The sequence below is a fragment of the Pseudorca crassidens genome, chromosome 8, assembly GCF_039906515.1.
Source record: "Pseudorca crassidens isolate mPseCra1 chromosome 8, mPseCra1.hap1, whole genome shotgun sequence".
Taxonomy (NCBI): Eukaryota; Metazoa; Chordata; class Mammalia; order Artiodactyla; family Delphinidae; genus Pseudorca; species Pseudorca crassidens.
In genome coordinates, this window is record NC_090303.1 from 34,749,111 (window position 1) to 34,893,289 (window position 144,179).

The window sequence follows — 144,179 nt, forward strand, 5'->3', positions numbered from 1 at the left end:
GAGTTGGCATTAGAATTCTGTTCAACTAAATTCTTTCCTTATCACCTGTATCTAGCCAATCTCCAAGTTCTCTCTAATTTTCCTTGTAGCAGTAGCTCTTATTCCCTCCCTTTGTACTTTTGTCTAAATCTTTATTTCCTCACGAAAATTCTCTAAGCTCATTTCACTGATTCCACTTTGTCATAATTTGAAATGCTCCCCTATTGTACCTTAGACCAATACAAACCATCCCAATATAAACATTTCTCTCTGCACTGGTTCCCTCTCCTCTGCCATTATAAATGTGCAAATCTCTCCCATTCAAAAACAGTTTACTTAACCAGTCTCCTCCTATTGAATACTAAAGTTGTTGACCATTGTTTTATATTTGGTATCATTTCTTGCTCATTCTTTTTGTCATTGAACATAGAGCTATGATTGTGGCACATTCTTGGATGGGATTATATTCACCTAATAAAACTATAGTTTAAATCTTGACATGGAAAAATGTTTGAAGTGTTTTCGAAGAAAAAATATCTTTATACCATACTATTAATAGCATATTTCTTTCTTAGTTACAAACACACGCACACATAATATATGGCAATGGTCAACTCTGAGTGGTTGGATTGGAGTAATATTTATTTTAATTTTAATGTCAAGGTATTTTTAGATGTTTTACCACAAATATGTGTTATCTGCATAATAAGCTATAAAGTGCATAGAAAAATAAAGTGAAAATATGCCTACATATGAAAGTGATTGCCGTTAGGAAGTTGGATTTTCAAATTTTTCTGCTTTTGTATACTTCAGTTTCTTTTACATTAGTATTAAATAGTATTTAAATTTATTATTAAATGGCATTTAATGGAATTAAATATTTAACATTATTAAGTGGTATTTATATTTAGTGTTAGAGGGGATAAAATTAATGTTTAATTAAAAGTTATATTTAGTTTATGTTAGTATATTCCAAACCATGTATAGTTCCAGTAATACCACTTTTCTGTGCAAAAACTTCAGGGCTTGCTTTTTCCTAGTAACCAAAGTTCAAACTTCTTAGTCAGGAAAGCAGGCTTTCCATAGACTAGAACCTGTAGGTTACTGTTTTTCAGTATCCAGTGCTGCATCTCAACAAGATTTCAATGTTCTTGGATGGAATCCCCACCCTTTTCTACTTTACTATTCCCTTACCTCTCCATGACCTTGCTTTTCTGCATGGCTACACTTACCTTTCCTGCAAGGCGTAGGCCAAATGCTATCCTCCATGGACTGCTCCAGTCTAGTTACAGCATCTGAGTGCACTTAACATTTTGTTTTTCATTTTTAAGTTCCATTCACTTCTTCCTGTGTAGTGTTTCTGCACATATATTAGCTCCTCAACTTTATTGCACCTTTTTTTGGTTCATAAGGACATAGTTAAACTAGTAAAACTAATTAACTTAGTAAAAATCTATCCTCATAAAACATATGATCAGTCATTTATGGAATGAAAAACAGATCTTCCTATGAATCCGGCCTTGGCCACCTACTGGCTGTGTTCATTTATACACGGTGCTTAACCTCTATGTGTGTTGTTTTCCTTATTTGAAAAATTGACAGAAATGGTATTTATTATCGCTGAGGAGTAAGACAATTATATAAATAACACATCATTAGAGTACAAAATATCTGCTATACCATCAAATGCAATGGTTTAGCTAAACAGATTGTTTCCCTACCAGGGTTCAGTTGAGGAGAGCAGTTCTTGGCTGAAGGGGAAGCTCTGAATATTTCAGCACAGGGTTTCCTTTGCCAAGACACCGCTAGTGGTCGAGATAGCAAAAACATGGAAAGGGGAAGTGAGATCCTGGGTTCCTCTCGCATCTGCCCCACTGGCCAACATTTAGTCCTGTAACCACATTTAGCTGCAAAGGAGTCTGGGTAGTTAAGTCTCAGCTGTGTGCTCTATTCAAACTCAGGGTGTGGGTCCTATTGCTAAAGAGGGAAGGGGAAAATGGGGCCAAACAACACTCATAACAAAATCAGTATTCTGAGCCTGAAAGACTGTAGCCCAAACCCAACTGGGATGAATCCTCAAAAACAAAGGCCTTGTTAAACCTCCTGATAGCTTCCATCTGATCTCTCCAGTGAAACCCTTTTATCTATAGTATGCTACACATATCCTTTCCTTCAAACTATTAAAACTCCTTAAGGACAGGAAATCTGTCTGCATATCTTATTTAACTTTCAGTGTGCTCCCTCATCTGCTTTAGTTTTTCCACTAGATTAAATAAAGGAAAATCACAACACAAGGGTACTCCATAAATTTCACTTGTTTAAATATGGCTCTGGAGAATGTGCAGTTGAAGATTATGAACATGATATGTTTGTATCAGGGTGATGGTAGAAGCCTTTGTCTGCTAGAAAAAGCCCAGTTTGTCTTTTAGCTAATTTTTCAGTTTTTGTAATTAGGATATTCCTTCTGCTTTCACCATTGGGTGGCTATTGAAGGGAAATAGAGTAATTAGGATGGCCTCACATCTTTATCATTGGCTCTACAGTTTTCCAGAAGTAGTAGCTTTTTGGAATTATGTAATGTCCTCTACCAATGACCATGTATGAATGTTATTACATTTCCTTGTGTGACAATGTACTATTGTCTGGCAGTGCTGAGAGTCATGTAGCACACAATAAGAAATAAAGAAGCATTCTGTGCATACTTAGATCTTTACATTTTTATTTTAAAACATAGAATTTCATATTGGTTAACACCTACTTTTAAACAGAATGATGCATTAATTAAATGCCTTGTCATAACTGTTATAAGCTCTGTTATAAAAATAAACATCTCAACAAACTACAGTGTCAGCTCTTTAATAAATACATAAACCAAAGTTAGTAGTCAATCAGAATTATATGAACAGGCTCATAGTATACAATGTGAAATCATCGTATTCCCCAATCTTCTATGTCATTTAAGGCAATTTAAATTTATGTATAATTCAAAGCCAGAAATAATAAGAAACTTGCTTAATGAGAAATAGTTTCTTTCTTAGAACTATTTTATATTCAAATATTTTAATTTAAAAATACACTCTATATTAAAAAATTTTTTTTTACAAAGGCAGGACTTAAATGAAACAGATAGGTTATATTACTGAAATTTAAAAACATTTTTACTTTTTTTGCAGACATTTAAAAAACTTTAATGAAGTAGCTGGTAAATGTAAAATGGTTTTAAAGTTATGTTAAATATACACCAAATGAATTTCTATATTAATATGTGCAAATTTATATTTTATTTTAATTTAGAATTAAAATATTTTATATTCAATATTAATAAAATCTATGTGCCATACTTATTGTGTGGAATTGTTATCAAAATCACATTTATCTGTTGTACAGTGTAAAGTTAGTAAAGATTTTTTACACGAGTCATACAATTTCCATCCTTGATGACTGCAGTGTTTTGGGTTTTTTTATTGTTGGATTAGATGATTTTAACTGAAATAGGTTATGGAGGTTAGAAACCTGATTAATAGAATTGCCTTACAAAGGTAAATTTTTGTGGGAAAAAGTAATCCAGGTAGATAAAAGAGTAGTGTTATTACTCTCAGATATTTCATTAACAGCTGCCCAGATAGCTGAACAATTGTTTCATATAAGTCAAATAATTTAAATATGCAGTTTTATGACAGTTGTTACATGGGCTTAAGTTGAATTTATCAGAGCCAAAGAAAAAGTCAAACAAAAGAACAGAAATGATAAAGAATAAAAATGTAAGAGAACTTGAAAGGAAAGGTTTCCTACAACACTGATTGGTTATATATTTTTCTCCTGTCATTGACATACAACATACAAGATGCTGCAAAACCTAAATATGCAAAATCTAAATCTGATGGTTTTATGTAATATTTTTCCAGTTAATTCTGTCTAAAAGTGAGATGATCATATGCAAGTATTCTTTAGGAAGTAATAGAAAGAATAAAAATTTGTTAACAAACCTGGGAGAAACTCACTCATTCTTGTCAGTTAGGTTAGGGTTCGCTGAAATTGTAGCCACTAGCGTAAAGCATAAGTAGGAGGCTGAAAGAGCTTTTATAACCTAAAGGTCTACAGGATTTGAACTCATAATCAGATGGTTAGGCTCCATGTTGAGTTGTATGTGATCCAGATGTACTGAAAACTGACTTCACATGTTATCATAAATGTGTTATTAAATATTTATACAAAAATGAATGTCCCTATACCCATGAACATTTGGTTAAAGATAAATTAATATAATGTTTATTTAAGCAAAACTTCAAACACTGCATTAAGAGGTCAACAACTGTAAGATACATTTTAGAGATGTTAAATTAAAAAGTGGATGTCTTAGAATTAATGAAATATGAACATGTATAATTAGTTACCCATAATAAATTTACCATTGAGGAATTATAAGAGAAAAGGGAAATGATCTGAAAGAATGCTAGTTTTATATTTCTTTCAAAATATATCTCAGTTTGCATTGCATGAAGTGGAGTTCTTAAGGTCGATATAAATAAGGATAGTTGTAAATTAAATGTTAAGAGTAAATAAAACAATATAATATGCACATGATTGAACTCCCAAGTGGTTGTGTTTCACTTGATACTTTTATTAAAATATATAGATCTCAAATCCTTTAAAATTGAAAGAAGTCGAACAGTTGTGAAAATTTAAAATTCTTCATTTTTAATGGGTCTTTGTTCAGGTGCATAGATTCAAATAACTTTTAAAATCATTAAGAGATGTATGGAAATGAAGAACTTCATTATACCATTACAGTCAGTTATTTTTCACAATTAGGCTTATTGAGCTTGAAGTTTTGGGGCACTCTCTTAGGAAAAATGAATAGAAAAGAACAGGAGTAAGGAAAAGAAGGAAAAGCCATTGAGTTTAACTTACTATATCAGGTAACAGGAGGAACATAATTCTAAGGAGAAAAATTTTCATAGTCCATCATAATCATATTTCAACATCTTATAGATGCCCATTGTCATACATAAGAATATCTTCAATAGATATTAAGTGTATATTAAAAAATTTTGAAATTTATTCTTTAGTGAAGTGTTGCATCTGATGCATCCACTAATTTTAATTTTGAATTTTGAAAAATTTGCCTCCAGAGAGATCTATTCTGTTTAACCTTAGATTTTTTTTTTATCTTTATAAACCAAAGCTAAATTAAACATTTAGGACATAATCAGAGTTTTAGTGAATTTCTGAGTGTTTCAGAGAATGTCTGAGACTTCATAAATATTAATAAATTTCAAAAAAAGATATCAGATGCTTATAAATGCATGTACACTGCAGTGTAAAGATATCCCCAGAGAAGTAAAATGCATACACTTATATTGTAGTGCATATATGGCACATTTCTAAATCATGAAATACTTTAGGGCACAGAAATGCTGTCGTACCAAAAATGTTGTTGAAGTTCTTAACTTTGTTAATCATTTAAAGTTTCATAACTCGTGTTTAATATCAGTGAATCTCAAAAGGCTCCTGTGTTCATATTAGTTGAAAATAGGCTTTATTTACATAAATTATTTAATCTAAGAATACCCTGTTTCCCTTAACTTTTAATTAATTCTAGCTAGTCAAATATTAATTCTTTTCTCACAAGGAAAATGTCAATTATTCAAGTAAATGTAAGCTCTAAAATCTTTTAAGAATTAGACCTTTAAGTAAAAAAGGAAAACACAAGACATCACAAGCGTAACTGCAGTCATCATCTATCATTGAACTGCCTATCAGAAAGTTTGTCCCTTCCTATGAGAAGAGCCTTGTTCCACTATAAATTAGTGCAAACTAGTGAGAGTGTCAGAATATATATCCCTTTATTTTAAGAATTTCATTTTATTATGCTATTTTGGATAACTCAGCCCACATAGAAATTAGCTTATGAACATCATAATGTTTTAAAATTTTTAAATGTTTTAAAATTTTCAGCATTTCAGTGAATGGATATTTTCCACTTTTTCCTTTTTGGGGGCTGTCAAATATCCATTTATTTTCTTTTTTAAAAAGGATGCTGTGACAGGCATGCTTCAAAAAGTTTTGCATTATCCTTGGTGATCAAAGGTATTTTACATAAGTGAGTCACAGTACTGAATTATGTCAATGCTGCTGATTTCTCATTTGGGGAAAGACATACAGTTCAAGCTAGCATCATAATTGCTTGGCTGCAGGGGACAGCTGATGGAGTTATTGTGTTTGTTGGCTGCAGAACAACTTATTATATGTTTTTAAATCCTCTTTAGTGTAGAATATGGAGTGGGATTTAGTCTTCATCGAAATGCAAATATCTGGCACTTTAACTCAAGTGCTGGAAGACAGAAAGTCTGGGAAGCTGATTATAAGAAGACATTTTAAAGGAATTTAAAATAAATTCCTTAGTTGTCATAGGCAAAGCTCTGTACTGCATACAGGACTGTTGGACTTCTAGCCAATAAAATCAGACTGAATAAGTCTGTAAGGATATGGTAATTGTGAGGAAGTTCCTGTTGGGGAGGATAAAAGTTCATGGCCTCTGTCTGTATCAAGCTCTCTGGCTGAGCACGGAGCACTGCACAACTCCAGGGGGCGCCGTTCACACAGGCTATGGTGTGAATGGACTTCTCTCTAGTTAGGCTATTTTGCAGTCTCTTAGAAGCTGATTAGCAGATAGACTGGAAGCCAACCATGGACAATTCTGTTTGAATTACTCTTTTCTGCTTTGTTTTGAAATTTTCTTATACTTAAGACTTCAGTAAATCACATCTAAAAATACTTGCCAATTGATTATTTTAAAGATTTAAGAGGTAGTATGACATTGTTCAGTGAACACTGGCCTGGCAATAAGAAAATAGTTCTCTTTGAATGTTGCCACTTGGTCACTTAGGGGTTTTTGAGAAATCATTTAAACTTGCTGAGCCTCAGTTCTCTGACTAAGTACAAGAGTGAATTAGCTTATTTCTAAGATATTGTCTATCCTCCTCCAATTGTGTACTTTTAGAATTCTGGTGAGTAAGGTTGAGGTGATTCAAAGAAAGAATGTCCTTAGACTGCATTGAAGGGCAAAACTAATATAGCTTAATTTAGCTTTTAATTTGAAAAATGCTACTATCTACTTGGAATAAATATTGGAGAAGACTCAAAAGTGTGGCACTTTGCTTAGAAACTCCACAGAGTTTCTAAATATCTCGTGAATTTCAACCTGATGATTAGACAAATGAAATGGTGAAATAATCCATCCAGTTTACCAGGTAAGAAGATATAAAACTCCACATCTGCACACAACGAAGCTGTTCAAATTTTGATGTTACTTGAAGTGTCCCTTATTAAATGTTCGGCTTTTAAAAGTATTCTAATAAAGTGACATTGTATTATTATTAGGTTTTATGGCAGTAGTAACTTAGCACTTATTTAATCCAGTCATCTGTGACATTATATAAACTTATCCTGTAAGAAAGAAAACCAAAATATAAAGGCGAAGAGGAAAGAATGTTAGAATTAATATCCATCTTGTAAAAGAAGAAAACAAACACACATGCATGAAACTAGTTTCAAAAGCAATATCCCTCAAGATTAAGGTTTTATCTGTTCATCTCTTGAATGAGTGAAACACTAATCATTTACTTATCTATCTGTTCTTGTCTATTCACTGCCAATTGTTAAAGTGTTTGGCAACATTAGTATAACTGCCGTATTATTTTTTCATCTGCATGTTTGGTGCAGGGATTACTGTACCCTTGTAGTGACACAATGCCAAAACTATCTCACAGCATTGTCTCTCTGGGAAGTGTAGAAATGGCGGGTATCTGTAAAGTGTAATCAGTGCTCTTCAGATGATCTACATTCTATGCTGATCTAAATAAGTTATATATTACAGTAAAGTGCTACAATGATACTAGTATCAAACAGTAGTAAGACACATTTTTCTCTGAAGAATTCAGCAGCAGTGTGAGTCACATGATGATGAGGATGCTTGTCAGTCTTCATTCGAGTGGACAACCAGCAACTGGCATGATCTAGAAAATTTATCTCCTCCTGTGACTTATAAAATTATTATTTTATAATAATAATTTTTAGGAGCGATCATTAAAAATCCAGTTTCCCATAAAGTACTTTTTTATCTTTTTAGAAGTTGCACCTGAAAGTTTCATGAGTGTTTAATTTGCTAATGTCCATTTTTATTTCTTCAGGTTTCTCACGTCGGTAGGTTACTGCTCTTGTGCAAACACCTTGCAGAATCAACTTGTCCTTGATGGAGAAGAAATATTATCATTAATTAAGTGCCTAAATATTGAAAGTAGACAAAAACATACTGAAAGTATTTCTGTTTTAGAATTCACTGACCTTTTTTGAGGCTGACACCCTGTAATCTGCCGAGGACTTAACTTTATTACTATTCCATTGTAGTATCACCTGTCTAATAATAAGGACTTTAAGCAACCCAATCAAGAATGTAACTATGAAGATGATGAAAAATATCCTCAAGTAGCTTGGGCTAGAGAAACATTCTGTAAAGAAGCAAACGAATAAATGGTTTAAAAAACTGGAATGAGTAAATCAAAGGGTTCTAACAATAATGTTAGAAGTAAATAGTGTTCATCATCTCAGTAGGATCAGAGATATTTGCAAATCTACATTTTCAAAATAGAGGACTGCCATTGTTGATTCAAGAAGTAAACTAATTATTATTACACATTTATTATTCAAATCTTTTCAACAGAAAACTCTCTTTTGGAGAGTAGCCACAATTAAGGTATTCAATAAGATTATTTCTTTGCAGCTTGATTCTTTATTTGAACTAACTGGAATATGTCCAAATCCCTTAACCAAATATAATTTTATCCATGACAGAGAGAGGGACAGTATTTTGGTGTGGTGTGGATCACTAAGTGGAAAATAGGATTTAAAAAATTATTTAACAGCTCCGTGCATTAACGTATGTTTTTCTTGTTATGCTTACTCCTCATTTGTTACACATCAGTAATGGAAAATAAAGTAAACATCTGCAGAAGCTAAAATCAGTACTACTTTAATAGATGAATAAATATTTCCTTTGAAACTGCAGTGTAAGTTTTCATTATTATTACACATAGCTTCTCCAGGAAATGGGAGTGTATAATTTGGGACAATACCCAAATCTCTTTCCTCAATTGTTATTAATTTATTTTTTACTTGTCTGTTAACCACATCTATCCTATTTTGCTTCTAAAAATTCTGCTTTTTGTTTTTTCTAGAACAGATAATTACTAGCTGGAAAAGGAAATGCTACATTAAGAGGAGGGGCATTCTAGGTCTCTGTTTTAGCCCTAGACCTTTGGCAAACTCTAGTTGGAAAATCTGCAGGCTCTGTGGCTGCCAGAGGTATTACCCTAATCTAAGAGGAACATGGTTGCATAATACACAAGTACTCCACAGAACTCACCAGCTGCCCCACACTCACAAAATTACCTCCTGGCCTAAAGAAGCATGTGTTTTCCGTGCATCCTCCAGACTTTGGGGACTTCACCTAACTGTCTGAAGGTCTCCTTGAGAATGCCTTTTGGGAGGGGACCTGCCAAGGCTTAGAAGAACAGTCAGTCATGAGTGATTTGTGTCTGAAATCCCAGGGATGACGAAGCATTGCTCTTGAATACGCCAAGAATTCAGTAACAAGGGCAGGGGCTCTTCTCTACGTGGGAAGACTTAGAGCCCAGTTTTCTCTTGGTCATAGTGATAAGGTTCCTTGAAAGAAATGCTAAAAGGAGGCTGGAGGACTACTAACTGGAATAGAAGCACCAGATGCAAGTGCAAGTCTCCCTTTGTTATAGTCTCACATGCAGAGAGAATCCAAGATGCTCTGTTCAAAAGTGGTACCCTTGGTGGTGCCCAGGTTTGTGACATGCATGCCTTTCATTTCCCTTGGCTGACTTAGAATACTTAATCAGCTAAGGTGGCACGTGGCTTGATCTCACTTAATGGCTTCTTGCCTAGTAGGAGCTTAGCCAGAAAGACCAAAAGAACACCCTTTAAGTGTGATCAAGTGGATAGATAATAGAGGTGGCTAACAAATGCCCTTTCCCTCTCCTTGCACAATAGTTGTGAAGGGGAGGGTAGCCCCCTAGCTACCAATACATTTTACAAATATTTCTAATGGACATTTTTGGGACTCAAATCTGCATGCATTTTTAAATTTCAAAATTTGGGGAGCCAAAAATTTAGCCCTGGCCATGCCTCTTTTCTTAGTTTAGGTCAAGCAAGGGCTTTTCCTAAGGAGCTTTAAGGGAATAGTTTTTGTAACCACACTTAGGTCAGAATAGGTTTGTTTCCTTAACATAATAAATTACATGTTGACAATAAGAGCTTTATTTATTAGAAAAGGCACTTGGCTTTGGGGTGTGATTGCTGCAGCCCCAGCTGGCAGCACATGGGCTCTTTTCAAAGCCAAATTTATTATGGGCTAAGATTAGTGTGGATGTGAGGGGAGAGCGAAACAAAACTCTGGAGAAAGTTTATTCTCCTGTGCAATCTCTTTAAGACCTGGAATTATTCTTACAGGTTAGAGGAAAGACTAGAAATAGTAGTAGCAGTAGGAACATTTTAATGAATACATAATTTCAAGCTTCATTTCTAATTCTTATATAGTTTAACACCTTAAACCTGAACAAAATGGGGGTGCTGGCTTTTGAGTTCTAATGAACTTTTGTCCAAAATGATCTTTGAACTCAGCTTTCACATGTTTCTTCCATTCATATATCATCTTTTAACTGAAAAAGTTTTTTCATATTCACTGGCTCATTTAATCCACACAACTCTTTGAGGTTAGTATTATTATCTCCATTTTACAGATGAGGAAACTGAGGCTCAGTGAAATTTTGTAAGAGGGCTGATATTTCTTAGCTACTAGTGTCAGGAGACATGCCTTAAGCTAAGGTCTTCAGACTAAAATTTCCATACCCTTTCCATTGTGTCACCTTTATATTCATTCACCCCTAAATTATATTTATATCAGAATGAAAATTATCAGGGAGGAATGGCCCTTTTGAAATTATGTACTTTGCAAAATTAAATCATTGCTACTTAGAATTTTTTGGCATCACCTGAAACATGAAAATAAATGTTCGTTTGACATGAGGAAGGTTATAACTGGAAACAAGTTTGGATTGTGAAGGGTAATGATGGCTCCATAGACCTTGTCTCTAAGGGTGAAATGGACTCTACCTAGGAAACTCCTATTCTTGGCTCACTGAGGTCTCTCTAGAAAATCTGTTTGGTATACTTCCATGGAGGTGCACAGCGTGCGAATTTAGCTGGGTAGTTGAGATGGTAGTTTAATTGTTAGGTGGGAGATCTAGCAATTCAGCCATACCATGGCAAATATCCTCAGCTGGTTTTATAGAGCACTATTTCTTGGAGGTTGAAAACATTGAAGCAGTTAGTTCTTTCTTTAGGATGGTTGATTATGAGCCTTTTTGGGGAATATGATTCTCTACAGATACTCTTCAGTACTTTGATTATTAACCTTTTGTTTACCTGATGTTTGGTCCACATAATGCTGTTCCTTGAGAGTACATGAGGTTTTACACCGATCAAGTATAGCTTGAGACAGATTGTGAGGGTGAAGGCATTGCATACAATTCCTGTAAGGGGAAACAGAAGTGAAAACATTTAATTTTTTAAAAGGTTGTAGCCTATAGTATTTTCTGTAAAAAATAAAATAGGGTACTGCTTTAGGACAGCAGAATTGTAAAACTGGGAAAGAAGGCTATGACATTTATTTGTAATCTTGGCTGAATTTAATATCATGGCAAAGTTACATTCTAACCACTTAAAATATTTTAATGTATAAAATTAACATAATGATTTTTCTGTACTGAGAAGAAAATCTCTAGGAAATGAATAAGATACTCTCACTGCAAAATCAAAAACAAAACCAGCTAGCACAGATGTTTTAGAAGATGAATACTATGATACTACTAGAAAAATTTAGCAATGAACATACAGTTCAAATTTTGGTTGGGTTCATTAGAAATACCTCCATCACTCCATCGTTATCTTCCTAGTGTGTTACATAACCTACAGTGTATAATTTAAAAAATTTTACTTGAGAATGTCTTTTTAAAAATTGAATAAAACAAATTGTAAGGCACAGTGATATTCTGAGTAGTGGTCTTTGAGCAGGACTCAAATTGTTATTGGAAAATTAATTATTGGCACAAAACAACAATGCCACCATTATTTAACATCACCTTTCCCTTATCCATCACTTCTTTCTAGAGTGCTTCGTAGCCACCACTTTTTATCTTTAAAAGAATAAAAATAAAACAATAATAACAGCTAACATTTATTCTATGATTACTATGCACCAAGTACAAAGGTTTAGGTATATTTTGCATGAACATCTAATTTAATTATCTCACAGAATTATACCACAGTATTATTATTATCCTCACTTTTAATATCACAAAACTGAGGCACAAAGAATTTAAAAAATCTTGCCCTAGATTAAACAGCTAATTAATAGTAAGTTGGGAAGCAGGCAGCCCCTAAATCATCACATCGTACATCTTAAACTTACACGAGGTTATATGTCAATTATATCTCAAAAAAGCTGGGGAAAAAAAATGAACCTTTATGAACACTGAATATTATTCTTTAAAAAAAAAACCTATTTCAAAAAAGGCAGTGAATACCTAGATAAATTTTCATGCATGGCCAAAGATTGGAATCTAAGTCTTCTAATTCCTAAATTCCTCATTCAGTTCTTTTTTAGCGTGATGATAACAATTTATCTGGAGAAGATCCTGCTTTTAGGTTAAGGTAGGCAAAATAGAAAAGGTCGAACATGACTATAATGAAGGACTGCTTTATGTATATTTGGAATCAGGAAACACATACCAGTTTTCATTGCAGGCTGTGTGACATGTGGGACAATGTTCACAGAAGCGGCCGATGCTCCTGGGATCGGTGCACTCACACCTGCCACATACACATGTGCCTCTTCCACTACACACTTGGCCTTTTGGACTGACACAGTGCTGGGCAGATGCTGTTGGGCACTGGCACCGATCCCCTTCCCAGCCCCTGAAGCACTGGCATTTGCCTGCCTCACACTCTCCATGCCCTGCAACAAAGACACTCCAAGACCTAAGTTATTGAGGTCACTGACTTTGTGAAGCATTTCCAAACATGAATTCCCCTTCCATTTCCATGGAAATACACTGACAGTCAAGTGAATAGAAACAGCATCACTTTCTATTTGTCTGACATAAACAATACCAGGACTTAGGAGTGTCTATTTTCAAAGCTGTTTTGTTGTAGATAATCTCCCCATGGTAATCTATTGTGCTGACAATTGTGAATTCTGCCCTGCTGCAGTGGCTGCCCAACTACTTGAAGGTCGCTGTACATTCAGTTTTAAATTAAAAAGACAAATATAAAGAAGCTACAGAGGCTGATGTAATGTTGTCTGATTTGAAATTTGAAAAATGGGTATTTTATGAATAGCTTCCATAATTTTTCTCTTAGTCACTCATTATTGCTCAGGGCCTGGGATAACTTTGCAGGTCTATTTGGCAAACCCTTTTAAGTGCTTCAGTTCTGCTAGTGCCTTGTTTAAAGATAAGATCTCTGGGGAAGTTGAAGTAATCCTTTCACATCTTCAGCACATTATTTAGCAGGTTTGTGGGACATGTCTTAAAGTATGCTGTGAGGTGTTATTAGGTGTTAAATGAGAGAAGGCAAGAAAGAAAGCAAGGTGGTATGTGTGTGCATGTTGTAGTTGAAGAAGAACACTGATTATACTCAGTTAAGTGGATTTTAGCCTGCAGGAAGTATGCAAGATTTAATATGCTAATGTGAACTAGAAATCTTCAAGAGAGGGTAAATTTTCAGGGCTGTAAAATGTTTTTCAAGTTTATCTGGCCAAAGACTTTCCCTTCCTTCCTTCTTTCCTTCCTTTCTTCTCTTTTCCTCCCTCCCTCCTTCTCTTCCTCCTTTCCTTCCTTCCCTCAATTCCTGGCTTCCTCCCTCCTTCCTTTTATTGTGGAGCACGTCACAGGGTAACTGTTCCTTAGCATCTACTGTTGGATCAGCTCAATTTGTTAAATGTAGAACTAATGATATCCAGGCCAAACAAATGCCTGCCAGACCCGGTTCCCTGTATATGGGCTGCATGCCTAATCCTAGCCAGCATATCTGTGATCGTGTGTTCTTATTCTCAAAGGACGCTAGTGAAGAAAATGCTTGTCAGCCTACAGTTTGCATTTATAACTTATATACAAATAATTCAAAGCAGATTCTCAACTGCCTGTAGGTCAGTAGTATCATAGTCATATAGAAGGACCAGTGCATTGATTTTTAATTCTACTATTAACAGAGACTGGGATTCTCAGTGTATTTCAAAGTTCATTGAGAGCTTGACAGCTGTGGGAAATGATGATCTCAGAATTCTTTTTCTGCCCTGTCCCAAACAGGATTAACACTAAAATATTAGATGACAATTGCAGTTTGTTCTAAAGTCATCTATAATCCATTCTACCTAGATACCAGGTACAGCTGAATAAATGTTTAGAATATAAAATATTATGTGTATAAGATAGAATATAAAGGAAATTTGCCATCACATATTTATGTGATATAGGGCATATTTTTAATTTACACAAGAATAAAAATTTATTTTGTATAGGTTTGTTACTTTCCGTATGCTTATTACAATGAAATATTTAATTTCATCAATAATTTAATTAATATTTGCTTACCAAAATGCAAACTTTAAAAAGGTGCTTTAACAATAAGTGGATTTAGCACACTGTCACAGAAAACTTAATTCATTTAAAAATAATATTTTGTATTAATTTTCAAATGTTGCATATATTTTCTAGAATCTAACCTCTAGGTGGCAGTAAACTGAATTAGCTAAAAAGTACTTTTGATATTTTCATTTTAAATTATCTCATTTTTAAATCTGGTCTTTGTGTGGCCTCTGGGCCTAATCTAGATTTCTTATGAAACCAGCATTTTCTTGAAGAATTCTGTCCTTTGACAGTTTTGTTGCTGGCGTTGTTCCAAAAATAAACTAGAGAAATTTAAATTACTACAGATTTACAATGCCATCTATGATAATGCATTAAGAATTTTACAATGAATGAAAAGTATATTTTTATAGCTTAACTATCCTCTGAGCAAGATGGAGGGAGTAACCACATATGAGAATGAATCAGATCCTTCTAGAAGAATACCCAGATTATAGAAAATCTGTCAGACATTATCAGTAATTTCCTTTTCTGGTATATGACTTTACAAGATCAAGGCATACTTGAAAATAACAATTAACTTTTGGTTTTAATTTTTAAATATTTCCTGTATAAAATAATTTAAACTATAAATATCAGAATCATGTACTGTAAATCTGTAGCTATGTCCTAATTTCACAGACTTTGAATATTAAATTCATAGTCAAAGTTGGTAATTATAAAGATGTGATTTAAAGATACTTTAACATATATGCTAGTTTAATATATAACTATATAAATAACTGCATGTACATACTTATACTCACCAGCACACAGATTTCCATGGTGATATGGACAAGAAAAGTCATCTTTTTCACAGTATTTTCCATACACTTTTCCAAGCTTAATTTTGTGACATAAACATTTCCCACAAATACAAACTCCTCTACCGCTGCAAGCAGGTTGATCCTTCTGTGACTTGCAACTTTCAGAAGGAAATTGATCTTCATCAAAATGACATTTATTCTCATCACACTGGAAGCACTTGGCATCTAGAAAAGTTTCTTCTACACACTTTCTTTTAGGTCCTCTGCTGTCATCACACCGACAGCTGCAGTTTCTATGTATATGAATTTTAGTGGTTTCATTGAAACCAATAGGTTTGATTATTGCATAGCTCTTTCCTTCCATGACATCACATTTTTCCATTGTAACTGTTACATTGAAAAGAACCTAAATATTTGGGTGGGGAGGAAGAAAATATATTTATATGTCTTGATAATTTTTATTACCAATATTATATCTGTTAATAATATTTAAGTCAATAATATACCATCTTATAGAAATTAATATTTATAAATTACACATGCATTCTCATATGTAGACATAACATTCCTTTTTAATTTCATTTATTTCCTAATTAATGAACTGGAGAGTTAAAGGATGCAATGACTGAGACTTGCCTGTATTACAGCATTAAATGGACATGGGTTCAAGCCTATTTGAAATGTGTACTCTACTTCCGATCATTAATTTATATCCTCAACTGACTTCTTAGTAAACTTGAGAGAGAATAGACCATTTTCTGGATTCAGTCCTTAACATGTGGAGTTACTGAATATATTTGGCACTAAAGATAGATCAAATAAAGTCAAGTCAAGAGCTTCTGCTCTACTGGTTTAAAACCCTGAGATGAACAATTGTTCAAATGAACAATTTTTATTTTGTTTCTGTTTTCCAGGGGCCCAAGTAAGTTTTAGAGTTAAATTTTAGTTTATACATGGTGTAATGAAGAAAATATGGGGCTTTCCCTGATGTTACTCAAGGGAAAAAGATTTAGGATTCTCACTTTTAGATCTTAAGATCTCAATAAAAGGTCATACATTTGTCTCACTGGAAGATGTTAGTCCACAACTAAGGATCTGGCCTGGCAGGAATTGGTTTCCCCCATGCAAACTACAGAATGTCTTTCTCCTGCCAAATTTTTCCTTTTTCTCTATTTTGCCTTCCTGTACAACACGATTGGCTTAGTGTGTCTATTTATATTTGTTAACTCACCTTGTGATCTTCAGGTACTTTGGCAAATAAGAAGGTTACATGTTTTTTTTCCATGTTAGACTGAGATAAGTTACAATTTAAAAATACTTTGTGCTAGGCTTTTTGGTTGGGATGGAATTAGATTAGATAGATAGATAGATGATAATAGATATGGATGATATATATAGATGGATATATATATGAATATATAGAGATTCACGCTCTCTCTCTATATATATATATATGTATGTGTATATAGATATAGATAGATAGATATCCATCCCAACCAAAAAGCCTAGCACAAATATACACACTGATATGAAAGGTCTAAATTTAGGTTTATACGTTATATATATATCCATTCGGAATTAGAGTTAGTCTCATAATATTAAAATCAATACAGTTGGTGTCAGACTTGAAATGTTTTTTCTCTTTAAAAATATAAGGATTAACAGACTGTAGGATAATGCGGTCAACTGCCAATATTAATAGAGCAAAACTTGGGGTTTATATAATTAAGTGGTCAAATGACTCTTCCTTAGTCAAACTGTTTATACTACTTGGTTGAAAGTGAGGGGAAAAAAGGGATGTAGACAAAGAAAAAGAAAAAAAATGTAAGGCGTAAGGAAAACCATTCTGCCAAAATCGATTTTGAAAGAAAGAGCTACTTCTAAAAACGTAACCTTTTCTCAGAAACTAACTTAGCACTATCTTTTGCTAGCACAAAGTTTCTCTATATTCAGTGGAAATTAAATATGTATTTTGTAAACTGGCATAAAATATCTTTTGAACAAAATTCAAGGAGTGATTATGGAGGAGCCTACAGAATTTGAATTTGAAATAATTAATTTCAAATATACAGCTTGTTGGAACAACTATACTACCTGCAGATTCTAAACTTCCCAAGAGAGAAAATTATATTCTAACTAAAGAGAAGGAAGATTCTCCTTTATTCAACCTTAGAATACTAGGATTTTTAATCTCTTTCAATAACTTTTTCTTTTTGTCTATAGCATGATATTAAAATAATAACATCATAGAACCTTGGAGATGGATGGAGGTAGGATTGGAAATCTTCTAGTTCTAGCTGTTTATTTAAAAATGAGGCAACTGATGCCTCAAGAGGTAAATGACTCACTGAAAATCACTTCATTCTACAAGAATTTCTTGTAAAAGCATATTTCTGTATATTTACTTTCTATTGTGCCAATCCTGGGAGAATCCGTATCTTCCCCAGTCCTATTTCCTGATGCTGCTATATCCGGATCTCTCTTTTCCATATCTCATTCCTTTTTAGTTAAATGATGACACCTTTTTTTTTGTTGTTGTTGTTCTTAACAAATTTCCGTACCTCGTAGGTCATTGTATTGAGCTAATACAAGTGTACTGGGACAATCACAAAGTGAAAGATTTTGTAATTCTTAATCTTTATCAACAGCATTCTTCTCTGTCGTTTTTACTTTCAACTTTCACATTTACTCTGAGAATTTTCAGATTTGAAACAAAAAGGTATTATCATCATCCTAAGTATAGGCACTTCTTGTTTGAGGAGATATGATTTCCTAACATTCACTGTCTGTGTCATCTAAGTTTAAAGTTATTATTATTAAATAATTATTTAATATGATATATATTTATTTATTTTAGCTAGAGAGTTTGAGAAAACAGTCAATGGAGTTACAAGAGGTAGGAACTTAGGGATTAGATAATAAAAGTTACTTTGAAGTGTAAATGAGATTCTTGAGGTCGGTAGTAAAAAAAGTTTTTCTGAATGGTTTGATTTTTCTGTAAGAAAGCATGCCAAACAACTTAGTTTACTTTAAATGGGAAAAACGCACACGCACATACTTCGTCATTGCTTGTCACATTTCCGCATCCGTCTGTGCCTGGCTTTCTGCTCCCATCTGGACAGATGGCAGTAATGTTAAAATAGATGCCTTTTATCTGGTTTTCCACCTGAACTTTCACTTCTGAAATGAGTTTCTGCAGAGATGACATTTTTTAGTTGTATACTATAGCAGTTTCTAATGTAAGCAACAAAACAGAGTCAAGTTTATCATGTCATTCTAGATTTAATTTTTAACTAAATCAAAGAGTTTGTCTCTGTAAAAGGTCGATTAAAAACAGTGTTTCCACATAATGACCCAGTTACATTTGAAATACATAAAAAATACTGAAGGATTATCTGCATTTAAATGGCTCTATTTTTTCACATATTTCCATGACTGCATTTTGATCACTTCAGAGATATTTCTCACTCAGCTTGTTAGGAAAATAATCATTTTAATCCAATAACATTTATATTTTTTGGTAAAATTTAAATAAAGCATTGAGAATACATATATCATCACAGAGGCTAAATCTTGACAGCTTAAAATCTGGAACATGCTTCTGACATTTACAGCTGTTAAAGAAGCATTTCCGTTTCAAACATTTTAGACTATCATGAAAGCTAAACTGCCTTACTGATACAGAATTGAAAGGTAAATTTTTGGGAGGGCATTTCTATACTGTAGGTATAAGAAATACCTGCCAGTTATGGCTCTATAAATTCTCCAAGAATGGCCTAGAATTTTTGCCAAATCCCTGGTGCTTGCTTATGTCAATCAAATTTGTTCCAATCCTTAATACTGAAATAGAGCCCCTTACTGGGCAGAAAATCATTTGCTCATTTATTCACTAATTTATATAATCATTCAAAAACCATGTATGTATTGCCTATTATGTATCAAGCACATCCTAATTTCATCCAATCTCTGGTTTCCAAAAGTTCTAGCTACATTAAATATATTCTGTAGATCTGTGTGAATTTCATCTCATAAAACTAAGAGTCTATCACATGCAAAAATCCTTAACTTATTTTTGTAAACAAAAGGAAAGGGAAAAGATGAAGTATGTACCTAAGGGAAGAGTGAGTAGCAGGGTGTGAAGGAAAAAGAAATCCCCATGGTTTCTAATTCTTTACTTGAGTAATTTTTCTTCTTCAACTGTATAATCAATAAAGAGATGTGTGCTTACTGATTAATAATTGATCATGGAATTATGGTAGTAAATCTTTAGAGTAAGATACTTCCTCAAATTTTATTTGAATAAAGGTGAGACTATATTAGTCACATTTTTTATCTACTAGAGAATTCATACATTGTAATCACTTAATTAAACAATTTCAGTAAAAAATAGAAACTTCTAATGGTATACAAATGGTATTGATATGGTTGGTTTGACAAATCAGAAGGAAGTTCCTAATACCATGACTGTTCTTTTTGCCCTTTTGAAATTCTGCTTCCCTTAAAACCTTAATCTAGTTTAACCAATGTTTTTCAAACAGGGTATGAAGACAAATATCTAAAATTTTGCCCAGTTTTGAGATTAAGAAATTAAGTTTCAGGGCTTCCCTGGTGGCGCAGTGGTTGAGAGTCCGTCTGCCGATGCAGGGGACACGGGTTAGTGCCCCGGTCTGGGAAGATCCCACATGCCGCGGAGCGGCTGGGCCCGTGAGCCATGGCCGCTGAGCCTGCGCGTCCGGAGCCTGTGCTCCGCAATGGGAGAGGCGACAACAGTGAGACGCCCGCGTACCGCAAAAAAAAAGAAATTAAGTTTCAGACACAGTCTTAAGCTTGTCTTTTAATATCTAACAGGAACAGAGGCAGAATTTATTTTTTCTAATGTATAATTATTTTTTATTCAACATAATTTTTTTATGTCTTAATTTCAGCTAAATTACTATTAAGTTATTATAGTCATGATTTTTATATAGTTTTAATTCTAATGGCAATGCAGATGTAAAGGATAAAAAACAAAATGCAATCACATTCACCTGTACTAAATTTGTATATAATTTTATAAAAGTCTTAAAAAGGAAATGCAAAGTATTAAAAGTTAGAATAAAATATTTTTATTATTTTTTTCTTCAATGAACTGTGAACAGTTTCTGTTGAGCTGTGAAGACAAAATGAAATTTCAGAAGAATTTTGAAAGTATAGACATATATAAAATAATAACAGAATCCCAACTTAAGGAGATTGTTTCGCCAGAGTTTTTGTTGGTTTTATTAAAATTGTTATTCAGATTGTTTAAGGTTAATCAGAACTGCAATTAGATAATGCATCACATACCTATCCTAGCAAATAAAGAACATGAAAAAAACCCCTGCTGTTTCCCTTTCCATGGGTGCAGTTTGAGATACAGGAAAGTTTGTCGACTTATATTTTTTCTTTGGGATAATAAATGGGTTCATACTATGAAAACTAGGGTGACTTCTAACACTGTAAGCTCCTTTCTTATTTTGATTATACTTGGGAACAAACTTCGGATGGGAACGAATTGTACACAGGTTTGGTTTTCCTTGATAAGAAGCTCCACCAGTCTTAATGTTTTTTGTTTTTGTTTTTGTTTCGTAACAGTGAAGAAGAAATATAATTAAAGATGCTTTTCTTATTTCATCCAACATAGTCTTCAGATATAGAAAAATTCCTTGGCAAAAAACAGAAAAACAAAAAAATCTCGCAAGGTTTATTTTCCTTTTAAAAAAAGAAAGTTTAAACAAGTCCTTCATTTTCTATCCCGTGTCTACTTCCTGCCTTTCTCTTTTGTAATTGAGTTGAAGGCAGATGTTCCATGAAGAAAATGAGAAGAGAAGCCTGCGATTTCTCACAATGCTTGGGCTACTTTAACACTGTTCAACTCTACTGTGTCAGGAAGGGAAAAAGAGAATTTTGGGAAGTGAGAGTTTATCAATGGTGCATAAATTCAGGGTAGAATAAGGCATATCTTTAGACACTATGTAAAAAAGAAAAAACAACAACAGAAAAACAGATTGTGTAACACAGGAGGAAGCACGTGGAAGCTAGAATTAAGGAAGACCTAGGTTCTGGTGCTGCTGCTTCTGCTTGTTAGCTGTTTGGCCTTTGATTGATTTGCTTAGCTTCTTTGAAGTTCTACAAATACACAGTGGGAGTACTAATACTTGCCTTATAGGTTGGTTGTGTGGATTAAATGAGGTCATGTATGGAAAATAACTGGTTCTTAGTGGTATTAAAATGACAGCTACTATTATTACAACTTCTTAAAAGAGATTATTCTATCCAGAAATGACTTAGATTGAGAGAGCAGATGTTTCTTAAATCTTTGCATTTGGTACCCACTCTACACGAACTGGGGACAGCATACAACTGTCATCTCAATAAAGTAGTGTATCTCTTAGGGTGATTCTTTTAATCAAACTAGTTTAGTAAAACTGCTAAAGTAAACGATTGAACAACCAAGTTATTGATCTAGGAGACCCCAACAAAGTTCTCTTAGTAATCTCTGTATCTCATATAGTTCATTTTCCCTGGAAAGTTGCTGTTTATAACACTGTGGATTGATTACTTTATCTTTATGGCACTGGAAATTGTGAAATTTCTTGGTAATAAAGTATGTTCTATAGCTGTGATTTGGTGACTCACTGAACATTTGATGAGGAAGGAAATTTAGATAGTCTGTAACTCAACCTGAGTTTAGTAAACTGTGTCATTGAGACATAGTGAAGCACAGAAAACTGAAATGACTTTCCCAAGGTTCTATAGCTAGTTAGTGGTAGAGCCAGGGCTAAGCTCAGTTTCCTAATTCCTAATCTGTTTTTTCCACCACTCCTCTCAAGATGATAGGGCATTAGTTTGTACCTTGCCATGGAAATTGGGGTTAAAAGTTTATTTGAAAAAATGTGTACAGTATATACATACCTTATAGGCTTCTACAACCAGATTATTGAGGTTTGCAGCCTTTGATTCTATTTCACCAGCAATGGTGCCAGGCAAGAGGGGTAGAAGATCCTAGAAAACATACCAATAACCTGCACTTAATGACAATAGTATACAGTGGTTTAGCAATCAACAAATATTTAAAAATCTGTAGTTATCAGTGGAAGGTGAGTCATTACATGAATCAAAAAATATGAGACACAAGAAAAATATAAGCAACTAAGCAGAGCAGCCAAAACATATGTTCCTGAAATAGTATGTATTTGTATGTGCATGAGTGTGTGTGCGTTCACAAGTTACATGCTGACCTAAAACTCAAAGCACAGACCGGCATTTCCCAAACTATCTCCCATAGAACATGGTCCCAAGAGATTTTAAAATGAAAAGGGTTCTGAGGGCAAATAAGTTTGATAAGTTCTGCATATGGTTTATTCCACATAGAGACTCAAAATGTACACCACTGCAATTCAGAAATAATTTAGCATTATTAAATGCAGCATTCCCTAACATTTACTTAATTACAAAACTCTTTTCTCATGTAACATATACAACTATTCTGCAGAACTACTTTTCCATGGAATGGTCTTTAGGACATATTTGCCCAGACAGGAGAAAAAAATCAAAGTCACAAATGGAAGCTTCATGGAGCGGGTGTTCTTGATGGATGGTACATAATAATTATGGAATCAACTCTAGGTATTCCTAGTGAGAAATGAGAATTAGCAAAGGCTTAAAGGTTTACTCAAGTTGTAGATGAAGTAAGGATAGAGAAGAAACTAGTCTGACTAGAGTGAATGGTGCGGTGCATATTTATATGGAATCAGATTATGAAAAGTCTTGAAATACATTTATATACTCATTTTACCATTCACAAGTATCATTAAGTTCCTGCTGTATGCCAGCTACTACTTGGTTACTAACAATTTGGTATCTCAGGTAATAGGGAAAATGTATCAGTTAAATATTTTAAAAATTCATTTATACAACCTTGATTAACTAACCACCATATACCACTTTGGGAATGCTAAATTGCAATGCCACATAGTTTCCATCCTTAAGGATCTCACAGGAATATAAATGACAGTTTCAAAAAACAATGTACACCTGAAGCAATAGACATATGTACAGACCCTAATGAGAGGGATACTGAGCAAGCATTTGAGAGCTGGGGAAAGTTGTCAGGGACTGTTTCCTGGAGGAGGTGATTCATGAGCTGTGTCTTAAAGGATGAGTAAGAGTCACGTAATGATGGAGAAGGGCTTCCAGGCATGAGAGTTAGGTAGCAAGAACAAAGTCACAAAGGAAAGAAAGAGCCTGGTGAGTGTGTGTACACAGGAGGATTAGAAGCACGACTGGAGGGACAAGTTTAACGCAGACAATATTAAAGACTTGATCCTCTAGATCAGAGGGAACCACTGGAACATTTTACTCTGGGGAGTACTGTGCTCACACCTGTGATTCAAATAGCTCATCCTGCAGCCGAGTGGAAGATAGATTTGGGAGATGAGTTAGGAGGCTGTTACAATCCAAACAAAGATAATTAATAAAAATATCTCTGAGCAGCCAAATTAGGTGACTGAAACGGCATACACAGGACTCTTAGCAGAGCCTGTCAGGCTTTTAGAACCTGCTGACTCTTACTTTGCACACAATTCAATTAATAATAAACCTGGTTTTATGGTTTAACAGTCAGTGGAAATTTTCTTAAAGGAGTAGGGAGAAACTGCTAGAGCTAATATCACCATCAAGAAGTAATAGCAGAGAAAAAGGAGGTAAAAGCAATAAAGAGCTGCACAGTAAGTTGAAATTCAATTTGAAATTTAAGCTTAGGGGTTAAGAACACAGGATTTAGGCTGTTAGGAAAGTTTGGGGAAGTATATAACTTCCCTAAATGCATTTCCTTCATCTTTAAAATGGGCATACTAGTAATATTGCCCTCATTGTTATGAGTTTTAAGAGTATTAAATGAGTTAATGTTAATAAACTCAGTGCCTGACAATAGTAAGTGCTCAATAAGTGGAAGCAGTTACTATTGTTAATAAAGTGATTCGGGCATTTAATTTGGGTCAGAGCCCTACTTCTGTGGATATTAATGGTTGTTTGCTTAAAAAGGGGGTTCCATGGTATATAAGTTTGGGAAAACAGGGATTTATATTTTCACTATAAATTTCTAAGAGAAGAAATGGTATAATTTAAGTAGCACTTTCAGATGATAAACGTGGTAGTCAGGTATTAGGGAAATTGTTGAAGGGAACACCAGCTTTGTGGCAAGTTAAAATGGGTTCAAGTATTTGTTGAAGCCAAAAGAAAATGTAGTTTCTCTGAAGTATTAAAAAATAAGTAAAGGACATTAGGAGTAGAAGGAAGAAGCAAAGACAACAAAGGAGATGAAGAAGACCCAGTGAACAGATATGTGTAATGAAAATTAGGGTATCACAATATTGTAGAAATGAAAAAAAGAGAGTTTTCTGGAAAAAAGAACTTTAAAGACTGTGAAAAGAAAGCTATAGCAGGATCACAGAAGTTACAGGTTTGGGGGTGACAGGGGGAATCCCATTGGGTGCTGCCAGAGTGACATAGGTGCCAAACGTCTTTTGGGCTTGTAGGACTCACCTGGCCCAAAAGATACTGGACAAAATCAACATTATTCTTATGTAGGAAGGCTTTGACTGGGTTAGCCACTTCCATGGCTCCTCTTGTTCCTTTACTAGATGACCTAGACCAAACCTAGGTACGTTGGTGCTATTTTAAAATATGCTGCTATTCCCCAACCTAATCTATTATAAAGATATGCCCATGGGCTAGAAAAAGCAGAACTCTGGACATGAGTGGTATACTTGGAGTGTGAACTACTTTTCACCTGATAAAAGTCTCCTCCATTATTGTCACAGTCAGTACAACACCAAGTATCAGTGCCCACACTTGGTTCTAGGTGTTACAAACATAGAATTTATACTTATTTATACTTAACTGCTAACTTAAGACCCTGTGTAGTATACATTACTTTTTTTAAAATTTCAACATCTTTATTGGAGTATAATTGCTCTACAATGGTGTGTTACCTTCTGCTGTATAACAAAGTGAACCAGCCATATGTATACATATATCCCCATATCCTCTCCCTCTTGCATCTCCCTCCCAGCCTCCCTATCCCACCCCTCTAGGTGGTCACAAAGCACCGAGCTGATCTCCCTGTGCTATGCAGCTGCTTCCCACCAGCCATCCATTCAACATTTGGTAGTCTATAAACGTCCATGTCACTTTCTCATCTCATCCCAGCCCACCACTCCCTCTCCCTGTGTCCTCAAGTCCAGTTTCCACATCTGTGTCTTTACTCCTGTCCTGCCCCTAGGTTCTTCAGAACCATTTTTTAAAATTAGATTCCATACATATGTGTTAGCATACGGTATTCGTTTTTCTCTTTCTGACTTACTTCACTCTGTATGACAGACTCTAGGTCCATCCACCTCACTACAAGTAACAAAACTTCGTTTCTTTTTATGGCAGAGTAATATTCCATTGTATATATGTGCCACATCTTCTTTATCCATTCATCCGTTGATGGACACTTAGGTTGCTTCCATGTCATGGCTATTGTAAATAGAGCTGCAATGAACATTGTGGTACATGACTCTTTTTGAATTATGGTTTTCTCAGGGTATATGCACAGTAGTGGGATTGCTGGGTCGTATGGTAGTTCTATTTGTAGTTTTTTAAGGAACCTCCATACTGTTCTCCATAGTGACTGTATCAATTTACATTCCCACCAACAGTGCAAGAGGGTTCTGTTTTCTCCACACCCTTTCCAGCATTTATTGTTTGTAGACTTTTTGATAATGGCCATTCTGACCGGTGTGAGGTGATACCTCATTGTAGTTTTGACTTGCATTCCTCTAATGATTAGTAATGTTGAGCATCCTTTCATGTGTTTGTTGGCAATCTGTATATCTTCTTTGGAGAAATGTCTATTTAGGCTTTCGGCCCATTTTTGGATTGGCTTGTTTTGTTCTTTTGATATTGAGCTGCATGAGCTGCTTGTATATTTTGGAGATTAATTCTTTGTCACTTGCTTCGTTTGCAAATATTTTTTCACATTCTGAGGGTTGTCTTTTCGTCTTCTTTCTGGTTTCCTTTGCTGTGCAAAAGATTTTAAGTTTCATTAGGTCCCATTTGTTTATTTTTGTTTTTATTTCCTTTTCTCTAGGAGATGGGTCAAAAAGGATCTTGCGGTGATTTATGTCATAGAGTGTTCTGCCTATGTTTTCCTCTAAGAGTTTTATAATGTCTGGCCTTACATTTAGGTCTTTAATCCATTTAGAGTTTATTATTGTGTATGGTGTTAGGCAGTGTTCTAATTTCATTCTTTTACATGTAGCTGTCCAGTTTTCCCAGCACCACTTATTGAAGAGGCTGTCTTTTCTGCACTATATATTCTTGTCTCCTTTATCAAAGATAAGGTGACCATATGTGCGTGGGTTTATTTCTGGGCTTTCTATCCTGTTCCATTGATCTATATTTCTCTTTTTGTGGCAGTACCACACTGTCTTGATTACTGTAGCTTTGTAGGATAGTCTGAAGTAAGGGAGCCTGATTCCTCAAGCTCCGTTTTTCTTTCTCAAGATTGCTTTGGCTATTCGGCCATTCAGGGTCTTTTGTGTTTCCATACAAATAGTGAAATTTTTGTTCTAGTTCTGTGAAAAATGCCATTGGTAGTTTGATAGGGATTGCATTGAATCTGTAGATTGCTTTGGGTAGTATAGTCATTTTCACAATGTTGATTCTTTGAATCCAAGAACATGGTATATCTTTCCATCTGTTTGTATCATCTTTAATTACTTTCATCAGTGTCTTATAGTTTGCTGCATACAGGTCTTTTGTCTCCTTAGGTAGGTTTAACCCTAAGTATTTTATCTTTTTGTTGCAACGGTAAATGGGAGTATTTCCTTAAATTCTCTTTTGATATTCCATCATTAGTGGATAAGAATGCAAGATATTTCTGTGCATTAAATTTTGTATCCTGCTACTTTACCAAATTCATTGTTTAGCTCTAGTGGTTTTCTGGTAGCATCTTTAGGATTCTCTATGTATAGTATCATGTCATCTGTAAACAGTGACAGTTTTACTTCTTCTTTTCCAATTTGGATTCCTTTTATTTCTTTTTCTTCTCTGCTTTTTGTGGCTAAAACTTCCAAAACTGTGTTGAATAATAGTGGTGAGAGTGGACAACCTTGTCTTCTTCCTGATCTTAGAGGAAATGGTTTCAGTTTTTCACCATTGAGAACGATGTTGGCTGCGGGTTTGTTGTATATGGCCTTTATTATGTTGAGGTAAGTTCCCTCTATGCCTACTATCTGGAGGGTTTTATCATAAATCGGTGTTGAATTTTGTCGAAAGATTTTTCTGCATCTATTGAGATGATCATATGGTTTTTCTCCTTCAATTTCTTAATATGGTTTATCACAGTGATTGATTTGCATATTGAAGAATCCTTGCATTCCTGGGAAAACCCTACTTGATCAGGGTGTATGATCCTTTTAAAGTGCTGTTGGATTCTCTTTGCTAATATTTTGTTGAGGATTTTTGCATCTATGATCATCAGTGATATTCGCCTGTACTTTTCTTTTTTTTTGTGACATCTTCATCTGGTTTGGTTATCAGGGTGATGGTGACCTTGTAGAATGAGTTTGGGAGTGTTCCTCCCTCTGCTATATTTTGGAAGAGTTTGAGAAGGATAGATGTTAGCTCTTCTCTAAATGTTTGATACAATTCACCTGTGAAGAAATCTGGTCCTGGGCTTTTGTTTGTGGAAGATTTTTAATCACAGTTTCAATTTCAGTGCTTGTGATTGGTCTGTTTATATTTTCTATTTCTTCCTGGTTCAGTCTGAGAAGGTTGTGCTTTTCTAAGAATTTGTCCATTTCTTCCAGGTTGTCCATTTTATTGGCATAGAGTTGCTTGTAGTAAGCTCTCATGATAGTTTGCATTTGTGCAGTGCCAGTTGTTACGTCTCCTTTTTCATTTCTAATTCTATTTATTTGAGTCTTCTCCCTTTTTTTTGTTGATGAGTCTGGCTAATGGTTTATCGATTTTGTTTATCTTCTCAAAGAACCAGCTTTCATTTCCATTGATCTTTGCTATCATTTCCTTCATGTCTTTTTCATTTATTTCTGATCTGATCTTTATGATTTCTTTACTTCTGCCTCCTTTGGGTTTTTTTTTTGCTGTTGTTCTTCTTTCTCTAATTGCTTTAGGTGTAAGGTTAGTTGTTTATTTGAAATGTTTCTTGTTTCTTGAGGTAGGATTGTATTGCTATAAACTTCCATCTTAGAACTGATTTTGCTGCATCCCAAAGGTTTTGGGTCATCGTGTTTTCATTGTCCTTTGTTTCTAGGTATTTTTTGATTTCCTCTTTGATTTCTTCAGTGATCTCTTGGCTATTTAGTAGTGTATTGTTTAGCCTCCATGTGTTTGTATTTTTTACAGATTTTTTCCTTTATTTTATGTCTAGTCTCATAGTATTGTGGTTTCAAAAGATACTTGATAGAATTTCAAATTTCTTAAATTTGCCAAGGCTTTATTTGTGACCCAAGATATGATCTATCCTGGAGAATGTTCCATGAGCACTTGAGAAGAAAGTGTATCCTGTTGTTTTTGGATGGAGTGTCCTATAAATATCAATTAAGTCCATCTTGTTTAATGTATCATTTAAAGCTTGTGTTTCCTTATTTATTTTCATTTTGGATGATCTGTCCATTGCTGAAAGTGGGGTGTTAAAATCCTCTACTATGACTGTGTTACTGTCGATTTCCCCTTTCATGGCTGTTAGCATTTGCCTTATGTTTTGAGGTGCTCCTATGTTGGGTGCATAAATATTTACAATTGTTATATCTTCTTCTTGGATTGATCTCTTGGTCATTATGTACTGTCCTTCTTTGTCTCTTGTAGTAGTCTTTATTTTAAAGTCTATTTTGTCTGATATGAGAATTGCTACTCCATCTTTCTTTTGATTTCCATTTGCATGGAATATCTTTTTCCATCCCCTCACTTTCAGTCTGTATGTGTCCCTAGGTCTGAAGTAGGTCTCTTGTAGACAGCCTATATATGGGTCTTGTTTTTGTATCCATTGAACCAGTCTGTGTCTTTTGGTTGGAGCATTTAACCCATTTATGTTTAAGGTAATTATCGATATGTATGTTTCTATTACCATTTTTTTAATTGTTTTGGGTTTGTTATTGTATGTCTTTTCCTTCTCTTGTGTTTCCTGCCTAGAGAAGTTCCTTTAGCGTTTGTTGTAAAGCTGGTTTGGTGGTTTCTCTTAGCTTTTGCTTGTCTGTAAAGGTTTTAATTTCTCTGTTGATTCTGAATGAGATCCTAGCTGGTTAGAGTAATCTTGGTTATAGTTTTTTCTCTTTCATCACTTTAAATATGTCCTGCAGTCCCTTTTGGCTTGCAGAGTTTCTGCTGAAAGATCAGCTGTTAACCTTATGGGGATTCCCTTGTATGTTATTTGTTGTTTTTCCCTTGCTGCTTTTAGTATTTTTTCCTTGTATTTAATTTTTGATAGCTTGATTAATATGTGTCTTGGCGTGTTTTCCTTGGATTTATCCTGTATGGGACTCTGTGCTTCCTGGGCTTGACTGACTGTTCCCTTTCCCATATTAGGGAAGTTTTCAACTATAATTTCTTCAGATATTTTCTCCTTCCCTTTCTTTTTCTCTTCTTCTTATGGGGCCCCTATAATTTGAATGTTGATGCATTTAATCTTGTCCCAGAGGTCTCTGAGTCTGTCCTGAATTCTTTTCATTCCTTTTTCTTTACTCTGCTCTGTGGTAGTTATTTCCACTATTTTATCTTCCAGGTCAATTATCTGTTCTGCTGCCTCAGTTTTTCTGCTATTGATTCCTTCTAGAGAATTTTTAATTTCATTTATTGTGTTGTTCATCCTTGTTTGTTTGCTCTTTAGTTCTTCTAGGTCCTTGTTAAACATTTCTTGTATTTTCTTCATTGTATTTCCAAGATCTTGGATCATCTTTACTATCATTACTCTGAATTCTTTTTCAGGTAGGCTGCCTATTTCCTCTTCATTTGTTTGGTCTGGTGGGTTTTTACGTTGCTCCTGCATATGCTGTGTGTTTCTCTGTCTTATTTTGCTTAACTTACTGTGTTTTGGGTCTCCTTTTCGCAGGCTACAGGTTCGTAGTTCCTGTTGTTTTTGGTGTCTGCCCCCAGTGGGTAAGGTCGGTTCAATGGGTTGTGTAGGCTTCCTGGTGGATGGGACTAGCACCTGTGTTCTGGTGGATGAGGCTGGATCTTGTCTTTCTGGCAGGACCACGTCCGGTTGTGTGTTTTGGGGTTTGTGTGAACTTGTTATGATGTTAGGCAGCCTCTCTGTTGATGGGTAGGTTTGTGTTCCTGCCTTGCTAATTGTTTGGCATGGGGTGTCCAGCAGTGGACCTTGCTTGTCGTTGAGTGGAGCTGGGTTTTAGCTTTGAGATGGGGATCTCTGGGAGAGCTCTCGCCGATTGATATTTCATGGGGCTGGGAGGTCTCTGGTAGACCAATGTCCTGAATTCAGCTCTCCCATCTCAGAGGCTTGGGCCTTACAGCCGGCTGGAGCCCCAAGACCCTGGCAGCCACACGGCTGGAGAAGATGGGCTATGAGTTGGGTGTCAGCCACTGCCCTGTTGTAGCTCCGTCTCAGCTGTCTCCAAAGGTCACCCAGATGCATTGGGTTATTCCACCAGCAGAACTTGCACATGCCAGTCTGGGATTTATAGATGTCCTCCTGATACTCTTAATTGAAATACCTTGCATTCATGGTGGTGCGAGATACGCTAATAGTGTTGGTTCTCTTTAGTTCAGAGTCTGTAACAGTCAGCCTTCATGTGACCAAGTCAGGAGTAGCTGGCCAATGGTCCCAGAGTGATAACATGTCAGATTCCAAGAAGGCTTTCTGCAGCACCTGAGCAGTAGTCCCAAGCAGCCACTCCGCTCAGCTGCAGTACTCTGACCGGGGAACTCAGTGGGACCCTCACACGAGGATTTCTGCCGGCCCTGGAGCCTGAGTTGCCCACCCAGGCAAGGAGTTGAGGAGAGTATCTCCTGCCCCATCTCACCAGAGGAATGGACACCTGGGCTATGTTAGTTAATACAGTATTAAATTTAGATTGTACAAAGTATAATAACTCCAGAATCCTTACCTGGGGTTCTAAAAAGTATTCTAATTTTAACTATAGATGCAAACATTTTAATTTTTATATTTTGGGAGTTAACATACCTTATACCAGTGAAACTGTTTTCCTTGAACTGCAAATATGACATTAATGTTGTTGTCTATTAACTTTTGTGAAAGTTGGCCTAACGAGGGATGTTCCTGTAACAGAAAATGAAATAAAGAAGGGAGTGAAATTTAGTAGCTCAATTCCACACACTTCCAAACATCTGTTATGAGGAAAACTGTATGATTAACATAAAAATGTATTGTGTTGGGAAGGATTATCATTTTACTAGAGGCATTTAAATTCTTTTAAAAAATAAGGTCAGGGCTTCCCTGGTGGCGCAGTGGTTGAGAGTCCGCCTGCCGATGCAGGGGACACGGGTTCATGCCCCAGTCCGGGAGGATCCCACATGCTGCGGAGCGGCTGGGCCTGTGAACCATGGCCGTTGAGCCAGCGCATTCGGAGCCTGTGCTCCGCAATGGGAGAGGCCACAACGGTGAGAGGCCCACATACCACAAATAAATAAATAAATAAATAAGGTCAACGTCAACATTATTAAGGATATTTTAAAGACAAAGTCTCCATAAAAACCTTAGAAATTCAGAAAAACGAAGAGGGTTGCATTCAACATAGTACAAAGAGTGTTTAGCACTTCTTTAGATTAACATTGGACTCCAAGTAATATAATTGACAGATTATTTAATATTCAGAAACAGAGACCTATTAGTGACAATCACATTCTGAGGTGAAATTCAGTAACAAGTTTTAAAATGCAGATATATGCATGTATATATATACATATTTACATACATATAAAAATTTGATATATAACATGGCATAGAACAAAGTTTGTTTAAAAGAAGAAAACCCTGTATTCAAATCTCGGATTGTCAGTTTATGATAAAAATTGTATTTCAGGTCTATCCTCTATAACATGTGAATGGTATCTGCCTTCCATGATTGCTGGCAAAAGTAGAAAGATAACAATAGTATGTGAATTATTTAGAGCAGTTTCTTGCATATACTCAAAGCTAATAGCAGTTATTATAATTTTTATTTCCAAGAGCTTATACAAGGTGTAGGTTACAGATCTTTCCACTTATTATCATTATACTTTTTTGTCCTTTATGTATACATATATTTTATTACAAATCTGTCTTACATTGATATATAAAACTTAGGTAGCTCTAACTGTGACACTCCTTGCAGTAGTGGGAAAGAAAGCAGGGGATGAGTAGAAAGGGAATAAAACTTAGTAAATATGAGAAGTCTGACAACTATGGAATTTGCTATATAAAGTTATGTAGTAAGACATAGTACTTGATATTTTTCTTTCTATAAATGCTCTTTTAGATATTAAAGCAATCTCAAATAACAACTCTAGATACCTTTAGAGAAATGATGTCAAACTTCACCTGCAGTTGGGCCCACCTGGTTTTGGTGCCTAGTAGTGTAAGCCAAGGATCATGTGACTGAGCCTAATTAGTATCATCTGATTCAAGTTCAGATTACGCTGTAGTTTTTGTTTCCCCTTTCACCCTCCAATGCTAACTGTGCTTTTGTTAAGGGAAAAGTTTGTTTAAACCATCTTGCTTAATATTTCTGGATTTTGGCAACTATATGAACTTAGAAAGAGCTAATTTTACTAGTTTCACTTACAGCCTAAGTTCTTTGACCCACTTATTAAACTTATATATATAAGTTTAATAAGTTATAAGACACAGCCTTGTGCTTAAAACTACCATCACTAACATGAGTAACTGGTGTGATTTGAATATCTACGTCCCGCTTTCCAGATTCATACATTGAAATCCTAACCTCCAAGGTGATGTAATATTAGGAGGTGGGCCTTTAGGATGTGATTAGGTCTTGAAGGTAGAGCCCTCTTGAATGGGATTAGTGCCCTTATAAAAGAGAGCCAGTGGAGAAAGTTCCCTTGCACCTTCTGCCATATGAGGTTATAACTAGGAGGTGTTGTCCTTGAACCAAAAAGTAGGCTCTCACCAGACCCCGAATCCTCTAGTGCCTTGATCTTGGACTTACCAACCTCAAAAACTGTGAGGAATAAATTTCTGCTGTTTATAAGCCACCTAATTTATGATGTTTTGGTATAGGAGCCCGAATGGACTAAGATAATAATCATAACAAATATCCTTTATTTCTATATAATCTATAATTGCTTTGTAGAAACAAATAAAATTTTCTTGAACTACAATTAAATGTGATATGACTCCAATTTACGAAGGGGTATAAAAAGTATTACCACATGGATTTGCATAAGAAAAATTCTACCCACAGCAATTCTTAAGAATATAATTTTAGAGTAATAGAAGAACAATCCCCAAAATATAAGTTCTATCAGATAAATTTTTATTCCTTGTTTCTAATAATATGCATACTCTTAAAATAGACTTACGACAGTTTGCATAATGCTGGTAAATTAAAGAGAACAACAACAAAAAAGAGAACAAGTAAAAGAAGGTAAGTCTAGCTGTATTGGGAATATTTTTTTAAGGGCAACAACTACTTTTCAAATATTTTTGCTTTGACAAAAAATAATCACAGTTTGCCAAGCATTCCCCCTTCTTAATTTTTAAAACCATTCATATTTTCAGGAAAATTTAATCCATATGTTTTTAACCAGCTTACATTTAACTCACATAAAATCAATATTAAAGAACAGTCCAAAATGTAAGCAGCTTTTGGAGGCTGCTTAATCTCTTTCCCCTTTTCAAAAACAGGAAGTCACATTGACCAAAAGTACACAAAATTTAAATCTAGAAAGTTCTTGTTTGCTCCGAAGATCATTAAGAAGGTCAGTTGGATTTTTAAACTTAAAAGAACACATTTTTTAAGCCTAGAAAGAAATGTTTTAAAAGAAAATTCCAAGTACCTCGAGACAGATTGTTAAAACTACAAATGTTTAATAGATGTTTAAACAAACCATCGTTGATGGGAGAATTTTGGATTAATGGCCATTGTTGAAGCCCCTTCCCCTTTCCTCCATGAAGCATAGTATCTTTTAAGTATTTTATCTTTTATGTCTTGTATGTCACTAGCAGGAACACTCCCTCTCGGCCAGCTGTCCTGTGCTGGTGACGTCACTGCTCCTCAGCTTTAACTCCCCCTCTGTCTAACCCATTACATATTGTTTCTCTGAACTCTGAAAATAATTAATGGAGATAACAAGCATTTCTGGGGCAGAAGGGAGAAGGGAAAGCAATGTGCCAAGGCAGCTGCTAAGTAATTAAGGGCAAAAGGATTCCATTCACATTTTTCTTCTTCACCAACACCTTCACTGTGATTTGTGGGAAATAACTTATAAATGTTAGAAGGGAAGATGAGGTAAGAAAGATTCAATGGAGACAGTTTCGGTTAAAGAGATAACTATGTAGAGATGTATGAATTTTAATAATGTGCCTGTGTAGTGACAAGAAAATAAGTGTTTAAGATTCTCCATAAAAGTGAGTTTCATTATAAAAAGTTCTTATAAGATAATATAGAATTTGAAACATTGAATGTCATAATAAGATACAAAACAAAAAACCAATGTCTTGGTTAAATAAAAGTATTCAGTTATGGATTACTTTTTATAGTTCACTTTTTAGAGGACAGAGACAGCATGAAAACAATGTGATAGCACAGATTTATTTAGAGATGAAGATTTTATGTGTTGTCAGTCCCCATCTCTCCCAATGGCCTATTTGTCTATCTATATGGCTGCATAGTCATAATCGCATAGACCCATGTTTCCCATTAGTGGCGCTATGGACAGTTTGTGTTGTGGGTGTGAGGCTGTCCTGTGCATTGTAGGGTACTTGGCTACATCCCTGACCTCTACCTATAAGAGGCCAGTATCTCCCTCCTCCCCCAGTTGTAACAACCAAAATGTCTCTGGACATTGAAATGTTCTCTGGAGGGCAAAATCGTTCTGGTTGAGAGCCATACCAAGAGCAGGGGCTTGGAAGCAGACCACCTGGGCCTTCAACTCTTGGCTCTGCAATTACTAGCCATGTAACACTGGGCATCTGTCTTAACCTTCTATGATACAGTTTCTATATATGTAAAACGTATAAATACTAGTATCTACCTCTCAGGGTTATTGTGGGAATTAAATGGGTTAACATGTGTGAAGACTTTCATTTACCATTTTCTAATTATTAAGCCCATATTAATGGTAAGTAGAAGCTCATGTCCTGATGTCACACTGCTTGTCATTTACCTAGGCACTACTATGCAGGGCTGTGTGACCACAGACAAGTTCCTGATCCTTTTAGTGCTTCCATTTTCTCATTTATAAAATGGAGGTAATAACAATATCTACACTTCACTGGGAGGCTGGGTGGTGCTCCCTACGTGTAAAGGGACAAATACCACAGGGCTGCTTAATAAAAGACAGCTTTCAATAAAAGACTGCTTAATAAAAGACATTTGGAGGCCATTACTAAAGGCTAAATGCTGGGCTCTTGGATATGCTTTAACTTGCCTCATTTATTTACCTTTTGCACCTGGCTCCTGAAGTGTTCGAATTTGTGGCTCTTGCCAAACATGCTATCAGTTGCATTCTTGATATCCTTGCTACTGAATGAGGGGCATGGAATAACCATTTTTGTAAGCTTTTCAATGAGAATGGTAGTAAGTTTTCTGCTTAAATATGACTTAACCAAACATATAATTTATTTGGAACAGTCTATTTCATAAGTATTTTCATCAATTTTTGGTTTTATTGAGTCACTTTGGAAAATCAATATTTTTTCTCATTTTCAGGGGCACTATAAAAGCAACATGAGACTACTCTGAGCCTAGCTCAGGTGATTCTGTGTGAAACTTTTGCTTTCAATTTTAAAGAAGAAAATGTAAATATTGTTTGCAGAAATAATTTCCTGGGTAATTTTCTGCAAGCATGACAAGCATTAAAATTAGGTCTATTTTAAAGTTATTATTAAAGTCATTATTGTTCACATGCCCCCTCCATCCTGCTCCCCACTGGTAACCACTAGCTTGTTCTCTGTATCTGTGAGTCTGTTTCTGTTTTGTTATATCCATTCATTTGTTTTATTTTTTATATTCCACATATAAGTGAAAATATGCAGTATTTGTATTTCTCTGTCTGAGTCATTTTACTAAGCATAATACCCTCTATATCCATCCATGTTGTTGCGTATGGCAAAATTTCATTCTTTATTATGGATGAGTAATATTCCATTGTATATATATACCACAAACTTCTTTATCTATTCAGTTGTTGATGGACGCTTACGTTGCTTCCATATCTTGGCTGTTTTACATATTGCTCCTATGAACATCGGTGTACATAGATCTTTTTGAATTAATGTTTTCATTTTCTTCAGATATATATATACCCAGGAGTGGAATTGCTGGATCATATGTTAGTTCTATTTTTAATTTTTTGAGTAGCCTCCATACTGTTTTCCAAGTTGGAGGGTTCCCTTTTCTTTACATTCCTCACTGACATTTATTGTTTGTGGTCTTTTTGATGATGGTCATTCTGACTGGTGTGAGGTGATATCTCATTGTGGTTTTGATTTGCATTTCCCTGATGATTAATGATGTTGAACATCTTTTCACATGCCTGTTGGCCATCTGTATGTCTTCTTTGGAAGAATACCTATTCAGGTCTTCTGCCCATTTTTTTAATCAGGGTGTTTTTGATATTGAGTTGTATTAGCTGTTGATATATTTTGGATATTGCCCCCTTATTGGACATATCATTTGCAAATATCTTCTCATGTTCAGTAGGTTGCATTTTCATTTTTTTGATGGTTTCCTTTGCTGTGTAAAAGCTTTTAAGTTTGATTAGGCCCCATTTGTTTATTTTTGCTTTTGTTTCCCTTGCCTGAAGAGACAGGTCCAAAAACATAGTGCTAAGATCTTTGTCAAAGACCATACGCCCTATGTTTTCTTCTAGGACTTTTGTGGTTTCTGGTCTTACATTTAGGTCTTTAATCCATTTTCAGTTTATTTTTATATATGGTGTGGAAAAAAATGTTCTAATTTTATTCCTTTGAATGTAGCTGTCCAGTTTTCCCAGCACCACTTGTTGAAGAGACTGTCTTTTCCCCACTGTATATTCTTGCCTCCGTTGTCATAGATTAATTGACCATATGTGCATGGGCTTATTTCTGGGCTCTCTATTCTGTTCAGCTGATCTTTATGGCTCTTGTTGTGCCAATACCATACTGTTTTGATTATTGTAGCTTTGTAGTATAGTCTGAAGTCAGGAAGCATGATGCCTCCAGCTTTCTTCTTTTTTCTCAAGATTTCTTTGGCAATTTGGGGGTCTCCCATGGTTACATATAAATTTTAGGATAATTTGTTCTAGTTCTGTGAAAAATGTTATTGGTAATTTGATAGGGATTGCATTAAATCTGTAGATTGCTTTGGGTAGAATGGCCATTTAAACAATATTAATTCTTCCAATCCAAGAGCATGGGATGTCTTTCCATTTCTTTTTATCATTTTCAGTTTCCTTCATCAGTGCTTTATAGTTTTCAGAGTATAGGTCTTTCACATCCTTGGTTAAGTTTATTCCTAGGTATTGTATTCTTTTTGATGTGATTTTAAATGGAATTGTTTTCTTACCTTCTCTTCCTGAGAAAATATATAATACTAATACATTATTAGTGTATAGAAAAGCAATAGATTTTTGTATATTAATCTTGTATCCTGCAACTTTACTGAATTAATTTATTAGTGCTAATAGCTTTTTGATGAAGACTTTAGGGTTTTCTATATACAGTATCATGTCATCTGCATATAGTGATAGAATCATCTATATTCATCAGACATATTGGCCTATAATTTTCTTTTTTTTTTACTGTATTTCTCTGGTTTTGGTGTCAGGGTAATGGTGGCTTCATAGAATGAGTTTGAAAGTGTTTCCTCCTCTTCAATTTCTTGAAATAGTTTAAGAAAGATAGGTATTAACTCTTCTTTATATGTTTGTTAGCATTCCCCTGTGAAGCCCTTTGGTCCTGGACTTTTGTTTGGGAGGTTTTGATTACTGATTCAATTTCAACACTAGTTATCAGTCTATTCAAATTATCTATTTCTTCTTGATTCAGTCTTGGAATATTGTATGTTTCTAGGAATTTATCCATTTCTTCTAGGTTGTCCAATTTTTTGGCATTAACTGTTCATAGTATTCTCTTATGATTGTATTTCTGTGATAACAGCAGTAGCTTCTCTTTCATTTCTTATCTTGTGTATTTGGGTACTCTCTTTTTTTTTTCTGAATGAACCTGGTTAAAGACTTATCAGTTTTGTTTATCTTTTCAAAAAATAAGTTCTTGGTTTCATTGATCTTTTCTGTTGTTTTTTGGGGGGGGTAGTGTCTTTAATTTATTTATTTCTGCTTTGATCTTTATTATATCCTTCTTTCTGCTGACTTTGGACTTTGCTCTTCTTTTTCTAATTCCTTTAGTTGGTAAGTTAGGCTGTTTATTTGAAATTTTTTCTTATTTCTTCAGTTAGGCCTGTATCACTATTAACTTCCCTCTTAGAACTGCTTTTGGTGCACCCCATATATTTTTGAGTGTTATGTTCCATTTTCATTTGCCTTGTCTCAAGATATTTTCTGATTTCCTCATTGGTTTCTTCATTGACCACTGTTTTTTTTAGTAGCATGTTGTTTAGTCTCCATGTGTTTGTTCTTTTCCTGTTTTTCTTTCTATAAATGATCTATAGTTTCATGCCATTGTGGTCAGAAAAGATGCCTGATATAATGTCTATTTTCTTAAATTTGTTGAGACTTGTTTTGACAAGCATGTGATCTATCCTGGAGAATGCTCCATGTACACTTGAAAAGAATGTGCGTGCTGCTGTTTTGGATGGAATGTCCTGTAGATATCTATTAAGTCCAACTGGCCTAATGATTCATTTAAGGCCACTGTTCCCTTATTTATTTTCTGTCTGGATGATCTCCCCATTGATGTCATTGGGATGTTAAAGTGCCCTACTATTATTGTATTACTGTCCATTTCTCCCTTTATTTCTGTTAATATTTTATATATGTATTCCTGTTTTGGACACATATATGTTAATGAGTGTAATCTCTTCTTGTATTGATCCCTTTATCATAATATAGTATATAATTCCCTCTTTGTCTTTTGTTATAGACTTTGTTTTAAAGTCTATTTTGTCTGATAAGGGTCTGCTGCTTCAGCTTTCTTTTGTTTCCATTTGCATAGAATATCAACCCCTTACCTTCAGTCCGTGTATCTTTAGCTCTCAAGTGAGTGTCTTATAAACAGCATATAGATGGGTTATTTTTTATCCAATCAGCCACGCTGTGTCCTTTGATTGGAGCATTTAGTCCATTGACATTTAAAGTGATTATTGGTAGGTATGTGCTTATTACCATTTTGTTACTTTTTTCTGGTTGTTTCTCTGTTTTGTCTTCTTGTTTTAGTCTATCCCCTTGTGGTTTGATGATTTTCTTTAGTTGTATGCTTGTGTTCATGTCTTTTTAGTTTTAGTCTCTCTTTAGTTTAGTGGTGTGCTTTAGCTCATCTCTTTTCTTTTTAGTTTTTGTATGCCTATTGCAGGTTTTTGGTTTGTGGTTATCATGAAGTTCATATATTTTGACCTTTAACTATATCTACTTGTTTTAAACTGATAGTCATTTAAGTTCAAGGACATTCTAAAAGAGCTACATTTTTTACTATCCCCTCCACATTTTGTTTTTGATATCATATTTTATATCTTCATATCAATCCCTTAACTATTTATTGTAGTTTTAGTTGCTTCTACAATTTTTGTCTTTTAACCTTTGTAGTAGCTTATTTAGGTAGTTGAACCCCTGTCTTTACTATATATCTGCCTTTACCAGTGGCATTTTCCCCTTCCTATAATTTATTTCTTTGTTAGAGCCTTTTCTTTTTCACTTAAAGGACGCCCTTTAATGTTTCTTGTAAGTTTGGTTTAGTGTTGATTAACTCTGTTAGTTTTTGCTTGTCTGAGATGCTCTTTCTCTCTCCTTCAATTCTGAATGATGACTTGCTGTATAGAGTATCCTAGGTTGTAGGGGTTTTTTTCCTTTCAACACTTTAAGTATATCATGTCACTCCCTTCTGGCCTGCAAAGTCTGCTATAAAACCAGCTGATAGCCTTATGGGTGTTCCCTTGTATGTGACTCTTTATTTTTCTCTTGCTGAAGTTCTCTCTTTACCTTTAACTAAAAGTTGTAACAATATTTTTTTAAAAATCAGCTGCATATGGACTTAAAACTTTCTGGGTGCATTTAGCCTGAGTGATATTCCCTTTACTTTCCTGATGGTGCATGTTCATAAAACCCAAAGGTGCTAACACTCTAAACTGATCTTATCTTTTTAATTAATTTAAAAAGTTTTTCTTATGCAGTGTTAAGCAGAGAAAAACAAAGTAAGAATCAGGAAATAAGGTGAAAATTTTTATTATATGCTTTAGTTTTGACATATTAGAATTTTAATGTTATTATTCTTATAATTATGTATCAGTAATTTCCATGAGACTAAATAAGTAAAGGAGTTCTGAGGAGTTAAATGATAGGAGGGGTGAAGAATCACTGACCATAATATGATGGGGCACAAAAAAATGCTCAGAGAAAGAAACACCATACCTGAGCTACTAATATAATTAGAAGTGTGGTAGGATCTTGCTTATTTGCATCTCTCCATCAGGACTGAGAGTCACAGCAATATTTGAAAGTCCCATTAATAATGGTTCATTGCATGACCTGTGTGCCTCTTCCAAATATTTGCTCTTTGGGCCCCTTTCATTGTTACTGGAGACTCTGGTGTTATTCTTGGCCAAGGATGGGGTGAATGGTTGTGAGGAGGGCTTTGCATGAAGTTGGGAATCACCCTGGAGGATCTGGGTAGGGAGACAGGGTGAAATTCTAGGACCTCAGTATTAACCTGTCTTCTACACCATTAACAATTTTTATACTAACCTCTACCATTTTAGAAACAAATCCTTATTTTAAGCTGGCATTATTACTGGTAAATTATAAAACTACATTACTACTCAAGTTTTTCTTACTGGCAACTGGAGAAAAAGCAGTGGAAAAGGTAATTTATTTAATACTATAATATTATTTGCCAATGGCCATATATAAAATGTAACAATGCTTAAACTGTTTAAAATTTTATCATGTTATGTAATTTAAGTAGGCCAGATTATCTGCTTTATTTCTTCTATAAGTAAGACTGTAACTAGAAAGTTAGAGCAGAAACTACAGCAAGAACTTCACTGCTCTATTTATTCTAGTTTTCCCTTGAGACACTGTGGCAAAGTGGTTAAGAATATAGATTTTAATAAAAGATTGAACTGGATTGAGCCCTACCTCTGCCACTTATTAGCTTCTTAGCTGTCTGTCCTCAGTCAACATTCTTAGTTTCTTCTCCCCTCAGTTTTTCTGTTTATAAAAGAAAGATAACTATGACTACCTTACCAAGTTGTTGTAAAGATAAATTTCATACTGTATACACTGTACTGTATGCAGTATACTGATACTGTATGTACATATGTGGTTTCAGTTAATAAAAACTGAAAACAGGGTAGATGTTATAATTCTGGAATTCACATTGACCCTCATGAAATACCTAGGTGAATAAGCAGTAGAATTCTGGATCATGTAATTTAGACATGTAAAAGATCTTTTATCATTTCCTTTTATAAATGAAAGGACCAGAGTCTTGGCCCAAGAAGCTCAGGTACTATTCAACATTACTGGTATTGGCTGCTAGACATAAAGCCAAGAAGCAAAGTGTTTGATTGCTTGTCTAAATAATACCTTTTTAAATTCCTCTATAATGGCTGAATAGGAGAGAATGGAGGTCATTTTAAAATAAGCAGGTACATATGCTTATTAGGCTCAGCGTAGCTTTGGATGTAGGAGGTTTCAGAGCAGTCGTACACCTTGTGTATATAAACACATAGTGAAGGAATCAATCAAAATGCTTCAACTTCTTTTGTTTTAGGGCAGTGTCCCTGGAAATGAAGGGAATGAACTTCTTAGGAAGAGGATCTCTTAAAACACAGACATGGGATAAATGAGATAAAAATATTCTTCTAAGCTATTAATAAACACACTACTCCTTGGTTTATTCAATACATATCAGTGACATGTGGAAGGTTCATTGTTTTAAGTAGGTAAAACAATTTTCAAGAGAGCAAATAAAGTTCATGATAGTTTGTCCAAATTCCTGATATCATAAGAGCCCAAACACTGTGTAAAATTCCATCAGAATTATAATTTGTTTCCATAAGGTTATATGGCATGGCATATGTCTAAAAGTATGAGAACATTTCTTTGCCTTAAGGAATCTGTCCTATATGAGCAACAGCACCCTCTAAAATACAATTATGGAGCAATGACTTCAATGACTTGGCAAAACTTCAAAACGATAATGCAATGCAATTTGAGAATAATGTGATTATTATTTTCCCTTTAAAAAAAAAAAGCTTCTACTTGTCTCACAATAGAATAGTTCCTCTTGTCTTCTCCTCCACTCCCAGTAAATGAATTAGAACTCTGTCTCAGATTAAAAGAGGTTGGATGGAAGGAAAGATAATAAATGACTTAATTAAAGTGGATGGGTCTACCAAAGTGAAATGTGGCTGAGTAGAAGAGAATTAGCAAAGAGAAAGACACTAAGGGAATAACTCCAAATGCTAAAATTTAAAATTCAAATTCTAGTTATTTTTAAAAATCTTTAAATGTTGAGGCTGCTTTCAAGAATCTAAACCAACCAAGGGTTGAACTTGGTTTATGCGGTAATAACAGTTGCTCCTCTAGACTTTCAAAAAGTCTGGTAGAATGTTTCAGATTAACAAAATTTAAACTATTTAAATTTCACTCATGGGAACCACACACATTTCAGCATAATTTATATGTTTCTAATATTGCATTTCCCAAACTGTGCATGAGGTGCCTTAGGGCACTACAGTACACTCACCAGGATACCTCAAAATATCTTGAATTTTTAAGGGAAGCACAGTAATACGTGGCATCTGTCAGGTACCCATGAACTACTAGCTGGAGGTGGTTCACAGCTTTACCATTACATTCGTCTCTGTTGTTTTAGATGATGCCATATCTTTGCAAAACTGGGCAACATGAAAATCAGTGCGGAACAGGAAGTGAGGATGGTTACATCTAGTCTGATTCCAAGGCTTGGGAAGTTCCCATTGTAACTTATTTACTAAGAATGACAAACTATACATATATATATATATATATATATATATATATATATATATATACCCCACACACACACACACACACATATGTTTTTTGATGTTCATGTGTATTATTTTTTTAACTGGCTACTAAGTTTTTAGGACACAAATAGTTGTGTTATTTGGACCTAACTACTTAATAAACAGAACTGTCAGGCTCTTTGTTTGCTTGTTTTGCCTACGTGTACAAGGGGAAAGATTACTAAGACACTAGGTACCGCAATATGAGAAAGTTTGGAAGCTTTTGTTCTAACATTTGCATGCCTGTATAAGTAGGTGTCATGTCACAAGTAAATGATGCTTTATGCAGTTATTTTCTACATGAAGAATAGCTAATGCTGGGAAAGATGTTCTAAGAGATTGAATTTAAATATATGATTCAGAGCCGAAACTAACCCTCAGGAAGCAATCCAGATATGCACTGTTTAAACAAAAGAGCCCTTAAATATAGATAAACTTCAGAAGGAAGGAGTGAGGTATAAAATTGAAAGCCGGTTTTGTTTTACTCCTTTTTTCCCCTAGTCTCTACTTTGATTCTGTCTATTTTACTGCGAGGATTCCTCAAGCCAAATACGTTCTTCTTAATCTCTAATATGTTTTTCAATACTAACCCTGTAGAAGTAGTTATAAGTAAACTAGTAAGGCTAACATATATGTATATGCTCTTTTCCTTTTAAGGTCCTTCAGTTGAGTAAAAAGTAAGCTCTTCTATCACTCTTATTTTCATAAATTATACAGTGCTTTGTAGGATATTAGAGAGTCAGCTACTAGATATTATCAAAGTATTTCAGCCTTATATTTTATTGAGCAGAATTTATAGACTGCATTGTTCTGTAACTTGTCTTTCATGACTTATCCTGACTCTGCATCATGATCCTTTAGGTAATTTCTCGGTACAAGGACAGCTGAATTGCCAATTTAAACTTATACTATAACCAGAAAAGTCATAACTACTAATAGGCTGTTGCTGTATTACCATGCTCGTTGATCTGACGTAGACGTTGTTTTTCAGATGGCAGTTTCCATCATTTGGCACCACTATGCCTGCCAATTTGCTATCTAGAGCAAGATGAGATGTCTGGTCTGTCATCACCAGCAGCAATCTTTTAGCTTCTTTTCGCCATCCAATGTGACTCTTAAAATAAACATGTAATTAGATCTTGTACAATAACATAGATCTTTACTATGGTCTTCATTTCAAGTAAACATTAAATTTAAAACATTAAGTCAGGCTAGAATGATGTGCATAAATTCAGTGCTGTTTCATAAATAGCATTAACTTTTATTTGTATATCCTCTTCCACAGCCGTTTGACCACACTGTCTCCTGGCTAGAGACTTCTGGTGTTCCACAGAGGAAGAACAAGCCAGGTTTATGAAGTGCAGACTGCCCACTGTGATGTGAGTAGGACAACAAGCTACTTCTGTTTTTTTCCTTGGAGAGTAGTGAGTGAAAAGAGCAGCCCTTTTGGAAATGATTTTCCAAGTGCATAAGTTATTCTTTCCCTTTTATCTTTTCCTATTTATAACCCTCTCCTAATTTAGCCCCTCTGTCCTGAACACATACCAAAATGAATAATACTGGTGACGAATAACAGATAGGAGAAGAATGTATTCTTCTATGCTATGTTTTCACTCCATAAATCAAAGGGAAAAATCCTAAATTCTTGGAGAATTTTTCATCTGAGCAAATATTCAATAATGTGAAACTTCTTACCTCACAGACAGCTGCCTGAAGCATAGCATCAAAACCTCCTTCAGGTGTATCTATATTTCCAGAGATCTTCTGTCTGTGAACTGCTTTTTCAAACTCAGTGATGTTTTCCGTCAAAGACAGCACATGGATATACCCATGGGGAGGCATACAGTCTAAGTTGTAGTCACTATATGGGTAAAGAAGAAATGCAAATTCTATTTTGCTATGCGTCCTTCAAAGATCCAAAATACTACTCATGGTCATAGTAAAAGTGTGTGGTTGATGTTTGAGAAGGGAATACCTTTTTTATTTTTGCCAAGAAAATTTTATTAGAGAAAATCTGTATTTTATAAAATCAGAGAAAAGCTCAATATTGGTGAATATTTCTTTGCATGTAGCAATATAATGCCTTGGTCGTCAAAACATAAAGAAGATTAAACATGTTTAATATAGGACACCTAAGGGCTTTTATTATGCTAATATGCACTGTTAATTTTTAAGAGGAGATGAAAATTTACAGTGATTTCCTATCACATTTGCCCATGGAACAGCTGAAAAACACTTTTTGGGAAATGTTTTTAGGAATTTAGTTAAAATATTATACTACTGTTAGATATTTTAAAATATTTTGCTAATTTTAAAGTGATGCTTGGTGTAGAATTATTGATGCATGGTCAAAATTCATTAAAATTGTTTTGAGAATTCCATAATGTCCCCAAAGGTGAGGATCATTCCTCAGGTGCATTTGTATTCAGGGAGAAGGTGTGTGCAGCTCCATGTGGAGAGGCATCAGTCTTGTTCCTCTACAACAGAAAGCAGAGTTGTTTTGGTAAATTAGAGTATATGCTGTAAAGTGATCTGGGCAATTCATGAAAGTAGGAAAGAAGACGATAAAATGAAATGTTTTGTTAAGGAAGAACTGAACACATTTATAGTTCTCTCTGAAAATTCAACAGGCTAAGTATCGTGTGAGAAATTCATATTTTAAAGGTCTGTTTTCCTTTCATAGTAGGGAATATGCTGTTCCAAAATGATAAGAAAAAGGGCTCTTTCTAGCAAACAAATTCTCTCTTTTGACCTACCTATCCTCCATGTGCTAGCTGAGTTTTGTTTGAAATCACATCATAAGCAATGTAATTATAAACAGTCACAATACAGTAATGGAAATACAGATGCAATACTGGCAAAATAAGTACTTTAAATTAGATAAACCTTAATTCAGCAAATTTGGATCAATCAAAAAAGGAATACAGAAGTTTCAAAGATGTATTTTATATATATATATATATATATATATATATATATATATATAGTAGCCTGATTATTGGAGGTTTATCCAAAATTACTAATATTATTTGTGTTTTTTGTAATAGAAACTAAGTGAATGATATTTGAAAAAATATAAAGTAAAAAGCCACCCTTCAGTCTCAGAAGTTTTCAGATAGAAACATACTTCTTCTATACATATTTTAATTTATCATTTAATTAAAACAAAAATATAAAATTTAGTAAGTCTTTGATTTAAAAACAAAATGAGGTTTTATAAGATTTTAAATTTGTTTAGCATTAGGAAGACCACGTCAAATATTAGATACCTGCATTGATTATGAATTCTTTCTGGATGGATACTAATGTATGGTGAAACTGTTTTATCAACGTATGAGCCAAATCCAAGGCGGAAGTCATGGGAGAAAAATGCCATTTTTCTAGATAAATCATTTCCAACTGAATTTAATTTTTCAATATTATTGTGCATTGATGCTGAGACATCAACCAGATAATAAAGATCCACAGGATATTTCTTCAGAGGATGAATTTTCAGCATAAAATTAGCTTCAGCTCCTAGTTCAGAGAAAGACAAACATAGTATAGTATTCATTTTAAACATCTCAGGTTAAGCTATCAATCATCCGGTCACATTTTAGGTATAGAACAATTATCACAAATTTGTGCATAATGAATGAAATTGGGAATATTCCAGAATAATTTCAAGGCAGTTTGGAAACTGTACCATCCCAGACATACCAATGTCTTAGTCTCCAACTTCTACAGTGCATTTCTCGTAATTCTTTAGGGCAGATAGAGATAATAACAAATAGACCAGCTCAACATAAATGTAATAGGTAATATATTTATCACCATATGAACCTGTATTTCTAGTGTCTAGTAAAGCATAGGACAAACAGCAAGCAGCATTCTATCATAAGAGAGAGTAGGTGTCTGTGCTTGTTTTCAGGTCGCATTTAGATATGAAGACAGCCAGAAAGGTATTCTAAGAAAATTTTCCCCTTATTGGATGCAGGTGTAGATTCATTCTTTTGGGTTAAGGTATATTTACATATGAGATGTGAAAACTCTGGTACTGAGCAGTACATTAAGCTATTCAAAATAATTCCTACCTCATCATGTTACTTGATTAGATTCTCCCCAACAGTTAGTTGTAAGAGGAAATGAGACAGTGGTCTGAAGAATGATATGCAGCATTGCCACATTGAGGACCAAGACAATGTAGGGGACAGCATTTGTCCAATGCATAATGGGTGCATGATAAACATATGTTGAAGAGGGATCACAGGGGCAAAGAAACTGGATGAGTAGAGAGGGTCACCATAAGGAGAATTGTTGGAGCCTCCAAAAGACAACTGTCTTTGCAATACAGTTTTATTTAGTTTTCTGTCCATTATCAAGTCATACAAGGATTTGGTACCCTACAGAGTTAGTACTTCTGTATTTAACTTTTTAAAGTACATGATGAAAAGTTATCAATTTAAATAGAGGAAGTTTGTGAATTTTACTTTTTTAAATAATAAAACAAATGCTTGTAAGTCATTAATTATTTGCACATGGGGAATATTTTGAGTGTAAAAAATTTTTTAATAAATACAAATTTGTATACATAATTGGTAGCCTGATCTACTTATTAAAGGAATCTTACAATTTATCAAATCATATTTTCAGTCTTAATATGCTTAAAAATAGCAATATTTTAAAACTTACTTCACAAATCAAATGTTATACAGCCAGATTATGGAATGTATTAAAAATAGTAAGGTTTTTTGGTTTGTACTATTAATTATGGGAGAAAGGGGCTATTTACTTATTCCTAATTAGCCTTTAAATGCAGGAAACTTCTTTATTATAACATTCTTGGATTTTCAGCCCAAGAGTTTGGGAGGAGAAATTGGGCTTGCATAGCCCAGCCCAGTCAATTCTTTCACTCCTTTTTTTTAGGAGCTGGGCTGCCTCCGGTGAACATATATTTGGCTCTGCTTTCCAAGTATCTGGTGAAAAATCCTGCCCATGTGGAAGTGTCCTGCAATTTGGGTAGAGAAGTTTAATTCAGAAGAATGATAGAATCTGGTAGATAGGGCTGGATCGATGAGAAATAGAAATGGAGCGTATTGGGGAGTGTGGTTCATGTGGAGGAGCTTGAATTTTAATGTGGGTCAGCATTTAATTTTTAATTTTTTTAAAGTTGTGTAGTTGTTTTTTAACTGTTGACTTGGACATATGGCTGAAGGCATTAGGAGCTGGCCACATGGTATTCTCATCTTGATGGATCATTATAGTTTATGGTGGCTCTGTCTAAAGATGAATGGCTGCCTATTTTTATAGAGTCATCGAAAAATGTACCAGATATTCAGCGTGTTGTGTGAGTTGTTATATTATTGGTTGGTTATCTCAGCCAACAGGCAGAGTCTACATAGCATCAGCAAAAGCACAGGCCTTGGAGGCCTGAGCTATTCAGGGAGCTCCAGTAAAATGCTAGCCACACAGGAGCCTTCAGCACAGGTCAGCTGCTCATAGCCTAGCAAGCGAATCCTAGTCTCACTGACCTCAGCAAAGAAGAGGGCTTTTAGGAAGCCTTGCCAGGCTTTTAGGAAGCCTGGCCAAATGGCCATGGTTAGAGGGTGCAGGCTGCTGTAGCTTTATTTTGATTACATAGATGCTGGCGTTAGCACATGTACCTGGGTCAGTTGAAGACCTCAGCGTGGGCTGACACCTCAGTAAGACAAGTTTTCACTAAAGGAGAAAGGAGAATCTTTCTGTACACAGGCCTTTTACTCATCGCTGGAGAGAATGATAACCACTACTTTTAAACTGCAAGGCACTTGAGTTTCCTAAAAGGTTCTAGCTTTAAGTAGTAAGCTTAAGGTGGGCAGCCCTACATAGGCTGACCCCAAACCCCACTCTGCTTGTTAAGGAGGAAGCTGAAGGGGCCAAGCTTAGATTACCATATTTTGCCCATGAGCCTGAGACACTCCCCACATTATGCTCTCAAGTTGGCTTTGGATTGGATAATTATATATGACGGAGAAACCTTCTCTTGGAAGCAGTAGAAATATCTTTTCATGGGAACATGGATACCATGTCCCTGGATAAAATCTCCATTCAGTTCCTACTGTGGTGCCACCAACACTGGGCTCAAAGGGAAGATGACATTAAAGAGGTTTTGAATATATTGAATGAGAAAGAAACACATCTAAAAATAAGACAATATCTGCGGCCATCACCACTGTGATATAAATTCCAGCAGCAATGTCTTAAATGCTACTCTGAGAGAAGGAGCTATGTGGGGGTGGATTCTTTTAGTGGGTAAGAGCTACTAAGTGCAGTGATCCATATAAAATATTTACCACAGTATTTGGTACACAGTAAATATATAGACATTAGTAATTATTACCATTAGTATTACTAGATTCTAACATTAGATCTGTTCTAATGTTAGAATAGATGATAGATAGAACTGTTCTATCTAACATTAGATAGAACAACATTAGGATAAGAACTGTTTATTTATCTCTGAAGCCTCTGGGTTTGGTACATGCATAGCCACTCATAAATGTTCTTTAAACTATATTGGAAGAATATTTTGATACAGCATTTCAAAAGGCCCATATATATACCACAGTAAGAAGCTAATATTTATAACTTCTTTCCCATAGTTTAGGGAGATCTTAAATAGTTTCTCTCTATAAGAGGAAAAGAGTATCATCTGGCCCCCAAAATATTTATGCCACCACTTACATTATCTCCAGGAAAGCTTCATCCTCATAATTTGAGATTCTAAAGGCTCAAGTCCTATTCCTTTGATTAACTTTAAAGGCAAGAAAAGAGTCTGTGACATAGAATAAGAAAGAGGACTTGGAGGAAAGTTGAGACCTACTTAGAGCTATTGCCAATATTGGTTTGAATAGACCAAAAAAATAAAGTTGTTCGAATGAGTTTTAAATCACTCAAATAATGGCGTGAGCATCTCTGAAGAGCTGGCTACAACAAACATGACTGGATATTAAGAAAAGATAACTAAGAAATATTCTGCATAAGATGAAACTGAAAAACCGTAAGAAAATATGGAGAACTGTAGCAGGAGGAAAGAGCTGCCAATTTCTATTCATTATCCTTGAGCAGGGGAAGGAGAAGGCCCAAGAATTAGACTAGTTTGAAACAGCAAGGTACAGACTCCAGCACATTTCTGGATTTCTGTGTGGGATAAAATGGGGGATATGTGCCAGGTGTTGAGGAGGAAAAATGCATGACTCTATAGTTTTAGGTTTTTTGAAAAAAGTTTTGAATTCAAGAAGAATACCTGAAAAATCTTACATTTTAAATTAAGCTACACTAAAGAACTTTTTTTCTTTAAAATATTAAAATGAATCAAGTTTGAAACCTTTTCTTCAATTAGTGAAGTACAAATTATACTCATCCTTGTCATATACATTATATTACTTCTGAAACAGAAATCGAGAATTATCTTCTCTCACCTATCTTCCTAAAGATTTCATTTCATTTCACTGTTCTTAGGGGACATAAACTAGGATTAGTCACCTATTTCTGTTATTATTTTTCCATAAAATTGATAGGTAAAAATTTTAAAAAGTATAGTTTAAGAAGTAAAAAGTAAATATCTTTTTAAAATCTCATTTAAAATATTCAATTATATATATTATATACATATTTTATATAGCCCTAACATTCCTTTAAAAACTTAGTATATGATATAATGGAAATATTTTTATTTTTAAAAATAAAAACTTTTTAAAATCCTTAATAAATGCTACATTGAAGGTCATGAATTTTTATCAGGTAAGAATAAAGTGGTTATCTATAAATAAATCTAATAAATCAAAATTAATATTAGGGAATAAATGTATTTTACACTTAGGTATTCATTATACCAGACCCTCAACTCTTATATATATATTAGGGTGCAAAGGACTTTACATTGTAAGGAATGAGGTTCCTGTATATCTGGAGTTGGTAAAATACAGCTTTATATATTATGCCCCAAAGCTGGCATGTCTTTGATGCCACGATGCACTTTTAGATGAACTTATTAAATCTATTTTAATAATTATTTGCTATATATGCAGATTATAAAAATATAGTTCTGTCATAGCTATGTTGGAAAGATAACATACACGTTAGACAGTTAGTAACTATTTCCACACAGAAATTCATGAGGATTGGGGAATTGACTAAAATCAAACCCTATAATGATTGACATAGACATTAAGCATTTGTGTTTTGATTCTCCTACTCCCATGATCTCATTCATACTACCTTCACTTACTACCTCATGTTGACATCTCCAGCTTCTCTATCTCCAACTCTGTCTCTCCCCAGAACACCTAATGGGTAAGTCACTACCTTAATTCAAGATGTCTGTTTGAACTCAGACTCACCCCCTCCACAAAGAGCAGCCTTCTCCACCTCACCTAGATGCTCGAGCCAGAGCCCAGGTGTTCCCATACTCATCAATCACCAATCCCTGGGGATGAAACCTCCGGATTATCTCTCAAGTCTGGCCATTTTTCTCCTGCCTTGTTACCATTACTGCCATTGCTTATCTACAGCACTGAAATAACTTCCCAACTTTTGAACTGTTAATTTATAGTCTCAGGAGGATTCAGCCACCATTATGTCTACAGAAGAGAACAGACTAAATTCATTTAAGTGTATAAATTTAAAAGTAACATACCAGTATAAAAAAATGCACCTTGTAATTTTCAAATCTCAAGTATTTAAAAAAGAGCAAGACATTTTTTAAGGCTATTAGTCATTTTTTAGAGGTAAATAATATATGATAAGCCTCATCTGTAAGCTGTTGAAAATTAATATTCAGTGAGAAAAATAAGCAAATTTGTATGGAGGGGCAAATCACACACAAAGTGGAGAGATAAAGATAATTAATAAGCTTAAGAAAAATATGCAAGCTTTCTAGTAATAGGAAAAAGACAAAAGAAAACAGCTAATAGACTAGTTACACTTAACAAATTGAAGAGATTAAAAAGAATGAGAATGGGTGAGGTTGACTCTTGAAAGCCTAACTGGACATGAATTTTTCTTGTGAATAATCTGGTAATACACATGACCTAGTAAATCTATTCCTAGGACTGTATCCTAAATAAATATGTTGTTACATATATGGAGAGATAGATAGATATAGATAGATACATGTATAATGAATATCACTGAAGATTTGTTTAAACAAACTGCATTTAAATTTGATTGGGACTGTCTTACATTTATTGATTCACTTAGATTTTGTTACATTACTAGAATATATTTATAGAAAACTGTTATTTTTATAATATTGTTTCCCTATTCAGGAACATAAAATTCTTCTGCATCTATTCATACTGTCTTTTACGTAGCACAATAGACTCTACATATTTTTTAGAAATTTTATCACTAGGCAGTTTACATTTTAGGTTGCTGCTTTGAAATGATCCCTTTTTAAGTTATATTTAATACTATATAAGAAATTCATTGATTTTTGAATATTTAAAAAATTTCCTGCCATGGCCTTTTATTTTTAATTTTAATAGTTTTCGTTGATTTGCCTGGATTTCCAGGTAGAAATATAATGATAATTTTGCTTTATCTTTTCAAAATGTTGATAACACATACTTGGTTTTCTTGTCTGATTGCTTTTATGTAAAACTTTCAGAAGGATTTTAATACATATTAAAAAAGTAGTCTTCAATTTTGGTTTGGGCAGGAATGGATACTAATTTCTTTTGTATGATTTTTGGCATCTATTGAGATAACAATATATATTTTTCTTCTTTTGGCAAACTAAGATGATAAAAATACATTAATTTTAAGACAATCAACTACCCTAGGTTAGATCTACTTGTATGGTGACATTGCCCTTATTATCACATGCAGTTTAATTTGATTTCTTAAAATGTTATTAGGGATTTGATACTAGAGTTATGATAAGCTTGTAAAAATTGAGTAGCTTCTAAGCCTTCTCTAAAACCATGGAAGAGTTCATGTAGCATAGGGATAATGTGTTCCTTAAATGTTTAGGGGAACATGAAATCATTTCTCCCCATGAAATCCTTTAGACCTAATGTTTTTAGGGGGAGTTTCTTTTATAATTTTCTTAACTTCTTATATCTTTATTAGGTTTCTTAGGGGTTTCCCTCTTCTTGAGTCAATTTTAGTCATGTATATTTTCCTAGAAAATTATCTTTATTATTACGATTTATATATTTTACCACATTTAATGCATTTTACCATTTTTAATATTTTCTTAAAGTTTTTTTTTACCCAATATTTGTTTCTCTGGTTATGGTCTGTATAATCAGGTCATTTGCTTTTTGTCCTTTTTTCTTAATTAGCTTTGCCAACAATTTGTCTATTTCATTGGGCTTTACAAATAACCAGATTTTGGATTTATACGTTCGTTTTACTTTTTTATTTCTATTTTGCATTCCATTTTGTTTTTTTTCTTAACTTATGAATTTCTTCCTCTTGTTTTCCTTATGGTTATTTTGTTTTTGTTGTTTCTATACCTTTATCTGGATGCTTCATTCTTCTTTAATAATAAAAGCATTTAAAGTTTTGAATTATCCTGAGAGCAACTTTGAACACATACCATTATGTTATGATGTGTGTTGTTATTATTGTTATTATCAAATAGTCTATGACTAGAGTTTTGATTTATTCTTGGAGATAGAACTTATTTAGGAAAATCTTTTCTTTGTTTCTCTATTATTTAATATTTGTTTATCCTCTTGTATTGATTTTAAATTTTATTGCGAGGTGTTCAGAGATGTTGGCCTATAAAAACAGTTTCACTTTTTGGAGTTCAGTTTTCTTGTATAAAATATAATTAATTTCTAAAAATATTTCATAGCTTTTGAAAACATTATTTTATATATCAAGAATTATGGATTGAATTTTGCCCCCTCCCTGCCCGCCCCCAGCCAAATTTCTATGTTGAAGCCCTAACTCACAATGTGATGGTGTTTGGAGATGGAGCCTTTGGGAGATGACTAGATATAGATGAGGTCCTGAGGGTGGGGTCCTCATGGTGGGTTCAGTGCCCTTATATGTAGACAACAGAGAGCTCCTTTTCTGTCTGTCTGTCATTCTCTCTCCCTCCCCAGAAACCGAATCTGCCAGCACCTTGATCTTAGACTTCCTAGCTCCTAGAACTGTGAGAAAATAAATTTCTGTTGTTTAAGGCACATAGTGTGTGGTATATTGCTATGGCAGCAATAGAAGGTGGCAAGTGTCATAATCTTACCAACCTAGTTACTTTAATTTTTGTGTACCCCTTTCCAGCTGTCACTCATTTATGTCCATACTGGGCTGTATAATTGTTGGATATGGTGAAGTGCAGTTTTAATTGGAAGCTGGGAAAATGCCTAGGGCCAAGAAAGAAATGGATTTCGTTATTTGGGTAATCCAAGAGTCTGGGAAAAATAGCTCAGTTTTGGAATTGGGAGGTCATATGTTGATAATGGTTATTCAAAAGTTTAATGACAGGACAAGACCACCCAAAATGAAATAATGATGGCTTGAAGGCAATCGCATACCACTTAAAACTAAATGTATCTAGTTGAGTGATGCATATCTTTGTACCTGAACTTATCTTGCCATATGTAGTTAGTTCATTGGGATTCTCTGGCACTGGAGAAAATGAATAATTTCCAGTGGCCTGCTACATGTGCAATACAGTGGTGTGGAAGGACAAGTATAAGAGAAGTATTGGAGGAAAAGCGTATGTTACTCTCAGGGGCCAAATCAGCTCAAGTTAATTATGATAATTATGAATTATAGTTTTCTGTTACAAGCTTATCACACAGGCTCTAAGACTTAGCTTAATTCACATCTCTTACTAATTAATCAACTAACAAATTCAGCAAACACTTATGGAGTGCTTACTACATGCCAGCACTCTGTTAGGCATTGGAGAAACAGAGTAGAATAAAACATGTTCTCTTTCTTCCAGAGCTGGCAGTGGCATAGGAACACAATTACAGTACAATGTGATCAAGTTTGGAAACACATAATTATAATATAGTGTGGTCAGGTTTGCAGAGTGTCCGAGGCCACACAGCTAGCTATAGGCATAAGAAAGACTAGAATTCTGATTTCTTGATTCTGAGCCCACTCTTATTTCTACTGTAGCAATACTGCCTGCCATAAAATGTTAAATATGAGCAAATAAAGCTAGATATAATTTCAAATGAAGAATCATCATTGATTTATTTGAAAATAACCATACCTTGACGTAGCTGAATCAGCACTTCTCCTGGTGTCACCTGGGTATTGATTTCATTTTCACTTGGTGTTACATGCACAGATGGGTATTCTATCAAATCAATTGAGCAGCCTTTGTTTATTAAATTGGAAACAATATCACAACGTTCATTCTTTGATCCACCTGAAATGAAATCCTGTTTAAAAGAAGGAAAATCACTGATGTTTTTAGTGCATATCATCTCAGTTATAACCAAAGAAAACCACATAACGAACACTGCAAAGAAGCCATCTTCCAATATTGTACAAATTATACAACTGTTAAGAATAGCTGCATGTTTCCAATAAGAATACTGGCAAATTTGTCTTGAATAAAGCTTTAATTTCTAAATGTTATTTTGAAAGAAGAAAATGAATATTAAAAAGGAGATTTAAACTAAGTACTTTAAATATTGTTAACTGATCACTTTAAAATTACACCAACTTAATTCCTTCTAAATATTTTACTTTGGAAATACTGCTCCAAAAGAAAATTTAGCCAAAATAGACCATTCAGTGTGGTTCCACATGTAAGCTTCAGTTCTCAAAGAACCCAACTGGTATGTTTACTATATACTATTATGTTTGGAATGTGAGAGCAAGTCCTTAGAAATCACATGCCTAATTAGGTACTGAAAATTCATAAAAGAATGAATTGGAAATCTATATTTCTTAGACTAAAAATTCCCCGACTTCTTATACACGTAACAGCCTGTAATTCAGTAAACCAAGGAAGATGCTCATAATGAGGCTGGGAGATAAAAAAGTGCAGCTCAAATTCTCCTGATTTTGAACAGAATCTTGAACTTTCATTACCATTCAGCACTGGTTAGTTGATGGTAATCCAATAGCCATCCATTAAACTTGGAATTAATGGAGCAAGCTTAAAATATAATTTATCTTGACTGAGAAAGATTTGATATTTTTATTTTTGAATGTAACCATTCAGGTTTTTTCCTAAGAACAGGAAATGTATTGAAAAGTATAGAAATATAGTTTATTATATATAATGTTGGCCTGAATTATTTGGGATATTTGCTTACATATGGGCTGGATATTTGCTTAGTGATCTTCCTGGATGTGGCTATTTTGATCTGGCATTCAGTCATTCCTCATCTAGTTTAACCGATTCAGAGAACTGGGTTTCTGATCAATTACTCATTCAATCGAAGAATGTTGACTGAATACTTACTCAGGGACAGTAGTTTGTTAGGTGCTGAGGATACAGACTGGAACACGACAGATAGAGTCCCTGTTATCAGAGTCAACAGACCATCAGTGAATTCAGCCATTAAGCAAGTAAATGTAATTATCATAGGCATTAAATTTAGGGGAAGCACAGAATGTCATAGGGTTATGGAGAAAAGAGATTATATTCACGTTTAATATTACTTGACTATGAGATCACTAATTATGAATAAGGAGATCCTTGGCACTGGTGAGGAATTAGATGGGATGGTGGTAGGCAATATAAAAACATTCATACAAAGATTTTAATTTAATTCTTCTCTCAATTTAGAAAAAGGGTTGGAAAACTAGAGACAGTGGGACAAACACAGCTCATGCCTTGTTTTTGTATGGCTTGAGTGCTAAAAAATACTTGTTACATTTTTTAAATGCTGTAAAACAATAAAAACGGAGAAGAAGAATGTACAACAGAGATAGTATGTGGCACAAAAAATTTTACTATGTGACCCTTTACAGTACTGATCCTGAATTAGAGTGTGGTGCACAGTTGTAATATAAATATAATTAAAAGACAAAAGAGAGGGCTTCCCTGGTGGCACGGTGGTTGAGAATCCACCTGCCAATGCAGGGGACACAGGTTCGAGCCCTGGTCGGGGAAGATCCCACATGCTGCGGAGCAACTAAGCCCGTGCCCCACGAATACTGAGCCTGCGCTCTAGATCCCGGGAGCCACAACTACTGAGCCCACGTGCCACAACTACTGAAGTCCACGTGCCTAGAGCCCGTGCTCCGCAAGAGAAGCCACTGCAGTGAGAAGGCAGCGCACTGCAACGAAGAGTAGCCCCCGCTCGCCACAACTAGAGAAAAGCCCACACACAGCAACAAAGACCCAACACAGCCAAAAATAAATAAATAAATAAATAAATTTGTTTTAAAAAAAGACAAGAGAGAATAGGTTCTTTTCAGTCAAGATCTCCAGGTGTCATTGGTGAATGACTTCATGGGAATAGAAGAATTCGATTTGCCTTGCTATTGACCTTGCTTGCTGAAGTTTAAAACGTTTAAAGCCTTAATTTCTCATTTCCAAGTTTATCCTATCTGTTGTTAAAACTTAGAGGTTCTGAATGTGAGATTTAGTTTTTAAACAACTTGGAGCTCCTCAGAGAAAGGTGGCATGTACTGCTAGATATAAGGGGCTGGATGGGGGATCTCAGCTGTCCCAGAGCCTGGGGAATACTGAGGGCGCATAAGGCTTGGTACATGTATGCTCATTCATGCCTCCCATGAAGGCCACAGACCAAGGGCCACATGCGCTTTAATTTAATTAATTTAAGCAAAAACTGCAAGCCTTCAAATCAGGAAAGGAAATAAAGTACAAATAACTCTGATTTTTCTTTTCAGCTGGAAATTTTGTGATTTGTATATACAGAATGAAAAAGAGGGGAAGGTGGTTAATTCACTGCAACTATACATCAAGCTATGCCATTTGACCTTTAAATGTCAAATCATTTTGCTGAAATAGGCAAAAAAACATCATTTGTTTTGCAGTGTCTGAATCAGCATGGCTGTTTTTACTCTACTGTAAAAACTAAGTTAGAAAAACATTGCCAATTTGACAATTAGGTTTGAAAAGGGAAGAAAAGATCGTGGCATCAAAATAAAGAATGGAATGCTGCCCCTACCCACTGTGGCCTACTTTCCACTCCGTATAAAAGAAAAGAATTTGAAACCACACCCTTTTAACTTTTGGTGTTTTATGTCATTTTAATGTCTTCTAATTCTTATATTTTACTTTTTCTACAAGAAATACTCAAGCAAACTTATACTCCAGCTGTCTAAAACCTATTTGAGAATGAAAAGCCCAGGTTAGAAAGTTACCCTGGTTGGCTTCTCATCAATTGTTACTTTCATCCATTTAATGTAATAGTCTGGAGATATAAATAGGAAAAGGTTTTTCTCCTACTCGTTTCTGAGTCTTTCTAACCTCCAAGCATGGCAATCTGTACAGAAATGAAAGAATTCCTTCATCTTCCTTTTTGACAGTGAATGCCCTTTGTATTGTATTTCGGTTTAATTATGCTCCAAGGCTGCCCTGTAAACTTCTGACTATGTAATCACAACCTGTATCTGACATATCAGGCAGAAGAGGAGGAGAAGTCTTCAAAACTTTCACATACGTTAAGTCATCTTTTTTTTCACATATGTTATGTCCAGTCTTTGACATATGTTAAAATGAATATGAGGCATTGAACTAGGTAATATTGATACAATTTTGTCTATCCTAAATATTTTCCAGTTCCTTTTATGTAGCATGGAGAGAAAGAGAAGTCAAAATATACAGAATGGCAGATTGACATGCCACACAAGAATGCAGACAAATTGATTATACTCTGTGTAAATTTTCTAGTGAACTTTTACTTTTGACCAGCTTTGAGAATTATACAAACCAGGCTTAAGTTGATCATGTTTATCTTTTCTAATCATGAACAGAGAAAAAAATGCCTCTTTCTTTCTTGTCCCTCTTCTCTTGCTGGCTGAGAAATAAAACCAGCAGTTGCATATGTGACTAATGGTGGGCAATCTTTCAAAATTAACCATTGCATTTTTCCTTTCAGTGGTGTCAGGTCAGCATGTAGGGAGTGGACAGCTCCTTCTGTTAATGATATGGCCAGTGACTGAGTGCTAACATGGGTTGCTTCCCCTGACGTTGTATTCTTAACACAGGCAATTTTCTTAGTTTCCTAAGTCTGAATGAATTGCTCTAGAGTCTCACCATAGTTCTTATAGTAACTTAAGCAATGCCTGTGTGCTAAATGCCTTCCACATACAGTTTCATTTAAACTTCACAACGGTGTGTCATAGTTACAGTTATTATTTCCATTTTAGAGCTAGGGAAAACTGAGGCTCAGAGTGGGTAGGTTAACATGGCCACGTTTACATAGTTGGAAATGGATGGCACTGGGATTTGAATCCAAGTTGATCGCATTTCAGAGCCTGCTTTGTCAACACATAAATTAGACTACCCTGCACCACATAGAAGAATATTTCGGGATATGAACAGCCAAGTCATTTCTGGATGTTTTCTGAGATCCCCTTCTGAGGATTGGACCAACAGCAGACACCTCTGGAAGCCACCCTACGTTTCCTCCTTGGCTTACCTCCTTCCACTTGACCACCCATTCCTCTGAATACACAAAATCCCTCCTCCGTGGCAGGACTGACATTGCTCCTCCCATAACTGTGACTCTCCAGACTTTTCATGCCAGTAGAGGTGTGAGATGGAGAAGGGTGCTCTCTGGAAACTGACATTCTATATGGCTGGCATGTTGCATTTAGCTGGTAACTGGGTTTCTGAACCATCTTTTGAAAATCCCTCTAAACTATAGTCACTAAAGTTCTCAGGAGCTGAAGTTAAGTTGGCACAGTCTTCACAACTCTAATGATCTTCCTTGGTCATGCAGTAGAGGTCTAAAACGGAGTGTTGGGTGAGGGTCATGAAATATCAACATATCAACAAATGTAAAACATACCTGACAAGGAAAAACTGGAAGTAAACTTCAAACTCAAGGTTATAGAGATGCGGAAAGGGAGGCTCAGAGAAAAGAGTGAATTCTGTCTGGTCATTTGGATCATAGGAGGGAATGAGATTGGTCCTGGAAACTGTGGAATTGTCCTCTCTATGACATTGCCTGGCTCCATGGGTTCTGGCAAAGCACTGCCTAGTTTTGGGTGACATCTGATTTTCTGACCGATAAAGCCCAGAGTATGTCCAGGAAGCCTTTGGGCTGTCAGTAGGAGGGCTGCTTACTTCCGGAAGACATGGCTACTGTTTCATGATCCCCTCCCCTGCCTTTTTCCTGACTTGTTGCATAGAAGAAAGTAATGTCCATCATCCTTTGCTACTTTTCATATTTCTGTTTCCTCTTGGGGGATGTATAAAAGGACAAGTAATAACAGGAGAGATTGGAAAGCTAATGGTAGATACAGTTTTTTCATCTAAATCAGAGGCTGCAAAAGCTAGAGATTTCTCTTCATGTCAAGCAAAAGGCCATTAAAGGTCTGTTTGTTTCAATTCTCAGGAACTACATAAATGATTGTAAAGTTACCTAGGTAATCTCATAAAAAAAAAACCAAATTAGCAGTTGGCTTCCTCATTGAAACTTATTATATAAGGTAGTTTTGATTGAAGATTACCAACAAAAGAAAAAACTCAATACAAGTTTAGAGCCAAGAAGGAAGGAACACATTATAATCGTTTTACTATAAAGTTTGTTATTAGGACATGTTTCTCTTTATTTGACTATAAAAACATAAATTTTGAAGAATAAACATTTTCTGGTTATTCTCCATGTAACAGAATTTAATGTACACAATATTGCATGAATAGGGTCGCATGTCAAAGAAAAGCATCCCATTTTGCATAAGTAGCCAGTGAACTGATGTACAGTGTTATGAAATGGAGCAAATCACTTATCTCCAAGTATTTCAAATAAAAACAAATGAGATGGAACAATAAATTAGCTTGCTTTTCTTTAATAAGCAAGCACAAGACAACGATCCAACTTGGATATATAACCTAATGCCCCAAGCTGCAGCAAGAATTTCGCACAAAGCCTACTGACCTATCAAAAGTTACTATCCGTGTTTGCCAACTCTCTCTATAGAACAGATGGAAAACATAAAATGGTTTGCACTTCATTTCAAAATTACCATAATTTTCCTAATAAAAAGGTTATACTTATATTCAGCCAGATATGCTGTTTCCAAGCATGAAACCAAAGAAAATTTTCCTGATGCTCAGCAGTATCTTTCTTTTTCCTGATGCATCTTCAAGGCACAGAATATTAGGTCAGTGAAATCATGCTAGAAAGAAGGTCAACTTTAAGGAGAAGAGAAAAGAGCAAAAAAGGAAAGAAAGAAAAAGGCACACCTCTTGAGCACACCATCCACATTCCGGACCCAGCGCAAGGCACTTGGTGCAGGACACTGCATTCGAAGATGCACATCTATTGTCTTCTGTAATGGAGGATAAAATGAGGCATTACGGTTTACTCTGATATTGGGAAATATGTGCAATTCTAGACCAAAATGTATTTTGAAAACTGACATAAGCTGACCCATAGTTTTAAGTATATGACATCAAAAATATATAATTTCTTTGGGAATTGTTAACCTGATCACTGCAATTAATATGTACCGTATTTTCTGGATAGCTATCATCTGGTTTTATAAAATTAGGGAAAAGAAGGTGATAAAAATATGACTTTAGGTTTTGGGGTTTCGTTTGAAACTCTGTTGCAATGGCAGAGGATCCTCCAAATATTTTAGTGTGCTAAAGTTTCACTGTAGTTCATATTATCTGAACCAATGAGGTGTTTTTGGATCTAGAATTTTTCTGTAAAAATAATCATATACAGACCTCAATCTCAACATGTAAATCCATATTGAGTCACAGTGAATGAAGTTTCTGAGAAACATTCTTGATGGACATACACAGTAGTTCGCTTGGTAATTCTGACTGCATTAATATTGATTATTTTGGCATGAAGGATATCAGAACCAGACAAAATGGCAATGATTCAGTATTTTAGAAGTAAAGTGGTTAAAATGAATGGGTTGTTTTAGTTAACCTAATTTAGTTTCTCTGACTGGACCACTTTTAAGATTATGACCAATTCACTTTTCCATAGCTACCCACACTTGTCTGTTATGTGTTAATAACATAGTTGTGCCTGGATACTATTTACCTTTATCCTTCTAGCTACTACTTAGATCATTAAAAAGAGGCTCATATTACAGACTTAAACACATAAAATATAATAAAGAGAGAGTCATAAATTATTTTATCATGAGGTTTTAGTGGAACAATCACATGCTTCCCATACTCCATCCTTTACAATGAAATGTCCCAAGGACATGGGAAATCACAGCATTCTACCCATCTCACACGCACACAGTAAATAACATAGACATCCTGGCTTTAAGTAGTTCACAGTCCAGGTGAGGTGAAAACTGTATAAGAAAACAATAAAATACAGGGTGATAAGCATAACAAAATATCACCAATGCACTATGGGAATATGGTGAGGATCTTCTCACTCTACTTAGAGGGAAGGGCAGGGGTCAGAGAAGAGGGCATGTTTACAGATGGCTCCCCAGAGGCAGTGATACCTAGTATGTCTCTTTGCCCTCTCATTTTGTTTCTTCTCATTTGTGTTCATCTCTTTTTAAAAAATGTAATAGGCATGAAAGAAGACTGTGTGTGTGCCCAATCACACATGTACATCGGAGTTTGAAAGGGGATAGAGTCTACAAAATCTCTAGCTATCCCCATCTAATTGGTTTCTCTTTTCCTTCTCTCTCAACTTGCCCCAACATTCTTGAAGACAGGCTTAAAACGGTTCTGACCTGGAGGTGGCATGGGATGGGTGTTGGCAGTGAAGAGAGAGAGAGGAATACAGAGAAGTAAACATAGCAGAGAGGTGCATTGGGATATTGGGAAGTATGTGCAATTCTAGACCAAAATGTATTTTGAAAACTGAAATAACTGGGGTGGTAGTGAGCACTCTTCCCTGTATTTCCCCAGGTACCAATGAGTTAAGCTAAAAGCATTCTTCCTTAACATCTCATTGTTCTATTATCCATCTCTTCTGTCCCCTTCATCCTTTGTCCTTGGCTTTACATCAGCTTTTAAAATACACCATCCAAAACATCTTCCCTGATCTAGATGCACTGCACTGGGCTAGAATTTTCTTCACTGGCCTAGAATTCCAAGGACTAAAAAAACTAAGGTTTGGGCTCTCTTTACTACAGTGTGGTCACCAACTATGAAGACTCCATAACCTAAAAATCTTCCATCTGGCTTATCCTCCAAAACTGTAAAACCTGCTTATTCCTAAAGTATTCAGAAGAGGAGTGACCTTTTTAGTTTCGTTCTCAGAAAGCAAATCAGTTTAGGTCTAGAAGTCAAGCACATTTGCAGACCTAACTTGACCTTTACCAACTCTTAAGCTTGACCCAGCTGGAAAATGGAATTAAGTCTATTTCAGATCAGAGTTGAGCAAGCCTTTCACTGAATAGGTAGGACTTTTGCTGTGGCAAAAGACAGCAGTCTCCTAGAAGGGAAGCTGCAGATTCTATGACTTTGGTCTTTGTTTCAAATGGTTGTCTGACTCTGTCTTAAGTTAACCTGGTTCAAGTTCAAGTCAGGCTCCTACGTCTATAGCACATGTAGTAAATAATGAATTTATAAGCAAAAATCTGTTCTCTCTGAATCTTTTTTTTAAATTAATTAATTAATTGATTTTCAGCTGTGTTGGGTCTTCGTTGCTGCGTGTGCGCTTTCTTTAGTTGCGTTGAGCGGGGGCTACTCTTCGTTGCAGTGCACGGGCTTCTCATTGCAGCTGTTTCTCTTGTTGTGGAGCACGGGCTCTAAGCACATGGGCTTCAGTAGTTGTGGCACGCGGGCTCAGTAGTTGTGTCACGTGGGCTCTAGAGCGCAGGCTCAGTAGTTGTGGTGCACGGGATTAGTTGCTCCGCGGCATGTGGGAACTTTCCTGACCAGGGCTCGAACCCGTGTCCCCTGCATTGGAAGGCGGATTCTTAACCACTGCGCCACCAGGGAAGCCCTGTTCTCTCTGAATTTTGCTTTCTGTTTTCTTTTAAAAGTTCTAGTGCCAACCTCTGTTCTCAAACTTCAGACACCTAAGGATGATGACCAAGGGACACAGAGACTTTGGTTCTGTTAATACTTCCCTGGTTCCAAGGCTGACATTTCTCAGTCTATTTAACTACAAGAAAAATGATCCTGTTTAGATGATATGTTTATTAATATTATTTTGAGGGTGTTTAATCTACAGAAGTGAAAGGAAGAAGAAAATGAACCAGGAAAAAAATAACCTAAAGACCGTAGAAATTTCAACGTTTAGCTTGGGAGCTTTCCATAAGTCACGTGATCAGATCAAGTGAAAGTTCTAGGAAACATTTCTAATGTTTTTATGGTCTAAAGTCTACACCACAAAATTTCAACAAAATTTAAAGGATGTCCATAGTTATCTGGAAGAATGAACCGAAAACTGATAAAGATTATCGGTCCGTGGTATTTAGAATCAATCATTCTAGATCCTCCTGTTACTCCTAGACAGAATGATTTGTAAAAAACGCAGAAATGCATTTTTTCCAGACAGCATCCTCTTCCTAATTGCATTTACTATACTAATTAAATTAAACTTGTATAATTATGTAAAATTGCTTCCTTTAAAAAAAAAACAAAATAAACACTGTTATAATGGATATGTATTCTACTTTGATAACAGTCAAAACCAGGCAAACTGAGTATATGTAGAATAAAGTTTGGAGTATAACTTCAGGGTTTCCTTGTTCTAGGTGTATATCATAGTCATGTAAATGTTACAGATATCTTCAAAATACATTACCTGATTACTGAAAGTTCTTGCATACACGACATTTAATGTGTTACCATTTGATATAAAAGTTAAAGAAATAGATTCGTGTTTTAATCACTTGTAATTATCTACTTATTCCAAGTTTTGACTGAGGAACTGTTTCGTAAAGGCCCCTACAAAAATATAGGGAGGGAGGAGGTGGTTTAGGTCTCCTTCTTTGAAAATCAGGCACAGGAAACAGAACCAAAGTCACAGTTAAATTTCAATAGCGATTAAGTAAAGGGGCAAGGGAGAAAAGGTGGAAGCATGGGAAGCTCTTTGGAAAAGATGGATCTGAGTAGGGAAACGTGCAAGAGCTTAGAAATGTATTACAAGGTTGGTTCAGTGGGTTGTGTAGGCTTCCTGGTAGAGGGGACTAGTGCCTGTGTTCTGGTGGATGAGGCTGGATCTTGTCTCTCTGGTGGGCAGGATCACATCCGGTGGTGTGTTTTGGGGTGTCTGTGGCCTTATTATGATTTTAGGCAGCCTCTCTGCTAATGGGTGGGGTTGTGTTCCTGTCTTGCTAGTTGTTTGGCATAGGGTGTCCAGCACTGTAGCTTGCTGGTCGTTGAGTGAAGCTGGGTCTTGGTGTTGAGATGGAGATGTCCGGGAGGTGTTTGCCGTTTGATATTATGTGGAGCTGGGAGGTCTCTTGTGGACCAGTGTCCTGAACTTGGCTCTCCCACCTCAGAGGCACAGCCCTCATGCCTGGCTGGAGCACCAAGAGCCTTTCATCCACATGGCTCAGAATAAAAGGGAGAAAAAATAGAGAGAAAGAGGATAAAATAAAATAAAGTTATTAAAATAAAAAATAATTAAGAAAAAAAATTTTTTTAAAGTAACAAAAAACCAGACAGACAGAACCCTAGGACAAATGGTGAAAGCAAAGCTATACAGACAAAATCTCACACAGAAGCATACACATACACACTCACAAAAAGAGGGAAAGGGGAAAAAATAATATATCTTGCTCCCAAAGTCCACCTGCCCAGAGATAAACCCACGCACATATGGTCACCTTATCTTTGATAAAGGAGGCAAGAATATACAGTGGAGAAAAGACAGCCTCTTCAGTAAGTGGTGCTGGGAAAACTGGACAGGTACATGTAAAAGTATGAAATTAGAACACTCCCTAACACCATACATAAAAGTAAACTCAAAATGGATTAAAGACCTAAATGTAAGGCCAGACACTATCAAACTCTTAGAGGAAAACATAGACAGAAGACTCTAAATCACAGCAAGATCCTTTTTGACCCACCTCCTAGATAAATGGAAATAAAAACAAAAATAAACAAATGGGACCTAATGAAACTTAAAATCTTTTGCACAGCAAAGGAAACCATAAACAAGACCAAAAGACAACACTCAGAATGGGAGAAAATATTTGCAAATGAAGCAACTGACAAAGGATTAATCTCCAAGATTTACAAGCAGCTCATGCAGCTCAATAACAAAAAAACAAACAACCCAATCCAAAAATGGGCAGAAGACCTAAGTAGACATTTCTCCAAAGAAGATATACAGACTGCCAACAAACACATGAAAGAATGCTCAACATCATTAATCATTAGAGAAATGCAAATCAAAACTACAATGCGATATCATCTCACACCGGTCAGAATGGCCATCATCAAAAAATCTAGAAACAATAAATGCTGGAGAGGATGTGGAGAAAAGGGAACACACTCTTGCACTGTTGGTGGGAATGTGAATTGATACAACCACTATGGAGAACAGTATGGAGGTTCCTTAAAAAACTACAAATAGAACTACCATATGACCCAGCAATCCCACTACTGGGCATATACCCTGAGAAAACCATAATTCAAAAAGAGTCATGTACCAAAATGTTCATTGCTGCCCTATTTACAATAGCCAGGACATGGAAACAACCTAAGTGTCCATCATCAGATGAATGGATAAAGATGTGGCCCATATATACAATGGAATATTACTCAGCCATAAAAAGAAATGAAATTGAGATATTTGTAGTGAGGTAGATGGACCTAGAGTCTGTCATACAGAGTGAAGTAAGTCAGAAAGAGAAAAACAAATACCGTATGCTAACACATATATATGGAATGTAAGAAAAAAAAAAAAGGTCATGAAGAACCTAGGGGTAAGACGGGAGTAAAGACACAGACCTACTAGAGAATGGACTTGAGGATATGGGGAGGGGGAAGAGTAAGCTGTGACAAAGTGAGAGAGTGGCATGGCCATATATACACTACCAAACGTCAAATAGATAGCTAGTGGGAAGCAGCCGCATAGCACAGGGAGATCAACTCGGTGCTTTGTGACCACCTAGAGGGGTGGGATAGGGAGAGTGAGAGGGAGGGAGATGCAAGAGGGAAGAGATATAGGAACATATGTATATGTATAACTGATTTACTTTGTTATAGAGCAGAAACTAACACACCATTGTAAAGCAATTATACTCCAATAAAAATGTTTAAAAAATTTTATCTAGGTAACAAGAACTAATAATAGTAACTAATATTATATTAAAAAAAAAAGAAATGTATTACAAGGAAGTTAGTGCCTGAGGCAGTATCTCAAAACAGGGAGAGCAAAGAAATAATACAACTATTGGTATTTCTCTTTTTTCTTCTAGTTTTTTCCTTGGAGTTCACATAAATAATACAAAATTGAATTGTTCATTTATGTGTTCTTCATTTCCTCTTTTAATTAGTATTCAGAATACATGAAACATAATTTTACTTTTGAAATAGACAAAGAAGCAGATATAATTAAAATAATTATAATAATATGTGGCAAAACTTCAACTACTAAAATAATTTTTATGCAACAAGTGCATATTTCAAGTGTGCTCATATAGAATTAGTTGAAAAAATTCACTTTAATATTTGTAGTTTGTTACTAAACTATAATTCAGAAAATACTATTCTCCAGCAGCAGCATCTAGCCTAGATTGGCAAATTTTTCTCCTCTACCTCTAACATACTGCTTAATTTCTTTTGAACTTGTAGCAAATAAGCATTCAGCCCATATAAATGAAAATGAGTACCTTTATGGGAAAACCATTTTGTCTAAATAATTTTGCCTCTACTTGCACTTGAAGAAACATACACCTACATTTATGTTTAGTGAAAAACACCTTGGCTTTCTTTCTTTCTTGTTTCCCTGTTAGTATTTCCAGTGATTAGGTTTGATAGTCTAAAGATGTATTTGGAGAAAAGGTGGTGGTATGATAATGTTCAATTCTTATATAGTGGCTCAGGAAAAAGGGTGAGGGGATTCTAAGAAAAAATAATTGTCTTAGATCCTCAGAGGAAGAACCTGAGAGAGATTCTTGGCAAGTGATTTTTGAGAAGGGAAGTGAGATGAGAAGGTCAGGACAAGGTGCTCAGCAAAGATGTTGGTGCAGTCCAAGTCTGATCTCAGTCTGATCCAACCCAGAAGTCATACCCAATTGACACCATGGAGTTATCCCACCTTGAGGCAAGGGTGGTCTAACATTTATACCCTCATACCAGTCAGTCATTGGCTGCAGGCAGCCTGGAGGGCATAGGGTGGGGTCAGGGTAGGTTAAAGTCCCAGATATCTTTGAGCCATGTAGTTTGCTTTGGTGGAAGCCAATTCTGAGAAGGTGGCATTTGTGAGCCATTAACAGCCAGAATTCACAGTAGCTGGGGATGGTGTGCCAACCTATAAAAGGATTCCAGATGGGGTGCCAGCAACATCTACTAAAATGATGTACCCCAGAGAGTGATAAATAATTAGAGTAGCAGGCAGAGATTGCTATTTGCCTGCCTGTTCTTTACTAAGAGTATCTTAGTTTTGCTGAAGATGGCATTGAGAAGAACTGGAACATCACACTTTCCAGCCTCACTTACATGGTCATATGACTAGTTGTGATGACTAGGATGAGGAGGCAGAAATTGCTGAATGGGGCTTCTGTCAAAGTTCTTCAAAAAGAGGGCTGATTCAGCTGGAAGGCCCCTTTTGTCTTATGCTTGTCCTGCTTCTTCCTGCCTGGAACATGGATGTGATGTCTCAAACAGCAGCAGCAATCTTCATACTTGAGGTAACCTTTTTCATAGAAGCCAATAGTAAAGATGGCAAAAGTAAAGAAGCCCAGGCCGCTCATCACTGTGGAGTTCCTGCCCCCTTTCTGGGTTGTCTCTCAGAACTGTTTCTGACATTAAGAGGAAAATTCACCCCAATCTTACTTAAGCCACTATTTTTAAAGGCCCTCTTACTAGCAGATGAACACAATGCCTCAGACAGTTTTTCATCTGAGATTCAAAATATAAATTAATGAGATGTTCATAGCAGCATTATTTACAGTTGCCAAGATATGGAAGGAACATAAGTGTCCGTCAATAGATGAATGGATATAGAAGATGTGGTATATATATACACACACACACACACACACACACACACACACACACAATGGAATATTACTCATCCATGAAAAAGAATGAAATTTTGCCATTTGCAACAACATGGATGGACTTGGAGGGTATTATACTAAGTGAAATAAGTCAGAGAAAGACAAATACTGTATGATGTTACTTATATGTGGAATATATAAAATGAAACAAACTAGTGAATATAACAGAAAGGAAACAGACTCAGAGATATAGAGAACAAACTATTAGTTACCAGTGGGGAGAGAGAAGGGGGGAGGGGCAAGATATAGGTAGAGGATTAAGAGTTACAAACTATTATGTATTAAAAAAAAAGCTAGAAAGATATATTGTACAACACAGGGAATATACCAGTATTTTACAATAACTATAAAAGGAATATAACCTTTAAAAATTGTAAATCACTCTGTTGTACACCAGTAACTTACAATATTGTATGTCAACTATATCTCAATGAAAAAATGAAAAAAAAATTAATAAGAGAAAGACTTGAGCAGAATTAATATAACTGCTTTTTTAGAAATGTTAAGTATAACATTACTTTATATGAAACAGATCATCCACCCTAAAGAGACTGTGTTTTTTCATGTTTTGCTATTCTTTTGAAAAGTAAGACTACTAGACTGTCAGTTCCTAGAAAACAAGTGCTTACATGTATTTTCTTTCTTTTCTCAGTGTCTGAGCCTAGCACCTGGTACACACTCAATTAATGTGGGATGATTAATTGATATTCTAAGTTGAGTTTGATTTGTCAATTTAATTTCTCAGGTCTTTCTAGCTCCTGAATATGCATTTTAAAATAATCTTTCTTACCGAAACCTATTTATTGCAGAAGGCAATATAACTATGTTTACTTAATGTTTCACATCTGGATGACCTCATCTTGATGTTTCCAAATGTGAAAAAAACCAAATATACCTATAGTGACAAATTTCTTTTTTTTTTTAACATCTTTATTGGAGTATAATTGCTTGGTGTGTTAGTTTCTGCTTTATAACAAAGTGAATCAGTTATACATATACATATGTTCCCATATCTCTTCCCTCTTGTGTCTCCCTCCCTCCCACCCTCCCTATCCCACCCCTCTAGGTGGTCACAAAGCACCAAGCTGATCTCCCTGTGCTATGCAGCTGCTTCCCACTAGCTATCTATTTTAGTTTGGTAGTGTATATATGTCCATGCCACTCTCTAGTGACAAGTTTCTTTTCCTTACATTTGGTCTTCTGATATTGTACAGTGCCGCTGATTTATTTTAAAGCAAGGCTAGTTTCTTTCTAAAGAACTCTGAATATGTGATAGAATGATACTTAATTGAAATAGCACTTTTGAATGCTATTTCATTTTATATTTATCAGATGCAAAACTACCAAATTCACTTTTTTTTTTCTTATTGTTGAGATCTAAATCAGATTCCATTTCAGCAAATGTTTTATCCCCCTATGAGGTTGAGTACCTTCTTACTGAGAGGAACTTCCTTATAATGCCAATGTTAGGAAATAGCATTAGTATCTTTTCTTCTTATTAACCAGGTGTATTAGACTTTTATTACATGTAATCCTCATTTCAGGGACAAATTTCAACCTCCCTTGTTATATAGCAGAAAATCATGTGAGTACAATAGGGTTTTATGCTAGCATAAAGATTTTTGGAGCACAAACGGGGAAAATACAGCCACTTTCAACACTGGGCAGGTTAAGAAATGTCAGGGCAATGCTTCACATTCCATTAGTCTGCCCTGCCCTGTTTGGGGCAATCCCAACATGAGTCAGTATTTAAAGTACGCTGGGATGGCATAAATCAAAACTCTAGTTCATGATGGAATTTACAAGAAGAACCATTGTGAAGCCACTGATGACACTCATTTGTGTTGAAATGTGCCACATCAAGAAGGCTAGTCTGGAGGGATCAAATCAGAAACTTTTATTGTGACTCATTTACACACATTTTAACCAACTTTGCTTTGAAAAAGTTCTGATTGCAGGCCATCTTTGGTGATTGTGTAATTTATGCTCTATACCAGAACAATTTTAACTTGAAAGGGGGAACTATTAATTACACTGGTGAAACAGGTGTAAACTGAAACTCCTCAGGCAAGCTGAGGCCTCAGGTTACCCTAAATGCACAGTAGTTTGGTGTGTAGAACAAGAAATAAAAACAATACACAAGGCAATACGTGCTCAGGTGATAGAAAATGTACAAGGAGAAATAAAATACCATGAGTTATTATTATTATTATTTTTTATAGTGTGATCTATAAGCTTCATGTATTTGCATATCCAGTTCTCTCTTCAGGTTGAGAAGTTCTCAGCTATTATTTCTTTTTTAAAAAAATTTATTTTATTTATTTTTGGCTGCATTGGGTCTTCTTTACTGCACGCAGGCTCTCTCCAGTTGTGGCGAGTGTGCTTCCTCGTGGCGCACAGGCTTCTCACTGCGGTGGCTTCTCTTGTTGCAGAGAAGGGGCTCTAGGCGCTCAGACTTCAGTAGTTGTGGCACTCGGGCTCAGCAGTTGTGGCACGTGGGCTCAGTAGTTGTGGGTCCCGGGCTCTAGAGCGCAGGCTCAGTAGTTGTGGCGCACGCGCTTAGTTGCTCCGCGGCATGTGGGATCTTCCCAGACCAGGGCTCGAACCTGTGTCCCCTGCATTAGCAGGTGGATTCTTAACCACTGCGCCACCAGGGAAGCTCCCATGAGTTATTATTGATGAGGGAATCTCTTCACATTAAGGACAAACCGTCAGGTTTTAAAGATAGGTAAAATGCAGAAATCTGGCTGAAATTTGTTTGATTGTTTTTTAGGTTATATCTTCTTTGAAATGGGAAGGAGACAAAAGAGTATAAAGAGTACTTGTCATTTGCATTTGAAAAGGACTTTGCAGTTCATATTATTTCCTAACAGTGAATTTTCTTTTGGTGGGCCAAGCAGGTATTCAACAAGATAGTTCAACAAGAAGAGGCTCGAATCAAGTTTTGCATTTACTCCTTTGCCTGTGCATATCAGTTTGTCTTCTGACATTCACTCACCTGGTGGGAATTTGTGACAAAGCGAGGGAAACTCAGGAAGAAAGGTGAGGGGCAAAAACACAGCATCTCTCAATATTGCTTTCCTACTTCAGACTTGGAACTTGAAAAAGGATCAAAATCTCAAGATTCAAGGAGGGCTCCAGAGGCCCCTCTGAGGCAAATTCTGGTTAAAGCTGCATTTGTCTAACTTGGAAAAGCAATATTAGTCATGTGCTTTGTGTCTTGTTTTAACTGGAACTTTTCCATACATTCCAACTGTCCTGTTTATGAGGCACACTCCCTTTTTATAAAAGCCAAAATATTCACCGGTTTCCCACTCTGTTCCTCTAAATAATGTTTTTTAATCTAACACACTAGAGTTCTAGGGGCTCTTCCTATTTTCCTCTCCAACTCTTGGCATGTATGAATTTCCTTTCTCCCCCCTGAAAAAAAAATCATAGTGCTATTCATGTCAAAACCCAAATGCCCCAGGATAGTAGGAATACATTTTTTTCATTGTATCTTTTAATCTTGAAGTCACGTTGCAGGTGTGCACTTGATTAGAGCAGCAGGGAAACACCCTATATTGTAAAGAATTTTATTCTAAGTAAAAAAATAAATTAAAACTCAAAGTGAATTTTAGTTAATTCAGCATTTGGTTTTCCTGTAATTACACTTCAAAGACCAAAAAGGTATCTATAGTTGACTCTGCCACTTGAAAATCAAACCTATATATATGATAGGATAAAATTAGGGAAAAAACCCCAAATATTTATTAAGTGATTACTCTCATTTGGGCCCTGTCCCAAGCACTTCATATGTATTACCTCACTGAAAATTTATAAAAGTCCTATGAGGAAAGCACTACTAAGCCCATTTTAAAGATGAGGAACTAACTAAAACTCAGGCAAAGTCTCATCTCAAAGTCAGAGAGCTAGTAAGCACAGAGACCAAGTGTGAACCCAATTCTGACTACAAAGCCTCTTCTCTTAAACATTGTCCTGTATAGAACAGAGAAAAACATAAAGAAAGACAATTATACCGAAGTATGATTTAAAACCTAAAACCCTTGTTAATTAGTACTATTATTAATTCTTAAGTGATGACTCAATAATAATTTCCATGTAGCTGAAGACAATTCTTTCATACTAGTAGTATGTCATTACTTTCCTATCATCAGTCCCACTCTAGAGATGAGGATGTTAGATTCTCCCCAGTAGGATTATTTTCTGTCCTCAGTGCCAAAGACTTCCCTAAGTACTTCAGTGCCCTTTTCAAAATTCACTTTATTTCTAAGCACAAGGAAACTTTGAGTTTTAACACCAAAGCCCCAGCTTGAATGTCTTACCAAGTGCCTGAATCAGATTGGTTGGCACTTTTTCAGCAAGGGAGAGAGCTTCTCCTTTTACTACTGTGTTTCCCCAATATCTTGCCAGGGGACAGTTCTGGGCTGCATGCTAATTAGGCAGAAGCACTTGAAATGGTGTTTGCAGTTGCAGTTTCCATTTGTGAATTTCCAGTTCTGCCCTGGAAGCCAAATCTGGAACAGGGAAGCAAGCAACTTGTTCTTGTCCTAACTGCCTATTCTCAGACCTTGGCTTCATAATTTAACTTTGCTGAGGTTTTGCTTCCTTGCTGATGAGGTAGGGAAAATGCTCCTGCTCTTTATATGCTGTATTCATCTACTGTGTTGTGAAAACACTTTAAAAAGTAGAGTATGAGTTAAAATGACGATTGGTGGAAAACTTTTGCTTTATAGCATGTACAGTCCTGTTAGTTTATGCGGACATTTTAAGATGTAATTTATAATATGAAAGATGTGTTTTTAAAGGTCATCCACAACCCTATATGTTATATATATCAGTTACTCATCAGTTGTCTGTAATGCGGAATCATTCATTGTTTTATGTTTTAACCTTGTCAGCAAAGAAGTACAAACAAACTTTTGCTGGGATGAAAGTGTTCTGTATGTTGTTTGTAGTGTTAGTTTCGCAGGTCTATACATCTGTCAAAAACTGTTCATTTGACGCTTTAAATGATGTAAATTTTATCAGTAAGGTTGATTTATTGATATAATATTTATCAATAAAGTTTATTTAAGATTAGCATTGTAAATTAACTTTGATAGAATATTATTCGTTAGATAAAGGACAATCAGAGCACAGTGGGGAAATATATTCCTTTCTTGAGAATATATATAAAAATATTAAATTACTTTATGTGGTTTTTAAAAAGTATGCCAATGACACATTATATAAATCTTTTGACTTACAGATCAATTTGTGGTTAACTAAAGTCATTTATCCCTATATTTACCTGGTTTATATAACCTATTCAGATCGAGGGGTAAATTATTGTAATGCTCCTTCAAACAGATTGAGCTCAGCTGTGAGATGATAAAAATTTTTTTCAGGTTAAAAAATTATTTTTTATATTCTACTTGGAATTCCTTGCAAGGCTTCAGCAGCATGAAAAATTGAAAGGAGTGTGTACTAATACCAAGTGTAAGATTAAGTATCTTAGTAATTAGTATTAATATTAGCACTAATACTAATATAGTTTGAAGTACACATTAATAATATATTTTATAGTCCATTCTCTATAATAAAATCACTTCAATCTTCAAGCCAAAGATGATTCTAAATACTTCAGTGTCTCTTATAAAATTCATTTTACTTTTGGACTCAGGAAAAGGAAATTCTGAATTATAATTTTAAAATTTTCACCTTACTCTACCTTATAGGAATGAAATTTAATATTCTATAACATTTAAATTACCTAAACTATTTCAACTAATTGCCCAGTTTACTTCCATTGGCTGGAATTTGACTAGGTACTTCTTGCTACATACATATATCAATGATCAGTACTTTACCTCATAATCTTCAAGGTGTACTTTCCAAGGACAAGGATATTCTCTTATAAAACCACCAAGAGTTGGTGAATTTAGGACATTTTATATTGATACTATAACACAAACTAATCTATAGTCCATATTGTCCTATGAAATTCTTGTTCCATAGTCTCCATATTTCCCCAAATGGTCCAGCTGTTGCTTCCACTTCATCAAAACTCAGCTTTATTAGAGTTTATCATTCTTTGGGTAAATCTTCAACCAATGCTTTAATCCTCTTGCTCTCACTAGCTGTTTGTAGGCTTCTCCCCCCATTCCCCCAGTCTCTGCCTCCCAAAACGTGTCAGCTTCTATTCTTTCAAAGTTCACAGCTCGTATCTAATATGCTCCTCCCAATCTTTGTTATCATCACCAGACATTTTTCTACATTTTACAAAGTATTATCTTGCTCATGATTTTCAGCTTACCCAATTCCATAAAATCACCCAAATCACCCCACATCTCACTACCTCCACCTTAGACAGAGTTGTTGGGAATCCCTGGGGCCTGCAGCAGGGAATTCTCATGAGCTATTGGGGCCAATGGATCATGAAACCATGAGAGAGTTATTAGACCCAAAGACCAAAAGTAGGATAAAGGACAAATTCAGGAGGAGCCAGAGGATGGGACAGAAGGCAGGCTCCTGAGCCAAGAATTCTAAACATGAAGTTGAAAATAAACAGAAGTAGTGTTTATGCATCCCAAGCAACAGCTTATACCTTAGCATCTGAAGCTGCCTTTGTGGGGCACTGTTTCTTCCAAATTTCTTTCTCATTTCACCTAACCCCTAGGCCTTGTTGATTCATCTCTTGTTGACTTTCCATCATAGTTTCTCACATTCACTATTCTAATTCTTTCTCTTCAAATCCCCAAACGCTTCTGCCAAGTCCTCATACTTAAGATATGACCCAACCTTACCTTTATATTACCTAGAATATCTAAATTACTTTTTTTTTAAGTCAAATTTGTCTTTGTTCTCTTTTCAGAGGAAGAAGAGTTTCGTACTTGCCAAGATCATTTCCTCTATCTGTCTAGTGAATTCCTCACTCAAAGGCAAACGATAATTTCCTAATTATATCTAGCAGCTAGTATTTAGTAATGTTTAAATGTGCTCTGCCTTTTAACAGTGAGTGGACACTATCACTTCTCCCATTCCCACAACTAATTCTCTTTTTATGTCTGGCTGTTTTTACATCTCTCTAAACTCTATACCTTGATGGCTTCATGAACTAACATGACTTTAAGTCTCATCTGCTTGCACATGACCATCAACTTAGTATCTGCAGTTCCAAATTCTCACTCAAGTTTCTGTCTTGAATTTTCAACAGTCTTCTGGACATTCCACGTAGGTTCCTACTGGAACTTCAAAAGCTGCAAGTCTCAAATAAAAATCATCTTCCCATCTATCAGTAGCTCTTCCTGACTTGACTGACCTATTTCCGTTAATTACAGTATTTTCCTAGTTATTCTGCTTTAAACCTTTATGGTCAACATTGACTCCTCCCTCTGCCATAATCCCAGCAACGTGTTAGTCACCAATACTTCTTGCTTTTACCTCAGTATCTTTAGCATTCATCTTTCCCTTATTGGACTTCAACCTAGTTTAGACTCTCATTTATCATTTGCTTTACTGTTAACAATTTTCTCAGTCTTTTACCTTGGGCATCTACCACTGAAATACTTTATACAGATGTTCCTCAGTTTCTCCAGGGGGTTGGTTCCAGGACCTTCCGCCCCATACCAAAATCCACGGATGCTCAAGTCCCTTATGTAATATAAAATGGCATAGTATTTGCATATAAGCTATGCGCATCCTCTCATATACTTTAAATCTTCATGTTAATGCTATGTAAATATTTGTAAATACAGTGTAAATATTATGGAAATAGTTGCCAGCATGTGGCAAATTCAAGTTTTGTTTTTGGAACTTTCTGGAATTTTTTTTCTGAATGTTTTCAATCTGTGGTTGGTTGAATCCAGGGATGTGACACCCCTGGATATGGAGGGTTGACTGTATACATTATTGCCTACCCTACTGAACAATCAGATAAAAAGCCTTCAATGATTTCCCACCAGCTGAGTAGTCAAGTTCAAACAAATTCACCTATATCTAACTCAATGGCTCTCACTTTCACTTCTCCCCTGATGCCCTAGTCATGGCCAGTATGTATGCCTCCTCTCTCTGCCTGAAGAGTCATCCTGGGCATTTCCCTCTATTACAGTCCTTCCAGTTCTTCAGCATCCAGTTAAGACACTTATCTTACTTTTACATCTCTGCCATCAGTTCCTTCCTGTTCCTTTCAGGTGTGGCTTATCTCGCTACTTTTGAGTCCTTACAGAATTTGCATTGTGATTCTTACATTCTTCATTAAATTATAGTTATTTGTATGTATTTTATTTAGTTGTGTTTTATTTGTTTATTCAGTTAGTTGCAGATTATGCAAGTGTGGGTATAATTTACATATTACGTTTGTAAATATACTTAGCAAGAAGCAAATTCCCCCAGGGAGGAGATGATGTTAGATAGTTTGGAAAGTCTTCAATAAACCCTTTCACTTCCAAAGCGTTGTCTCGGATAATCAGCTCCAGCTCATTGTCTGAGGAGGTAGCCCAAGGCATTCAAAAAAAATGTCCATCTCCCGCTCAGTAGGAGATTGAGTAGCGTGAGCATCCTCACACCAGAACAAAGTCAGGCTTCCTCAGACCGTTTCTCTTCCTTCCATAGAATCAAGAACAAGCCCCAGAACATCCACCTTCCTCTTGCCACTCACAGCTTTATCACCACTATCTACCTTGAGTTCACAAAGACTAATCTGACTTATCCGTGTTCACCTCAGTCGCTTCAAGGAGTCTAAGACTTGCAAATGCCCCTCTAATCCCTATTAGGCTGTACACAATCTCTCTTCTCCCCTCATCTGCGCTCTTTTACAACTCCAGAAACCCTCTTCTTGTGCTCTTCAAAATTGTTAGCCCATTTCCAGAAGAATTCCCTGTATATCGGTCTCTTCTATGAATTTTCCCACTCCTTGCTCTAATGAAAACTGAATCACCCCTGAGGTTCGCTTCCTTTGCTGACCTCATGAGTAATGGCTGTTTCTCCCATGACCCTCATGACACTGGGCCTAGAGGCAGATAGCGGCCCTCCTTAGTTCTTATTGCCACTTCCAGGGCACTCTCACTTCTCCCAGTTTTGACACTCTTAACTCAGATTACATCACTCAAAACCCTGAATTACTACGGGCATTTACTGACGCCAGGGTGATACCTTCTCATTTCTAGAGAATTTTGACTTATTGCTTATCACACTCTCCAATACTACTACTATTTCAGTTCATGGCAATTTCAGTATATATGCAGAACATCTTTGCAATACCTAGATGCCCCACTTCCTCATTCTCTTCTCCAGTTATTTTGTCCTCCACTCTGATTTAGCTACTTGCTTAAGCCACGGTCATAGCTTTAGACCTTGTAATTACCAGTAATTGCAACCCCTCTACAATCCCAATATTTCCCATATTACCCTCTCTGACCACTACCTCCTGTCTTTCAATCTCACTCACTTCCAGGATCCTGACACCAACAATCTGCCACCTCCACTCCTTCCATCTTCCCATCTATGTCACATCTCTTACATCCCTTGATAGCCTCTCTTTTTTTTCTGATCCCCTCCACCAAGTATCCACAAGGCTAACTCTCACTGCCCTTAAGACTTGGCTCAGACATCCCCTTTCTTAATGATGTCTAGCCTGTCTAATCCATTTAAAATGGCAACTCCCACCTATCCCCCTAATCCTGGTCTACTATTTTCCATAGCACTTAGCACTTTCTAACATACTATGTAATTATGTATAACCATGTTTACTTTTTGTTTTGTTTCCTCTTCCCCCAAAATATAAGACTCATGAGGACAAGGATTTTTGTCCTTCTGTTTCCTAATGTTTCTTATACATCTCGAACTATGCTTTCCACACAGTCATTGTTGAAAAATTATTTGTTAAATGATTAGCACTTATTAGATTTTAGTTTAAATTATAGAACCTATTAGATTATAATTCACGTTTAAGTGCCAGTCTCTTCCTTTCAAGTGACATATCACTGAGGCAGATGCTATCCTTTCATATTTCCCTCCAGGACTTGGCTCAGATATCACATTCTGATGGGAGGAGGCAGACCATAGACAAAATAAATAGAAGGTCTAGCATTCTAGAAGGTGCTATATGTCTAGCACTTTCTGTAGAGAAAAACAGACTCAGATGGGGAGTGAGGAGTGCTAGAGAGGAAGGTGTGAGCACTGCTGCTTATTCCCCAGCTGCGTTTGTTTTCACTACAGAAGGTGCTAGACAAATAGCACCCTCTAGCACGCTGGACATTCTATTTATTTTGTCAATGGTCTGGCTCCTCCCATTAGGATATAAACTACATGTGGGCAGATATTTCTATCTATTTTGTCCACTGCTCTATTTTCAGGACTTAGAGCAATATCTGGCACATTATAGAGACTCACTACATATTTGTTTAATGAGAAGATGAATGCATGTCTCCTCTGCATTGACCAAAATGTCCCGTGTGTGCCCTCTCCCCCAATCCCTTCTCCCTCTGAGTTGATGTGTTTACTTCTGCATCATTCAGTTAACTTTCTCCCAATTGTGTCCCCTTCTCTCAGTCAACTCTGGAATTCAGCTCAGGATGCCTCCCCTTGGGGAAGCTTTGTCCTGTTACTGCACTTATTCTCTCTGGCCATTCTGCACTGCTCCCCAGCACTCATAACACTTTCTTTTTTTGACACGTTATCTCTGAATTTTGCCACTTTGATATCCCTAGTCTACTCATTCGATAAATTAATCCTTATATTTCTGTTCTTCCTGTTTTTATACACTCATTTAACAGTTTTCTGCTAATAGCTAAAGACAATGCAAGTAATCACATATACCTTTAGGGTAAGGGATACACAACCTGGATTTGCTTTATGTTGATGCATTTTATGATGGTTTCTAGGAATACATTGTACCTAAAAAGGTGAACCATATGTATAGTAAAACCTAAGTAGTTGAAACCTTCAGTTAATCAAGGCTCTGCACTTTAATTCTCTGCTGAAGCATAGGAAAATTTAAAATTAATATTTAGAAGGTACTTTGAGGTTCTGTCTCGGCATCAGGACACACTTGACCTATATCCTGTCCAATTCCGGAGAAGTCAAAAGCCCTGCAACACTAATGACCCAGACCACCCATCTCGGCCCCACATCACTATCTTGTTTTACGTACTCACACAGTTCCCAAGCTCAGCTATCCCACCTGCATGATATCTTACATCTCCTCTGTCCCCATAGCAACTAGTACAATGCCAAATGTACTCAGTAGGTGTTCAAACAATACCTTCTGATTTATTGATTGAATGATAACTGTGAGGCTTTTCTCAAATCTCAAAGTCTGAATGATGTACTTACTAAGATAGGAAAGTTTACAAATACAGCCTTAAAAGGTTTTCAAAAGAAAGCATCAAACTATGAATGACCATGGATTTCACATACACTGTAGGTAACCAGGGTTTTACTATAACTGTTGCTCACCTTCTCATGGGCAGCACTGTTAGTATTATTAAAAGATTTCTTGGGCTTCCCTGGCGGCGCTGTGGTTGAGAGTCCGCCTGCCAATGCAGGGGACGCAGGTTCGTGCCCCGGTCTGGGAAGATCCCACATGCCGCGGAGCGGCTGGGCGCGTGAGCCATGGCTGCTGGGCCTGCGCTTCCGGAGCCTGTGCTCCGCAACGGGAGATGCTACAAGAGTGAGAAGCCCGCGTACCGCAAAAAAAAAAAAAAAAAAGATTTCTTGAGTAGAAGGAAGAGAATGGACAGAGATTTGGTCAAAAGAGGAAAAGATTATCATCTGGGAACACAGCAGAAAATTCCACTTCTTAAGGAATTTGAAGTTATAATGATTTGGATGGCCTTCGTCCATTCATGAATTATTTGGTAATTGTTTAATACCTGCTATAATCATGTCATTGTGAAGGGTCTTAAGAATAGGTTATCTACCTTGTGATGCTTCTAGAGTAATAGCAAAAACTAACATATGACAGAACCTTAATAAGTGTGCTGTGAAAAGAACAGGCTAGGTGCTATGGCAGCAAACCATAGGAGGAGGATGTCACCTAAAAGGCAGACTGGGAGGGTCAGTAAAAACTTCCTTGAGGAATTTGCCAGATCCTTTTCTTACATAATTGCATCTCTATTCTGTCTTGTTCCCAAATATATACTGTCTGTTAGAAATCACACAGTACTGTTAAGTTGCTACAGGGAGTCAGCCCATTCAGCTGGATCAGTTAAAGTTGGCAAAACAGCAGCAACCCATTCAGAAAAATGAAATCATTCCCCAACATACAACACCCCAGGTCTAATCTCTGAACCCTTCTGTTTTCTACTCAGCTTCCCCTTGGCCCTTATATCCCTTTTGTCTTCTGTTACTTAACCACCCCTTTCAAGTTCAACCTCTATGCTTCTGCTAAAGACTCCCAAGCTGCCTTTTAAAATACATAATCAAGGGGCTTCCCTGGTGGCGCAGTGGTTGGGAGTCCGCCTGCTAATGCTAGGGGACACGGGTTCGAGCCCTGGTCTGGGAAGATCCCACATGCCGCGGAGCAACTAGGCCCGTGAGCCAGAACTACTGAGCCTGCGCGTCTGGAGCCTGTGCTCCGCAACAGGAGAGGCCGCGATAGTGAGAGGCCCGCGCGCCGCGATGAAGAGTGGCCCCCGCTTGCCACAACTAGAGAAAGCCCTCGCACAGAAACGAAGACCCAACACAGCAAAAATAAAAAAATAATAAGTAAATAAATAAATAAATAAATAATCTCTCTTTCCTTTTAAAAAAAAAAAAAAAAAAAAACATAATCAAGTATGATTATTTTTGAATGGTAAATAGGAGCTGTTTCCTCACCATGACTGAGGCTCTTGAGTGCCTCTCTATCCTGTCAGACCCATTTTGCAGATCCACTGAGTGTGCAGAGATAGGTCAGTTTATCTACCCCTTCTTCCCTGGAAGATTGTATTCTATTCCCAAACAAATGACAACCTGACTCCAAACTCTGTTCCTAGGCTTCTGTGCTCTCACATGCATGTGTACCTGTGGCCATTGATTACTTGCCTCCTGAACAACCCTGAGACACCCAGATTCCCACCACACTTCACCTTTGCACACCAACAGTTGAAAAAGGAGATGAATGAAAGGTCTTTTTCAAAATATATTTTTAACGTATAAATTAAGTTATATACATTATTGATAATGTCTTCTCAGATTCTAGAATTCCCTGCCAGTCTCCCAGTGTTCATGTGGTATCTCCTGTGATCTTTTGGATGGAGGGGGCCACTGTATATCTGGGCAATATCCAACAGCCTTCTTTGTATAACCAACTAATTCAGACTATCCTAGGCCAATTACTGTATAGCATCCTCAAAGCTTTGGAAAGGTGAGTTTGTGCTATTAAGGGTAAAGTTCTTGGGAACCCAAATTCCTCATAGGTAAGTCATATATAGGAGTGCCACTGTGCTGTAGAGGTAGGCTTCCAAATTTTAGGTAATTCCATATTTCTTGGGATTTTTCTGGGTGTTTTAGTTCTCTGCTCGTCAATAAAGACCCCTAGGAAATATCCTAAAGTGGATTGACCAGTTAGTAGGTCATTTGCCACTATGGCAGCTCCACAGAACTCAAAGGCCCAATTCTGGAGTACTCTGGAGCTTGAATTCTTTAACATAGAGCTAGAAGCATCTACAGGCTTACCTCATTTTATTGTGCTTCATCTTATTGTGCTCTGTAGTTACTGTGTTTTTGCAAACTGCACGTTTGTGATAACCCTGCATCAAGTGTATTTGTTCACTTCATGTCTCTGTGCAGCATTTTGGTAATTCTTACAATATTACAAACTTTTTCATTATTATTATATTTCTTATGATCTGTGATCAGTGATCTTTGATGTTATTATTGTAATTGTTTTGGGGCACCACGAACCATGCCCATATAAGACAACAAACTTAATAAATATTAAGTGTGTTCTGACTCCTCCACTGACATGCTGTTTCTCCATCTCTCTCCCTCTCCTCGGGCCTCCCTATTCCTTGAAACACAAGAGTACTGAAATTAGGCCAGTTAATAACCACGTGGTGGCCTCTAAGCAGCCAAGTGAAGGAAGCGTCCTATGTCTCTCACTTTAAATCAAAAGCTAAAAATGATCAAACTTAGTGAGAAAGGCAGGTTGAAAGCTGAGACAGGCCGAAAGCTAGGCCTCGTGAGCCAAACAGTTAGCCAAGTTGTGAATGGAAAGGAAAAGTTCTTGAAGGAAATCAAATGTGCTGCTCCAGTGAACACACAAATGATAGGAAAGCAAAACAGCCTTACTGCTGATATGAAGAAAGTTTTAGTGGTCTGGATAGAAGATTAAACCAGCCACAATATTCCCTTAAGCCTAAACCCAATCCAGAGCAAGGCCCTAATTCTCTTCAGTTCTGTGAAGGTTGAGAGAAGTGAGGAGGCTGCAGAAGAAAAGTTTGAAGCTAGCAGAGGTTGGTTCATGAGGTTTAAGGGAAGACACAGTCTCCATAAAGTAAAAGTACAAGGTGAAGTAGCAAATGCTCATGTAGAAGCTGCAGATAATTATCCAGAAGATCTAGCTAAGATAATTAAAATAAAGGTGATTGCACCAAACAACACATTTTCAGTGTAGACAGAATAGCCTTATATTGAAAGAAGATGTCATCTAGGACTTTCATAGCTACAGAGGAAGAGTCAATGCCTGGCTCCAAAGCTTCAGAGGGCAGGCTGACTCTCTTGTTAGGGGCTAATGCAGCTGGTAACTTTACTTGAAGCCAATGTTCATTTACCATTCGGAAAATCCTAGGGCCCTTAAGAATTATGCTAAATCTACTCTGCTTGTACTCTATAAATGGAAAAACAAAGCCTGGATGAGAGCATATCCGTTTATGACATGGTTTACTGAATATTTTAAGCCCACTTTTGAGACCAGCTACTCAGAAAAAAAGATTCTGTTCAAAGTATTACTGCTCACTGACAATGCACCTCATCACCTAAGGGCTTTGATGGAGATGGACAAGATTAATTTGTTTTCACGCCTGCTAACAAAAGATCATTCTGCAGCCCCTGGATAAAGGAGTAAGTTTGACTTTTGAGTTTTATTTAAGAAGTACATTTCATAAGGCTATTGCTGCCATAGATAGTGATTCCTCTGAAAGATCTGGGCAAAGTCAATTGAAAACCTTCTGGAAAGGATTAACCATTCTAGATGCCATTAAGAACAGTTGTGATTCACGGGAAGAGGTCAAAATATCAATATTAACAGAAGTGTGGAAGAAGTTAATTCCAACCCTCATGAATCACTTCGAGAGATTCAAGACTTCAGTGGAGGAATAACTGCAGATGTGGTGGGAATAACAAGAAAATTAGAAGTGGAGCCTGAAGATGTGAGTGAATTGCTACAGTCTCATGATAAAACTTTAACAGATGAAGAGTTGCTTCTCATAGATGAGCAAAGAAAGTGGTTTCTTGAGATGGAATCTACTCCTGGTGAAGATGCTGTGAAGATTGTTGAAATGACGACAAAGGACTTAGAATATTACGTAAACTTAGTTGATAAAGCAGCAGCAGGGTTTGAGAGGATTGACTCCAGTTTTGAAAGAAGTTCTGCTGTGGGTAGATGTGATCAAACAGCATTGCATGCTACAGAGAAATCCTTTGTGAAAGGAAGAGTCCATCGATGCAGCAAACTTCATTGTTGTTTTATTTTAAGAAATTGCCAAAACCACCCCAACCTTCAGCAACCACCATCCTGATCAGTCAGTAGCCATCAACATCCAGGCAAGACCCTCCACAAGCAAAAAGATAATGACTCACTGAAGGCTCAGATGACAGCATTTTTCAGCAATAAAATATTTTTAATTAATGTATGTACATTATTTTTTTTAGATATAATGGTTTTGCATACTTAATGGTCTACAGTATAGTGTAAGCATAACTTCTATATGTACTGGGAAACGAAAAATTTCATGTGACTTGCTTTTGCAGTATTTGCTTTATTGCAGTGCTCTGGAATCAAACCCAAAATATCTCCAAGGTATGCCTGTATGTAATTTAGTAAAAGGGCCAAGAAAACCCAAGTTCTGTACATGGGCTTTTCTGTTTTAAAAAAATTAAACCCAAAGGAATTGATAGGTGCCCAGTGTAGGAGAAAAAACCCATGTCATCTGGGCAGTATTTGAGAAGTCTATCCTGTGGGGAAGCGGGGTGTAACATCCAGTTATAGGTCTAACCGACGAAACATTTCTGCACTGCCAAGTAATTCAGTCAGAAGCAGCACTTGTCTTTTTTTAACTTCAAAATCAAACACATCTCTGAGAGGCAGGATTTGTCCAAAAAGCCCTGATATCTGACTTCTGATAATGCCCATAAGTTGATTTCTACCCCAGTAAGTCTACCACCAGATGATCTAGCCTGCAGTGTTATCCTCAGAGAGTAATGATTTCTGGCATCAATGCTATGCTGACCTGCAAGTAGCCAAGGGTCGGCCCTGGACATATATATTAACACACATGTGCTCCCTAACAGTGGGTGCTGGGCTTTATTCTCCAGCTGTGTCATGCTGTCTTCATTGGGGCACAGGTACCTATTCAGGACACCTCACCCCTTCTAACACCCCGTCTTAGTCCCATCAGATGTCACCAAGCATCGTGTGGCCGTGAAGTCTTCAAGAGGCATCAAACAAGTTATATCCTCTGAACTAAAGACTGGTACTAATAACATTTAATCTTTGTGTTTCCATTACCAACCTCAGGGGTTGGGCCCTGTGATTATATACATTGTCCTTCACCTTAGGGCTCTGTTTCTAGACGGTTGTGGTTGAAACACTCATCAAAAGGGACATTTTAAACCAAAATTCAGGATGCCTGAAACTGACTCCCTTCTTGAGTGTGTTTTTCAGTGTTATCATCTTCCAGATAAATTTTCTTGGAACTTGAGCCTCTTGTATCATTTCTTGAGGGTTTTCTTTTGCAAATTATGGTTCAGTTGTCTTCAATTCACCATATAAATCCAAACCAAATGCACAAAAGACAATAGAGTGATACCTTGGGAGGTATGCCTTGTACTAAGAAAGAGACCAGGTAGGTCATTTTTCAGCCAATAATTCAGTTCTGCTACAATGAGTTCTTTGTTTCCAACTAGAACAGCGAGTTCTACAGCAATTTCTGCACACCCCAAAACTTTCCTGCATTCTTTGTTTTACTGCAATCAATGAATACCTTACACCATTAGGCATAGCCAGCCTGACCTCCAAGCCTGACTTGAGTAGGCAATTAAAAAAGACAGTGCCTAGTCTGGCACTCCGTAAGGTACTTCCTTAAGGTTCTGTAGAATTTTGAATTTTTCTTTTAATTATTTTCTTTGTTTGAACTCATAATATTCTAAAGCTCCTTCAGAGCATAGTAGTCATCCCTCATTCTATAAGATTGAAGATCTTTTCCCTACCTAGTACCTGCAACAGTTACTAGGGAATTATACTGAATATATGGCCCCCACTGAAATCAGGAAACATGCTTGTACCTTGGAAAATGTTTGTGGTTCAATTCCAAGGATAGGACTCTGTTACCATATGTATATTTGGAACAACAGTACCTTGACTGTGGCTGTATTTTACCATCGGCATATCAACTCTTTCAATCCTAGAAGGAGGCTGGGTCCAAAATATCAAAACATCCCTGACCAGAAGCTACTGGACACCTCACATATGTAATGAGAAATATTTGGCACGTTTCTTCAGAGCTGACATATTTCTAGTCTGCTATTCTCCTGTCTTCATTACCAGCCTTTCCCATTTCCAGTCTTTCCAAACTCAGTCTCTCTCATGGACTTTAGCTTGAATTAGCCTTTGGTTGCTACTCTCGTTCCTCACTCTGTACTACCTGGGTGCTGTGATTTTTTTGGGCAATTCTCCAGAGTAATCAAACTGTACCAGTACTGATCTAGAATGGCAACAGACTCTATCTTTGACAACTGTTAACAGTGGATTAAAACAACAAAAACACCTGGGAAAGAGTGTAACAACTCTCTTCAAAATAACTATAGTAATGATAGTTTGGCTCATTGATAAGGTCAGCATGAAAGATCACTTTTTAAGACTTTATATGCTTTTTTAAAATATGAACTTCTAGTACTTTGAATAACAGCATTGAAAATAAAAGTGTCCTTTAGAATCATCTTAAGAGTATATATCCAATAAGACCACTATAATTTAACACTGCAATTTTAATTTAATGATCTTATTCGTATTTCCTAAACTAATTTCCTAAAGTTAGAGAAGATAATTTTAATATATCTATTTAATATTAGTAGTTTCCTAGCAAGAATCGATCCTAGTACTTTTGTTGAAATGTAGGACTGTTTTAATTAAATTATAAAATCCCAATGGAAATCATTTTGACTTTTATTACATTTTTCTTTCATATGTAAATTAGAGTAATTTACTTGCTGTAAAAACAGAAAGGAGGTCACATTAAGACTGATATTTATTATACTCCAATAAAGATATTAAAAAAAAAAGAATTGTAGGAAAAGAAAAAAAAAAAGACTGATATTTAAATTGGAAAATAGTCCTTTTAGTCCATAAAGGCAGTCTGGCAGTATTTTTTCCACACATTCATTTACTTATAGATATTAAATATATGCCAACTGAATAATTCAACCGAATTTGGCTAATTCATGTCAGTAAAATGTTCTTTTCTGTGACATGTTTTAAACCAATAAGGGGAAATAAAAAGTAAAACTAAATTAAAAAATGTATACACTAGACTCTCTGTATGACACTGTTTTTCAGGAAAATAGAATTTAGTGTAATCTGTATACATCTCAGAGCTTTACCAAATAGCACCTCGACATAAAGTAGTTCTCTTTATTCAGTGATCTATGGTGCATTCATTGTCTGTCACCCTCCCCCCAGTAATATTTAATGTACTAGACAAATCTGTCCCTAACTTTTTTTAGGACAGGAGCAAGAATACAAATCGTTGCAGGCATAACAGGATTAAATATTTAACAGTTAAAACCCAGGCTAAGAAACTATTACGTAAAATATGTTCTGTTTTCCTACATTGATAAACACGCATTGATAGTGCCCTAGAAGGCTAGGTGTGAATTTAGAATTTCAGATTCTTAAGATTTCTGGTTGGGAACTTTGCAGTGTATGTTGTTCCTCCAGCCCTCAAGCTGCCCCTCTTCTCTCTCACTTCTAGGTTTATTCTGCAAAGCAAATAGCCTATCACTTACCTGCATGGATACTCCAGCCTTTATGCCCAAGCTCTATTTATTTCCCCTCTCCTCGGGCTTGGCATATGGGTGGCACAGTCTAAAGAAAGTAGGTTGGGGCTGCTTGGGCAGAGAATTCTAAAGATGATCTAGAAGGGAATTGAAGACTCTGGACAGGCATGCCCCATGGATTCCTTGCCTGTGGAGAGGGCCAGAGCAAGGCCCTCCAAGGCCCGGGATAGAGACTCTGGAAGATACCCCTGGAAGATAGTCTGTTGTGAGGTTGAGCATACAGAGTCAAACCCACGCAGGTCTGAATTCTGGTTCTATTACTTATTAGCTAAGAGATCTTGAAGAAGTTATTCAATGACTCTTTAACTAGTTTGATTACCTATAAAATGTGAATTATCAGAGTACATACCTCAGAGGGTTGTGGGCATTAAAGGATATATTTTCCTATCATATATACAGGAGTGTGTCTGGCATAGAGAAAATACCTTACAAATGTTAACTATTGTTATTCTTTTAACTCCAGAACAGTGTCTGACACAAAGCTATAGATGCTTTAAGAAAATCTGAGTGTATAATGACTAAATTGATTAGAATATCTTGTTTTTTCATTACTTTTTCTAGTATTTGGTTAAAATGACTACAAATTTCAGTTTGTATAATCTAAGTAGAAATCAATTTTAAAATACACACTGAGGGTAAAGGATCAGGATTACTTTTCATATTAATTAAAAACAATGAAAATAATTATCACAGAAATTTGAAAGCAAAACAAATTTGTAAAAAGTAGATTAAAAAACTAAGTCTCTATTGTGATCTTTGCTAAAGATTTGCCTATCAAGTCAAGAGACTGCTTTTTGGAGTGGACTGGGAATGCAGAAACAAACATCCTTTCATGGTGTTAAACCTTTTATAGTAGAACTCACATTCAAAAGAAAACTGTATTTCTTAAAGTTCAAATTCTAGTGAAGATTAGAGCTGAATAGGGCTTATTTGCTTAGCTGCCCAATTTAAAACTGATCACTATTATCCTCACCTCATTCACTGAGTCATTTACTTCAAATAATTTATTAGGGCCTATTGCATGCCAGGTATTGAAAATGCGGAATCAACAGGCACAGTTTCTCCTCTCAAGGAGGTCACAGGTTGATGTGGAGACAGGACTTGAACGAGGAGCCAGAATGTTAGGCATGGGATGTTCTGGAAGGGCTTTGCATACCATGCAGAGGAGCCTGAAGACAATGGAAGCCATGAAGATTCTGAGTAGGGAGGTAAAGTGTGGACAAAGGTTTGAAATAATGGAGACTGGTTAGGACACTCATAGATTTTGCCAAAAGATTTGCCTCATGGAATGAAGACTATTTCAGGCTTTCTCTACTCTATTGGCATTGTATTAAAAGGAGCAGATAGATTCGAGAAACCATTATGGACAGAGTTGATGCTAAAAAACAAAAATCTCCATTTTCCTTTAGTCATCTTACCTAGAATCACCCACTTATTTATCATCTTGTCACCCCCCCACTACCTTTCACCTCTTTTCTTCCTAGCCATAAGTGATAATTTGATGACCTTTAATAGCAAAGGGGAAAAAAACTCCTATTACTAACAGCTTAGAAATCCTAGTGTATCTTTTTGCCTCCCATTTTCAGGAAGGAGCTAAACTATAGGAAAGATTGTGAAATGTCTGACGTGTATCATAGAAAGAAAAAAATTTAAGAAATTTAACGTTATCTTACTAGAATGACCTACTCTGATTATCCTGTATATAATAGTAGACTGTCCAGTCCCTCTCAGGTCAGTTCCCTCACTCTGCTTTATTTTTTCTTCTTTTTACCATATATATTCACACACACACACACACACACACATATATATACACATGTGTATGTATGATATATGTCACATGTGATAAATTGTATATCATATATCATGCATATATACACATGTATATATACATGTATTTGTCTTCTTCAGTTAGAATGTAAGCATCATGAGAGCAGGGACTTTGTTTTGCTCTCTGCTGTATTCTTAGTGCTTAGATAGAGCCTTTGATGTCTCAGCATTAAACTCTTTCCCGAAGAGTCACAATCTCTTGCACTCTTTGGATGGCTCCCACGGAAAAGAGAGGTGAGGAGAAAGGGCCATTCTTCCATCAATGAGGTGATGAACAGAGAATAAACCATCAGCATTTACCTGTGCATATATGGAGTAGTCTTTAAAAGAAGCATGGCCCTTGGACACTCAAAGAGATCTGGAAGTTTGCCATGAAGGAGGTGGGAACTCCAGATGTGTACATTGACACGAAGTTTAACAAAGCTGTCTGAGCCAAAGAAATAAGGAATGTCCTATACCATATCCATATGTGGGAAACAAGGGTGAAGATTCACTAAACAAGCTCTATATGTGGATAACCTATAAATCTGTCACCACTTTCAGAAATCTATAGACAGTCCATATAGATGTGAACTAACCGCTGCTGTCAAATAGTTATAAAACTGAAATCATTCACACACACACACACACAACAGAGCAAAAACTTCTGCCTGAAGAAAGTACAGCAGTAGACGCCTTGAGCCTGGCATATACTGGAAATGCCATGCTCTAAATGACCAATATTGGTAGACTACTGGCTATGGCTAATCACTGTAAATATTTAACAGCCAAAAAAACACTTACTTTGTAAAAATGCATGGAGAAAAAATAATATGAATATATTAAACAACATAGAGTATCAAGCTATATAATAGAGTGGCTCCAAATGGCTAGGAATGCTTTGAGCCCTATGTTGATCAATGGTGTGATGCCTTGTACCATGATTTTGTCCCTTTGAACACTGACTGAACTGGTTACCAGCTACTTAGTAGCTCAATGTCTTTCTCTTTTCCTTTCTTATAACCACAAGTCAAACACATTTGTAACACATCGGAAATCCTGTGGGAGGCAGAGTTTCACTCCAGTTTATGCCCGTAAGGCCACATGTCTTCTCGCCCTTTCTTACTCCCATATGAAAACAACCATAGTGAGGTGTATATGAGGTTGAGAGTATTTGCCTCCACAGGAGGTATGTTTTCACCATTCCCTGATTCACAAATCTTTATCCTCCTCGCTGCAGTTACTCCGTGAGGGTAACAGCATTACATGGCATAGCCCAGCAATCTCCAGGGAAGGAGGTCCAAACTCTGTTCCTAGGCTTCCGTGCTCTCACATGCATGTTACCTATGGCCATTGTTTCCTTGCCTCCTGGACAACTCTGAAACACCCAGATTTCCACCACAATTCACCTTTGCACACCAACAATTAAGAAAGGGGATGAATGAAAGGCCTTTTTCCAAATATGCCATGGGCCTCCTCATGAAGGTCCTCTATCTGACAGTCACACTGAATGTATAACTTCAACATCTAGAAACTTTTTAAATCAAGTATGACGCAGCATAACCGAGTTCAGATCCCATCTTTTCTACTTACTAGCTAGGTGATTTTCAGTGAGTTACTTATCTCCTCTGTGCTTCAGTTTCCTCATTTCTATAACAGGAATAACAATTCTACCTCTCTCATAGTGTTAGTATGAAGGTTAAATTAATGTGGTAAATCATTTATATCAGTGCATGGCACAGAGAGAGAGCTACCCAGTTGTTTGTGAAATTACATGAGCATTGCACTTTCTTTCCACTACATATAGAAGCCATACTTATATGACATCTTTAGGATACAACTGGAAAAGTTACATTTTTAGAGATTAGCAGTTAGGTCACCTACTTAAGAAGCTCAGTATTTAATTGTTCAATTTAATAAAATGCAATATGCATAAGCATAAAATATTTTTTCTATGGCTTCTTTTATAATCAATAAATAGCTTACAGAATACATTTCATATATAACTGGAGAAGATACATAGGGCCTCACAGTCCTCATGCTGGCAAAACTCCTCTAAATGTGTAGACTTGGGCTGCAACAGGGACTAGAGTTCTGAGGACCAAGAAGGACTGAGCATAAACAATACAGGATTGGTTATGAATGTTGTCAGGTCGTTCAATGAACATATAAAAAGACTATTTCTTTATGTCACTTTGTTAAGGTAAGATTCAATAATATCAAAAATAACATAATTTTTATATAAGTTACTCATTGAGACCTATCACTGAGACCTATCAAACCAGTGAAAAGACATCATTTAAATGACTGAGAATGCTATACAACAGGCACTTTCAAAGAGGATGCTTTGAGCATCTTTCCTTAATAAGTACAAACAAGAGAAAGACTATATCACAAGGCAAACAGTTTATTACTTTTTAAGAAAACTGGATGGTCTCATATCAGGCCCCATTTATTAAAGTTTAAAGAACTTTAGATAAAAACTGTACCCTCTGAGATCCATCTAGTGATCAATAGAATGGCCCTGGGGGAGAGGAGTGGTGAACAAAGTGAAAATTTAACATAAACTATACCTGGATAAATCTAATTTAGCAGGTGGGGCAGAAAAGGCTGTTAAAAAACACAGACCAGATTATCTCAAATACTTTATTTGCTTCAAGGAAGGTTCATTCAAAATGGAGTACAGGAAAATTGAAAAGGCAATATACTGTTGCTATATCATGTTATTTCTTATGTCTCATAAAAATATCAAATTGGACTGAAAACTGATTATCTTGTTAACTGTCTACATTAAATCCTATTCAATAGTGTCCCTTTCTCTTCTAAACTATATCCTCTGACTTTCCTTGTTTTATTAAAGTTACTAATTTTGTTTTCAGTCCAATCAAGGCTTAATTAGCTTAATAGGTATATATATTCATGAATAAATAATATATCTTTAAGACTTAAACATACATTTAAAAAAATATCAGCTGGTTAATATTATTCTAAGATCTTTTTCTACCTGGTCAGTCCTCTTATTCTTCAGAGTGCTATATATGGCTCTACCACTTGAAGATATCCTATACTTAAAAAAAAAGTTATGGTATTAATTCAACTCAACTTTTATCAAATCTGAGTGGACGAAAGAAAATCACAGCAAAATCAGCTTTTTAGGCAATTGAGGTGGTGAACTGACCATGGAATGTGGGAGAAACAGAGAAATCAAGGGTGCTGCCAAAGTGTTATCCCAAACTACTGGAAGACTGACATCGCTTACTGAGATGAATAAGTGTGTGAAAGGAGCAAACCTGAGGGAGAAAATTGGAAGTTTGGTTTTGACTATGTTAGGGTTAACTTTGCCTTTAGACATACAGTGGAGATGTTGAATAGGCAGTTTGCTAGACCCTCTGGAGATGAGATGAGAGGGCAGGACTGGAGTTGTCAGCATAGAAATGGTATTTAATACCCAAGACCTGATCAGTCCACCTGAGACCAGTATATATCTAGAAGAGAACATCTGAGGGCTGAATCCTGGGCCACTCCTATATTTGGAGGTTGGGACATGAGAAAGAACCAACATCAGGGATGGAGAAGGAGCTTAAACCAAGAGAATGTGGGTCCAGGAAGCCAAGGAAAGAAGTGTTTCAAAGGTGGGAGTGATCAACAGTGTCAACTCGCCGACAGATGGTAGGTCAAGAAGGATGAAGACAATGAACTGACCATCGGATTGACAATAGGAAGGTCACTGATCTTAACAGAGTGGTGTAACTTCAGGGATAGTAAAGAAATCCTGAGCAATGGATTAAAAGAGAAGGTGAGGAGAATTGGAGATAGCAAGTATGGACAACTCTTTCAAGAATTTTTGCTACAAAGGAGACAGAAATAGAAGATGAGAGCTATTACAGCATGTATGGATATGCATATGCTGCAAATGATCTAGCAGAGAGGAGAAAACTGATGGTGCAAGAGATAGGGGGAACATTCCTTAAAACTGAAACTCAAACAAGGTATACTTGCTGTGATTCCACTGGAATAAAGTAATTACATTTGTCTGTATTTTTTCTTTTTCATATGCATGCATACTTTTTAAAGAATATTTTTAATGGAGCTATATAATAGAACCACTGAGAAGCAAATACTTGAAACTGTCTTTGCCTTTGCTTGCCTCCCTCACTTCCGCATTCCTCCCTTTAAAGATAGTGGACGTTCTTGTGGCCCTAAATTTTAGCTAAAAAAATTCGTGTTATGGGAATTAATGAAGCGTGCTTCTCCTCCAGTAGTATTTTGATTTACTGATATATTTTAGGACAAAATGATATGAGACATTTGCTTCAAAATAGTCTTCTTGGGGGAAGGAAATGAAATGCGTGGGGGAAGACATGAAAGAAGTTGGGCTTCAGTTGATAGTTGATGAAGCTGGGTGATGGGTCTGTGGTGATTCCTTACACCATTCTTTCTTCTTCTCTGTGTGTTTGAAAATGTCCGTAATATAAAGTTAAAAATTAGAAGAAACATAGTGTCAATACCATGCTTAATCCAAAGAAATCCATTAAATGGTGAAAATTTTGATAATTTGGTAACAGGTGAAAGAACTGTTCAGGGGCACAGGAATTTTTATGTCATTTTTCAAATCATATCACCTACTTTGCTGGTATGATTTGAAAATATACAGCACAAACATAGCCTTTTCATATACAGTACAAGCTTTTTTATCGGAAAGTATCTCAGTTGCTTTAAGATAGAATTAATTTGGATGCTTATTGTGCAAATAATTTGGAAAACTGGATTTTTAAAAATGAAGCGTTGGTTCTCTTAAATATCCTCTCACTTTAGGTAAGCATAAAGAATTCTGAAACTTATTCTATAAAACATGTTCTGAGGTAATATACTACACTTATAAAACAATGCTAATCCAGTTGATTGTTATGTAAAAGAATAAATAGTTGATTATGCACAGAAGGTGAAATTTCAGCGCAATAGTTACCACTTTCCAAAAAGAAATGGTAGTTTCTGAAATTTGTCACTCTTATGTTGCTATATAAAAATTTAGGTTAAAAAGATTTTTAGCCTTTCAAAACTAGCAAATGTAGAAACAGCAGTGTTAGTACATTAGCTCTTCAAATATTAACCATTAGGTATTCTCTAGTGTTTTCCAGTTACTCATTAACCATTTTATAGTGTTACTGTTTCTCTGATTGTCGGTAATTTCCACCAAGGAAAGTTGAAAAACAAACTCCAATAATTTTTTTTCTAGATCAGAATAATGTTCAGATTTTATTAATAACATCCCCCTTTCTCACTATATATTCATTATTAAAAGTCCACTATGTATTTGGGACCTGTAAATTCTACTTCAAAAATTAAACCCAAAGTTGTGCTGTTTATGGTTTCTTTTGTATGGCTTTATTGCCCTCAACATTTCCGTGGTGTAAACTACTGAGCAAGGGAACAAGATTTCCTTTGTAAGTGATACCTAAATTCCTATTCTGCTTTAAGCATCTAATTTGTACTGTGAAGACATATAATTTGAGACTTGTAGCTATATCACAAAAGTACAACAGTTTACGCTGATCTCTAATTTTCTGAGTTGTACTGGCAATAATTTAAATTTTTTGCATGTTTTTAACTGCAGTGCAAACCAGTATACATCAGAAATCTTTGTATATTGACAGAGACTAGGAAAAGGATGCCTTGTTCTGATTTCAGATAAGCATTCCCTTTTCACAACTGCAGGTGCAAGAGAGCTCATTCATAATATTTGCTTCAAATCAGCTACAGTCACTGGATGGAAATACAATGCTATTACACGAGAACTTGACTAATCTTTACAAACACAATGAATATTTTTTAAAAACTCACAATTACTAGCAAAATCTGGGGGCAAGTAGCACTTTTTCTTTTGCCTAAGTATTGGGAACAAAATATACTCTGTTGACACGAGTTTTGGTCATCTTACTAGTGTATGTGTGTGTGTATGTATTTACTAAATCCAAAAAAATACTTTGTCACTTATTGACACAGGATGGAGTTATGCTCAGTGGTGTCACTTAACCGATAATTGATAATGTTACTTTTTCCTTTGCCTTAAGTTTCACTTATTTTGAAATCAACTTATAAGCCAAAAAAGAGCTACAAGATAAAAATTAACTCTAACTGCTCTCATTTCACACAGTTGGATAAATCTTCTTTGGAAACCAATATTAGACAGCTGTGTATGCAACCAATAAGTGAAGCTAGCATGTTTCCATTATAAACCCTTATTTATAAGGTTATGACTTGATGGTTTTAATTAGCTTCAGGCAGAAATTTGGCTCATCAATTCAAAGCATAGGAGAACATTTTAGTATACAGAACAATTACAACTCTCCTTCAATAGGAGAGGCCAGAGAAAGGCTCTAATAGAATTTAAGTCTCAATGACCAAACACAGATAAAGTAAACGTGTTCCAAAAAGTATGGCAATAATCATTGCATTGGCAAAAATAAATATTTGGCCTACATTTAATACCAATAAGAACTCATCCTAAATTCATGATTATTATTATCACTTACTTTATGTCTTACTGTTTGCTAACAATCCAGTACTGCCACCTTAAATTTGCATCTAATTCACAAGTGCCAAAGCACCTTTTCATACACTATTTGACTTGAGCTTCTCTTTGTGATTTGTAAAATGAGGGGACAATATCCTATATAAAGAAGTATCCTCTCCAAATCAGGTAGTTCTGACAAAAGTGGCTTGCCTGGACTGAAAGGTGTCAATCCTGCTCTCGGGTTCTGTCTCAGGGTCTCGGTCTCAAGGATTGATCTCACTGAGGGATGAGTTAGCTAGGAATTGTTTCTTGAGCTGAAAAAACAGTGACTTAAAGCAAGAATATTCTTCATATATGTTTAAGTCATTCAAGCTGAGCACTATGGTAGAGGAAACTTGTGTGCAGCTATCCTTTTCTTTCATGGACTCAAAAACAGAACGCTCACTCTCATTATACCAATTTATCCTCAGGCTTGAATCAAATGCAAGCTAGGGGTTAGTGGACCCACATACTAGAAAGATGGGGAGCATCTTCAAGGATGCCTTCAAGGAGGATGCTTTCAAGGAGGATGCCTTCAAGGACGGGGCAGAACCCCTAAACGGGCTTCTGTAAATACGGCCCACCACCCTCCCAAACTTCCATGCTATTACTGCCTCCCTCAGCAATACACAGGGTCTCCTCAGGTAATCAGTTATTGCTGTCCCTCTAGGGAGGAAACGCTTGACACCTGGCCTCCCTCGAGCCACCTGCAACGGAGAACGGCGCCACACACCCACCCTTCTGAAGTTCTCTGCAGATGGAGGCTGTCACCGGGCCGCTTACCTGGCCGGGATGCTCTTCGTGACAGCCCAAGACCTTTGAGGAAGGGAAGAAAACAAAAGAAAACAAAACAACTTACCACTTTGGCCCAGTCCAAGAACAACTGAAAACACCCAGGCCGCCCGAAGGAATGGGGCAGGACCTGGCCTGCAGTTTTGCAGGCAGACTAATGTGGCAGTAAAAAAAGCCAGGGCCGAGCGGCACATAATGCAAAGCAGCCCGCACTGCACCGCGCCCGCCGCCTGGCTGCTAACCGGATGCGCGCTCGCGCTCCCGGGCGCGAAGTGCCAAGTGTTGCTAGGACGTTTCCAGCAGGCCCGGCAGGCGGACCCCGCGGCTCGGAGCAAACGATGCAGGTACGGCGGCCTGAGCACAGCTCGGCATTTCAGGGCCCCCGCGGCCCTCCCAGCTCCGCACGGCTGGTCCCGCGATCTCCGCGAGAAGCACCTCCTCTGACGGCCAAAGGCCCGGGGCGGCGACGCGAGCAAAGGCTCCGCAGCCCGCTCTGGGACAAAGAAAAGAGCTTTTGTCTCTCTCCAGCCGATGGGGCTTCTGCTGCATAAATCAGCTTAGCGAAGAGCCAAACACAATCAAACCCAAACAAAGCCCGAAGCTGGGGGGAAAAACCAGCCTAATGTACATTCAGTGGGTGATGCTGCCTCTGTGGGAGGGGACGCTGGCGAGGCCGAAGGGGAAAAAAGTCGATGGCGCATCAATGAGGTCGAGCTTCTTCCACAGGTGGGCAGGGAAGCCAACTTCACTTAATTGCAACTTTGCAGCCTCGTCAGCTGAGCAGCGGGCAAAGTCGAAGAGGCAGCGTCCTGGTTGGCGAGGGAGGAAGCTTGATGTGCCAGCAGCAGGGGGAGGCGGCCCCGGAGCGCCCTAGAAGCCCCCGCCGGCGCCCGCGGACACCGAGTGAGGCATCGCAGCTCCCTGCTTGACCGGGAGTGGAGCGCACGGCCGCGAGCGCAGGAGGAGAGGTCCCCCAGGGGTGCAGGAGCCTGGCTTCACGGGGGCGGGTGCTTCGTGCCCTCGTCCTTTTGGCTCCAGTGTGCTGCTCAGGCGTCCCGCCGTCCGGAGCCGGGACAGCTGTCGCGCTCTGGGATGCACCCCGGAGAGGATGAGAAGGAGGCGAGGCTGGCGAGGGGCGGGGGAGGAATGGTCCTGCCCCGGCCCCGCTGGGGTGGGGAGGGAGGGTTGGGGCTCCCAAAGTGCGGCTAGCTAGGCGCGTTCGGGCTGCGAGTTGCTAGGAAACCGCCCCACGCTACACAGTTCCTTGCCGCGGAGGCTCGGGCTGCAGCAACAGCTCGGAGCAGCGTGGGCGGGACATTGGTGAGGCATGAAGTCACCGCGGCCCACACTCGCTCTTTGTTTTGCTCACTCCAGCTCTTTTTCCTCCCCTTGGCTCTGAGAGTTGCCATTCCCATCGTTCACAAGAACTCCTGATGCGTAGCCGCGCAGCAGGAATCTCACACCGTGTTCTCTTTCCCCCTCCTCTCCGAATCCCTACATCCCAACGCTCGCCTAGGTGGCGCGGAGACTAGCTCAGCAAGACTGGCAGCTGTGCGCAAACCCCAGCCTCTGACCCCGAAGCTGCGCGTTCCTTTGTTGGGAGATACTCACTGCTCGGCAGCTGCCACAGACTACGTGGAGTCCAGGCACCTTTCCCCGCCCCCCAACACCCTCTGTTTCGCTGGTGAGCACTGCCCACTTTGCTGGCAGAGTTCGGAGCTCACCCTTTGCCCCACCCCGAGACCGTCGTCTCCCCAACCCTTGGAGAGTTGGGCCGGTCCGCAGGGGCTGTACCCGGAGTTGCAGCTGAAATTTCTCACGGCTCCTTCTCCACTCCGAGCCTCAGCCCTTGAGGTGGACAGCCCTGCTCTTCCCAGGGTCTGGTGGTGGCTCTGGGCTTTTGCCAGTCACGGTGGATCTTTTGACCTTAAGCGTCACCTTCCAAATAAACGGAACAAAGAAGTTACAAAGGGCGGCGGAGCAGAAGAGTGAGACTAAAGAGAGGAGGTGGGAGGGCCGTTCTGCCTGTTGGCAGCTCAGAAATATCGGTTCAAGCCTGGAGCGGGTGTTAAGCCCGGCAACTGTCGGAGAAGCCGCGCGCCTTCTTGGGTCCCATTCCTACGACGTTACGTCGAGGGAGGGAACCCAGTCCCCCGGATTGAAAACAAGGCGCTGTTTCCAATCTGAGACACAGGCTGATGGTTCTCTTTTTCCTCTAGGGGCAGGAGAGGTTCCCCGTGGTAAAGTCTGACCTCTCATTTTTCCACTAGCAGCCTGCCCGATATCTTTCATAGAGCACCGCCTCTTACAGGCATCAGAGCATTCCAGCCAGGTCAAGGTGAAATATGCGGGAGTTTCCCTCCTTCTTATTTGTTTAATAGTTTCCATCTCCATATTTGGAGTAAAAAAACAAGTAGGAGGCTTTCTCGCTCTTTATTTTTCTTTCTTTCTGTTTTCTAATTGTTAACTGAGTGAATGGAAAGTACCTGGTTAATAAACCACGACATTAAAAACTCCCCCTTTTCAGGTGTGGACTGCACGTTGGGGCCCACAGGCTTAGCTAAGCAAACCAGGAACGCAGGTGGAAAATTACAAGTGCCCTGGATCTACAAAGCAGGTCCTTTTGAGAGACCAAATGAATGACCCAAACCTGAAAAAACTGATGCTTGTAAACGTAATTCCACTCTTGGCAATGTACTCTATATAGAATTAAATCCAGCCCAGCTTCATTTTTTATTTTCTTTCCTTAGTTCCAAGTTTGAACAGCTATAGTTTTGCTTTCGGTGGTCTTAAAGGAAGGATCCTGAAAAATGGCTGGAGTGGGGATGAGGATTTGAAATTTGAACACAAAAGGAACATATTCAGGCTTTGATTAGTGACTCTTCAGTGAGGCAGCATGTGTATTCTCCAGAGATTAGTTCACAACCCTAAGGAATGCAGCCACCCTTGAGACAGTGCAGTGCTACAATAAAGAAAAAAGGTCAATCCATAATCCCTATAAGGATGTATGTGTAAGTACACTCTGCATTGTTGAGTGACTATCACATCAGAGTTTTATGACATTTTTAATTCTTAGTATTGGAAATGTAAATGGAAGTTACAATATTAAATAAAATAAATTTATGCAAATAATGAAAGTAACTGTGAAATATGATAAGGTATGTACAAATTTCTTAAACTCTATGTTGTTAGATGTTGATATATTCTATATACTAAGCCAAAACAACTGTGTAGCAAGAGGAATAAAACAAAGCTTGTAAATCGGTAAGCTTGTAAATTTTGAAGCCCTTTGGAAAGAAAGAATTCTGTGTTGTGTTATATGAAGCCCATGCAAATATATGTCAGTATACCAGTTTTATGGAGATGTTGAAGAATAAGCACACCTCCATATATTGTCACTCCCCCGTTGCAAAGAGGTTATAATTCCGATTATCAAAATAAAATAAGAGAATATTGCAGCTGTGAGACTATGATTGCAAATTATTTACTAACAAATTATCTATACATTTGGGGCTGTATTACAAAGACAAAAGGGAATTCTCCCGAGTCTTCCAAATCATCTGTAAGGGTTTCTTACAGTAAATATAACTAGTGGCCCAGGAGCAAAAAGTTTGCTTGTTTCCAACAACAATAAAAAAAATTTCACCACAACTCGTCCTTTTTCCTGTAAGAAAATGTACAGGATATTGTGAAGAAATGTAGTATTATTCTCTTCATATATTACCTGAAGAATTCTAACAGAGAAAAAATGTTCCAGAAGATGGTGACTTGAGTAATTTTTGTTTCTTTCGTGTTCTGCTGTCTTGCTTTGAAATTTCTGACAGGTGATTTTTCATCATTTGTGTTAATGAGAGCAAGTGAAATTCACAGATAGTCTAAAAATAACATTTTAGCTATTCATTTCAGGCTTCCTATCATCAGAATCTTTTAGTTGCTAATAAGTCATAAAATTGGATGAATTAAGTTTCTGACCTACTACTCCTTTAACCTTGATTTCTCACTAATAGTTTATGGTGAGAAATGAATAAGCTATAGACAGTTAACAGGAGTGAGAGAGACATCTGAGAGACTGACTGCTCCTTTTAGTGTGTGTTCAACCTTTAAGTAGATTTTGTCCAAATTATTGACCCCATAGTTACAGCTAAAACCATATTCACATTTTAATATTTTATCTTTCTGAAGTTGGATCAGAGATTTTCAAAGTTTTATACAGAGGTTTTAAGCTGATGTTCACAAGTTGTCTACGAACTTGCTTCATCTACAGCTTTTAGGAGATGAATGATCTGAATGATCAAGCCAGTGGGATATAGTATTATGACTATGACTTCTAGATTCTTCCAATGATAAAGAATGTAAGCCACCAGGAGGTAATTTACAGAAAGTAGTGTTCCTCATACTGTGAACGGAGGACTGCCTACAACATAGTCACCTGTAGAGTGATTCCTTACTCTATTCCAGGAGATTCTGAATTCGTAGATTTGGTGTGATGTCCAGCAATATGCATTATTACAAACTTCTCAAATACTTCTTTATTTACTGTGGTTTAAGAACCCCTGCCATAATGGATTAATGCAGAGACTCCTCAAAGGCCTCATGTGTGCTTAGTGATAAACTCCAGTGTCAGGTGCAAAGTCAAAGAAAAATGAACTGCTGGAGCCAATGCCTCTTTCCAAGGTATTCTATGGATGAATAACTGTGTGAGATGTTAATATTTTCAGAAATAAGACTTCCATGATTAAGTTTAGGAAATGCTGGGTTAAAGTTAAGTTAAATCCTTTGCTGGACAATTTTTTAGGAACTTAAATAGGCTAACATGCAACTGGATTCTCCAAAGGAAGAATCCTTTATTCAGAGAACATCTCACAGACTAATTTTACATAAAGCACACTGCTGAACTAATACTACTGTAGAAATGTGGAAACTAAAAACCAGGTTGATGAAGAGGCTGACCTCACTTCTTCAAGAGAATTACTGAGCAAGCATGAATCAGAGCTCTGATTCTTCACCACCACCTCATATCAGTGATGACTTTTGGTTTCAAGTAAGAGTCAGACTGTAACTGTCATAAGTAAGAAAAGGAAACTATTCGAAGTAAATTGGGAGCTCACAGAATTAGCAGGAGGCTGAGAGACCAAGATTAAATAAGGCCAGAAACCAAGGAAGGCGTAAGCAGTAGCAGTAAGTCTCCAAAAAATAAGAATGCTCTCTAATCATCCTTTCATCTTTGGACCACTTGCTTAAGATTCAGAATCCTGGTTGAGAATATCTAATTTTCAGAACTTTCATCGCATGCCAGTCCCCTGGCTTTCTGGGAGTGGAGAGAAGGAAGGAGGAGCTCTTTTTGCCTTTGGCTTCCTTAGTGGAAAATAAAATACTATTTTCCAACAAGATGACACAAAATTATCTTAGGTTGATGAAGGAAGCCCTGTAAAGTGACAGATGCTCATTACTCACATATCCTGAATTCCATGGACTACTGCTTTGCATTACAGTTGAATTTTAGGTAATGATGTAGCTTTAATTTAGCTACCCTACCCACTAACCAATGCTTTGGTTGACAATATTAGTTATTTTCATGGATGCTTTTGAATGAAACATTTTATCTGTGCATAGTCAAATTCTAGCTTTCTGTTATCCTTCTATATATAGCACATAGCAAATTAATGCTTATTTAGCCTTTAACTGATTATCAGTATGATTATAGAGATGTGATGATGTTTAGATTAATTAGCTTAGTGAAATTTTTCATTGACAAAGTTTGTAGTAGACACTACTGTTGACATTCATGTGTCCCTCTGGGCATACCACTTCATTCCACCCAGGCAGAAGTGCTGGGCAATGAACACTTCTGGACACTGTCTCAACCAAGGACTGACCTGATGGGAAGTGAGGTATGAATACCCCAGCTCCCTTGCTCCTTGAAAGGAATCATTTTGGGCCTTGTGTTCCATACTAGTGCTTCTCACACTATTTTTGGACCAGTTTTTCATTTTCAATCCATCATGGATTGGAAAAAAATAAAACGAATTGTTAGAAAAATGGATGTTGGGGCTTCCCTGGTGGCACAGTGGTTAAGAATCCACCTACCAATGCAGGGGACATGGGTTCAAGCCATGGTCCGGGAAGATCCCACATGCCGTGGAGCAACTAAGCCCGCATGCCACAACTACTGAGCTTGTGTCCCACAACTACTGAAGCCCACATGCCTAGAGCCCATGCTCTGCAACAAGAGAAGCCACCACAATGAGAAGCCTGTGCACAACAATGAAGAGTAGCCCCCGCTCACCGCAACTAGAGAAAGCCCACGCGTAGCAACAAAGACCCAATGTGGACAAAAATGAATGATAAAATAAATTCGAAAAAAAAGAAAAATGGAAGTTACAAAAATGTCAAGTTGTTATCAAAGTTTCTAAGTACTTACTTTTACTTTTTATATATTCTTTTTCCTGGGTGCGTCTTAAACAGTTCAAGGACTGGTTCTGTCACACGCTATATTTTGAGTAATACTGAGCACTGTTTCCCTAGGTTCCCTGTAGGAGTAAGCTGTAGTTGCCCACAGGGATAACTGTATTCAAACATCCTTCATTCACTGCCTTTCCCTCCTTCCTTTCTCCACTGTTCCCTGATACTTTCTTGTCTCAGGGTCCTCTTCTGGAGGAACCTAAACTAAAACGAGTAATAATGAGCCTGGAAACTACTCTATGGTGTTCTCTGTGTGTGAATTTGAATTTTATTCTTGTCTAGCTATAAGGCAACCTGCAGAATAAAAAGCACCAAGGGCTTTGGAATCTGTACAAACTAATTTTTAATCTGCTACTTAGTAGTGTAGAATCATGGGCAAGTTATTTAACTTCACTGAGATTGAGTTTATTCATTTATACAGTGATAAAATTAAAATAGCTACCAAAATTGCAAATTAAAACAAGATACTACTACACTTCTATTAGAATGGCCAAAATCCCAAACACTGACACTACCAAATGCTGGTGAGGATGTGGAGTAACAGGGACCCTCACTCAGTATTGGGGGGAATGCAAAATGTTGCAGCCATTTTAGAAGAGTGGTGATTTCTTACAAAACTGAACACACTGTTACCATATAATCCATCACTTGCACTCTTTGGTATTTACCAAAAGGAGTTGAAAACTTATCTCCACACAAAAATCTGCACTTGGGACGTTTACGGCAGCTTTATTTATAATTGCTAAAAGTTGGAAGCAACCGGGATGTCCTTCAGGAGGTGAATGGATAAATACAAGGGGGTACATCCAGACAATGGAATATTATTCAGCACTAAAAAGAACTGAGCTATCAAGCCATGAAAAGACATGGGGAAAAGTTAAACGTATGTTGCTAAGTAAAAGAAGGCAATGCGAAAAGGCTACATACTCTATGATTCCAACTATATGATATTCTAGAAAAGGCGAAAGTACGGAGACAGGAAAAAGATGGTTGCCAGGTTAAGAGGGGAGGGAAGGGTAAATCGATGGAGCACAGGAGAATTATACTCTGTATAATACTGCAGTGGTGGATATATGTCATTGTACAATTGTTAAAACCCATAGAATGTACAACATCCAGAGTGAACTCTAATGTAAACTATGGACTTTGGGTGATAATGGTATGTCAGTGTAGGTTCATCCATTGTTTTAAGCGTACTGCTGTGGTATGGGGTTTTGATAGTGGGGGAAGCAAAATATGGGAGGGTAGGGAGCAAAAGGGAACTCTGTACTTTTCCATCAATTTTGCTGGGAACGTAAAACTACTATAAAAAGTAAAGTCTATTAACACGTGCACACACACACACACACACACACACACACACACACACACACACTACTAAGTAAGATTATTATGAGAATCAAAGGAGAATGAAACATGTTAGAATTCACCATACATTATCCCAAGGGTTTTTGGGATGGTAATTTAGGTTACTTTAATTTCACAATGTAAACAACATTGAAAATGCATAAATACTTATTTCAAGACTTGCATATTGTCATAAAAATAACATCAAATATCTTTGGTTTTGCTGAATACATAACTTTCCTTTTCTGGTAACTATACAATTCTTTACCCACATTAATAGCTGTAGTGAGCATGTCTTTATATAGAAGCCTGTAATCCTAGCATTCTTTATGACAGCCTAGTTTTATGTCTCCTTAATCAAAAAGATTGTTCCGCAATCTTTTCAGCCTGAAGTCATCCTGTATAGTTTGACAGAAAGCTAACTATATGAAAGCTTCACATATTTGTACATGACAGGGACAACATACTTAATACTGCCTTTTATTTAAAATTTAGCATGTTTAAACTTATACTTAGGAGGGGAAATGAATATGTAATATGTTTTAAATATCATTGCTTTATTGCTCAGTACTCTAAATGTATAACAATGTTAAGGATCCACAGCTGGTTCTCCCAAATAAAGGTATCAGCAGACATTATAAAGACAACATTTCACCATTGACATAGTTCATCTGTTGAGCCATGGTGGTATGTGGACTGATTTGCACATCACTATACAGCTAAAGGGCTTTCTGAACTTCAGTAATTCAGAGTAAGCCCACGACTAAAATTCTCTCAGTATTTTCTCATGATCACATCGCCTCTGGAGAATGAAGTCACTACAAAATTTAAATTATTCTAATCAAATTCACATGGCATTTTTATACTTGGAATGCTTCCATTCTCAGCCCTGTTCTCCAATTTCAAAATTACTTCATGTTTCACCTTGAAGAATGTGACCTTTTAACATGGTGAGGAAATTCTTTGTAAAGTAGGCACAGGATATTCAATTTAAACATTCATTTAATAGATATGTCAATATTTATTGAACGTTTACTATGTGTAAAGTGATAGGTCCTATGGAAAATACAAGCATTAGTAAAACCCAGTCCCTTTTCTCAAAGATATTATAATCTGATTTGGGAGTAATATATAATAATAAAAAAAAAAGATGACTGAGTTGGTAAATAGAATAGCTCAGCTGTTGACTCTACTATCAATGATGATTTAATATAACATAAGATATGCTTTGAATATCAATGTAGAGAGAATAATAAATTTAATAAATAGTGATGGGACAATGTGAGTTATTTGGAAAACATCCAACATGAATTTGAAATTTATTTTATTTTTTTATTTTTCCATCTGTAACTAAGCCTTTTTTCTCTTTTTTTCTTAAGTATAGTTGATTTACAGTATTATATTAGTTTCATGTGTACACCATAGTGATTCAATATTTTTATATATTATACTCCATTTGAAGTTATTACAAAATAATGGCTATATGTCCATGGGCTGTAGAATATATCCTGTTGCTTACCTATTTTATACTAGAAACTTACTTTATACCAAAATGCATTCATGATGGATTAAAGAGCTTAGTGTAAAACTTCAAAACTATATACATATAATTGTTTTCTGGTGTTGGTAATAAAAGTTCTTTCTAAATGTAAAAATAATGTATGCAATTTCAAAAGAACAGATCAACAAATTTGATATGATTTCTTTAAAACTTAGGTGTTTATAAATATTTCAAAAAAGGGTAAAAATACTTAACACAGAATATGTCCGTACAAATGGATAAGAAAACATTTAGTCTGCAATAGATAAATATATGCAGAAAGCATCAGCATATGATTCAAGGATAGGAAATACAAATGCTTAAAAACATGGCAGTTCAGTGCCATCAGCTATCCAAAAAATACTAATTAAAAAACTGAGATGCCATTTTTACCCATTAAATGCTCAAAGAATTTTTAAATGACAATACGTAATCTAACAATAGAAGGCTGAAATAGAAACTCATTAATCTTAGAATGATAAATTGGCTCAAACTTTCTTACAATCCATTGACAGCATGTAATAAATCTTTAAAATATCTGAAACACTGATTTTATATCTGGAAAATTAGCCCCCTAAAGATTCAGAAATATAATAAAGTTATTTATAAAGATGCACATTTCAGTATGATAGAAATCACAACAACAACAAAAAATGCAAACGATATTTTGGTCACTAGAAGAATGCTTTTTAAAGCTAGAGTAGCAAAGAATATTATCAAGATTTTAGGTGTGCCCTAGGTATTACTGTTCTCTCTTAAAGATATGTACTGCATAACCCCTGTCTTTCATTAGTTAACAAATTTTATTAATCCCACCTTAGTGAAGCGTCTGCAGTCTTTTCCTTCCTATTTTATTTCTTTACTGCTGCCTTAGTTCAGGCTTTTCTCATCCTTATCTTGAACTCCCAGCCATCTCATTGCCACAGTGCTATGAGAGTTTTCCTTCCAAAATACAAATCTAAACTTGTTATCCTTCCTAAAGATTACTCTGGCTATTTGGGGTCCTTTGTGTTTCCATACAAATTTTAAAACTTTTGTTCTAGTTCTGTAAAAATGCCATTGGTAATTTGATAAGGATTGCGTTGAATCTGTAGATTGCCTTGGGTAGTGTACTCAGTTTCACAATATTGATTCTTCCAATCCAAGAACACGGTATATCTTTCCAGCTGATTGTGTCATCTTCAGTTTCTTTCATAAGTGTCTTGTAGTTTTCTGAGTACAGGTCTTTTGCCTCCTTAGGTAGGTTTATTCCTAGGTATTTTATTCTTTTTGATGTGATGGTAAATGGGATTGTTTCCTTAATTCCTCTTTCTCATCTTTTGTTGTTAGTGTGTAGAAATGCAACCAGTTTCTTTATATTACTTTTGTATCCTGCAAATTTACTGAATGCATTGAGCTCTAGTAGTTTTCTGGGAGCATCTTTAGGGTTTTCTATGTTTAGTATCATGTCATCTGCAAACAATGACAGTTCTACTTCTTCTTTTCCAATTTGGATTCCTTTTATTTCTTTTTCTTATCTGATTACTGTGGCTAGGACTTCCGAAACTATGTTGAATAAAAGTGGCTAGAGTGGGCATCCTTGTCTTGTTCCTGATCTTAGAGGAAATGCTTTCAGCTTTTCACCATTGAGAATGATGTTAGCTGTGGTTTTGTCATACATGGCCTTTATTATGTTGAGGTATGCTTTCTCTGTACGCACTTTCTGGAGAGTTTTTATCATAAATGGATGTTGAATGTTATCAAAAGCTTTTTCTGCATCTATTGAGATGATCACATGTTTTTTATTCTTCAACTTGTTAATGTGGTTTATCACACTGATTGATGTGTAGATATTGAAAAATCCTTACATCCCTGCGATAAATCCCACTTGATCATGGTGTATGACCCTGTAATGCAGTTTAGATTCAGTTTGCTGATACTTTGGGGAGGATTTTTGCATCTGTGTTCATCAGTGGTATCAGCCTGTAACTTTCTTTTTTTGTGATATCTTTGTCTGGTTTTGGTATCAGGGTGATGGTGACCTCATAGAATGAGTTCAGAAGTGTTTCTCCCTCTGCAATTTTTTGAAATAGTTTTAGAGGGATAGGTGTTAATTCTTCTCTAAATGTTTGGTATAATTTGCCTGTGAAGCCATCTGGTCCTGGACTTTTGTTTGTTGGGAATTTTAAAATCACGGATTCAATTACAGTACTTGTAATTTGTCTGTTCATATTTTCTCTTTCTTCCTGGTTCAGTCTTGGGGGATTGTACCTTTCTAAGAATTTGTCCATTACTTCTAGCTTGTTCATCTTGTTGGCATATAGTTACTTATACTACACTCTTATGGTCTTTGGATTTCTGCGGTATCAGTTGTAATGCCTCTTTTTCATTTCTGATTTTATTGATTTGGGCCCTTCCCTTTTTTTCCTTGATGATCTGGCTAAAGGTTTATCAATTTTATTTATCTTTTCAAAGAACCAGCTTTTAGTTTCATTGATCTTTTTTATTTTATTTATTTATATGTTTGGTCTCTATTTTATTTATTTCTGCTCTGAGCTTTATGATTTCTATCTTTCTACTAATCTTGTTTTTTTGTTGTTCTTCTTTCTCTGGTTTCTTTAGGTGTAAGGTTAGGTTGCTTATTTCAGATTTTTCTTGATTCCTGAGGTAAGCTTGTATCACTATAAACTTCCCTCTTAGAACTGCTTTTGCTGCATCCCATAGGTTTTGGATGGTCAAGTTTTCATTTTCATTTGTCTCTAGGTATTTCTTGATTTACTCTTTGATTTCATCAGTGATCCACTGGTTGTTTAGTAGCATATTGTTTAGCCTCCTCATGTTTGTGATTTTAGAGTTTTTTTCTTGTAATTGATTTCTAATCTCATAGGCATTGTGGTTGGAAAAGATGCTTGATATGATTTCAATTTTCTTAAATTTACTAAGGCTTTTTTTGTGGCTCAGCATGTGATCTATCCTGGAAAATGTTCCCTGTGTACTTGAAAAGAATGTGTATTCTGCTGCTCTCAGGTGGAATGCTCTATAAATATCAATTAAGTTCATCTGGTCTAATGTGTCATTTAAGGCCTGTGTTCCCTTATTGATTTTCTGTCTAGATGATCTGTCCATTGGTGTAAGTGGTATATTAAAGTCCCCCACTGTTATTGTGCTACTGTCAATTTCTCCTTTTATGCCTGTTAACATTTGCCTTATATACTGAGTTGCTCCTATGTTGGGTGCATATATATTTAAATTGTTATGTCTTCCTCTTGGATTGATCCCTTGATCATGATGTAGTGTCCTTCTTTGTCTCTTGTAACAGCCTTTATTTTAAAGTCTATCTTGTCTGATATAAGCATTGCTACTCCAGCTTTTTTTTGCTTTCCATCTGCATGGAAAATGGAGCTGGAGGAATCAGGCTCCCTGACTTAATACTATACTACAAAACTACAGTCATCAAAACAGTATAGTCCTGGCACAAAAACAGTCATATAGATCAATAGAACAGGACAGAAAGCCCAGAAATAAACACACACACCTGTGGTCAATTAATCTATGACAAAGGAGGCAAGAATATACAAGGGAGAACAGACAGTATCTTCAATAAGTGGTGCTGGAAAAACTGGACAGCTACGTGTAAAAGAATGAAAGTAGAACATTCCCTAACACCATATACAAAAATAAATACAAAATGGATTAAATACCTAAATGTAAGACTGGATACTATAAAATTGCCAGAGGAAAACATAGCAGAACACTCTTTGACATAAATCGCAGCAATGTCTTTTTGGATCCACCTCCTAGAGTAATGGAAATAAAAACAAAAGTAAACAAATGGGACCTAATTAAACTTAAAAGCTTTTGCACAGCAGAGAAAACCATAAATAAAATGACAAGACTGCCTACAGAATGGGAGAAAATATTTGCAAATGATGCAACTGACAAAGGATTAATCTCCAAAATATATAAACAATTCAGGCAGCTCAAAAGCAAAAAAACAAACAGCCCAATCAAAAAACGGGCAGAAGATCTGAAAAGACATTTCTCCAAAGAAGACATACAGATGACCAAAAGGCACATGAAAAGATGCTCAACGTAGCCAATTACTAGAGAAATGCAATTCAAAGCTACAATGAGGTATCACCTCACACCAATGAGAATGGCCAGGATCAAAAAGTCTACAAATAATAAATGGTGGAGAGGGTGTGGAGAAAAAGGAACTTTCCTACAGTGTTGGTGGAATGTAAATTAGTGCAGCCACTATGGAGAACAGTATACAGGTTCCTTAAAAAACTAAAAATAGAGCTAACATATGATCCTGTGATCTCACTCCTGGGCATATATCTGGAGAAAACGATAATTCGAAAGGATACGTTTACACCAATGTTCATAGCAGCACTATTTACAGTAGCAAAGACATGGAACCACCTAAATGTCCATCAACAGATGAATGGGTAAAGGAGATGTGGTATATATTATACAATGGAATATTACTCAGCCATAAAAAAGAATGAAATAATGGTATTTGTAGCAACATGGATGGCCTTAGAGATTATCATACTAAGTGAAGTAAGCCAGACAAAGACAAATATTATATGATATTGCTAATATTTGGAATCTAAAAAGTGATACAAATGAACTTATGTACAAAACAGAAATAGACCTATAGACACGGAAAACAAACTTATGGTTACCAAAAGGGCAAGTCGGGGGAGGGATGAATTAGGAGTTTGGAATCAACATATGCCCACTACTATATGTAAAATAGATAACCAGCAAGGAGCTACTGTACAGGAAACTATATTCAGTACTTTGTAATAACCTATAAGGGAAAGGAATCTGAAAAAGAATATGTATATATATTATATATTTATAATATACATATATATATATATCTGAATCACTTTGCTGTACAAGCCAAAACTAACACAACATTGTAAATCAACTATACTTCAATAAAAAAATAAATAAAACTGTGCAAAGAGGGAAAAGTTTTTAAATTAAAGAAAATAAAAATAAACTTGTTATCCTTTTCTTAAACCCATCTATGATTCATCTTATGCCATTCCCAACCTCTCTGCAGGCCATGAAAGAGACCATTAGCTTCAACTATGAAACCCTGAATATTCTGGTCCCAAATCACATTCTGGGTACCACTTTCAATGGCATGTTTCTCCCCTCTTCTCAACTTCACCTACATGCTGTACAGAACAGAATCCTGATTTTTGTACAAGCACTTTTACTTGTTTTTTCCATAGGCTTTTTCCTCAGCTGGGCATTTTTTTCTCCTTTTCCTTCTCTTTTGTCCTACTTTATTCTCAAGAATTATTTCTAATTCCACTTCTACATCTTTCTGGATTCCTGTAGGCATAATCTAAAGTGTCTTTCACTTTTAAGTAATTTTTAAAGGAAATTTTTTATTAAAAATGTAATGTGTTTTCTGTTTGTTTGCGGTACGTGGGCCTCTCACTGTTGTGGCCTCTCCCATTGCGGAGCACAGGCTCCGGATGCGCAGGCTCAGCGGCCATGGCTCACGGCCCTAGCCGCTCTGCGGCATGTGGGATCTTCACGGACCGGGGCACGAACCCGTGTCCCCTGCATCGGCAGGCGGACTCTCAACCACTGTGCCACCAGGGAAGCCCTGTAGTGTGTTTTTATAACAGAAAATGTGAAGGACGTATTACATTTTCATGGTGAATTTCATTTGTTTTATTTTTATGTAGCTTTGTTCATACTGGACTTACCAGTTTTGTTAATATAGATTTTTCAGGAATATCTTTCTATGTTATATATTATTCCCAAATGAGTTTACTTAAATATGCTCCTTGATTCCACTAGATTCTTGGCAGTGAAATAGATGGTATGCTCAAACTGGGTAATTAGAAGAGAATTTGACAATAAAGGGGCTATTCGCAAACATAGTGATAGGGTTTTGTAATAGTGCTGTATCCTTGAGTTAGAAACCATGGGGAGACACGTCGCTTTCCTTAGGCTTCCAAGGGCAAAAGAAGGGTGCATCACTGGAACCCAGAAGTACTTAGTGTGTGGATATCACCTGACAAGTTCTGTCACCTTTGTTGAAGAGTCACAGCCAGCCTGAGGTCATCTTCAGGAAGGGACAGGAAGAATAACTACCCCTACTTCATTCTTTTCCCCTTCTCTGATTTCTGATCAAGACACACAATTGGCAAAGCTCATCCCTAAGCCAGGTGGTAGTGGAGTCCAGAAAGGCTGGCACCTCAGGGCAGAGAAATGGGGAATGATTGTGTCCTTGGAAATGGCATCTTAAGGCAGGCTCCCAGAAGGAAATAGAAAGCAGAGTTAAGCTGGGTAGTTGAAGCCTGCAGGGCAGGTTTTATGGAAGGGAACAAGTGATGGTGTAGTCCCCTAAGCCTTATAACAGTGGGGAACCCTTAGGACCCTTGTCTTGAGGGTCAAGAAGAGGGAGTATTTCAAGAAACACACACACACAAAGGGCATGGAGGATCTGTATAATAGAGAGCCTCCAGATGGGAAGAAAGGAGCTAATCAGTGAACCAGCAGGGAAAAAGCAGAGCAAATAAATGCCCTGATGTCCATCTCTTCCTACTCTCCAAACTCCTGTCAGTGCCCCAGATGGGCCAAACAAACACGGTGTAATCCAGAGAGGAAGCAACCCTTTAATGCAATCTACACTGGCTAGCTTCCTGGGACACAAAGAGGGTAGAGAAGGGAACTGGATGGGTGAATGGAAAATATCTAACACATTTAGCTTTAAAGGAGGTCAAATGGCCAAGGGAAAGGAGATTGGCTTTATTAAGATAGTCATAATCTATCTTGGCAAGATTAGCCAAAGAAACTTGAGAATTGCTTCTTAGTCTGAGCTTCACATCTTTGCTAATCGTTGAGCTTTTGTATTGCTGCTAGCTGAGGTCCCTTTCCTCTCAAATATACCCCTAATTATTTGCTTGGATTTCCTGGATCTTCCTGACTGTGAAACACAAGTTTCAGAATCAAATATGAACACATTTTGTTTGGCCCTCATACTATCTGCCCATAGAGTGGTTTAAAAAATTATTGATTTTTTGCCAAATGTTTTAAAATCAAGAGATTTCATAAAATCCTACTTTCAGCTTCTATTGAACAAAGAATATTAGGCACGACTAGGCTTACATTTCTGCAAGGCAATGAGCTGGAACTGCATATTAGCTGCCCCCTAAGGAGCCCAGGCTCTCCAGTTTGCTACAGTCTTCACCATTCTCTGTTGTCTTTCTGAGAGTCAATTACCATTTTTCACTCCAGTCATGTTACTGCTTTTCATATACCTAGACAGGATTTGCTCATATCTGTTACATGCCTGAGTCCTGTGGACATTTAACTTTGTGATCCCTGCACTAGTGGCTTATGGACAAAGGGGCAGTGCCCAACCTCCAATTCTTTATTTCCTTAGCATCAACCAAACATTTAATATCAATGCAGCAGGAACTACATTATGGCCAATGGAATTTGGCGTAAGTAAAATTACTGACAATCTTTTCACAGTTCCTTTTACCAAATAGTGATTACCTGTTACCTGTTCTGTGTCCTGGCCCTCACCGCTTTCCACTGTGCCTCTTCTCTCTGTGTTTTACTCAGCCTGCAGGAAGTGGTTTAGAATTATAACAGCTTCTCTCCTGTTAAAACAGATATACTTTTATGAAACTAGATCCTGCCTAGCTGATTTTAGGTCCTGAAACTAAATAACAATATTGCCTCCATCATGGACACTGAAGACAGTATTAGGGACATGCTCAAGCAAAGATGTACATACAACTGGTCAACAACAGGTTTTGTTATTTACATAAAGTATTCAGTAAGACCTTTAAGAAGGCCTAACACCTTTAAGAAACTATTTATAAGTATTCTTTTGAGTACTAGCAAGCTGAGAAGATAACAAGAGTTTGAAGAACTTAAAGTTCATTTTACCCACATAGCTAACAATATGTCTCTAGAGAAGGGAGAGGTGTAACAACTCAAAGCATAATTGCCATACAAACTTCTTTTAGAAGGATCCCAGAGCTTGAAAACTCATTCCAAAAACCTTACTCTGTTTTGGTTTTCTCTTACCTATTTTAGGCCCAAGGACAGAAGATTTAAGGACATATTAAAATACACATACATTTATGTTTTGAGGAGGGTGAAAAATAATTTTACTAAGTAACAAAACACATTAAAGATTCTTTCTGGCTTTGGGTTTAATGGGAAAGAATTAAAAACAGAAAAGTTAGAACTTGATTATTATTGAGAAATTTAATTTATTCAATTGGTGTTTTCCTTCAACAAATACATTTTTAAAAGAAAAACATAGTTTTGATTTTTTTCTTTTTACCATAAATGTAATAATAACATGTTCAGAAAAGATTATTGTCATGATGAAATAACACATTTTTGCCAAAGTAATTACTATAATAATAGCCTATTTCACATTTTTCCCTTCTCCACCCAACTCATTTTTTTTAATGAGCAGACTTTCATCTGCTTAGCATCTGAGGCAGATGACAATGCATTTGCCTAGCTAATGGCTTTTTGGGGGGATGGGGCAAGACAAGTTCTATATAGAAGGAGATGAATCTGACTCAGCATGATAACATCCCATCAACAACTTCAGTCTCATCTTGAACTTTGTAAATCGTATAAACTATTTGGTGTAGCTTGACATCCAAGTGGTAAAATTCTAAGAATATTGACCGATATTTTTATATCTACCTCAGGCTTCTAATGGAAAATCTAGTAAATAGAGCTGATTTTATTGGTGGAGAGGTGTGAAGCAGAGTGATCCTATTATACTTGAATTGGCTGTTCAGCATTTACTAAGTGGTGCTTATTACTGGCCTACGAAGCATTTACTGAGCCTTAGGATTTGCTTCAGTCCCAAAGAAGGGACTGAAGGAGAGTGAAGTGAGAGTCTGGCACAGGTCCTTTTCTTGCCATAACATGGCAGGTAAGTTCAGGAGAGCACTTAGGCCAAAGGTTCTCAGTGGGGGGAGAGGAAGAGGGGTGCCAGCAGAATCACCTGTAAGTATTTTACAGTTTTACTCTTTAGACTCCGCAAATACTTCTCCTCAAGTTAGGAGTCATAATCTCCAGTTGAAGGGGCTAATATTCTACACATTAGAATCACCTAAGTAGTTTTTAAATACTACTGCCTTTCCAGCATTTTTTGAATCAGAATCTTTAGAGTTGGGGATTGAGCTGGTATTTAAATAGAGTTGGTATTTCAAAAGGAAAAGAACTGATAAATTATTCTAATTTGTAGCCAGTTTTAAGCACCATAGGCTCACTTGTGTAAGTTGAAAATCTTTACAGATAATCCTGATGTTCCAACTCTAGTGCCCCCACCCACCCCTTTTCCTCAACTCCTGGTTGAGAACTCCATACCTATATAATGAAGAGAATCACAGGTAAGTATGGAGTACCTCACTGCTGGGCCAGGTCTAGGTGCAAGTTTCTCAGTCTCCTATTTAGGCTTGATAATTCTTTGTTTTGGGGAGGAGGCGCTGTGCTGTGCACTGCAGTGTTTACCGACATCCTTAGCTTTTACCCACTAGATGCCAATTGCATTTCCTCCCCAGTCGTGACAACAGTTAACTGTGTCCAGACACTGCCAAAGGTCTCCTGAGGGGCAAAAATCACTCCTGGTTGAGAACCAGAGGTCTAGGCAATAAACTAAAGCGAGACCTAGCAAGCAGGTCTGGGACCTGGGGAGACCTGGCTGGATAGAATTTGAAATCCTTAAATGGAAAGTGGCATGTGTGAAGATTTATCTGAGGCTTTATGTTTCATCTGAGGAAGCCACGTAATATTTTGAATTTGTTCTGGTTATTTATTGCTGTATAAAAACTGCCGTACAACTTAGTGACTTAGAACAGTGACAACATTAATTCTATTCACAAAGCTGAAATTTGGCCATGGCTGGGTGAGAGGCCTTGATTTTGCTCTACTGTGGTGGCCAAAAAGCAGGGAACCAGAATCATCTAAAGGTTCACTCACATGTCTGGTGGTCGATGCCTTGCTGTCAATGGGGGCTTCAGTGGGAGCTATGGCTGCGAAACCTTCATGTGGCCTTTCCATGTGGCTGCTTGGCTTTCTCACAGCATGATGGCTGGATTCCAAGGACAAGCGTCCCAGGAAAATTAGGTGGAAGCTGTATTGCATTTTATGAATTGGTCTTGGGAGTCACATAACATCATTTCCACTGTAGCCAAAAGTCTGCCCAGATTCAAGAAAAAGGAACATAAACCCCATCTTTTGGTGAAGAGATGCCAATGTCACCTTATAGGAAGAGCATATAGGATGGTATGCATTGGTACAGTCATCTTTGGAAAATACAAAGGCAGATTGTTTAGGATTCATTACCTGGTGTCTATGACAATGCTAACTAAAGATTGTTCTATGGAACACCTATATCAATAAGCTGGGGAATTCTTGTTTCAAATACTAATTTCTAGACCTCTCTCTCAAGGACTCTCATTTCTCAGGTCAGCTTTAGGCATCTGGTATCTGATTTTTCAATAAGTCCTCAAAATAATTCTTATGCGTGTTAAGAATGTTCTTTGTTTATACAGATCCTTTAATCATTTACACATTTCCATTACACATTTACACATTTTCTTCCATGAAACAAGGTGGTGATATAGAGAGAGGAATGTGGCTATTTAGAAGAGCTGCTTCAAACATATCTTTGGGTTTGTAATCTGCACATATTATTTGTCAAGAGACACTTTGAAATTAGTGTTGCTAATTGGGATTTTGTGAACGTTTGATTTGTTTTAGTTTCCATGCATGGCAAAATGAAAAAAGGAAAGAGATAACATTATAATCCAAGTCAAGAGATTTGGGATTTTTTTTTAGTCTAGTCTTACGGTCAAATTTTATGTGCTTTTATGTTACATTTAAAACTATACTTTTGGCATCAAACAAAAAAAAACAATGTTTATAATGATGTAGTTGAAGTTGTGTCATAAGGAAGGATCCTTTACAGATACTTAAAATGATAATGTATGTGATAATGTGAATACCATATTCAAGAAGCATCATGAAAAATGTGGGAAATAAAATGCTAGTATAGGGACATTTCCCTGTTCTAAATTTTGCTGATCAGGCAACTTCAGTGACCTAAAATATACTTGAGAAAACAGCATGTTAACAAAGCCTCTGTACAGTCAAAATAGAATACAAAAGTTCATACTTTACTTGAAGTCTACATACTGTTAACTTGCATGAAAGTCTAGTAGCAGGTTTCCGAGCTTACAGCCAAAGAAAAGCATCGTGTTAGAATGGGTCAGAAGTGGATGTCTACAGTTTGGCACAATGAGGACTAGGACAGCTGAGACGACAATAACACAAAATGTAATTATTTAAAAGCAGAATAGTTTTCAGTTTTTCAGAGTAGAGGAGACCCACTTTTTTTGTTTGTTTTGTTTTTCTGTTTGTTTGTTTTTGCGGTACGCGGGCCTCGCACTGTTGTGGCCTCTCCCGTTGCGGAGCACAGGCTCCGGACGCGCAGGCTCAGCGGCCATGGCTCACGGGCCCAGCTGCTCTGTGGCATGTGAGATCCTCCCGGACCGGGGCATGAACCCGTGTCCCCTGCATCGGCAGGCGGACTCTCAACCACTGCGCCACCAGGGAAGCCCCAGACCCACTTTTATATCTCACTTTTTTTAGGGGTACCACTAGGTACAGCAGCTATTTTTCATCATGGTGACCCAGAGTTTTTGAAAAGCTTAACTTATTTTAAATATATTCTATTTAAGAGATCAGGGAAATATTTAACAATTTTAGAAAAAATTCTTCTAAGTGGTTAAAATGAACTAAGCTTTGGTGCTTTTAGTAAATAAACTTCCATTATTCATAAAATTAATTTTTGTAGATTGCCTCATATGCAGAAAATGCTAGATAATAAGTGTTTATTGATGTACAAATAGGTCATTCTATTAAAATATTTTCTTAAAAAATTTGTTTTTGTTTGTTTGTTTGTTTTTGCGGTACGCGGGCCTCTCACTGTTGTGGCCTCTCCCGTTGCGGAGCACAGGCTCTGGACGCGCAGGCTCAGCGGCCATGGCTCATGGGCCCAGCTGCTCCGCGGCATGTGGGATCTTCCCGGACCGGGGCAAGAACCCGTGTCCCCTGCATTGGCAGGCAGACTCTCAACCACTACGCCACCAGGGAAGCCCTCTTAAAATTTTTTTTACTAAATTTAAAGCTCACATTTGACATAAAATCTAAATTAGAAGTCTAAGTCTAACATGGAGAACTATATCAGCATTTCAGTTATATTCATATCAGCAAATGTTAACAAGCTGGGAGGGAACAGCAGAAGCAAGGGGTCATTTAACACCACCAAATCTTATTGAATTTAGCTCCAAAATTCATCTCCAGTGTGTTCATTTCTCTTGCCTCCACTGCCACCACCCTTATCCATGTCACCATCATCTCTCCCATTTGTACTTCTGTAATAGACTATTAACTGTCTCTCTCTTCCCTTGGCCCATTCCAACCCCTTCTTCATGCAGCCATCAGATCAGATTACTTCTCTAATCTGTTACTGTAGATTTCCATTCTACTTCAAGTAAAACCCAGCGTCCTTACCCTGGCTCTCAAGGCCCTGCATGATTGGGTTCCTTGTTACTTCTCCATTCCCATCTCACAAAACTCCCCTTTGCTCATTCAGCTCTATATCCCGTGGCCCTCTCTTTGTATTTTGGCTTCATCATAGACAATTCCCTCTGCCTCTTTCTCTGTTCTTGGCAGAGCTGGCTCCTTATTCTTCAGGTCTCATTTTGAATACTGCCTCCCCTTAGAAACTTTTCTTTATTACCCTGATGAAAGTCTGTCTCCCCTCAACATTATTCTCTATCACAGTACAGTGTGTTAAGTTTAAGTTCCTTTATAGCTCCTTCCTTCCTTCCTTCCTTCCTTCCTTCCTCCCTCCCTCCCTCCCTCCCTCTCTCCCTTTCTTTCTCCCTTCCTTCCTGTCTTTCTTTCATCTTCTTCACAAACCCCATGAGGGCAAAGAGGTCTGTTTTATTGAACACTGACAATGGTGAGTGCCTGACACACCTACTAAATATTTTTTGAATTGATGAATTAATGATTAGTGGTCTATAAATAGGTCAAGGGATAAATACATAAAATCCATAGTGGTAAGTATACATGCTAATAAAACATGTCTACAAGTTTGGGAACAACTTGGGTAGTTCATAGATGCTTTATTCATATGAATTTTGAAATGAGAAGTTTGTAGAGCTCATACCTAACTTTTCACTATGATATCGTATGGCATTTATTTCAGTCTCCAAACATGACTTTGTCAGAATACAAGTAGGGGGCTTCCCTGGTGGCGCAGTGGTTGAGAGTTCGCCTGCCGATGCAGGGAACACGGGTTCGTGCCCCGGTAAAGGAGGATCCCACATGCCACAGAGCGGCTAGGCCCATGGGCCATGGCCGCTGGGCCTGTGCGTCCAGAGCCTGTGCTCCACAACGGGAAAGGCCACGGCAGTGAGTGGCCTGCGTACCGCAAAAAAACAAAACAAAACAAAACAAAACAAACAAAAAAAGAATACAAGTAGGGAGTTGGAGATATTTTGCCTGATTCAATCAGGTGTTTCTTAGGAGGCGAATAAAGGGAGTGAGAATAGGATATGGAACAGGTCAATTATTAATTCTGATATCTTATTTACCCTTAAATATAATCAAGAGGTTACACCTGTTATTTATGTTTTCTGTGGAATTCAAAGAGTTTAGCATATACATTACATTCAGCAATTGTTCAGTAAACATGAGTTTAATTGCATTTACCTTGGAAAGTTGGAAATGAGAAACATTTCTCTTTGTTCAGGCTTCTCCTTGATTTACTCTATGGCATCCAATTAATGATAATTCTAATACAGATTATGACAAAAGAGAAGCCAGTTTCTTAAAACATCAGTATCTGGGACATTTTTCTTGAAGCCAGAAACCATGATTTAAATATTTTTATTTCTAAGATGGACCTAGGAGTGGGAGTGATACATAATAAGGACAAACTATTTCTTGAATGAATGGAAAATTTCAAACCACTCAGAGGCCCTAGTTTAAATTGCCTTTGAGTGCCAAATAGATTGAGAAGTGGATATAATTATATTGGCTGCTGATACAAGTATACAAAAGTGAAAAGACATTGTGAAATAAGTCTCTTTACCCTATACTTGAAAACATGTGATGTTGCAGGCAACGGTTTTGTTATAAATGGAATGCACAGTAGGTCTTATGTAAAATAAAACAAAAAAGAAACCTTTAGGTGGCGGCCAAGAGCTATGATTATGAATTCCATAGTCTGCTTTTATGAGAATTTATGATCTTGTTTGAAAGTGGTCATGTTAAACGGGCTATTTAAACCACAAAAATTCAGTGCAAAGCAAATACAAGAAACAAAATTAGGACTGGAAAGAAATGGATTTGAATGAAAATATCGTCAAGCAATCAATCAAATCTTAATTTTGCTTAAACAACGGGTATTTTGATTATGAATATTAGTTAGGAAACCAGATCTGGGAAGATAATTATATTGGTATTGAGTCATGGAATTATTTATTCTTGGCAGTTAAATAATTGTTTTAATCTTGAAAGAAATCATCATCTTTAAACAAAATGGTAGCATTTTAAGAACTCAGAGAGTGTAATAAAGATGTCAAAACTGTCCAGATGCTCATTGTGCAGTTGGAAACTCCACTCAAAGTTGACACAAGTCTCCAAAAAAATAAATAAATAAAAAGAGGCCAACGAGCTAATTCATTTTTGCAGCATCTGCCAGAAGCTATGGCTTCTTGGAGCACTAATATGTTCTCTTTCTCTTCTTTTGCAAAATGAAGAGCCGACCAAACCCATCATTTACCTCTTTCAGTTCTAAAAAAAAGGGGGAAAGATGAAATAATTTTTTAAAAAGCATTATGATTTTGTGATGGTATGCACCAGTTTTTCCTCTCTGCTTGTTTTCTCCATCAATATGCATTAACCTACTTGAAGGAGAAACAATTTTAAGCATCACTATTATATATTGCTTTATAGTAATTTCCATTTTAAAGTTGTTACATTAATGATTAGTTCCACTGGCATTTAAATTCATTACATACACTTTTGACAATGTTTTTGGCAATGTAAACTAAATTTAGATATTTGTTTCCATTTAATCAGAACTTCGGTGATGAAGTGTCAGGTTCAATTCTTGTCCACTTCAGTAGCACACATTTAACATGAACCGTATGCACACCGAGGAGCATGGAGGAGAGAAAACAAATAAAAGACAAACTTGGTGTACATGGAATTGATAAGCTTTTTAGATGCAGCAAGAGAACAGAAACAAATTAAAATACTATAGCAAAAACCACACATTGTTTTTGAATAATAAAAAAGAAGAGAAGGAAAAATATGGGCTGATATTAATGGAGAAAATCTCTATAGAGAAGATTAAAATTAAACTGGTAGTTTCTCAGTACATTATTGGGAAACATTTTAATTCCTAAGAAACTCTATTTCAATTACTTAATGTTAATATTCCAAAATTATACTGTAGTAATATAGATGTAACAGTAGCATTGAACAGTTTCTTTTCTAAGTATTCTTCACTGTGTTAGTCAATGGAGATGGTGACCATCCCAGCTCAAAAAGCCTTTTAATATGTTGCTGGATTACATAGCAAGCTGCATAAGGAGGATTACTCAGAAATTATTTCAGTCCTCTAGCAGTTTGCAATGTAAAATTGTCTAGGAGTAAAATTAGGCTAAAAATCTAAAAAGTTGAACCAATGGGATTTGTGTGGTAGAAATATTTTCTGTATCACCATGAATGTATTCAAAATGATATTCCTGAAGCTAGGAATCAGAGGGTTGGCTCTAACGCTGACTCTGATCGTGGATATGGTGATGAAGTTGTGGTCAGGATACATCATTTCTCTGGAATTATCTTCCTTCTATATAACATGAAAGAGGAGAACTAGACCTTTAAATTTCCTCTTAACTCTAAAATATTACATTCCAGGATTTTTAGAGAATAAAAACCAAACATGATTCAGCATTATTGAAGCAGAAATTTTTGTCCATCAGATGAGTAAAAGCAGGGCATCGTTTCAGTGAGAATTGCAAAATGAATCCAACTGTATACAGGACCCCACACATAGGTCAAGAATGACCCCCTAGCATTGTGCAATGTTCAGCTTGCATGACTGTATATGTTGGCTCTATAATTATATTAATAATAAGGAAAAAAAGATACTGTATGGAAAATTCCTCTGTACTAAAAATTTTATTATAACAGAATATTAAACTAGAATAGGATAAATTTGGTTTAGTTACCAAGTCATGGTCTTTTTTAAGAACCTGAGGTCTTTAAGCAAGATAAAAACTGTTAAATGCAAAAGCAGTAAACTGAAGAAAACAGAAAGGGCAGATATCTTAACTAAGGTTAGTGAAAATGATTGAGCAAGTCTTTGAGTGCTATAAAACCAGCAGATATCATGGGACATGAATATTTTCTTATGGATTTATAAGACTGAAAATTTGTCAGGGGATGAGTGTGACCTTTAGGTGCTTAATAAATGTAATTTACATTAAAATTCAATTTTAAGTATGACAAAGCAAGCATACACAAAGAATCTGCCACTATACTAATGGATATATATATATATAATGTATATAGCTATATGGTCATGAATAATTCAGATATTAGGATGTATATCTTATTAGTTCAAAGCAATGCATTGAAACCTGAATGACCATTTATCTTTACATGCAATTCACTATTGAATACTTTTAGAAATTATGTAAAAGTTTATAAAAGAAAGATGAACATCCTACTCCCAAAATTTTTTGTAAAGAAGCAACTCAAAGTACATGCCATTTGATGACAGAGGATCAAAAACAAGTTCTGAGTTTAAAACATTTTTATTATTCTATCTGCCGTATGGAATAAACAATATAAAATGATGCAAATGCCCCCACCCGAATACCATACAAAAATAAGTGGGAGTAAAACCTGTGTTTTCTTTCCTTGTTAACTATTGCTTCAACAGCTACAGCAAATCCTGGGCCACATCTTTATTCTTCTGCTTGTCAGTTGACCAACCGTATAATATACAAAAGTTATTTTTTCTTGAGTGGCAGCAACTCAGCATGCTGGACTTACTGATTTCAAAGTCCTGTTCTTCTCTACATGATTAGGGTGAATAACACCTGATCTAGACAGATAAAGGTGACAAATCTCATTGATTCTACTCACTGTGAACCTACAGGGAGGACAAAGAGACTGGTTAACAAGAAGGCAACCTACTGTTTAAGATGCTATTTCCTAATGCTAATTTTTCTTCCACTTTTATCATAATAAAGACAAACTTTAAATTGCTCCTGTCATAGTCTTTTGCACAAGGTCAGTGGGACTGGGGTTCAAACAATCAGAAAAAAGTAATACATGGAAGGAGAAAGAAAAATAATTCATCCAGAAACAATACATAATAATAAAAAAGATAGAGCAAAATGTACAAACTTCTAGGAGAAGAGGGGGAGCATAGAGAGGATGAAAAGGTAGCAAGATTGAAAATAAACTAAAGGCAGGTAAGGAGACTGAAAATAAGGATAATACAAAAAAAGGTAAAGATTGAAGAGGGAAGAGAGTAAGAAACAAGAGTGAAGCTAGGAAAAAAGTGACAAAGATGTAGAGTAGGAACAGCAGAACAAAATGGGAAAAAGGAGGTCAAGGTTTTAGAGCAAAAACACAAGAAGGCTAGCGGACAGCAGACAAAGAAGTGAGATACAAATGGAGAGGATGAAGTCTGGATTATAAAGTGGGGGGGCAAAGAAGGCAGGCAGGAGGGTGGGAGGTCACAGAGCAAAGAGCCACCAGAGCCAGTGATTTCGCTTTGTCTCTTATTAGTGGAGTTCATGCCACTTGCATGGAGCTTGCAAATGAGTGTGAATTATTTTACTGGTATCATTTATCATTCCAAGTCCTGCTATAATAATGTTAGGAATTTGGCATAGTGGTGTGAGCCTTAACTGAGGCTATCAACTTCCCTTCATATTCAACCAAAGCAGCCGAATTTCTATCCATTTGCAGTTTGCAAGCACTATTCAGATAGCATAAGCTGGCAATAGGTTGACTAGGAAAATTCTGGACATTTAAAAAAAGAAAGAAAAATAACCTGTTTTTATTAAAAAAAATAATCTTATGCTCATTTGCTAACAGTCTCACTGTTAGCATATAGATTGGGTGGTTTGTTTGTTTCTCAAATCAAGTTGACTTAAATTTAGGCAGTTTCATGTAACATGTAATAAAAATTGCCATTACGGGGACCAAATTGCTAAAATAAAACAAACCATCCAGTCACTATTTCAAAAGGCCCTTTGCCTAGGTAGTGAGTTTTAAAAAGTGGTTTTGGGAGAAAAAAAAAAAATTTCTTTAAAGTTGCTGTTAAGGACACCAAGAATGCATTTGTTACTTAGGTCAAAAGAGATCAGAAGTAGTTTCTTAGCTTTGAGCTGGAACTTGAAACCTAGATATATTTTCTGCTTTTCTTTCTTTTCATTTTGCTCCTTAATAGCCTCTGATCAAACTACCCATCCTGTGAAGTTTTATATCTTCAAGTTCAACTCTGTATAGGTGTTCATTTTTGTTTCTCCATGGGAACAAACATGTTGCCAGGGAAACTGGGCAGCACAGAATATAGATAGTACAGAAAGCTTTATAGGAAGAATCAAGCTCCTAACACAAAGTAAACTACGTACTGCAGGTACTTCTAACACCTAACAAATTATGGCAACTCGAAAGAGTAACTTTTATCAAATTTTGGAACAATAAAACAAAAGGAAATTATACTATTTTCTCAATAGAAAAAAAATAAAAGTTTATTTTTCATTAAAAAAAATAGAAACCACCAAACAGATTAATTGTGGTGATTATTTGCATTGAATAAAAAAGGTGCCTTCAAAGATTTTCTTTATATGATGGGATATAAATACACTGACATGTCTTATCGCACACCTCACCTACTATGAAGTACGCTGGACCTCAGGTCAGGGAAAGAGAAATAAGCAGGAAAAAGGGGGCTGGGATCTAAAGTGGGTGGGTTACCAGCATTCCTAATCGTAATATCTGAGATTAGGAAGACTGAGATTGTGGGCCAGGAATAATTTATAAGGGGTTGGAATCTGGTGGGAGACAATATAGCAATAAGAATTCATGGCAGTGCTAGTGTTTCAGCTCCAGGCAAGGAAAGGAAAGAGCTCATTTAGTTGGAAGCAGAGCTTCAGTCAGTGTCTAGGGAAGGGGTGTGAAGTGCCAGGCCAGATTCTAGTCAGGGACAGGTCCCTTGTTAAACCAGTGGTGGTTTCGCTTAGGACACGCGTTGCAGCCCGAGGAGTGGAGGATGTCTGCAGGGACAGGAATCCGATAATGAAGATTGGGCAACAGAATGTTGGGTGGGAGAGTGGTTGCAGCTTGCCAGGTGCATGAATGCGTAGTCACTCCACAGACACTGGATTCTGGGCACAGTAATGCGTGTTTAATTCCAGGCTCCATTTAATGATTGTGGTTAGAAGTCTTAATATATTGCCTGATTGCATTAGGATTGACTCCGAGAGTGGGAGGGGCAGAGACTGAAACAACGAAGTTTTAGGCAACAGGGTGATGCTGATACAGCAATTGGAGACAAGAAGAGACTTAATATGCCCCAAATCAGCCCACAATAAGAATTCTACATTTATGGTTTAATGCTAGTACAATTGTGTATAGGAAGAAGCATTTGCAATTCAGTGGCAAAAGAAGGATGCTCACACAGGCCCCACATTTAGTTTCACGTTTTCAGTGGTAGGCTATCCCAGCAATTATTTTATATTACCTTTAAGTAAGCAAAATGTCTGATGTGACAACAACCCCTTTAATAAAAGTAAGAAAATAAACTTCAGTAAAAGAGTTAACTTTCTAAACTTGTGCCTAGGTGCCATCTCCGTACCTTGTAGTTTTCAGTCCTACAGTGTGTTTGGCAGAAGCTCAAAGCCACTGCCGGGAACCAGTTTGAGCTGCACTTTGGTTCATGAAGTCTGAGATCAACAGACTGGCAACTCTTCAGCTTTCCGAAATAATGTGGTCGTGCTGTGTGTGCCTCCTCACACTTTGGAGTTACGGTTCATTTAATTTCATGGAATAAAATAGGCTTCTATGCAAAGTAGCATTTTCACCTATAAGTTAGTAGCAGTAAAACAAAACTATCAATAATTTTGAAGTAAAAACCCAGTGTCTCCCATAACTTGCATGTAAATTCCCCATGCCATAGTTATAGAAATCCTCTTACTAATATAAAACAAAAAATACGAAAAGTCATAGACAATTTCATTTTAAAAGGAAGTGAACATCCAAAAGAGGAAGATGAGAGGTTAAAGGAAACATTGGAATTAAAAATGATACTGACAAAGTTAAGAAAGAATGAAAATAAAGATTTTAAAATTATTTTTAAACTGTAAAACTTAATGTAATGTGTGATGTCCCTTCTATGATTTGTAGGTTGAGAGAAAAACGACAGCAATATGTTAGATCCTTTCCACATGGCCCTGGTCACAGTAGTCACATAGCAGTGTTCTCCCTTTTTGTGTATGCAGTTATTTAAAGTTAAAAATTCCTCTCAAGGAAATATTGCCTCGGTGGTGGGTCTTTGTCTATGTGACAAAATATTGTTTAGCTATTTCATGCATAGTACACATATAGTACAAAAACCTATCTGACAAAATATTGTTGAATCATTTCACTTCATTAACCTGTGAGCAAAAGAGTTTGCCATTTCTAATATGGGAGACACTGTACAGGTACTGATCTGGGCACTTGGAGTACACCAGTGAGCACAACATAGCAAGAAAGAGGGATGGTTGAAGATTTACAATGTAGTGAATTAGGAGCAGATGTGAAGTGCTGTGAAAGGTAAACAAAGGCAGTCACAGTTAAAGTGGTAAAAATAGACTTAATCAGCAATAACTATTGCGGTAGGGAAAGCAGTCCAGCATGCTGTCAACTCAACTTTAATTTGTACAGAGGAGACTTGGTGTTTTAAAAAGAGAATGAAGGAGTAAGGAAGAGAGCAACAGAATTTTTCAGGGAAGTAAAAAAAAAAATTACAAAAGCAAGAAGGGGGCATTTGGTCCACATGAAGTCCATCTGGGTTTCCTAACTGGCACTTATCAAAATTAGGGTCCTACCCTCCCACAGAGACTGGGAGACGGGGGCCCTATCTTCAGGCGTCGGCTGGAACAAGTAGTGAGTTCTTTTGGAAGTCTTGAGCTTTCTCAGACAGGTAATTTGAGGGGACTAGGGTCATCCTGGGGATGTGGCCTTGAGCTGTTATAAACCATACTAGCATTTATTCAAATCTTTATAGGCCAAGGTTGAAACCTAGTTGAGTCGAGGACTCAGAAGAACCTGTCTAGAGTTTAGTCCATGAGGAATATTTGTCAGTGCTAAGGAGAAATGTGCCTGGGAGGTCCCTCTAGACTTCACATCTGAAACCTCCAGAGTGAGGCATTAGAATTTTCCCAGCAGACACAGTGGGGAAATTAACGGGGCCAAATTTAGTCAGGGTGTGTGGCTTGTGGAGTGGCAGGAAATTATGTTGAAAGGTAGTCAGGAGTGAGATCATATCAAGCTACTGAGTTTGGATTTTATCCCATGGCCCAGTGCTTCTCAAAGTGTGGAACTTGTCTACAGATGACCTTTTGATGGTACAAGGATGCTGCATTAAATCATAATTAAGTCACACAATGAAAAAATAATTTCCTTTTCAATTATCTTTTAACCCCTCTAATTAAGGAGAAAAACTTAGGTTGATACTAATCTGTATCAAATGGTATTTGCTAATTATCTTTTTGAAAAAGAGGGAGTGGATTTCTACTAAAATTTATTGACATTGCTTTATTTTCATTGAATTTTTAAAGATAATTTGTTTTATAGTAACTAATGGAGGTTTTTCATTTTAATTAATAATATGAAGATTTCCTTTTAAACACATTTAAGTTAAAAAATGCTGAGTTCATTTAAAGACAAATATTAGGTACACTAGCTGAAGGAAGAGTCAAGATGAATCCCTTATTTTGGAGTTGCTCAAAGGAGAGAATGGTGGTGTCATTAACTGAAATAGGAGTTACAGAAAAATAACCAGAGCAAAAGAAAAGGAAAATAAAAACCAAGAATAAGAAATGCCTTGCCAGTTGTTACTGGATGTACAACAAAGTTTATTTAAACCTATTGTCTTCCTAGGTCCCATTGCTTTAAGGTCAAACCCAACACACTGTAACATTTTCTACTATACAGCCAATAAAAGCAAGCCATGAAAACAGCCTTATTTGCAAAACCTGACTTCTCACTGCTTTGGTTCACCTACATCATGCCCAGGTAACTTTTTGTTCTGCCAGGCATTAATTCTAGATTATGTCCTTGGTTTCTAGTGTAGTTTGGCCTTAAACTTCAGGATTTTCTTTGGTCTTTATTTTACTGCTTTTACTTTTGGGCATTTGTGAATACTATCCCCAGCCAAGCTTTGGACCCTTGTGTATCAGATCCTGGCACCAGTGTTCCTACAGTAAAATAATTGTCTTGTATATGTACCCCCTGTCTCACAGGATGATTCCTCCCTCTTGCATGCCAGCTTAGTAATGGGAATTTGTAGCATAGGACTTTTTATGTATCATTCATTAAGGTATCTGAGGTCAAGAACGCCAAAGCTTTCTTCATCTTTGGATATCAGCCAGCCATTTTCCTTTTTTGAGTAGTTTAAAGCAAAATCTCTCTTTGGGAGCAAGACCTCAAACATTTTTTTCTTTCTTTTGAAATAGATTTCTTTTCCTTTTGAGTTTCTCTTTGAGGCGTGCATCTGAAGGTATTCTCTCTGTCTTCAGAGATGCTGTGTTTTTTCTTATCAAAGAATACATATTGTATACGGCTATCATCACCTTGAAGGTGGCTTTTCCTTGCTGAATGGCTGTGGTGAGGTCAGTCTGCCTTTTAGTTTCAATGGACCTCTTCAAAATGAGTCTTAGAATAGCTAAGTCTTTAAATGAAAAATTAGCACAGTCATAGTTTCAGTTCATCATGTATTATTTGTATTCAAATGAAGTACTTCATGGTTTCTCATTTTCAACATTTTTGGAAATTTTGTTATATTTGGAGATAAAATAATAGATGCACACTTAAAAATAAGTTTTAAATTTTCATATGAAACATATAGATATAATTAAACCCAAGAATAGATGGTCCTTTCTACTGATAATCTATTTATTTTTCAATTTTGGGCTTACTTTTACTGAAATTTTGACATAGGTGCCCAAGAATTAAAGGCCTGCACATGAATTAGACTTGTAAAAACACAAGTGCATACTTCCTGAACCATATATAAAGAAGTACTTTGTCTTGGCATATTTTATGTTAACTTTAACACTTTCAGTTTTAAAAAGAGATGAGTCATTTCCTCTGGGGGATGACTGTGAGTGGTAAAAGTCTGGATAACTATATTAAGGTCACAGACATTTGTTAGACTACAGGATCCAAGTTCAGTTTTGAATTTCATCTGGACTTAAAATAAGGTGATTCTGTTATTAAGATAAATCAATGAAGGAATAACTGATTTAGTAGGTAAAAATTTAACTCTTTCCCTTGTTACCATCTCCAGTAGAAACAAGGTGATATCCCAAGCCTTGGGTTTCTGAACTTCTCTTCCATGAGTCTGTAATGAGCTTAAATTCTTACAAAGGCATATCCTCCTTGCTTAATTTTTGGTCAGTTTGCAAATGCAGGACCAAGACTTTAGGTTGACGAGTGATGTCATAGCTATAAAAAAAGAGATGCTAAAGAAAACTTATACATCTATTCCAATCTTTAGTTCAGCATTTCAGCAGAATAAAGTAACTTCACTTACCATACTGATGTTAATAGCTGTTGTGACCTTGAGAAAGTTACTCAGTCTCTTTCAGCCTCAGGAGTCCCATCTCATTCATTTGCTGTGAAGATTCAATTAAAAAGGTTATTGAATGTGGTAATATTTGTAAAATGCCTCAGATGTCACCTAGCATATAGTTTTGTTTTGTTTTTTCCCCAAAATTGTCTATCTCATCCCCCATTCCTTCCTTGAAAGAGAGATAAAATATTTTGCTTCTCCATGTCATCCATTTCTTGATGGAAGATGATGTGTTAAAATCTATAAAGATGAATGATAGGTAATGATAGATAATGACAGATGACAAAAAGCAAACAGATCATGACCTGGGTAAAATATCAGACCCCATTAGGCAAGATTGTCTTCTGCATTCACATGTATTACACATATAATGAGACAACAGTTTTTATTTGTTTAGTAGATGTAGAACAACGTTTATTTGGGAAGTTCTTGATAAGTTCTTAGATGAGGTAAGTTTTTGCAGGTATAGTGTTGGCTTCACCAGGGATTAGGAGTAGTGTGTGTGATGTAGAGATAAGGTTGTTTGTATACAAGGGAACAGAGGAGGACAGAATTAAGGGATGAGAAGGATGAGAATGGGAACAAAGCAGAGGCAACAGGAGATGGGAGAAAGCCGTTCTATGAATATCATTACTTTCCTCATGACCGTTGAAGTTACTAGACTCACAGAATGCTTGTTGTGAATGGGTTTTTGTGGATATCAGAAAAGTGACACACCTAAATCCATGCCAGGCCAACAGGCTGCATGGATTTAGGAATGGAAGCAACAGGGACCTAAAAAAGTAAACCCTAAGAAATTTACAGTTATAGTCATAATCTTCACAGGGAGGATTTGGAGCATCAAACTCAAACCAGTAGTTTGAATGAGACTCGCTTTGGTCTCTGTGTGGGAGGGTCTCGGGTGACATTTGCTTTATACATGGCCACATGACATTTCAGGCATCAATAGTCATGATTTAGAGTCATGATTTACTGCCTATATGAAAATCTGTGACATAATATCCACACTAGAGTTATTTTGAAATAGAAATGTTAAGTTCTTAAATTTTTATAATAAATATCTTCTCCATATATAAAGGAAAATCCTTTAATAGTGTTCTAATTGTGAGTTATTCTATAGCTCAAATTATATTCCCCTATCACAACAACAGACGTAGTAATGGAGATCCCACCCTTGTTCCTAGCTACCACCATTTTAAAAATATTTAGTCTTTGCTGTATTCATGAAAGGTCCATTATGTACACTGACAAAAGATTTTTCAAGACTTACGTATATACCTATAAAGACAAAGATAATCAAATGACCAACAAGGCTGTCAAATGAAAAGAAAAATATCATAGTGGAATGAGAAAAAACTGTTGCAGTGGGTGACTTTTGGAAGAAAACATAGAAATGGTTGACTTCAATGCCATGGCTGATGGTAAATGATTTGTTTACACATATGTCATTAAATATACTTGACTGATTTTTAAAGAAATGTGCATTTTCATATGATATTTCAATCAATCAAAAGAATCTGAGAAGTGTTGGATTCTTACTCTGAATCTTAACAGATCTCTATGGAAAAGGCAAAATTGTTATACTTAAGGACAGTATAGAAAATGGCACATGGCTTCTTTTTCACTGCCACTGACCTAGCTCAGGTGAGGAACTTTTGGGTTTCTGTGACAGTCTCATAGTCACCTCTCTGTCTCTAATCTTTGTCTCCTCTGATTTATTCTCTGTGGCTCTGTGAGTGATGCTTTACAATCCATTGCTATTACGATGAAAACAAAACTCTGTACAAGGCTCATTGTTCCTCAGTCTCCTTTGTTTACCCATACAGACATAATTGCAGTTCATCACACATGTGCTATGGATGCTGTCTCATCTTTGGACTTTTATGTAAGCCTTCTGAACTTTCTTCACCATTTCCCCAACACTTTCCCCTTCATTATTTTTTTTCAGTCCCAGTTTACAAGTCTCTTCCTTCAGAAAATCTCCCCAAGCCCTCAAGAGGGTTAATAATAGTTACCGTTTATTGAACATTGTAGAGGGACTGGAGATGTCTTCACTGAGGAGGTAACATGTGAGATGAGTCTTGAAGGATGAAGGGTCAGGCTGCTGAAGAACAGAAGGAAGTTTCAGGCAGGAGAAATGATCTCCGTTAATATGAAGAAGAGGCATGAAGGGATAAGGAGAGTCAAAGGAACAGACAGTAGTTTGGTAGAGTGTAGGATATCAGGGCAAGGGAGGGGAGAGGTTGTTGAGAATTAGGAATGTCCGATTGTGCTGGGTTTAGAGAGGTTTTAATGCCTAACCAAGAACTTATATAGGCTGTAGACCTTTCAACTTATATAGGCTGTAGACCTTTACTGATAGAAATTTTAAGTTTGCATTATGAGGCAACATGGTCAGACATATTTTAGAAAGAGTATTCGCCAGAAGTGGGGGTAAGAGATTGAAAATATTAGGTTGAGAATCGTAGTTGGAAGACAAGTTTTTGGTTAGGCACAAATGAATGAACTGGAGAAAATGAAAGAGTAGCAAAATAGTCTTAAAAGTGAAATAATCCTTGGCAGTATAGAAAATAGCTGTAAGAAAAATACAGGTGATAAATGCTTGTAAGATTTCAAGAAACTTTTTTGTCTGTAAACTTTGAGGGGAATTTATTGAAGGGGATATTAGATGATGACTGTATTGGTTGGGGTCGTGGCTGGAAACAAAATTCCTGTCAAATGAAGAGACATTGATGCAGTGGTTCTTAACCTTGGCTGTGTTGGGGAGCTTTAAGAAAACTGATGCCTGTATGCTGCCCCCAAAGGTTCTGGTTTAGTTGGTCTGGTTTGTGGCCTGGCCATTGGGATTTTTAAAAGCTTCCCAGCTGATTCTAATATGCAACTTGAGTTGACAGCCAATGCTTTAATGAAAGGACTGATTTCAGAGGTGTGAGCAGAGTTAAGAAATAAAGGATGGTAAAACACCAGAGACTAGTAATGGGGAAGAGGAGGGGCATCATTACTACCCTTATGGCCAAGAGACAAAGAAGACAATAGAAATAGATTGACCCAGTGAGAGTTGGACTTGTGGAGAAGGGGCCATTTTACCAGAGTTCTAGTTTGAGGAGGATACAACTACTTCCAGACACTCAGTGCTGAAGCAGGGTGTATTTGTCAGGGTTTTCCAGAGAAACAGAACCAAAAGGATCTCTCTGTCTCTGTCTCTGTCTCTACGCCACCACACGCACACACACACTTCTCTCTGTCTCTGTCTCTGTCTCTGTCTCTGTCTCTGTCTCTCTCTCTCTCTCTCTCTCTCTCTCTATATATATATATATGTAGAAAGAGATTTATTTTAAGAAATTGGCTCATGTGATTATGGAGGCCAGTAAGTCCAATATCTGCAAGGTGGGTCTGCAGGCTAGAGACCAAGGAAGAGCCTATGTTGCAGTTTTAAGTCTGAAGGCTGTTGGCTGGCAGAATCCCCTTTTATCTGGGGGAGGTCAGTCTTTTATTCTATTTAGGCTTTCAGTTGATTGGATTAAGTCTACCCACATTATGGAGGGCAATCTGCTTTACTCAAAGCCCATCAATTTAAATGTTAACCTCATCTAAAAACCCTCTCACAGAAACATCCAGAACAATATTTGACCACATATCTGGGCATTGTTGCACAGCCAAATTGATATATACAATTAATGGTCACACAGGGAAGGATTAGAGAAGTAGTCCAACTTCTTTCTCTTCCCTCTTTCCTTCCTTTGGCCAGACAGCCTCCCAGAAGGGAACAGAGTGGAGAAGAATGGATAATAGATCTGGAGGGGCAAATGGAAGATGTTCTGCACATACCACTAACTCATTTATCATAGACTTGACCATTATTTTGGAAATGCCTTTTCTATTGTTACAATTCCAGTTTTGTTAGATTGAGCAATATTATAAAATTCTTGAATTTATTTTTTTAAAAACTATAGTAATGATCTAGTGGTTTCTAAAATGATTTTCTAAAGACCTTTGCTGAAATAGTTTTCCCTTTCGACTAGGGTAACATAAGGAGGCTTGTGTCACAAGTGCTAATGTGGCTTTTATTAACAAATAAGAGCAGTATTAAAATTTATTGTCAGTTTAAAAGGAGATACTATCCTCTTAAATTTTATATTCGATGGTATGGCTATTTTCAGATTTTTAGGAAAAAATTTATTGCATATTATATATTTTAGATGTTCAGAAGGAAAAGATGTCTGTGCATAAAGGTGTAAAGAAACAGTATTTGCTATACAACCTGGTTGGTGATTGCAATAATTCAGGCGAGAAATAATGTGTCCAAGTAAGCAGCTATAGAAAGAAAAAAGAGAGCTTTGAGTCCTGTGATATTTGGTCTAGCAGCCTCACCTATTTCTTGCTTGTCTGTTATAATGTACTCCATTAATAAATGAAGGAAGGGCATGTGGATATTGATGTATCTGTAATTCATTGAAGTGAAGATAGTTGAGGGGCAAAGGAAAATCTTGTTTGAAACGTGGAAGAGTGTTGTGGGATTGATGTTTATAGACTGGGCAGTCATTTTACACCTATTTTACATTTTTAGGTATAATAATTGCAGTGGAGAGGCTGTTTTAGAAAAGAAGAGTGTACTGAAGGAAAGTAAACACAGATTAAACTCTGGAAGCCACTAATATTTAAGAGGTATATAGAGAACTAAATGAGGAATACTCAGAGAAATGAGAGACAAACTAAAAGAAAGAGAAGTCAAGAAAGCCAAACTAAGAAAGGATTTCAAAGATGAGGTAGTATCAAGTGATAAGGAGGAAGATGTTAACCTTAGTGAGAACAGTTTCCATTGTTGCGGTGGAAGCTGAATTTCATCAGGAAAGAGTGTGAAGTGAGGAACTAGAGATAGTGAGGGCAGATAATTCTTTTAAGAAGTATGGCCGTGAAAGAAAGGAGAAGGAAATGAAGCAACAGGTACAGAGGATGAGTGGAATTTCTTTCCTTCCTTCCTTCCTTCCTTCCTTCCTTCCTTCCTTCCTTCCTTCCTTCCTTCCTTCCTTCCTTCCTCCCTCCCTCCCTCCCTCCCTCCCTCTCTCCCTCCCTCCCTCCCTCTCTCTCTCTCTCTCTCTCTCTCTCTCTTTGTCTATTTCTCTTTCTTCTTCTTCTTTTTTGTATGGAACAAGAGAGTTAAAATAGCACTTTGTACTCATAGTTTAATATTCTGGATGTGGATGTGAGTTAATTTCAGATGTTGACTGACCCAGGGTATGACTTGTGGAAGTTGAATAGTGGTAAAGATCTTTGGAATAGAGGAGGTCAGTTGAGTAGCTCAGATGTGGAATAGGATGTTGGATAAGTAAGGATGAAGACTGTTGGTCAAATGACAATATTATTATTAAATGTCCAAGGGTTAGAAGATGAGAGCAGTAGGTTCAGATAAATCGATGTAAAGCCACACAGCATGAGCTTAAAAGAAGAGACTTCTTGAATGAAAATAGATGTGTGATAAACAGAAAGAGGCAGTAGGGAGACAGGAGGATGCCAGCCCTGCCTCAGGGGCTGAGGTGTTCATGTTGATATATGGAAGAATGTACACCCCCTACTGGAGAAGTCAACATGAGAAGAATTGACCTCCCATTGATGTAAGGTTTCTATTTTTTTTTTAGAAAAAGGCATTCAGGACATGACCTGAGAGAGCTTAAAGATTTAAGGATATAGAGGATTTGGGTTTGCTTGCTTCTTTTTCAGAATGGAGGGTTCCAAAGACCTGTGGAAGGGTCTGGAATGAGAGCAGAACTGGAGGGAAAGGAGCAGAATGAAGATGGGACTCTAGGACTAATGATCTTTATCTATAGTATCTAAGGTGGATAGGGAGGTAAGAAGTTGTAGGTTAGCCAGAAGTGACATAGATGGGATTCCATTTATTAATGGAAATTTGATTTCTAGTCATTTTGGTAGTGGCATGGGCCCAAGTTTCCAGGTATCTGATTTCATAGATAGCCTGCTTCCTATAGGTACTAAGATGATCAAGCCTGCCAGGAAGCCATGGTGATCATTAAGCCCTCTTGTTGCTTTTTAGCCTCTAGCATGTGTCAGATGGGTCCAGGTTTCAGCAGGAATAAATAGTTGTTATAGTTAGTGGCAGTCATTATAGTAAGCTTGACTAAATGTGGTGATTCCATTTTTCTCACTTATCCCTCAGCAGGACATATGGGAATCTCAGAGATGCTTATGGAAAACCTGTGGTTGATCAGTGGGATTGTTGAGGAATGCTTGTTTCCATCTCTTTCCCACAGGAGTTAGCTGTAATTCCCCAGTAGCCTCATAACACAGAGTTAGTCCCTTTCAGTTCTAAGAGGGAAGAAGTAGGGATTTTCCAGGAGAAAGGAGAATCCCCAGTCTCAGTCCCACCATTGTTTATAATCATAAACAAAGGGACAAAATTCCTCAGTTCACAGCATGTGTTTTCATACTTCCCACTAGAACTTCACAGGACATGTATTTTCATAATCCATATCCTATCACCTCAGAAACTACATCTGGGTATTTTTATCTTATTGCAGTTTTGTGCATTAATTTCATTCTTACCTAACAGATGATGTCTCTTTTAAAAAGTTATGTGTACATGTCATTTTTTAAAAAAAAATATGACTCAGAGTATATTCACTTCTTGATTTTTTACTTCTTACTTTCCCCCAATATCTAAGTTGGGAGTGTGAGAGCAAATAGTTTGGATTCTAAAGGCACTATTGCAAGGCAAGGAAAATTATTCCTGTCATGAGGCATTTATGGAACCCACAGGGAAAGTACCCTCCTATTGTGTTTGAGATGGAGAGTGACTAAGTAGAATAATCCATAAGAAAGAATACCGGAAATGAAAATTATTGAAAATTCTTCAACATCAGTTCTTCAACATATCTATTAGAGTACATATTAGAACCACTGAAAAAAAAGAATCAAAATTATACAAATGTATTGAGAAAACCATAGGACAATGGTCTTAGCGTCATACTTCATCTTCAGTTTAGAAATTATTTTATGAAAATTATATTTGCATTTTAGTGAGTCATTGTATTCATTGTGAGTTCAGTGCTATTGATGACCCCTAAAAAAGTTTATCTGGGCATGATAGGATTCTGGGAAGATGGTGCAGTAGGAAGCACCAAGAATTCATCATCCCACCCAGACAAAGTTACAGAGACAGAATTTGGCTGATGTAATTATTTTGAAACCTTGGAGTCTAATGAAGACTTGCTACTTTTAGGGGAAGGCTTAGATATTAAATTATGCTTAATTGCAATTTCAGCACTTATCAGCTACCCATCGCACACTCCCCAGGCCAATGGCAGGCAACTGTGCACATGTTTCTGAAGCAGCTTGCACACAGCTTGCAGGAGCCAGAGTGGCAATGAGAACCCTGTCTTTCAAATATCAGGGATCTATGTTCTGATTGCTGATTGCTATTTCTGATCATGGATGTGCAGACATAGAAGTGGGCAACTATGTGTGTTGCACCACCCCTTATTGTTGGAAACCTCTCCTGCTTCCAGATGAAGTGAATTCCAGGAGATTTAAAGGGCTGGCACTCTCCCTGCCCCACACTTTATTTTTCTCTTTTTCACATTTTGGGAACCAGGCATTAAAGATTAGAATATTCTAAAGCAACCATGTGTATGGGGGGAATTAGAAAGCCACCATGCATGCCCAGAGAAAGGTGCCTGCTAAGAAAAGACCTGGTAAGACCTTAAGTTTATACCTCACATTCATCTTTGGCATAGAGACATACTCCAATAATCAAAACAAAACAAAACACCTCAGCAAACCCTGGGGAAGGGGAAGAATGTAATTTTCAGAATTACAGGATTATTAGATTCTAATGTCCAATTTTCCAAATAAAATCACAGGGCATACAAATAAACAGGAAAGTATGTCCCATTCAAATGAAAAAAATAAGTAAACCAACATAAACTTTTGCTGAGAAAGATCTGATGACAGATCTACTATAAAAAGCCTTTAAAACAACTATCTTAAAGATGCTCAAAGAACTAAAGAAAGATGGGGAGAAAAAGGTGTCTGAACAAAATGGAAATATAAATAGATAGAAAAATCTATAAAGAAACGAAAAATAAATTCTGCAATTGATAAGTATAACAACTGAAATAAAAAAATTCACTAGAGGGCTTCCCTGGTGGCACAGTGGTTGAGAGTCCACCTGCCGATGCAGGGGACACGGGTTCGTGCCCCGGTCTGGGAAGATCCCACATGCCGCGGAGCGGCTGGACTCGTGAGCCATGGCCGCTGAGCCTGCGCGTCCAGAGCCTGTGCTCCACAACGGGAGAGGCCACAACAATGAGAGGCCCGCGTACCGCAAAAAAAAAAAAAAATTCACTAGAGGGGTTCAGGGGAAAATTTAAATAGGCAGAACAAAGAATCAGTGAACTTGAAGATAGAAAAATTGAAATTACTGAGACTGAGGAAAAGAAAGAAAAAAGATTGGGGAAAAGCGAGCAGAGCCTAAAAGTGAATGCCACTCTTCTAGAATCTCCATGTGTTCAGCAACCCTGCAGCTCTCAGAACCCTATATAAAGTGGATCGACATATGCACAGTGGGAGTCCAGAAGGAGAAGAGAGAGTGAGAGAAGAGTACAGATAATATATTTGAAGAAATAATGGCCAAAATTCTTCTAAATTGGATGAAGGACATAACTGTAAACATCCAAGAAGCTCAATGAACTCAAAGTAGTATGAGCTCAAAGAGACTCACACTGAGACACATCGTAATAAAACTGTTGAAAGACAAAGACTATCTTGAAAGCAGTGTGAGAGAAGTGACTCATCACATACAGGGGAATCTCAATAACATGATCAGCAGATTTGTCATTAGAAACACTGGAGGCCAGAAGTCTGTCAACCAGGAATCCTATATCAGATAAAAGTGTTCTTCAAAAGTGAGGGGAAAATTAAGACATTCCCAGATAAGCCAAAGCTGAGGGAGTTTGTTGCCACTAGACTTGCCCTTCAAGAAATGCTAAAGGAAGTCTTGCAGGTTCAAATGAAAGTACACTAGACAGTAATTTGAAGCCATGTAAAGAAATAAAGATCATAGTAAATGTAAATGCATTAGCAATTGTAAAAGCTAGTATCATTGTAACTGTAAGAGAAAAACACACTCCTTTTGTGTGTCTACTTTATTCTGCCTACTGCTACCATACTCACAACACTTCTGACACTAGATGTGTGGGTTTTCCACACATCAAACAATTCTCTACAACAACACCTGAGTGTCCTACAATTTAACTTAATTCTAACACTATCTATGTGGAGATGGCCTCAGCTCCCACAGACTCGTCCTAGAGGACTGCTTCCCCAACTACAGATACCAATCACAAGTCCCAGGTTTTCCCCTGTACTTCTGACTGACTGGTTATAAATCAGGAATCCTACAGTCCCCCTCTTTGGGCTTGATAATTTGCTAGAGTGGCTTACAGAACTCAGGGAAACATTTATGTTTACTGGCTTATTATAAAAGGATGTGATAAAGGATACAGATAAGCATCCAGACAGAAGAGGTGCATAAGGCAAGGTATGAGGGAAGGGGCTCAGAGCTTCCATGCCCTCACCAGGCATGCCACCCTCTCAGTACCTCCATGTGTACAGCAATCCTGCAGCTCTCAGAACCCTGTCCTAACTGTTAACTCCTGTCTCCTTCTTGAAGGATGGGGGTGGAGTGGCATGGAAAGTTTCAAACATCTAATCATGGCTTGTTCTTTCAGGTGACAAGCTCCTATCCAGGAGTCTACCAGGAGTCACCACAATAGGACAAAAGATATTCCTGTCAGTCAGGAATTACAAAGGTCTTAGGAACTCTGTGTCATAAACTGGGGTCAAAGAATAACTGTTATAATAAAGATTCTTCTACCACCCCTATTCACAAAGGTTTTAAGGGCTGTGTTTCAGGAACTGGGGACATTATATCTATATCTATGTATCTATATCTATAGGTCTATGTTTCTCTATATCAATATCAATATGGATTTCCTTTTATTTCACGGTAACTTTGGCTTGCAACTCCACATTTTGGTTTCTATGTAATTTAAGAGACTAATGCATGAAAAAAACCCAATAATTAGTTTGTAGTTTTGGACACACAATGTATAATTTTGTGACATCAAAAACTGAAAGGGGTGGGAATGGAACTGTAAAGGAGTAGAACTTTTATATGTTATTAAAGTTAAGATGGTATAAATTCAAATTAGTGTTATAACTTTAAGATGTTGAATGTTATCGCCATGGTAACCACAAAGAAGATAGCTATAGAATATACATAAAAGGAAGACAGAAGGGAATTAAAACGTTTCACTATAAAAAAATTAAACATAAAATAAGACAGTGATGCAGGAGATGAGAGACAAAAAATGCTGTAAGGCATATAGACAACAAACAGCAAAATGACAGAGGTAAGTCCCTCCTTAGAGTAATTACTTTAAATGTAAAAAGATTAAACTCTCCAATCAAAAAACAGAGATTAGCAGAATGGATTTTTTTTTTTTTTTTTTTTGTGGTATGCGGGCCTCTCACTGTTGTGGCCTCTCCCGCTGCAGAGCACAGGCTCCGGACGTGCAGGCTCAGCGGCCATGGCTCATGGGCCCAGCCGCTCCGCGGCACGTGGGATCCTCCCGGACCAGGGTGCAAACCCGTGTCCCCTGCATCGGCAGGCGGACTCCCAATCACTGCGCCACCAGGGAAGCCCTGGATTTCTTTTCAATGATACCACTATATGCTGTCTACAAGAAATTCACTTTAGATCCAAAGATGCAAGGAGTTTGAATGTGAAAAGGTGGAAAAAGATATTCCATGAGAATACTAACCAAAAGAGAGCAGGGGTAATATACTAATATCAGACAAAATAGACTTTATATTAAAAAAAGTTTATAAGAAACAAAGAAGGACAATTTATGTTAATAGAAGATTCAACACAGCAAAAAGATATAATAATTACAAACATTTATGTACTTAATAACAGACCATCAAAATATATGAAGCAAAAATTGAGAAACAGTTCTAAATAATAGTTGGAGGCTTCACTACTCCACTCTCAATAATGCATAGAACAACCAGACAGATGATAAGTAAGGAAATAGAGCACTTAAACAACACAATAAGCCAACTAGATCTAATAGACATATAAAGAACATGCTTCTCAACAGCAACAGAATACACATTCTTCTCAAGTACATACGGGATATTTTCCACAACAGATCATATATTAGGTTGCAAATTAAGTCTCAATAGATTTTTAAAAGATAGATATCATATAAAGTATCTTTTCCAACTACAATGGGGTGAAATTAGAAGTTATAACAACAAAAATTAACTCAGAATGTATTAAAGACTTAAATGTAAGACCTAAAACTATAGAATTCTTGTAAAAAATATTGGGCAAAAGATTTATGACATTGAACTTGGCAATGATTTTTCTAAAATTCAACATAAAAAAAAAACATACAATCTGATTCAAAAATGGGCAAAGGACCTGAATATTTCTCCAAAGAAGATGTATTATATAAATGTTCAGTAAGCATATCAAAAGATGTTCAACATCACTAATCATTAGGGAAATTCAAGTCAAAACTACAGTGATATACCACCTCACACCCACTAGGATCAGTATTATCAAAAAGAAAAACAAAAAGCAGAAAAATAACAAGTGTTGGCTAGGACATGGAGAAATTGGAACTTTTATGCACTGTTAGTGGGAATGTGAAATGGTGTAGCCACTGTGGAAAACAGTTTGAAGGCTTCTAAAAAAATAAAACATAGAATTACCATATGATTCCATAATCCCATTTCTGGGTATATATCCAAAAGAACTGAAAGCAGAGTCTTGAAGAGATATTTGTACACCCATGTTCATAGCAACATTATTCATAACAGCTAACACGTAAGAAACCCAAGAGTCCATCGATGGATAAATGGATATGTAAGATGTGGTATATCCATGCAATGGAATATTTTCAACCTGAAAAAGGAAGGCAATTCTGGCACATGTTCCAACACAGATCGTCCCTGAGGACATTATGCTTAGTGAAATACACAAAAAATAATGTATGACTCTACTTATGTGAGTTACTTAGAGTAGTCAAAAATCATAGAGAACAAAACTACATTAGAAAGATGGTTACCAGGGGCTAGGGGGTGGGGTTGTGTGATGGTGAGTTGTTGTTTAATAGGTAAAGAGTTTCTGTTTTGAAAGATGAAAATAGTTGTGGAGATGGGTGGTGGTGATGGTTGCA

The 144,179-nt window shown here is 36.7% G+C and overlaps 1 protein-coding gene across 3 annotated transcripts; it reads right to left on the reverse strand.

Annotated features, from left to right (window-relative positions):
* Window positions 1-2,681: 2,681 nt before the first annotated feature.
* Window positions 2,682-100,832, reverse strand: ITGB8 (integrin subunit beta 8). 3 transcript variants are annotated; one of them, XM_067746186.1, is made up of 14 exons: window positions 98,682-100,831; window positions 62,285-62,370; window positions 56,153-56,324; window positions 47,220-47,466; window positions 45,646-45,811; window positions 44,906-45,064; window positions 31,746-31,841; window positions 22,451-22,540; window positions 18,576-18,710; window positions 15,518-15,923; window positions 12,856-13,081; window positions 11,491-11,597; window positions 8,326-8,489; window positions 2,682-8,229 (listed from the first exon to the last, which is right to left on the reverse strand). In XM_067746186.1, exons 1-14 carry the CDS (start codon window positions 98,806-98,808, stop codon window positions 8,107-8,109), a joined length of 2,304 nt encoding a protein of 767 aa, XP_067602287.1. In that variant the 5' UTR covers window positions 98,809-100,831; the 3' UTR covers window positions 2,682-8,106. The 3 variants fall into 3 exon arrangements, with proteins under 3 accessions (XP_067602287.1, XP_067602289.1, XP_067602288.1); XM_067746188.1 differs by lacking the exon at window positions 98,682-100,831 and adding an exon at window positions 57,359-57,418; XM_067746187.1 differs by lacking the exon at window positions 18,576-18,710 and having other exon boundaries at window positions 98,682-100,832.
* Window positions 100,833-144,179: the final 43,347 nt, after the last annotated feature.

What these genes read in the sequence shown, in the direction of transcription:
- ITGB8 (XM_067746186.1), bottom strand. Translation starts at nt 98,808, where the DNA reads ATGTGCCGCTCGGCCCTGGCTTTTTTTACTGCCACATTAGTCTGCCTG. An exon ending in GCTGATTCAGCTACGTCAAG is followed by an intron (nt 47,467 to 56,152) that starts GTATGGTTATTT and finishes TCTCTGAACTAG; the next exon opens with GAGCTGAAGCTAATTTTATG. An exon ending in GGGTGTCAGCCTCAAAAAAG is followed by an intron (nt 8,230 to 8,325) that starts GTCAGTGAATTC and finishes TTCTCCATCAAG; the next exon opens with GACAAGTTGATTCTGCAAGG.